The sequence below is a fragment of the Neolamprologus multifasciatus genome, chromosome 10 (genome assembly GCF_963576455.1).
Source record: "Neolamprologus multifasciatus chromosome 10, fNeoMul1.2, whole genome shotgun sequence".
In the NCBI taxonomy this organism is placed as follows: domain Eukaryota; kingdom Metazoa; phylum Chordata; class Actinopteri; order Cichliformes; family Cichlidae; genus Neolamprologus; species Neolamprologus multifasciatus.
The window spans coordinates 3,299,219-3,443,397 of record NC_140448.1 but is presented as its reverse complement, the minus strand read 5'-3'; the positions used below and the strand labels follow the sequence as shown (position 1 = coordinate 3,443,397).

The 144,179-nt window shown below is 40.9% G+C and overlaps 5 protein-coding genes across 7 annotated transcripts; 2 read left to right on the top strand and 3 right to left on the bottom strand.

Annotated features, from left to right (window-relative positions):
• Positions 1 to 41,267: 41,267 nt before the first annotated feature.
• bhlha9 (basic helix-loop-helix family, member a9) lies at positions 41,268 to 42,936 on the bottom strand. Its single transcript, XM_085175389.1, has one exon. It carries the CDS (start codon positions 42,669 to 42,671, stop codon positions 41,826 to 41,828), a length of 846 nt encoding a protein of 281 aa, XP_085031515.1. The 5' UTR covers positions 42,672 to 42,936; the 3' UTR covers positions 41,268 to 41,825.
• Positions 42,937 to 74,648: 31,712 nt separating this feature from the next.
• sptbn4a (spectrin, beta, non-erythrocytic 4a) lies at positions 74,649 to 111,068 on the top strand. Of its 2 annotated transcripts, none has more exons than XM_085174231.1 (20): positions 74,649 to 74,987; positions 75,193 to 75,347; positions 92,409 to 92,672; positions 93,066 to 93,299; positions 93,535 to 93,624; positions 93,712 to 93,990; positions 94,071 to 94,201; positions 94,314 to 94,518; positions 95,452 to 95,697; positions 95,836 to 95,970; positions 96,101 to 96,342; positions 97,807 to 97,945; positions 98,044 to 98,128; positions 98,467 to 98,678; positions 99,025 to 100,364; positions 100,491 to 100,551; positions 100,649 to 100,917; positions 102,925 to 103,095; positions 103,307 to 103,349; positions 108,151 to 111,068. In XM_085174231.1, the coding sequence occupies exons 2-20, from the start codon at positions 75,225 to 75,227 to the stop codon at positions 108,448 to 108,450; spliced, it is 4,569 nt and encodes a 1,522-aa protein (XP_085030357.1). In that variant the 5' UTR covers positions 74,649 to 74,987; positions 75,193 to 75,224; the 3' UTR covers positions 108,451 to 111,068. The 2 variants fall into 2 exon arrangements, with proteins under 2 accessions (XP_085030357.1, XP_085030356.1); XM_085174230.1 differs by having other exon boundaries at positions 74,649 to 75,105.
• A 1,751-nt stretch (positions 111,069 to 112,819) lies between these two features.
• micu2 (mitochondrial calcium uptake 2) lies at positions 112,820 to 135,967 on the top strand. The gene is made up of 12 exons (XM_085174236.1): positions 112,820 to 113,081; positions 113,471 to 113,600; positions 114,265 to 114,296; positions 114,375 to 114,450; positions 115,817 to 115,864; positions 115,986 to 116,068; positions 116,838 to 116,891; positions 117,329 to 117,426; positions 120,902 to 121,073; positions 121,158 to 121,266; positions 121,347 to 121,504; positions 122,968 to 135,967. The coding sequence occupies exons 1-12, from the start codon at positions 112,884 to 112,886 to the stop codon at positions 123,067 to 123,069; spliced, it is 1,260 nt and encodes a 419-aa protein (XP_085030362.1). The 5' UTR covers positions 112,820 to 112,883; the 3' UTR covers positions 123,070 to 135,967.
• LOC146509369 (interferon regulatory factor 2-binding protein 1-like) lies at positions 124,976 to 128,688 on the bottom strand. Its single transcript, XM_085174232.1, has 2 exons — positions 126,879 to 128,688; positions 124,976 to 125,873 (listed from the first exon to the last, which is right to left on the bottom strand). The coding sequence occupies exon 1, from the start codon at positions 128,686 to 128,688 to the stop codon at positions 126,904 to 126,906; it is 1,785 nt and encodes a 594-aa protein (XP_085030358.1). The 3' UTR covers positions 124,976 to 125,873; positions 126,879 to 126,903.
• On the bottom strand, positions 130,267 to 143,158 carry hnrnpl (heterogeneous nuclear ribonucleoprotein L). Of its 2 annotated transcripts, XM_085174234.1 has the most exons (14): positions 142,982 to 143,158; positions 142,404 to 142,522; positions 141,813 to 142,050; positions 140,042 to 140,127; positions 139,829 to 139,925; positions 139,666 to 139,738; positions 133,588 to 133,623; positions 133,252 to 133,320; positions 132,878 to 133,128; positions 132,024 to 132,145; positions 131,711 to 131,912; positions 130,997 to 131,054; positions 130,793 to 130,888; positions 130,267 to 130,674 (listed from the first exon to the last, which is right to left on the bottom strand). In XM_085174234.1, the coding sequence occupies exons 1-14, from the start codon at positions 143,141 to 143,143 to the stop codon at positions 130,616 to 130,618; spliced, it is 1,668 nt and encodes a 555-aa protein (XP_085030360.1). In that variant the 5' UTR covers positions 143,144 to 143,158; the 3' UTR covers positions 130,267 to 130,615. The 2 variants fall into 2 exon arrangements, with proteins under 2 accessions (XP_085030360.1, XP_085030361.1); XM_085174235.1 differs by lacking the exon at positions 133,588 to 133,623.
• Positions 143,159 to 144,179: the final 1,021 nt, after the last annotated feature.

Genomic DNA, 144,179 nt, shown 5'->3' with positions numbered 1-144,179 from the left:
TGTATTTGTCTGTGCTACATTTTCAAGAGCTTTTTTCCACCTAGCTAAACGTGTTAACTGCTCATTCATGCATGTATGAATAATTAATGTGATGGATTTTCCTTCACATATGTGAGCTAGCAGTGTTCACAGGAACATGTGTAGGTTGCGATTCCTGATTCCACACCCACATAGAGGTAAAAAAGAAAATAGAAGCTCCAATGCTGTGTATTTAAAAAGAAATCCACTGCAAAAAAAAAAAAACCCACAGCCAAGTAGTAGTATTTGTATTGTTGTTGTTGTTATAACCAGCAACAATTCCAATTTATGAGCCTGATACACAAACCTCCCATTCTCTGGCGACCTCCTCCAGTTCTTACAAGGGCACACTCCAACCTCCAGTCAACCCACTTATATAATCCAGACATAAGGTTGAGGTGTAAACAAACTTTATATAGTATATTAGGCTATTTCCATTCTGTCATTTAAAAGTGATAAAACCGTTGTTTCCTTTTTGTTATTTTTCGGTGCAAACTAAGTATCTGGATTATTTGTAACACAGCAGTATTAGTGTGAGGAAACTAGCATTTCCTTGCATGTTTTACACAAAGTAACTCCGTGTTACAGTTGTCGTCATAAACCTGGACCTAAAACTGACTCCTATGCATCTGCATATTTTACCAGATATAATTAAAGCACTTGCAAATGTCAAAGCTTTCACGAGCAGGAATGCATATAGATTGGCTATATGACATTTATATGGAAATGTTCGAGTTATTTTAAAGAGCAAATCAGCATCTGATATTTATGAGCAGAGGATTTTTTTTTTTCAGATATCAATCGTGAAATCTCTGGCATGAAAAAAAAATCATCAATGATGCTCTGAGAGCATAAGTGCGCTGGTCATTATGTGTATTAGGAGCAAATTAAATAGATTAGCTGTGAGTTCCATTCCCTGGATGTGCTGCGTTCTCTATCTGCCCGCGCTCTGTGATAAGAATCACCAGATAGGCTAACAAAAGGGAGCCCAATTTTCAAACGAGCTTTCAATTTTGAAACCCATCTTCTAATGAGGCTTGTTGTTGGGCTGAACTAATGTTCAACTAATGGATACCGTCTCAGACAGCAATCTCCATTGACCCACAGTCATCTCAGTCTCTTAGCCTGCTCATCAGGGTAAGTATACGCGCAGGCGGGTGCAGAGGCAGAGCTCACTCTCCGGAGTCTCAACACACAAATTGAATTCTGTTTTAATGTCGTCTCCTAATCGTAAATAACTTCAGTGGGTTCCAGGCCGTATTTAATAAAGCGCATCTGATCACGTTGGAAGGGGAGTTTATTAAAACTGTATGTCTTCCACACGCTTTGTCATTTTGGCAAGCACCTTGATTCAGGGTGTGGGCAGGTGCCATTATTCCTTATTCTGCTCTGCCACTGTCCTCCTCTCTACATATTACCTCATGTGAGAGGAAACCAAATCCAAACAGTATAACCTGTGCTTTTCGTGTGCAATGCGCTGTCTGCACTAACAAATCTCACAAATCTTGCCACCGCGTCTCATGCAAAGCGGGACCTGAATCTACTCCTGTGTTTGCTGCCTTTCTTCATTAGTGTGCATACAGAAGCAGGAACCATATATAAAACAGCACACACCCCTCCTACATTATGTAGCACACAGAAAGGCTCTTTCTTTGTGTGAGCTCATGTTGCCCATTAATTAACTGCCCTGTCTCATTTTCCATTTCTCCCTCCAAGAAATCAGTCACGGGGATTTTTCCACAGCAAACATGATCAATGCCCTTAATTATAAGGGCGAAAGCTGCTTGCTCTTCGTTTCTGCTTCTCTGATTTGGTTGCAGGATAATAAACACAATTTAATCTTGTTAATATTTTTCCTGGAGTTTGAACTCAATTGCTGCAGATATTGTGTCCAAAAAAGGAATTAAGTGCAGCTGTGTTGCTTTAAGTCTGATCTACACAATCATTCCTATAGAGACTGTTCAATAGCAATGCAACATGCCAGGATATATCTATATATATATTATATATATAAAAACTGGGGCTACATTTATAGCAGACTTCTTTGCACCTTTAACTCACACACTGCAGCAAAGATCCACCAACTTCTATATTTATGTGTTCAAATAAACGCAGCTCTGTATGACATGCAGCAGACGTGAACTCGGCTTTATGTACATTCATTACAGCGGTGTTTGTTTCTCCCTACCAAAGTAAATCTGAATCACATCCATTCCACTTCGTCGTAAAACCCCATGTTTCCTAATCCAGCTCCACTGTGAGGAGTAACGAGATGCAGGCAGTACTGATGAGCAGTCGTCCACCAAATTAACATTAAAATCCACTAAATTACATTGATGCTTGGTTAATTTATGTCTATTTAACTGAGCTGACTGGTTATAAAATCTTGTGTGATTCCTCTCCTCCTCCTCCCTTTATATAACATTAGCTTGTTAAGCCTCACTCAAGCCTCCACACTCGTACTAATTGTGTACCTAGACCTCTTGTGATAACACTCTGTCATGTTGCTCGCTGACTAAGAGTGCAATCAGCAGTGCTTTCAGAAAATGTTTAGCCGAAGCCAGATGAGATTAGTGAAAAAATGCTAATGTGGTCAGTGAAAGGGTTACAGCATTTCTGAACTTCAGGTTAGGGCACCTTCAGAGTATTGAAATAGTGAGTTACATGATATTGAGAATGTTTCTCAACTCATTAGGTAACTAGCAGCATGACAATAACACGACTGAGCACCTTGAGGCAACTGTTGTTGTGATTTTCTGTATAAATAAAATTGAATTGAATTGTAGATACAGTATAGTAGATGACCTGCTCTACCTCTTGACCAGAGATGGGCAGTAACACGTTACTTGTTACTTGTAATGCGTTACTGTAATCCGATTACTTTTTTCAAGTAACGAGTAAAGTAAGGGATTACTATCGCAAAAAAGGTAATTCGATTATCCTTACTTTCCCGTGGGAACGCTCCTGCGTTACTAAAACCATGATTTTTTTGCGAGAATGTCTCATGACAGTGACGTAAGCGAGTGTGACGTTCGTGACAACAGCTGTGTGCAGATCAACAATGGATCATATATCGAGTGCAGAGAGAGTATGAGCGTGCAGCGTTTAAAGCGTGGAAGTACTGACCTTACTTTGAGTTTGATTCCATAAAAAGTGACAAAAACATTAGTGTCCGTTGTGCGTGGGAAGAAAACTTCTTTTTACAGCGAAAAAAACCCTAAACTTCCGAGCAAGCACCGAGTAGCTACGACATAATGGGAAACTCACAGAGAAACTCGCGGATTCTTCCACTGACCGCTGCACACCTGCACCAGGGTAAACCTCCGCCTACCCCACTCCTGCTTTACAGGTGAAAATAGAGCAACAGGACTGCTAGTCTTTGACTTTATTTATTTTCTGCTGTGTTTTACTTTCATCTATTTGAAAGACTGAGTGTAAACACACAAAATAAAATATTTTATGTGCTGGAATGTGCAGAAAATAGGTTTAAATATTAAACAAATTTCTTCCAGTCAGAGAATGTTGCATATAATTAAATTTTTGCTTGATGCATAAAGTTAAAAGATTAAAACTAATAAAACAAGTTTTAAAAAGAGACTTTTCCATTTGATTACATTTTGTATGATGGATTATGCAGAAAAAGTAGAATTGGGCTGAAAGATCTATCGCTTTATCACCTATTCAGGTTGTAAATCGTGTTTTTAAAAAGTAACTAAGTAACTAATTACTTTTGAAAATAAGTAATCAGTAAAGTAACGGGATTACTTTTTTGGGGAAGTAATCAGTAATTAGTTACTGATTACTTTTTTCAAGTAACTTGACCAACTTGACCAGTAACTGCTCTTGACTGACAGCCACCCAATAATAGCTATCACATTAGGGACACTCTGGTTTGCCTGCAGCACAATGCACATAGTGTAAATACACACAGTATGTGACATTGCAGGTAACGGTCGCTGTGCAACAGCTGGCAACCCTATAGCCACCCACAGTGTAGAAGTGACAAGTGCACTGCAGCATTAACGCCACACTCGCAGATATTTTTCATTTTCAAACATGTTTTTTCTCAAACTCGGCCGACACCGAATCAAGTAACGTCACTGGAGGACAAGTGTCAGATAATGTGCTGCTCTCACTGGAGACAGAAAAGCTTTTTTCACATGCAGTAATATCCTCCAGCATCCGGAAACACACACAAAGAAGCCTGAATTGTCTTTATTGTTTCAAGTTTTACAAATTTTTGTCTCACAAAGGGATATATCACATTATTATATGCAGTTTACTCACAAGCACATCATCTAATTCACTCTGTTATGGTGGATAAAAAGGTTATTAGAATTGGTTGGGTCAAAACGCAACTAATTATTCAGCTCATTACAGTGATGTATACCAAACTGCTTTTACAATGAGAACTGGCAGAAAGACTTCCTGGATTTTGGAGCCATCCAACACTAATGGATTCTGTAGACTTGATGACTTTCTAAGGTGCTAGAAAACAATGTGCTTTTTTGTTTTGACCTTCTTCTAACGACTGGCATTTTTCACTTTTAATTTTGTTACTTAAGTCCTTAAGCTCTAACTTGAATGTATCTGAGCCATCCTTTTAAGGAACATGACAGCCCTTAGTTGATTACAATGCACTATTGCAGATTAAATTTGCTGGTGGACATTTTGAGGGCAGATCAGATTGTGCTTCCTGAACTGAAGCGAGGTCTCTTTTTCACTGCCAGCACTTCAAAGCCCGTGTTTGAATTCTTATCAGACCTTTAAAGGGTACTTTTAAAAAAGGGGGGGAAAAGAAAAAAAGAAAAGGGCAGCGGACGGGTGCACGAGATGGATGGTTTTTAGAAAGGGGCCCTTGGTCCCTTCTAGCTGTCCCCTTGAGGTTCCCATTGACTGCAGCGACTTTCCTGTCCCTGGTTGCTACAGTGCATCACATTACACTGCACTTCTTCAGTCTGCATATTAAACAGCAATAATGTCGTTTGGAGGAACTATCTTGTTATAATGAACCTTTGCATTCACCTTTAAAGAAGAACCAGTCTCCTTTCCTGCTCCTGGTCGATCAACCATTCCACTGTGACAGTTCTCCAAATGTGAAGGCTGATAGAGGTTAGCCTCTCCCTCTGGCGGTTGTTTAGACTTATGGGGGAGTGTTTTGGGTGAAGGTTAACTTTTAACTGGCCAAAAATGACAGCAAATTCTCTTTCACCCCTGCGGGTGTTGTCTGCACCACTTTGGATAACATCCTTGTAACGGGACAGCTCCTTAGGGTCTGAGTTTAAGGATAGCAGTCTGCAGCCACCACATTCAAAGGGGTTTTGTGGCTCTCAAACTTTCTGAAGCTGTTGTCCCTTTTAAAATTTAATCTGCTTCTTGGCTCGGGGATACACTCTCATTTGAAAGCTGTGACTAATTATTTATTAATTATTATTGTTAATTGTAGTCTAAAGGGGAGAAAAGAAACTCAAACTTAATTGCTAAATCAAAATGCATTACTTCTGATTCACCTCGAGCTCTGCATTATGGATGAAGAAAACAAAGATTGTTTTTTGTGTTTAAATCAAGCACTTGTGTTGCTGCCTATTGGAAATAATTCAAATAAACGCTGTGCGATGCCTGAAACTATGAATCCTCTTAGAGTGCTTCATTGCAGCTTATAGGAGCACGAATATTATCTGAAAATACAACAGAAAGTTACCCCAAAGCCTGAGAATAAACCAACAAATGATCACAAAATAGCTGGCTGTTCTTCGTACTCTAAAAGCCCAGCATAGAGCCCACAGTGGGTCACGTCGCTGTTTGCACTCACACCTCTCTGCTGGTGTGTCTGCATTGCTGCATCATCATTAGTGAAACTGAGTTGTTCATAGTTTTACTTGCACCCAATAAATATTCATCGGTCACTGTTGCCATGGAGTTACTCCAATTTTGGGTGCTGTCCTGGGAAGGTTTTACATCAGGCTGCTGTGTCACAGGTCTGTGACGGCTTAGGGTATTCTTTAACACTTAACCAGCGTCCCGTATATAAACTTTAGCTTCTTGCCAGACTGCAGCAGGATGTTCTCTGTGAAGTCAAAGTCATATTACAGCAGGTGATTTTATGATATTCAATAAATAAATGGTGTATCAATTTATAGCTTCATTCTTAAATGTCATCTTTACAGCATGATGACATTACACACATCAATCTTTACAAAACAAACTGCATTTCTATGGAAATAAGCTAAAATATGTGCAATGAAATGAGGACTTGGATACATATTAATATACTAATATAATTTAACAAAGTTGTTGCATATGTCATGTATTGGACACATAGTTTCGGCAGTTATGATTTCATCTAAATTTACTGAATTTCTGATGTTGTTTTGACTTGTCCTGAATTTTTTAAGCACTTAAGAGAAGCAGAAAAAAACTATAGAACAACAAAATGTTCACAAAGTTTCACCTGGTGAGTCACTCTGTTAACAACTGACATGTCGTAAATAATTCGCAGTCATGTTTCTGCTCGTTACACTGTTGTAGTCCAATATCTTTACTTTCACTTTAGCTCTTTATTTGTTCTCAGTGTGCGTTTTGCCTGCGTTGTGGGTTTTTCAGTGCTGAGCTGATTTTAAAACTGTAGAACTGAGACCTGTCACGGTCCTGGGTCAGTGACCCAGTGTTTGAGTTTCTTGTGCGTCTGAGTTTTTTGTATTATGTTCTTAGTTCTCTTTGTTGTCCCAGCTTATTCTTTAGTGTCTTAGTTTGGTTTTCTTGTATTCTGTTTAGTTCTCTGAGTATTTAGTAGCTGCCCTCTGTGTCTCTTTGTTGTTGGTGTTGTCTGTGTTTCTTAGTTGCTGTCTCCCCTAGTTTGCGTCTGTGCTAATTCCTGTTTTACTTTGAAGGTCTGTGTCTCATGTGAGTTTATCCTACTTTGCTCCCTTGTCTCGTCAGTTCTGATTTCTCCCAGCTGTGCTCTCCTTCTGTGTCTCATTCCCCTCGTTACTTCCCGGTGTATTTAAACCCTGTGTTTCTCTGAGTCAGTGTCGCGTCGTCCCTCTTGCTGTGTCGATCTCCCTGTGAGTTTTAGGTCATTGTTTCCCAGTTTCGCTTAGTTTACTTTGTATGCTCGTTTTTCTGTGACCAGCAAGTAAAGCTGTGATTTTGAGTTCATCCCCTGAGTCTGTGAGTCCTGCACTTTGAGTCCTCATCTCCTGCCTGCCACACAGCATTTCATGACAAGACCAGGTCGTCACACTAAAGCTGTGCAGACCTGACGGTCAGCTGAGACCTTGGCACGCTGAGCTGTGATCTGTTAATAGGAAAAAGTTTATAGTAGCAGCTTTAAGGCGTGAAAGAGCACATTTAAGGATCATTAAATTGCCTTTGATACTGAGATCGGTACGTTAGGCTCAGGCTGTCTGATTTCTGAGTCATCATATACTCAATTTTTTCGAGGGGGATTTTAACAAAAGAATGCATGTGTTGATATTTATTAATAGAATAAAAAACATGAATAGAAAGAATAAATACCCCTTCAGTGTTTACACTACAGATGAGATGTCTTGATGTCATTGCAATGTCCACCTTATGAAATCATGCCTGCACTAACTGCTCCGATCTTTCCCACGATAAACGTATTTTCACACACGTGAATCATAATGAATTTATTGACGTCTCTGCCTCTGTTATGCTTTTTTCTCCTTTCTCATCAGACAAATCAGTCAATATTGTGCTGCAGCATGTGGTACTTGATACTTGATAGCATTCCATTTATTAGATTAAGTGTAAGATTAATCTAATAAATGCTGCGCCAAACCTCGTTCATCCACGGCCTGAAAAAAGCACAGAGAGCAGAAAGCGCTTTACCAATTTTATTCCTACTTCCATGAATCATACGGTACCATTCCAATAAGCTGCATGCTTGTTTGCAGCCTTTACTTTCGCTGTTGTTCCCAGCTCAGTGTACTGGTGGTAATTAGTAGACTTTGAGGGAATGAGATGAATGCGTGGCTTCTCGCTTGTGACACTTTTAAATGGGATCATTGTCATTTCTGCCCACCTTAATGGTCATTCAACACATTTTGGCACTGTACAAAAAAGTCTCTCTATAATTTCTAGCACATTCCATGGACGTCATTTAGGAGCCTGTTTCATTATGGATGAGTGCATTCACAAATCCATCTAACATCTGTGTCGCACTCCTGAAATCTGGCAGGTTTATCGATACGTACTGCCGGCTGACCTTTTCCACGCTGTCCTGTCTTGTAGTGTTTTCAGCCTGCTCTCCTTTCAGACATTTATCAAAGGGTGTTACTTCCCTGACATGAGTTAATGTGCTATTTTAAGCCAGATGAAGCTTGCAGTGGCTGATAACACAGTAAATTGCTCTTGTCTTAATGAGCCAGTTATGTGCTATATTGTCATGAACAATCTATTATCTGCAGAGCTGTCAGCATCCTCATTAGAGGCTTGTGCTTTGTATAGCAGAATTCAGACTGTTTCAGAGAGTAATGTAGGCATTTTGTGTTTAATACCTCACCAATAAAAGCATCTAAACAGCTATTTGAAGATGTTGGAAAGCTAAGTTTACCCCCAACATAGCTCTTGAAAAGTGACTGATGTTTTACAGTATAACTCAGTAATGTGCACTACTGTGTGACCTTTTATTTCAGTATATTTTGCTAGGAAAATGATAAATAGGTGCAGTGATTTACTGACATGTCCAAATACAAGTGGAAATCAAATAGCTGTAGTAATATCGTGGTTATTTGGGGCTTTTAATTCTTTGAACTGTTGAACTTTTTACAGCGTGTAATGTTTGTACAGTATGCATCTTTGATGACTTTAAAACAAATTATTTTATATTTTCTGATCCACACAGGGTAATAATTATACATACAAGCGCAAATATTTAAATTCACATACACCAATAATATTTAGGTAAAAATCCACTACACTATTTTGGTGGCATCAACAAGCTTCTGGCATAATTTGGCTGATATTCGACCATTCTTCTTGGCAGAATTAGCAGAGTTCATTTAAACTGTGTTCCTGGCACTGACTCAGCCACAAACTTTCATTAGGGGTGATGTTGCACCCACTGTATAGTTTCAACCATCTAGCTGTTAACTTGAGGTGAAGTTGAAGAATTATCCTCCCTCATTGTTCCATCTTTACTTTTTTTTCTTCTTGTTTTTTTGCATAATAGCTGATGGTACCACCACCATGCTTGACATTGGTTAAATGTCCTTAGGATTGAAAGCCTCACCTTTACTCCTCCAAACATGTGTCTTGTCATTGTGGCCAACAGTGTTGGGAAGGTTACTTTTAAAATGTATTCCATTACAGATTACAGAATACATGCCCCAAAATGTATTCTGTAACGTATTCCGTTACGTTACTCAATGAGAGTAACGTATTCTGAATACTTTGGATTACTTAACATATTATCATGCTTTTTACAACTACATGAATGTACTATTGCTGTGATTTATTACTGTTACTGAAGGTCCGCGGCTCCGAACCGTAGTAAAGGGACCTCTGGCTAATACGGGTTTGTGTCGGGCTCGTAGCTGAAAACTAGCTTTACTTTGTTGTCTGGGTCAACTTTGCTAGCAGAGACAGAGAGAGGCGTTGAAAGGCTGCTCCAACAGAACTTATTGTTTTTGGAGGAAAACACGAACACGGTGTACAGTCGAGTCTTAATAGCTTACTTACAACTGGGCTCGTCAGGCTCTCTTCTTGGCTGCAGTGGTTATTATTATATTTACATGCTTCCAGCTCCCGTTTTTGCTCGATGACAGCTCGTACTTTTCCTTTTTCTCCCTCCCTCGCTCACAGACACATAACGTGTATGGCAGTCCATTCTCCCTGCAGCACGGACTACACTGCCCATGATGCTACATTCTTTAGAGCTATACCTGTAGCATTCTGCCTGTTAGCTTAGCACAACAACAACAAAAAGGCCTCTCTCACCCAGGAAACACGCAGAGAGAGAGCGTCACCCTGTAACCATGGCAACCATAACGCTGCCGCCTGGAACAACAGAACGTAGCTGTCAAACAAAACCCAAACAGTCCTGACCCGCCACAATATGAAACAGGGAAGTACCGCCGTGTAATCCATTTATTTCAACAAAGTAACTGTATTCTAAATACCACCTTTTTAAACGGTAACTGTAACGGAATACAGTTACTCATATTTTGTATTTTAAATACGTAACGGCGGTACATGTATTCCGTTACTCCCCAACACTGGTGGCCAAATAGCTCCATCTTTGTCTGATGTAACCGTAAAACCTTTCACTAGAGAGCATGTGGCCTGTCCATGTGAGCAGCTGCAGCTTTAAATCAAATTGAAGGGTTTCAATATTAGAGCAGGGGCTTCTTTCCTAGTCGCCTACCCCTCCTTGGTCCATGGTGATGTAAAGCTTGCTTACAGTTGACAGTGATGCTGGTGTTCCAGTAGTTTCCAGCTCAAGGCCGGCTTGAGTCTTGGTGGCTGCCTATCACGTGAATAGCGTGTACTTATGTGCAAATTTTTTGAACCTATGATCTTGAAAATAGAACTTTCGGCACCACTTATTAAAAGATTGAAGTGAGTGTATGTATATATTTGAGTGTAATGAAGTTATTAAAGATGTCTGTTGTATGATCCTCCCGGAAAAAGAACAGTTCAATAAAATTATTAAAAAACCCAAAATTACCATGACATTCATTCCCATGATGAGTGAATGTAAACAACTGCATGCCTCACAGTGCTTTAGTGAACTGCCCACATTTCCTCCTTCACTTTGCAACAGATCAACTTGAAACAATAGTGCAGGAATCCTTACTTCCTTACTTGTTCCTTACTTCTCTCTAAACTAAACCAATGATGCGTTCTGCCCCTGGCTTTTTTCAGAATCAAAAAATGGTCTTTACCCTTTTGTAATATTTTTTCTTTATTCTCTTCACTTCCGTCAGGATATAAGGGTTATATGAGGCTAATTGCACTCTGGATGTGCACTCTCCAATTCAATGCCAATGTTCCAGCATTATAATTACACACCATGTTTAATTGTAAACCAAGGCTAAGCAGAAGCAAGATGTTGATCTGTCAGACTGCAGAAAATGAGGAATGAGCAAAAACAATTTCAAAAATTAATCAAATATTCTTCTTAGTATTTTTCTTGTTTGAAAAAGGGCATCTCTGCAAGCAGACTTTATGGTATTTAATTTTTTGGACACACTGTTTTCAAAAGCAGCTTTTCAAAGAGAAAGCCTGAAGCAATCCTTTTACTCAGCAAGTCATATGAATTGTCTTTCAGGGCCATTGACCAGCAAGCTCACTCTTTCTACAAGAAAACAGTTTGACATTTCAGTAGAATCATGCAAGCAAAGCACATTAGCTCTGCAGCACGCATACTTTCACTGGCAATTACAGAACAGAGGCGAAAAGTAAATGATGGCGCACCATCCTTTTTTCCATTTGACATGTTGTAGTTATGGTCAGACGTTTATATACTCTCACAATGGGCATGAATGTCATGCAAATTCAGGGATTTTAATTATGTTCTTTTTGCAGAGTGTAATGATTGTACAGTCTGTTCAGACTTGAAAAACAACAATAACTGGACGCACACATTTGATTTTCTTTTGGATTTTCTCTAATGCAGACAGGCTCAAAGAAATGTTAATAAAATAAACAGGCTTCAGCAAGTATAAGAACTGTTTATCCACATCCACCAACATGAAGGATGTTTGCTGTACAATCATTCCACCCTGGATAAAGAACCGTTCAGTGAAATCATTAACAGCCCAGAATTACCACGACAACTTCTGATCACAGCTGTAAATGTATCATATTGTTGAAGTCTGAATGAAACAATAACACATCAAAATTTCAAACAAAAGGGAACACTTGCAGGGTTTTTTTTTTCTATTTTTAAACCAGGATTTCGATTATTAAGGGAAAACAGCTTTCCAAACCCACCTGGCCCTATGTGCAAAAGTAACTGCCCCCTAAATTGGTCGCAGCAGATGGCCGCCCCTCCCTGAGCCTGGTTCTGCCGGAGGTTTCTTCCTGTTAAAAGGGAGTTTTTCCTTCCCACTGTCGCCAAAGTGCTTGCTCATAGGGGGTCATATGATTGTTGGGTTTTTCTCTGTATCTATGAAGCGCCTTGAGGTGACTTTTGTTGTGATTTGGCGCTATATAAATAAAATTGAATAAAATTGAATTGAATTGAATTAAACCTAACAAATGGTTGTGCCACTCTTGGCAGCAATAATTGCAGTCGAGGTGCATCTTTGTTTTCTGTCAAACAGAGTTGCTACTATTTCTGCCTATGTAAAATCTCTGTTTAAGTAATGATTGTATGTGTTCTTTGGTGGTTACATATAGGGATGAAACGATACCAATTTTTTCAAACCGATACGATACCGATACTTGGATCTGAGTACTTGCCGATACAGAGTACAAAAAACGATACTTCTACCACACACACACACACACACACACACACACACACACACACACACACACACAAATGCAATGAATTGGAAGACAGGTTTTATTATATTCCCTGCCGATAAAAAATAAAATCTTAATAAAAATGACCACAAAAAAATTTCAAGTGAAAAATAAGCACTTCTGTTAAATTATTGCAGAGTCTCCACATTGTAATTTAACAAAATATCACTGAACTATTGTCACTGTCTCGAGCTTTCAGAATAATAAATAAACACTTCTGTTTGGAATAAAATAAATACAAATTAGGTTTGAGAAAAAGTAAACTTTTAAATTATTGCAGAGTGTCCATATTGTAAACAAACAAACAAAATAATTATTATAAAATAAATAATAAATAAAATAATAATTGGCCCCCTAGTGGCCAATCTAAAAAACTACAACAGAAAGGACAAGCCACCCTCTGATTAATGAAATAAGTTGGTATCGGTTCATGGTATCGGTTAACTTTTACGAGTATGAGTACACACACATTTTACAGTATCGGCCCGATACCAGTATCGGTGCATCCCTAGTTACATATCATCTAATCAACCGCAAGTGATTCATGATTTAACAATGATTAACTTCTTCAGACAGAGCCAGAGTTCTCTCACTTAAATAACATTTTTGTTTCAATAACTTTTATTCTTTTGGGTTATTTTTTTAATCTAATAATCAGTTTTAATCAAAGTTTCACAAATACGCAAAAAGATTTTTTTTAAAAAACAGGAAAGGGGGTAAATACTTTTTCACAGCATTGTATGTCAGAGCACTGAAGCAATTGTTTCTCACTGTACACATTTGAAAGTGTCATTGAGAGTAAGAACAGGTGTAATTAATAAGGTTAAAAATGGTGCTGTTCCATTTAAATGTCCCAGTAAGCAACACGAACTGTCCCTGGTCCCTGGATCTGGCACACCTGAAAGGAAAATACCCATTTATCATATTAAGATGCAGCTGTGTTTGACAAGGAAATATGTCCGCTGTCAGAAAGCTCCATAAACAGACCTTCCTGATGGATTAAACAAGCAGCTTAGAGAAACCAACAACATAATCCGGCTCAGACACAACCAGTCATCACCAGGTTCTAATTTAAGTGTTCAGAGAAACACCTGTGCAACAGTGCTCCTCTTCCTCGGCAGATATATTGACATATCAAAGTATAAAAAAAACATGGACTGCACATATCTGAGAACATTCCTGAAGTTGTGTTATAATAAGTCATGTGTGACACATCAAAGACACTGTGCATATAAAAGGCTGATTAAAACTAATTTGAACTGACAGCACCTCTGTATGTCTTGTAATAGCCAACACCAGAGGAGCAAGTACATCTTTTGGGGAAAACAGATTGGATGTACTGTCTGAAGGACTATTCACTCAGTTACTTCTATTTGCAGAATACTGTATCTCCCCATAGTTCCATGTGCACATGTGCAACTGCAGAGCAAATTGACTATAGAGAAGAGTTGGCATTAAACTGGGTTGCAAAGTGGCTGTACCGAGCAACTGTGGGCAAGCGGAGCAGCTTAGGCTACGTTCACACTGCAGGCGAAAGCGCATCAAATCCGATTTTTCTGATCCTATGCGACCCATATCCGATCATGCTATGACAGTGTGAACGGCACAAATCCGATATTTTCAAATCCGATCTGGGTCACTTTCGTATGTGGTACTGAATCCGATACATATCCGATGTTTTAGAAAGCGACTGCTGTTTGATGGTCAAGTCGCATTAAATCCGTCTTTTACGTCACCGACACAAGACAGACGCCAATTATCAGCGCCCGAGAAGACATCGCGAACGCTTCCTGGCCATCCAGTGTAGATTCAGTGAAACTGTTGGGAAGACAACGTTGGAGAAACGTGAACATTTTATTTGTACTGTATAATCTGCAGATTCTGACAGAAATCTGCAACTATCCTTTGAAGCAGCGCTCCTCTAAAACAGCAATAAGGATCATTATTAGGTTATTTACATTATTATGTAAACAACAAAATAACTTAAAGCAAAAATTGGGAAACGTAAAGTCCAAAGTCTTTATATTAAGGGCCATCAGTCAAACATACTGTTGGTCTGGGTCTAAACAGAGCGCGTTGTGTGTGACGTCTTCTTTTGCGCATGCGGCCGCTTTGAGCGTTCACACTAGAGCGCGTTTGCTGTCGCATTTTATTTGTAGTGTGAACGAGCAGACAAAAAAATCTGATTTGATCAAAAAATAGGAATTAAGCATCAAGACCTGCAGTGTGAACGTAGCCTAGATAGTGTGTTCTTTATGGTTTTTGCTTGATTCTCACCCTCTAAAAATTGTGTCTAAGCTTGAATTGCTTAGACACGTTGGCTTCATTCTGATGTGATATCCTAATAAAACATTTCCTACTGGTTTTTCTATATTGCAATTAAGTCCTCACTCATTTAATGGATACTGCTACATTGCTCATAAAGCTCATAGTAAGTTCACCAAAAGCTTGAATGCTTAAACAATTCACACTGAAATACCTCTATACATTACCAGAGCCTGAGTTATAGGAAATGGATTTAATAATGGTTCACTTGTCATGATCTGGGTGAGTCTGAGTAACTTTCCACAGCATCGGCTTCCCTCCTCTGGGTGGAGTCCTCGTTGCCTCCTCCCTGTTCCTCACCTGATTTCAATCACACCAGCAGTATTCATGACCAGCGCGCACTAGTCTTCACCAGATTATCTTCTAAACTTTGATAGTTCATGGCCTCATGGTTTTCGCAGTGCATCATAGTTGGCACCCGGAGCTTATCTTCCAAACCTCACCATAATTCCTCTCCAGGATTCTGCTGCTGCCAATAACACTCTTTCACCCATACTGCCATTCTCTCCTACCTCTCTGCACTCCTGCATCATACTCAGAAACTCACCTTGGCCTTTGCCTCACACCTCCCCCTCCAGCAATCTCCACCTGCAAGCACGTAAGACGTCTCATTGCATTTGATTCTTGGATTTACTCACAAATCCTTTGGACTTCTCTGACAGTTCTCTCCTTTGTTTCAGTGCCCCTGCTCTGCCATAGTTTCCTCCTGTCCATTCCCTGCACCCAGCCATCACAGTGACCTGTTATTGGTTTAGTTATTGCCTTAGCCTTAGCCATTTATGTTCCATGCTAAATCTAGCCATTGCCCAAGTTTGCTTATTATTATATACATTGTAAATAAAGACTCTTTTGTTAAATCTCACTTCAAGCCGGATTTTGAATCTGCACTTGAGTCCATTCCACTTCACGGGCCACTGTGCCATGACAGTAATTCCATTTTGACACAGTTTCATGTCCAGCTATGCTGATTGCAAATCATTATTCAGGTGCTGATGGCTTTTTTGAAAAACTGAGAATAATGAAAAATTTCTTTAAAAAGTAGTGCCCTGGCACCAATTTCACCAATTTAGGGTTGGAGGTATCACGGATGATAAACCAGTGACAAGTCTCGATTAAGAAAGGGTTGATTCCACTTCTATTCAATTCAATTCAATTCAATTTTATTTATATAGCGCCAAATCACAACAAAAGTCGCCTCATGGGGGTTCATCGATACAAAGAAAAACCCAACAATCATATGACCCCCTATGAGCAAGCACTTTGGCGACAGTGGGAAGGAAAAACTCCCTTTTAACAGGAAGAAACCTCCGGCAGAACCAGGCTCACGGAGGGGCGGGGCCATCTGCTGCGACCGGTTGGGGTGAGAGAAGGAAGACAGGATAAAGACATGCTGTGGAAGAGAGACAGAGATTAATAACAGATATGATTCAATACAGAGAGGTCTGTTAATACATAGTGAGTGAGAAAGGTGACTGGAAAGGAAAAACTCAATGCATCATGGGAATCCCCCGGCAGCCTACGTCTATTGCAGCATAACTAAGGGAGGATTCAGGGTCACCTGGTCCAGCCCTAACTATATGCTTTAGCAAAAAGGAAAGTTTTAAGCCTAATCTTGAAAGTAGAGATAGTGTCTGTCTCCTGAATCCAAACTGGAAGCTGGTTCCACAGAAGAGGGGCCTGAAAACTGAAGGCTCTGCCTCCCATTCTACTTTTAAATACTCTGGGAACAACAAGTAGGCCTGCAGAGCGAGAGCGAAGTGCTCTAATAGGGTGATATGGTACTACAAGGTCATTAAGATAAGATGGGGCCTGATTATTTAAGACCTTCTGTGAACAGATCACCCTTACTCACATATATGTTTGCAATATAACAAGAAACATTTTAACAGGACACTGTGTACCGCTCCAGACACATACTGTTGGTGTGAATCATTTATTTTGAGTGAAATTAAGTCCTATCTGACTTCTATTACACTGCTGAGAATAACAGGATATCATATCAATCATTTCACTTATGAATGTCTCCGGGCTTTTTGTCTTTGAATCAGTATTCAGGTTACAGATGTTTACTGGAGTGTTCTTTGTAAAGGTGCTATTTATCCCCCTTTTGAAGGGATTTCTTGCTTTTCTACTTCTTCGGTTATGCATAAGCCCCTGGGTCCAAATGCAGCAAATACAGAACAACATATGGAAATGCACAGTGCATTGTTGTTGCAATGAGAATAATTCTGAGTGGGAGAAACACAGAGAAAGGCTACAACTCCGGGCAGATCCAAGAGGCTGTGAATAACGAGTAAACTGAAGACAGATTACATTTTATTTCTTTTGACACAGGTTCAGCTTTTAGTTTCTTTATCTGAAACTGAGTGATAGTCCCACAGACCAGCAGTTCAGTATTTCAGCGTTATGTGGAACCTTCCTACACATTTTCTGTTTCATCATTCCACACTTTTATCTGTTTGTTCACTGATACAAACAGATAAATCATCGTTATGAAGTTCTGAAATGCAGTTGTTAACATGTACAGAGAGGTACACCTGAACACCAGACCCCCATAATGAGGTAAATGAACTGGTTCTTATATAGCGCTTTTCTACTCAAACAGTCAAAGCACTGTATACTACATGCCCCATACACACAATCACTGTTTTCTACCTAAATGCTTTTGTAGAACTACTTGAGGTCAGTATGCTGCCAAGAATAGATGGATCGCACCATCAACCTTCCAAATATTAGACGACCTGCTCTACCTCGTGAGACTCAAGAAGGTGTTTCAGTAGTGGTGTTGCTGTAGGTTTGGGGTGCATTTTGCTGGCATGGTTTTGCCCACTTGTTCTGTTGCTGTTAATGATTACAAAGTTTGTCTGCAAAGTCTAGGTTTTGGAAGCCTGATGGAAGCGGACACTTCCAGGAACCAAAGTAATGACACTAAGTGCTCGAATGAGTACAAAGTTAGTGTGAATCCTGTGTTAGGGTCTTTACGGTTAGATGGTGCTTTCCACCTCCATCAACAAAACATCTAGTGAAAGGATATGTATGTGGAATGGTGATATGGTGGTGAGCACCACTGCCTCACAGCAACAAACTCGCTGGTTTGAATTTTCTGGCTGGGGCTTTTTCTGTGTGGCGTTCCAGTGTGCTCCCAGTGTCTGTGTGGATTCTCCCCTCCCATAGTTCAAAGTAGGGCTGCCACAAATGATTATTTTGATAGTCGACTAGTCACCGATTATTTTTGCGATTAGTCGACTAATCAGATCATCATCCATTGGACATAAAACATACAGCTTATTGCACCAGCAGCATCTGCTCTTATATAACTATCATTAGCTTACAGCTTTAAGTGTTTAAGGTATGTGCTAACTAAAAATAAAGACAAGATGAGAGTTTATTAAATTTTAATGACATTTGCAGATTGTTTCAATGGAGTTTAATCTACTTGACGTTTATTCAGCTGTGTAAAAACTATAACTTTAATCTCAGCCAAACCGATTTAATCAGGAACCAATAAAATACTAAAAAAAAAGGCAAACAATAACATTTTTAAGTTATCTAAGTGACTTATATATCATGTTTAACCTGAGTAGCGAAAGACGGCGGTGGGTTTGAAAACGATTTACCGGGAGTCCGGTGTTCTCACGGCTCTAGTTAGCCTAGCCCCCGGCTAGCTATCGAGCTAGTGGGTAACAGACGTCTCCGAAAATGTCGGAGCGCTTTTGAAAATATGTGGTGTCTTGATAAACTGAGCAGATATTTGAGGTTTACACAGCTACATTCTCGCCTGAAAATATGTTAAAAGTTTATTTTGTGACCCAGAAAGAATAATAAGAGTAATATTAAAACTAACTAGCTGCCGCCACTGTTGGAAACTGAGCTGGGCTGCGCTGCTTCTTCTTCTTCGGGGTTTAACGGCAGCTGGCATCCTTGTACATGCAGTGCTGCCATCTTCTGTTTCAGTCCGTTATTACACTCTTAAATCCTGCTACTTATTCCTGCGTCTTTAGTGATCTTACAAAGCTTCAAACGACGCGTCGACTATTAAATCAGTCGTCGACAATTTTGATAGTCGACGTAATCATGACTAGTCGACTAATTGTGGCAGCCCTAGTTCAAAGGCATGAAAGTTGTCTTAACTGGTGATTCTAATTTGGCTGTGAGAGTGAATGGTTATCTGTTTTTCTCTGTTAACCCTGCAATAGATCAGCAGACTGGCCAGGCAATACCCTTGGAATGGCTATAGCCGAACTGTAAGAACATATTTGCCAAATAATTGGAAAAATATGGTTCCTAGAAGTGCTGTAGCTCATATAATTAACACCATGACAAGTTTTATGTACAGAATAATGATCAATATTCAGTGCTAAACAGCTCCTCTGCCCAAACAGGGGTTATGTTACGTTACGTTAACCATATTACCACTAATATTTCCAAAGAAATGAGCCTCACAGCTTGTTTCAGACACAGGATAAGCTGATGGGGTGTGCCAAGACCCAGCATGGGATATATAAGCAGCGACTGTTGTTGGGATTTGGCACTATATAAATAAAACTGAACTGAACTGAATTAAGAATTGAATTAGTTATGGATGTGTGGCTTGGTGCTATAAGGCACTTATAAGCTGTTCTTCAGTCTCCTTTATAAATGGCTGCTCTGAGCAGGAGTGTGCAGTTAGTTGCCTGCTATAACGTTTGGAGTTCTCTCTGGTCTGCAGTCTGGTCCCAGCAGGTACTGTGTTGATAAGTGTCTACACAGCCATTGCACAAGGCAGTGAACAGTTTGGCTGCACTGGCTTCCTTTTCACATGGTGGCTCAGTGGTTAGCACGCGTCCCTCACAGCAAGAAGGTCCTGTGGGTTCAAGTACACTAGGAGGCTGGGGCCTGTGCTTGTATGGTTTATCTCCCAACATCCAAAGGCATGCAGAAGCTTAGGTTCATTGGTGATGCTGAATTGGTCATAGGAACTAATGACGTCTGTTTCTCTGTGTTAGCCCTGCAATACACTTGTCTGAGGGTACTCTGGCTATTACCCCAAATTATATCGGCAAATACAGGCAGTGGGTGCAAAGAACATTTTTTGTTATTTCTAACACTCTTTACTTTCACTTAGTGTTGTAGCTTTGCTCTTTTCAGTAGTTGGGTGATGGACCAACAACAGTACAAGCAAGGGTGGCCCACAGACAGATGTACCACATCATTTTTAAACTGCCCCCATTTGGCACCAGATGGTCTCTCCAGACAGAGTATGGGTACCAATATGCTACCACTGCTTAACTAGAATTTCCCCATTATACCTGCTGCTACTCCTATTAGGAGCACAACCACTAGAGCAGTGGGTCTCAAACTTTTTACATCATTTCCCACATGGCAGGAGGAAATATTTTCATGAATATTTTCACAAAACAATGACAGAAAAGACTAGCTTCAATGTAATTTGGATAATAAATTGGAGGTTTCTTCCTGTTAAAAGGGAGTTTTTCCTTCCCGCTGTCGCCAAAGTGCTTGCTCATAGGGGGTCACATGATTGTTGGGTTTTTCTCTGTATGTATTATTGTAGGGTCTACCTTACAGTATAAAGCACCTTGAGGCGACTGTCGTTGTGATTTGGCGCTGTATAAATAAAATTGAATTGAATTGAATAAACTCATTCACCATGAATCCTTCATTAATTTTTGTTTTAAACAAACACCTTTCATTTCAAACAAATATTTGTAACTTTTGTCACTAGACTGATTCATTAGTCTGTACCAAAAGAGCAACAAGTTATATAGAATGTGAACATTGCCAGACATGGAACAGTGTGAAAAGAAGAGCTAAGTTGTATTAAATTGTAAATGTGTCACAGCTGTGGTAAGCAAATACATTTAACCCTTTAAGACCTACCATAGAACCAAGTCCGCCAGAGCTTATATTATATTTTTACATGCTGTGGAGCCATTTTTGGGAGCATTTCAAGTTGCTATACATCAATCCAACCATTACAGCCCAGATTTTAATAATATGTCTGCATTAAGTGCATAGAAATTACATAAATTGCGAAAAAGTGCAATAAACTACAAAAAAACTGAAAATTGTTTTTGCTTTTTTAACATATATTTCTCTAAAACTGTAAATACAAAAAAGTTGCACAAACTAGTTTCCCACCACAGGAAATTTATTTTGAGTGTCTTCATAGTTTTATTTTTGAAATACACCAATTTTTATACACTGCAGGAAAAACGAAAATAAATATTATAATGCAAATTTGCAAAAAAGCAGCATATGCATCAAAATAAACTATTTCCAGCAGTGCAATATGAGTCCTAAGCATCTCAGAAACGACACAGAAAGTCATAAAGTCAAAGATAACTTTTAAAAACACCAATATAGGCTCATGAGGCCCTGATGGTAAAAAACTACATTTCCACGAAGATGACGTCACTTCCGGTTTCGGGCAGGACATGGCGGACATGCAAAAGTTTGGCTGACGTCTATTCCAACGTAGGAAGTGTTATGAACAGCTGATCGGATCGGCAAAGCGTGTTTCTGGAATATTATGTTTTTGTTGCTGCAAGTGCTTTTTATGCAGTTTTTGCAAAGCTATATGTGGAAGGAAACTGTGACCGAGGACAAGCTGATGGCATAAGATGTAAGTACAACTCCTCCAGTTTAATGTGCAAAAAAAATTATTGCGCTAACTTATGTGGTTGCAGAGCTACCAGGATTTAAAAATAGTTACGCAAAACAGAGCATGCCCGCTCTGACCGGCTTTAAAGGGTTAAGGGATACCTACAGTAAGATAGCCATCAGTAACAGTAATGACAATAATAACAATCACTAAAAATGTAATAATCTCTGCTAAGATGATGACTCAAGAATAAAATCTAGAAAAAATAAATATTTTAAAGGGCATTTAACTTTGGCTCTTTGTGTTTATATTTTTCTTCTTTTATCACTTTTTCTACTTTTGTTGGCTTTAAATACATTTAATTAAAAAAATTCTTAAAAATGAGACAGAAAAGAAAAAAGATACAAAGGTCAAAGAGCAAACAAAGCATGCGTTGTAATAATTAAAATGTTCAACATTAACAAAACGTCCTCTTTCTGTAACTAATTAAAAGTATTTAGGGACCTTAATGAAAGTCTACGATCGGTGGTCTTAATTAAACTTGTCTCCTGTTATTGAGCCATTCTTATTATTACAGCCACTTGTCCGTCTGTCTACATTTACATAAGGTTATTGAGTTGTCTGATTGGCCCACACAGTCATAAATGAATTGTTGTTAGAGTACAGCTCTATGCAAGTAAGTCAAACCTTGATGTTATGATGTTTAGGCTTCATTTTCAGTAAATATTAAGCCTGTTTGACTTACCTAACCAAACACAACTAATCCATCTTCTTTTGACAGTCAGGGTTCAATTCTTTACCCTTATCATATTTTCTCCTTCAGTAATTGTCTTTTCTTTCCCTTTCTCATGCTCAGAGAGGGGAATTGATTAAATTGTGAGTCTCAGCGGCACAGCAGAGAAAAAAGAAAACCTCAGTCAAGGAAAACTACAGTGAAACCCCAGAGGCCAAATAAGTCGGTTATATGATGTATCTTCGTATGCGACTAATGGCACAACTCCTGCAGTATTCTCATTACAGCTGAATCTTCTCATAGAAGATGCTAATTTCAGAGACACTGTTGAAACTGTGGATGAAAATCTGCATTGCCCCGGAAGACAGAAGCTCACGTCCCATCCTCATTTGACTTCAGCGTGCTGAAGTTCAATCAGTAATGTTAATTTTCTTTCTTGTACCGTGATGAATTGGCTTCAAACAAATGGCTGGAGGCAGCTTATGGAATACAAGAGACTGTAATTGCTGTAATTGCAAGAGACTGTAATTGCAAGGAAAGCCTGTTAAGGCACAAACACAGATTTTATTTACCACGCGGAGCATCTCCCCCTCACGTCTTCACCAGCACTATCCATCAAAACGCTCACGTCCTCCTCAGCTCGCTCCCTGATCGTCTCACGCTTACCTGCCACCTTCTCTTCTTATAGAGGTTTTATAAACCAATTTCCCTGAAAAGAAAAATCAATCGTTTAGAGGTGGATTCAGAGAAGAGGAGAAAATGAAATAATTAAGGGAGAAGCTGTGAAAATAGCTGCTGAAATGAGCCTGTCTAATCACTTAACAAGGTGTCGTTTTATATTCCTGAAAGGTGGCCATGTGTCAGGGTACAGATAACCTTTTAAAAGACCAATTTATTTTCACAATTATTTAGACCCACTCTATTAACCAAATTACCAACTTTAAGTGATCCAGCCTCCATGTCCTCCTTAAACTGTTAAGGCTAAGGGCCACACAGCATGCCAATGAGTTTACCTACAAGTAGACATATTGGAAAAATGTCTCACCTTTGACATAAATTAGCCCCAACTTTAAATTAGGTAAGTAAAAGTAACTTTCTCAGTTTGATAAACCAAAAGTGCTATTTTTTCTCTGCCCCACAGATAAAGATTAGTTTAATTATAAGACAATTAAGATATGGCAGGTGGTCTGACATCTGTGAGAGCAAATGATATCACTGAAGTTAATTGAATAAAATGAAAGTAAATGCCAGCAGCTGACAGCATCTCAAAACCCATTCAGTGAAGGCGTGCATTTATTGACCTTTGAGTAAACAGACAGTGGACTTGGACGAGCTGTCTGCTGAATTCTTCTCACTTTGTTGTAGCATTGGGTCCTTTACAAAATCTACAAGCTGCTGCACACATTACAATATGTTTAAACCACAGAGGGGGAAATTACGGTGTGTTGAAATGAATCGAGCGTCCCCGGCTTGATGTATTCATTCATCACAGGTACTGTTCTTTAAACAGGTGTCGAAAGACAGATTACGTAGTCCCCGAGGGCTCTGCGATTCATGTCTCCTGAAAGGGGATCGAGAGAAATATTTGTATCAGTGGCATTACCCATCTATTCTGCCTGGCAACCTGACTAATGGTGTTAGTGGGGACCTGGAGAATTGACATGCATCTTGAAATCTTTGAGGTGAGATGGAGAAATCATTAGTACTTGCTTCATTAGACAATTAAAATGATAAAGGTTCTGTTAGAAGAACTAAAAAAACCAATTCCAACAGAACAAGAATGAGCATAGAGCACCAATATTAGAACAACACATATATCTTGTTAAGATATTTGCTTTATGTCAAAATATAAACACCACAGGCTTTGAAGTTCAATCAGAGGCTTAACAGCCTCTTTGTAGCAAGTGTAATTGAAGCCAAGTGAACACAGCTCAAGCCAACAGGGACATGGACAAATCAAGGCCTAATGAACAGAGCACAGGCCAACACAGACAAACCGCAGCATGACACCAACACTGAAGCTTGAAGTTTCAGGCCAGATAGCTGAGGTTTTCTCTACTTACTGTGCACTCAGTGAAACCAACTCAGTTCCAGCAGCGTGTTTGGTAAGTCTGCCATAATTAGTTATTTCCCCATCCAAGCCCCTTCGGATCCCTAAAAAAGTGAACACGGAAGCATGACCGAGTTATTAAAAAGGTCTCCGAATATGTTTAACTCCAATAAAATCTTTTCCAATCTTTTTTATGAGAAAGTCAAAGCTCTGTACAAGCATGAAAAAAGGATTCACGAGGATTAACTGGGTTACATGTTAGCAGCAAACTGGCAAGAACACCGACTTCTACAATGATGTGTCGTGTGCTGGTATAGGTTTGTGCTGGACTGCTGTAAGTTTGGAGGTGAACAAAGATGAGAAACTGAACACCAGGAGGTTTTGGATACACTTCTAACCAGAGATGGGCAGTAACGCGTTACTGTAATCCGATTACTTTTTTCAAGTAACGAGTAAAGTAAGGGATTACTATTGCAAAAATGGTAATTAGATTACCGTTACTTTCTCGTAGGAACGCTGTGTTACTGCGTTACTAAAACCGTGATTTTTTGCGAGAATGTCTCATGACAGTGACGTAAGCGAGTGCGACGTTCGTGACAACAGCTGTGTGCAGATCAACAATGGATCATATATCGAGTGCAGAGAGAGTATGAGCGTGCAGCGTTTAAAGCGTGGAAGTACTGACCTTACTTTGAGTTTGATTCCATAAAAAGTGACAAAAACATTAGTGTCCGTTGTGCGTGGGAAGAAAACTTCTTTTTACAGCGAAAAAACCCCTAAACTTCCAAACAAGCACCAAGTGCGCTACGACGTAATGGGAAACTCACAGAGAAACTGCCGTATCCTTCCACTGACCGCTGCAGCACACCTGCACCAGGGTAAACCTCCGCCTACCCCACTCCTGCTTTACAGGTGAAAATAGAGCAAAAGGAGCGCTAGTCTTTGACTTTGTTTATTTTCTGCTGTGTTTTACTTGCATCTATTTGAAAGAGTGAGTGTAAACACAAATATATATATATATATATATATATATATATATATATATATATATATATATTTATATATATATATATATATATATGTATATATATATATATATATATATATATATATATATATTTATATATATATATATATATATATATGTATATATATATATATATATATGTGTGTGTGTGTGTGTGTGTGTGTGCTGGAGTGTGCAGAAAATAGGTTTAAATACTAAACAAATTTCTTCCAGTCAGAGAATGTTGTATATAATTACATTTTTGCTTGATGCATAAAGTTAAAAGATTAAAACTAATAAAACAAGTTTTAAAAAGAGACTTTTCCATTTGATTACATTTTGTATGATGGATTATGCAGAAAAAGTAGAATTGGGCTGAAAGATCTATCACTTTATCACCTATTCAGGTTGTAAATCGTGTTTTTAAAAAGTAACTAAGTAACTAAGTAATTAATTACTTTTGAAAATAAGTAATCAGTAAAGTAACGGGATTACTTTTTGGGGGAAGTAATCAGTAATTACTTACTGATTACTTTTTTTCAAGTAACTTGACCAACACTGCTTCTAACATCATCTTAGCTTTTGTGGAATTCTCTCAAACACAGCAGCTGAGAATTTGTGAATGTCTGTAATAATCATCCACCAGCCTGTGACGGACTATAGTGGTATCATTAGGCTAATAAAAACACAGCAGTGTCTCACCATAAAGTTTTATGGTGAGACTTGAATGGTTTTCAATAAAAGCACAACTTAACGGAGCTACGCTACTAATCATCTAATCCACACAGACGAGTGTCGTCAAATAACAAGAAGAAGACACCAAAAAGCAGAAGAAGGAGGGTTTGGGGTGACCCCGCCCACTCAGAAAGGCAGGAATGAATCTGTTGCTGCATGCTTTGACTTATTTGTTATAAAACATCATGATCCTGAGTTTAATCACCATACTCTAATTTAATTGACTCAATGATTCATGTTTTCTGAAGGGCTCATATTGCTGTCGATGACACTGTGAGTCTCAGGGCTGACCACTGAAAGGTTGTTTTTAGGACGTGCGCTTTTCACTTCAGCAGCTTCAGCTCAGCGCAGTAAAGACTTGGAGCTCCAAGCATGACTGAAAGGTTAATATCAAAGACTGTATATAGACGCTGGACATAACCACTTCACCGACTGGTTGTGAAGTGCTATCTTAAAGTGGATGGTTGACCAACAATTTGACTGCAGCTTGATACAGTAAGAATTTATCAAGTTACTGGCCTTTGACACCACGTGAGATGTTGGGGTTTTTTTTATTTTATTTTATTTTAGTTGTTTTTAGGTGATTCTATGCTGTTTTATCTTGTTTTTGTTTTAATATAGGGCTGTTTTAATTTTATGTTTTATGAGTTTTATTTATTTATTTTGCTGTTTTCTGTCATTCTATTGTTTTAACTTATTTTCTGTACAGCACTTTGTTCCTGTGCTGGGTATCTTAAAGTGCTTTATAAATAAAATTGGATTGGAAATTGGAAGTAGGCTGACTCAAACCACACCCTGCTTTATTGCTCTTAGACAGTTTGGGAGAATATCGTGAAAAATGAAGAAGGAAAATTAGGAATTAGCACTTTTGCTCTGGCTTCATTGTTCAGACAAAGAAGCTGCTTCCACTGTTGGATAACAACAACAACAACAAGCTAATACAGTGTTGCCTCTGTTAGAAAGCTTTAAGTAAAGAGGAGTGAGGAAGGCAGGGAGAAGGAGATGGGGGAAGACAGCAAGCAAAAGGGCTCGGGTCACAGTGGAACCAAGGCCTCTTGGGTTCCACTCTGAACCCAAGAGGCCTTGGTTCACAGTGGTTAGGGTCCCAGGGTAACTTGGTCAGAGCAGAGAGCACTGAATATTCTGTGGACAGCAGAGGCTGCATGTAAAAGGCTGAAAAGGTGACTTCAGCATTTTGGGAATTGTATGGATATGAATGAAACCAAACTGTAATGGCATACAGTACATATGTATCCATGCTGCACTGCTGTGCTTTTATTTGTTTGTTTATGTTTTCTTTTTTTGATCATTAAGAGATATCCAGTTTATAACTTTGAGCACAGCATATTTGCCTTCAAACATGGAGAGTTAATAATAATAATGGATTGGATTTATATAGCGCTTTACAATGCCACTATTCATTCACACACTGGTGGAGGCAAGCTACGGTTGTAGCCACAGCTGCCCTGGGGCAGACTGACAGAAGCGTGGCTGCCATATCGCGCCATCGGCCCCTCTGCCCAACACCAGTAGGCGGTAGGGTAAAGTGTCTTGCCCAAGGACACAACGACCAGGACAGAGAGCCCGGGGATCGAACCGGCGACCTTCCGGTTACAGATACGCTTCCCAACCCCCTGAGCCACGGTCGTCCAATCCCAGGACTGATGTACAGGTGTTAGTAGAACATGGGCATGCTCTTATACGGTAAGTTTGCACTAATCTAAATAAAATACAAAACACAGTCATAGATCTTTCCCTACTTAAAAAGTACAATCAAAAAATACATTTTGGTGAAAACAAACTCCAGTTTTCAGCCAACTTTTGTTTATTTTTATCATTTTTTGTTAGTTTTTTTGTTTTTCAAAAACAGTTCTAGAACTTGTGTGTCCAACAATGGAATGTTTCTTCAAAACATGTTATTTAACTCTGTTTATTTAACAAAGTTGCTAAAGTGTTAATCATTCAGAATGATGAACATACTGTGGCATCATTCATTTTGTTGTATGAGATTGTCATTGGTCAAATAAACAAATCATCTCTTTGAATACAGACAAGAAGCACGAATACAGGAAGCAGAAGCTAACATTTCGAGACGTTGGTAAATAAACAATGTCAGAGCCACAGTCTTATTTGTGTTGATGTTGCAGCATGTGCGTTTTCAGATTTGTAACTCCGTGAATGTGATGTTCCATTTCTGAAATGCGTTTTTTTTTGTCATTCGCATTTTTTCTGGCGCAGCGCGTTGAGCTCTCAGGGCCGATGCAGTTTTGTGTTTGATTATTGAATTTTCCCACTGCAGCCATTTCCGTGTAGCCGTTATCGCTGACAGGTATGAGTAACAGATTTCTTATATACTGCAAACAGTTCCGGTGTTTGCTGAGAGAGCTCAGCACAGAGATCTAAGGAGTTCCAGTCTGGACACAGATCATTTTAAAAAGATGCCCCAGATGTTTTTCATACAGTCTGAGTCCCTCCTTACATTTGTGATGCAGTCTTAATTGGAACAGACTGTCCTCAGAGCCGAATGTAAAGACGAATCAATGGCCAAGATGAAGGGAGAAGGCAGAAAGAAGGAAAGAGTGAATAAAGAGATAGAAAGTTGTTTACATTCTGTATAAAAATACATTTCCACCACTGAATAAAGAGAGAACACATTAACACAGCGTGCTCTTCTGTTTGTGTTTATGTGATATTTTAGATCAATAGTAGCAGGAATAGTAAATGTCATTACATTTCCCATTCCCTGCTTATTTCCTGCTGTACATCAACAGAAGACTGGACGCTCTCCTCCATCTCAAAGCAGATAAGCAACTTGTAGTGTACCAGCAAATGATGGGAGGCTGGATTTATTGAAAAGGCAAAGCTGCAAAATTAAAGTCAGAAACTGCATTATAGATAGGCTTTATTTATTTATTTACTTCTTCAAATTCATAAACCAAAGGCCTCATCTCTTTGACAGATACAGCCCCTCTGATTGCAGGGCTACACACTGCCACCCCCCACTCGCATCTTATTCCCGTGTCTCCGTAGCCTCGATGTCTGCCAAGCAGGTTATGCACAGTGGATCAGGAGATGTGTCATCTCATCAGAGTGACGCCTTTGTGCTCTCCTCGCTCAGCTGCTACAGTCGTGTTTGAGGCATTAGATGTCACCTGTGTTCTCTTTACACCTTTTCTTTTTGAACCAATGATAACAGACCTTTCATTTGTGTTTGATTACTGGAGTGTGCATATACAGTTAGCTCCACAGGTTTTTGGACAGACACATTTTTCTTTTTTTTCTGTTTATCATCATGCTGGGTTTTAAATCAAACAGCCAGTATGTGATTAAAGTGCAGACTTTCAGCTTTATTTAAAGAGTTTGCTACATTTATTGCACAAACTGATGGCTAGTTTTGTGCATAGTGCCCTAAATTCCATGTTGCTGAATCTGAGCAGCGAGTACAACCCTGTACACCATTGTAATGTTGGTTTTCCTAACCATGGGAATAATTCTGTTGCATTCTGATTGACTCCTGTAGTTTTCAAGGCCTTTTGGTGTTGTTGAGCTGGCCAGTGTATTCCTTCCTTTCATTTATGGTCACTTCTAAAGTTTGTGCTATCTGACAGGTTTATTTTGTTTTTAGCATAATCATAGCATCAGTTTCCCTTATAGTGAGAGTTCCAAAGAAAAGCTACCAAATGCAAGCTGAACATTTGGACACAGCTCCAAATTTTTCGTTTGCTTAATTTCTCATGGAATAACACTATTTGTGAGACAACTGTCCAATTACTTCTGACCCTCAGGAAATCAACTTTTAATATTTTTTTTTAAAAAACAGCTAATGCAATATTTCTGTTGAAGTAACCCAGTTAATTAAAGCTAAGATCAGGAATTCCCAGAAGATGAAAGTCATGTTGAATACATGTTTACATCGCCGCTGTAACTTGCTCTGTTTTATCAACCGATTCACAAGCAGGGGACAATCAGACTTCTTATTGTAACCAATGGAATCGTCCTCTAAAAGCTATTAGAAAGAATCCAGGTGTGTGACACCTGAAGTGCACCTCTTATATACAGTCTGAGTCTTTGCTTCAGTGTGTAAATATTCATTTGACAGAGTGACTTTAATCACTCAACATACAGTTTTTAGCTTCTGAAGTATTGCAGCTCATTAGCTTATAGTGTCAGTTCTGTGATGATTATTACAGTGAGAGAAATCCTCAAATTCAAGCTTTTCTTTCCCTTTGGTTTGTATTTTTGCACCTGGGACACGCTTCTTCCTCCAGGAATGCACAAATGGCTTCTGTTTTTATTATTCCAACTCAAACTGTTGGTCATGTAATAGTTTTCTGATATCCAGCATAAAATACACTGCTCAAAAAAATAAAATAAAAGGAGGAACAATTTGAAAAAAAAAACCCACATCAGATCTCAATTTTTTTTTGTTGAATATCTATACTGAATTCCAGCAATGAAATTTTGCCAGAATCTCATTAGAGCACCACAAAATGGTACAAATGGCATCCTGGGGGATCTTCTTCCATTACTGAGCATCATTGAGCTCCTGAAGAGTCGGAGGTGCAACCTGCTGGCATCAGATGGGCCAAAACATAATTTCCCAGATATGTTCTGTTGGATTTAGGTCATTTGTGGTGAGGGTGAGTCAGTGGTATCCGTTCTTTCATCCTCCAGGAAGTTACCTAATGCTTTTGGCACATAAGGCCAGGCATTGTCATTCGCCCAGAGGAACCCAGGACTCACTGAAGCAGCGTTGGGTCTGACAAAGGTTCCAAGGACTTCATCCTGATACCTGCAAAAACTGACATGGTAGGCTAGCTTGCTTAGCCTGTAGAGGTCCGTGGATATGCCTCCCCAGGCCATCACAGACGTAAGACCAAACCAGTCGTGCTGAACAACAGGTTTGCGATTGTTTGGTCAGAGACATTCACACCAGGCAGAGCTCATCCTGTGGACCTGTGCAGCTCTCAGTAACTGTCGGTTTCCTAAAATCTCCTCCATGCTCTTAAGACTGTCCTGGCAATGACACGTATCGCACGATCTGATATCCTCGTGTTGGTGTTGTTCCCAGATCATCATACTAAAGGTTGTTCCAGGATCAACATTGCAAGTGACCAATCAGAATGTTGTGATGTCATACTTTTGCGACTTCGGGAAAAACCGGCGTAAAACAAAAAACTGTACTTAAGCTGCGAGAAACCGCCTTTGTCCGCCGATCAACGGACCCTGACCCTTTAATAAACGCTAAGCAGAATTGATATTGTCCTTGCAACATTGGAATTTCATAAATGCACGAATGGGTTGGTGCGCAAAAGAATAACGTCACAATAATGTGATTGGTCACTTGCAATGTTGAACCTGGAACAACATTTTCATGATGATCTGGGAACAACACCAACACGACGATATCAGATCATCCGACACGTATCAATGTGCCATCCTGGAGGAGTTGGACTCCCTGTGCAATCTCTGTAAGCTCCAGGTATCGCCTCATGCTACGAATAGTGACACTGGCCCTCACCAAATGCAAAACCAGATCAATATCCCAGACTTGTTCCTATACTCTGATTGAAAGGTGTTATGAAGTATGCAGTAATTATATATTTTAGCACAACATGAAAACAGATACTTTAGAACAGACTTGTTTAATCTGGCAAAAACTAACAAACAGACTTCTTTGCTGACCTTAAAGCTAACTAAAGGTGGACTTCAATGGAATATAATCAACATGTTCTGGTGTCACATTATACAGTCACTTATACTTTATGTATACTCTTATTTACAGGCACCATTATAAGCAAACTACATGTCCAACATGGCTCTTCAGAGTAATATACACTGTTTTTTTTTTTTTATTCTATTTATTTAATTATTTATTTATTTTCCACCTTTGTTGTATATTGGTTTCTCTTCTTCTTACTTTAGCACCTTTGTGATTCAGCTACCCAATTTCGCTGTGACAATAAAAAGCTCCAAGTCTCTCTAAGTCTAATTATTTGCAAACCCACACAAATGCAAGCTGCACTGATGAAACCAGGCCTGCTCTCTCTTTTTGGGGTTTACACTGCAGCTCTTTACAAAAACACCATTTATTTTTTCATGTTTGCATGACATGCGTGTGCTGGCTAAATGTGAAATGTTGTAAGGTCAGTTTGTCTGTGGTGATGCACGATAAATCTGCTGGAAGCTGGTGGGTACAGTTCGGTCTCACAGCATTTGCAGCTGTAAACAAGCTGTGGAGCAGGAGATGGAAGGAAGGAGGTAGTTGCATATACACGAACTCTGTAGGCCTCTGCAGTATACATGAGATTCAGCTTTGGGGAGAGCAGGGCACCTAAAAGCAAACTGTTTCCACACAGGGTTAGGGTTACATGGCATCAATAAGCTCACCTTTCTTAGCCAAGAGGAGTAAAGATTGCTTAGATAAGAATCAGTGTGGCGTCAGCAGAGCTATGAATGCTTTAGAAAACGGATGTGAAGGGAAACCATTCAAACACTCCTTTGCTCCTTTACTGTATTAGATAGTGGCAGACAGAACCTGAACTGCAGAGTTTTCTGCCCACATATTGACCTGTAACATTAAATATGCTGTTTATATCTCATAAGCTGCTGGATCATGAGACCTTTTTAAAAAATAAACCTGAAGCTGTGTGCTTTCTTCCAGCAATAATAAATCCATTCATAACAGATCATTGTCTATAGACCGTTTATTTCTTCGGACACTTTTCTTTATTTTGTTTAACTCAAAACATATTCAGTGCTGTTATTAATTTAACGTATTAAATACTCTAGCACTTGGTTTCTTTCCCTGCCACAGGATAAATCACAGCATCGTTGTCTTGCCTCCATCTAGTGTTCAGAAGTGAAACTGCTAACTCCTCCAAACCAGTGAGAAAACACTGCTTAACTTTTTATTTGGTTTTATAATGATAGTAAAGAAGTTTTTGTAATCCAACAGCTTTTTTCTTCTTTGGAACTTTATAAATAAATTATATGTTTCTTCTTTTAAAATGTGCTGTGACAGGACAACAAGTCATTGTATCTGTAGTCAGTGTTGGGAAGGTTACTTTTAAAATGTATTCCATTACAGATTACAGATTACATGCCCCATAATGTATTCTGTAACGTATTCCGTTACGTTACTCAATGAGAGTAACGTATTCTGAATACTTTGGATTACTTAATATATTATCATGCTGTTTACAACTACATGAATGTACTATTGCTGTGATTTATTACTGTTACTGAAGGTCCGCGGCTCCGAACCGTAGTAAAGGGACCTCTGACTAATACGGTGGGTTCTGTGTCGGCTCGTAGCCGAAAACTAGCTTTACTTTGTTGTCTGGGTCAACTTTGTTAGCGAGAGACAGAGAGAGGCGTTGAAAGGCTGCTCCAACAGAACTTATTGTTTTTGGAGGAAAACACGAACACGGTGTACAGTCGAGTCTTAATAGCTTACTTACAACTGGGCTCGTCAGGCTCTCTTCTTGGCTGCAGTGGCTATTATTATATTTACATGCTTCCAGCTCCCGTTTTTGCTCGATGACAGCTCGTACTTTTCCTTTTTCTCCCTCCCTCGCTCACAGACACATAACGGGTATGACAGTCCATTCTCCCTGCAGCACGGACTACACTGCCTATGATGCTACATTCTTTAGAGCTATACCTGTAGCATTCTGCCTGTTAGCTTAGCACAACAACAACAAAAAGGCCTCTCTCACCCAGGAAACACGCAGAGAGAGAGCGTCACCCTGTAACCATGGCAACCGTAACGCTGCCGCCTGGAACAACAGAACGTAGCTGTCAAACAAAACCCAAACAGTCCTGACCCGCCGTGTAATCCATTTATTTCAACAAAGTAACTGTATTCTAAATACCACCTTTTTAAACGGTAACTGTAACGGAATGCAGTTACTCATATTTTGTATTTTAAATACGTAACGGCGGTACATGTATTCCGTTACTCCCCAACACTGTCTGTAGTGCCGGTCCCAAACCTGGATAAATGGGGAGATTTGCGTCAGAAAGGGCATGTACTCTTTGCCAAATCAAACATGTGGATCATTAATAATTTCCATAGTGGATGTGCTGGGCTCAGGGTAACAATTAAGCGCCTTGAGCAGAATCAGCCCATTTACCATAACTGCAATCAAGTGTTTGGAACAACAATGACTCATTAGTCAGTATATGTTATCATCAGTGGCCAATTTGTTTATTATTAGTAGTATAAAGCAATGTTGACTTTGAACGGAGAAACCAGCCTCTCTCACTTGTCTGCTGTGACTCTCCTTCCTTTGGGCCAATTTTCTCCCGAACCCTTTGCCCTACAGACACCGTTATACACCAAACTGACCGGGACAACAGTGCCTACAAAACAAACGGATGTTTTTCACTGTACCGTCTATGGTTTTTCAGTTATTTTCAAAAATGTCACAACAAAAATCTCTCAAATCCCTATTTATGTGTATTGGAGAGCTCGAGTGAGATTAGAGTGAGACAGGCTGAAAACCTTGCAGAAAAAAATTCTCTTTAACCTGCTGCTGTGACCACAATTTTCACCCTACAGCCTTCATTTTACCCTCAAAATGTAGCTACGCTTGCCTACAGATGTATGCATTTTTAACTTGAAGCCATTTGCATCATGTTCTTCTATCCACACATGTGAAGAGCAACTTGTCTGGATGCTCACAGTTTTTAAAGCACATCAATATCACATTCGGTTCTCATTTTATAAGGCATTTTGTGAGAGGAGTGCAATGCACTTGTCTCAGAGAAAGCGCCTCCCTCATTTGAATGTCATTTGTGGATTCGTTGGCCTGTGTCTGGCCATAGACCCGCTCCCTCCCCCCAACTGTCTGTTCATGCTGTTTGAGATGTTTCAGAATGACCTTCATTAAGTCTATTTATAATAGGCCAATCAAAAACATCTATTTTGTTTTTGTTTCTTTGAGCTATTCAGAGGTGGACTTGTTGGTATGATTCACATGCTGCATAGCGCAAGTGTGCTTGAGCTTCTGGGCTCAATGGGATGTTAGACAGAAGAATTCATGGTTTCATCAATTATGTCCAAAGTTGCCCCAGACCGTCAAAGTACAACCACCATGTTTGAGATTTGATGCTCTTTTTCTGAAATGCTGATTTTGTTTTCTTTTCTTTTCTTTTGTAAAAGAAAGGCGCCACAAAAAAACAGAGACTTGGGCTATGTCCACACGTACACGGGTATTTTTGAAAACGGAGATTTTCCGTGTTCGTTTTAAAAAATAATCCCGTCCACACGTAAACACAGAAATGAAAAACGCTGCTAGGAACATGTCAAAGCAGCAGGTGGCGATATATTCCTAACCATATTCCTAACCGTGTAGAAATGTTGGCCAATCAGAAGTCTAGAAGCCTCGGTGGGAAAAAGTAAACAAAGCTGGGGCTTAGAAGCAGAACCGTCGTATGTGTGGAGGGACAGTAACTGTGTGTGTATATGTAAGCATTTAAACACTGCAGAGAGTAAAATTAACAGTAACAGTATTGTAGAAATTCATTTCACCGAAACAATAACGTGGTGCACAGTGTGACGTCAAAAAAGGCGCACATCTTTGACGCTGCGTTTTCTCTGTTTTTCTCGTCCACACGTAAATGCAAAAACAGAGTTTTCAAAAATATCCACCCTGGCCGGAGTTTTTAAAAATTTTTCAGTGTTTCGTTTTCAGTGACCAAAAACGCCGTTTACGTGTGGACGAAAGGTGCAAACGCATAGAAAAATCTGCGTTTTCAAAAATACCCGGGTACGTGTGGACGTAGCCTTGATTGTCTCAGTTTTCATTACAGGTCTGAGTTCACCTTAATAAACTGAGGAGAAAATAAATTGAGGTTACAGTCTTCCTCAGTTACTGGTTTACTGCTGTTGTGACTGGTTTTGCCTGGTTGTACTGAAACACAATCTGGATTGAAGGATAAGAATGAAACAGATGAATCTGTTGTATTTCTCGTTAGCACAAGGGGTTAGCAGACTCTCCTCGTGCATTACTGAGCCCAACACCAGAGGTTCAACAAGCCAACTCATCAGAAAGCGCGACCCCCTCCACATCAGCGCTTTCTTTTATAGCCCACCACAACACACAGCAAAGTGCAGACCCTCCAACTGCCCCTCAGATGCCCTTAGCTAAAGTGGTGGGCCCCAGATAATCTGAGCCTCGACTACTTTTGACCTTGCTCAGAACCTCAGATTAAAGAGATCATGACTTTTACAAGTTTTTTACCGCACACAAAACTTCTGGTAAACATCCTACATGAGAAGTCTGCAGATAAGATCACGAGTGGACACAGCGAGAGGCCATAACAGCCCTGTGTAAGGTCAGACACCAAGTCATTCATGTTGAAAATAACCTCAGGGCGAGAAAGAAGGAGGAGGAGAAAATGGGGTGGAAAGCTCTACATAGTTGCTCTGACCATGTCCAATGTTTCCAAGCTAGTGTGACTGTATCAAGTTCCTGCCAGAGGAGGAGATGGCTCCAGAGTAGAGCACTATGACCAAGACATCTGTCTCCAGTGTTATCAGAGGGAACATTGTTTGTGCTTCAGACTGTCTGAAGCACTAGTGTTGATGAGCATGGTGAGGCAGACTGAGTCTGAGGGAAGGCACAGGAGAGATGTGCAGCCTCTCTGACTCAGCAGACGCTCGGGGTCGACGGTATAACAATTAGATCACACGGAGGACACAAGCTATTCCTCTACACTGATGAGAAATGGAGTTTCCATCTCCGCCGAGTGTTAGTGGCGAGTATGTTTACTCTGGACTGGTGAGGTAAATGTTCTGATGTGTTGTTTGGATATGAGATTAGTTTCAACCCCTGAAGGCCTCAGAGTAGTTAAGCCCAAAGAGTTTCAGCCGAACATCAATAGTTTCAGCCCAGATCAGCTGTTATTCATGAGCTGGTAATATACTGGTGTGCTTCCAATTGCTTCCCATGATGCACTTCTTCTTCACTCACCTCTTTTCACTCTCTGCAATGACTCATTAGTTATTATTAATCTCTGCCTCTCTTCCACAGTGGCTTTTGTCCCGTGTCCCTCCCCTCATCCCCATCCAATCACAGCAGATGGCCCCGCCCCTCCTTGAGTCTGGCTCTGCTGGAGGATTCTTCCTGTTAAAAGGGAGTTTTTCATTCCCACTGTCACCAAGTGCTTGCTCACTGGGGATCATCTGATGGTTGGGCTTTTCTCTGTATTATTGTAGGTGTGGGGTCTTTACCTTACAATATTAGTTCCCTTGACATGATGGTTGTTGTGATTTGGCATTATTTGAATACAACGTAACTGAACTGCAACTGACTTTTGAGGGGACAAAAACCTCACTGAAAATATTTTTCCAAACTTGGAAGACTGACGGAAATAATTTTTGAAACAATATATAGGGGCAAATTTCAAGTTTTAGTATTTGTTAGTTTAGAAAAAACTGGGAGAACTCTTGAACAGGGATGGGCAGTAACGGTAATCCGATTACTTTTTTCAAGTAACGAGTAAAGTAAGGGATTACTATTGCAAAAACGGTAATTAGATTACCGTTACTTTCCCGTAGGAACGCTGCGTTACTGCGTTACCAAAATCGTGGTTTTTTTGCGAGAATGTCTCATGACAGTGACGTAAGCGAGTGCGACGTTCGTGACAACAGCTGTGTGCAGATCAACAATGGATCATATATCGAGTGCAGAGAGAGTATGAGCGTGCAGCGTTTAAAGCGTGGAAGTACTGACCTTACTTTAAGTTTGATTCCATAAAAAGTGACAAAAACATTAGTGTCCGTTGTGCGTGGGACACTACAGCGAAAAAAACCCCCTAAACTTCCGAGCAAGCACCGAGTAGCTACGACGTAATGGGAAATTCACAGAGAAACTCCTGTATCCTTCCACTGACCGCTGCACACCTGCACCAGGGTAAACCTCCGCCTACCCCACTCCTGCTTTACAGGTGAAAATAGAGCAACAGGACCGCTAGTCTTTGACTTTATTTATTTTCTGCTGTGTTTTACTTGCATCTATTTGAAAGAGTGAGTGTAAACACAAGAAAATATATATTTTATGTGCTGGAATGTGCAGAAAATAGATTTAAATATTAAACTAATTTCTTCCAGTCAGAGAATGTTGCATATAATTAAATTTTTGCTTGATGCATAAAGTTAAAAGATTAAAACTAATAAAACAAGTTTTAAAAAGAGACTTTTCCATTTGATCACATTTTGTATGATGATTATGTCGAAAAAGTAGAATTGGGCTGAAAGATCTATCACTTTATCACCTATTCAGGTTGTAAATCGTGTTTTTAAAAAGTAACTAAGTAATTAATTACTTTTTAAAATAAGTAACCAGTAAAGTAACGGGATTACTTTTTTGGGGAAGTAATCAGTAATTAGTTACTGATTACCTTTTTCAAGTAACTTGACCAACACTGCTCTTGAATACCCAGAGAGAACCCACACAGACACGCGGAGAATACGCTAACTTCACACAAAGATGGCGCTAACCACCGTGCCAACAGGTTGCCCAATACCTACACTGACTTATCTAAATCTTGCCGGCGGCATACACATTCTCTTGTCCTCTGGCACATTCACTTCCTTCACCTTGCACCACAGATGTCATAGCGCTGCGTGTGTGTGTGTTGTGTTTGTGTGCGCGCACCTGTTTGTGCTCAGGGAGCAGAGGTGTGCGCAGCATGTAGAGCATCAACATGTAGCTTCTCTCCGAAGGCTGACTCATCCCTATATATCACGCAAACACACCCTCAAGTCTTGGCATCATTTCTTCTGTGTTTGCTTGTTTTCCTTTCCATCAGTCTGGCAGCAGAAGGTATCACGGAGGTGGAGCGGTCTTAAAAAAAGATGCATCACTGACAGGCTCACATGGTGAAGAAGTGAGGTAAATGCACAGGTGAGTCACAAGTAAACATGAAATGCTAACTTGTTATGACGTTTGTTTTTTTAAAGTCTGTTGGATTCTGTTGTTTCCCACAAGATGTGTAGCACTAGTCCACAACCTGTGGTCACTTATACTGTTTATGTTTAACTGTTTCATCCACAAACACTTCCTCAGAGTATTCAAACCAACAGAAAACTGACGCTAAACACACAAAACAGAATAGAAGTTGAAAATAAACTTTTTTTTCTAGGAATAGAAAAAAAATAGAAAAAAATCCACACAAACGGTAAATGGCCTGTATTTGTATACAGCTCATCCACCCATAGGTGAAGGCAAGCTACAGTTGTAGCCACAGCTGTCCTGGGGCAGACTGACAGAAGCGAGGCTGCCATATCGCGCCATCGGCGGTAGGTGAAGTGTCTTGCCAAAGGACACAACAACCGAGACTGTCCATGCCGGGGCTCGAACCGGCAACCTTCCGATTACAAGACGAACTCCCAACTCTTGAGCCACGGTCGCTCGGTCAAAAATCACACAAAGTGTTTTTGAGGAGACATTCATGTTGAAGAACAGCAACAGAAGTGCCAGAAACCAAAACATGCAAAGAATTTCACAGCGACAAAGATGCAAATGTTGTGTGTTTTTATCACATGCGTCATATAATACTGTAGATACATGTTTGGTATTAGTCGTTCATGGTTAGCTTGTCACTTCTGCAGCTGTTTGATCAAGTTGTCTCCCCAGAAACACTTGTGTTTTGTCAGGTTTTTGCTGTAAAAGACTGATAGGATATTGTCGTCACCCTGCAGTGTGGACACCCAAGTTTGTGAATGCGATAAATCGATAACGAGGCAATGCAATTAGATATTCTTACCATAGATGCATCTACTAAAAATCTTGGACTAGTACAGGTGCTAATACCATTGATATTATCTATTAGAAGGCTGAGGAGCTGCTAGTATTTTATGGGGGATTTTTTGTGAGTTTTGTTGTGTTTTTTTTTTTGTTGTGTGCTTTTGTTACCATTGTCTGTCGACAACACAAAAGCTACTAAACTAAACTTTTATGAACACAGACAACAACAGAACCCATAACAAGATAAAGCATTGACCTTAGCAGAAGATGTGCTGTCCCAGGCTTTGGAAAGTCGTAAATCTATTTCGATTATCGCTCTTTTGAACAGCACTTTTATTTGCCTATGTGGATACTCCGGATCAGTGACAAGCTGTGGTACAGCTCTTGGTAGTCTCTTGAGGACCCAAACCAGTAGGTACCCTGGCAATGAGTTAAGCGAAGATCCACATTTGTGCCAGAAAGGGAGGAGGAAGAGACATGCCGTCATCGAGGGCTATCAGCCACACTCGTCTCTCACTGGTGACTCAAGGTTTTCCAGTGATTCACGTCTGCACAGAAGCTGAACGACAGGCTCAAAGTGTAGTGACTCTCCCCCTTTTTCTCACCACCTATATCCTCCTCTTCCTATTATTTCACTCTCCATTCATCTCTTTGTCCACATTCCCTTTCCTTCCTGTCTGCTAATTGTTGCTGCACCACACCATTTATTTCTCCACTGAGCCCACAGTACTTCTCCCCAGGCCACCAATTTTCTGCAGCGTCTCGAGGCTCCTGTTGGGAGACCTCCAGGACGTTCAAAAAAAACAACCCTGAACACACCCAGCTGTACCTCCAGGCCGGTGCAGCCCAAAAGGGGATTTCACCTTGCTGATGACGGGGCACACTCTTCCTTCCTGAACCCATATAAATCTGTCGGTGGGCTTCGTCCTATGGTCTAACATTAAAGCTGTTTTCCATGACATGCTGCTCAGCAGGGGAGGGAAAGCTGTTATTGACTAATATAAGCCGGTCTAGGGCGACTTGTGTTTACTATTCACTGTTTCTGATTTCAAAGAAGATCAGCTGACCTCTCAGCGTTTGAACTGAAAGGTACAATATAAGAAGCGAATTCTTTTCAAGAGCCAATGCATACAATTTCCAACCAGCATTGCCTGATTTTTATGTGCTTTTGTTGCTTCGCCATTCTTGCCTTCAACTCGTGTTTTTATTGTGCTGTGAGTAAATAACACGCTGAGTTCTCTCCTCCAAGAAGAATGGCAAGAATGGGCTTGTACGGACGTTTCTCATCTGAGTGAAGGACCTCTGTCATCTCACACTCTGAATGGCAGAGGCTACCAGCCTTAGGCTATAATCAAACACACTCCCACAGGCATGCATGCACACACTGATGCACACACTTAATGCAAGCTTTGTGTTAGTGCAGTGTTGTAGTCCTGGGAACCATATGTATTTTCTGTTTTCTTATGAAAGGAGCCATAAAAAGAGTCATCGTCTATCATTTTAAACATTTAATTTTCAAGCTTGGAAAAAGCAAAGGAAAAGCAGCGTCTTTACAACACGAACAGACTGTACTTTTTAAAGTCAGAGAATAAATACATTAGCATGTTGAATGTTAGTCACATTTTCTTTCAGAGCGCTTTGTACTACTTGAAAGCTAGCACGCTGTATGCATAGTTACATAGCACTGTTTTTATGCTAGTCTGCCTGTTTTTATTACCAACACACCCATTTTTATTACCTTACATTTACTAATGCAACTCCAATAATTCATCTTTTGAAGAAGGGCCGAAAAAGGGGACAATTTAGCACAGCAAAAATATAATTATGTGAATTGTCATCTGTAGATCGCAAAACATTCGTTAGAATTAACATTTTCAAATTCAACATCAAAACAAAATACTTAACATATGTAACATTCTGCAGTCTAGATTGCCATTGCTCCTTTATTGATCTGTGTTCAGCTTGCAGGACTGCAATCACAGCCTTCCTGTAAGTTTCAATAACAGCAACGGTAAGAGCACAAGGTTACTCCCTCAAACCCTTAAAAAGTCCATCGGGCTTCTTCAGTTTTCAGGACTTCACAGTACTCGTGAAGCTTGTTACAGTATATCAGAGCACAGGGGGAAGCTGCTCTCCGGCTCCTGCAGGTAGCTCACCTGCCATGGAAGTCCCAGAGTCGCAGATGGCTCTGCAAAGGTGTCCATGTATCCCTGAGTGCAGGAGGCCCACATCCCCGGCTGGTATCCCAAGCCCTCATCCACCTGAGGGTATCTCAGAGGGCTGGGTGGGAGATCACAGTGTCTGTGTGAGGCATAAAACTGTCCCTCGGTGGGATAACAAGGGTAGTGTGGTGATGGGGGACATGATGGCACTGTGTTGTCTATGTAAGCATGAGGTCTGTGCATGTGAGGCGCTGGCTGTGGCTGCATCTGTTGAGAGATGGATGCGTGCCAGGGGACGTAGCTCTGATGCTCCGGACAAGGAACTGTTAACCTGGTCTGCTCGAGCCGCGACGCCCCCATCGCTGCCGGTCCCACTGACGACCTGTTGCACTCACGGTGGGCGCAGGGCTTACTGGGTGGATGAGAGTTCAGGAAAACTGAGAGAGCAGAGATGCGGTTGATGGCTCGCTGTAGTGTGGCGATCTTGGACAGCCGTTTGCCACTGAGGTCATGGTTCAGGGCGACACGGAGGGCATTGAACGCCTGGTTGTAGTCCATAATGCGTTTTCGCTCGCGGACGTTAGCGGCCATTCTTCGAGCCTTTGAGCGAACCGGTCGGTTGCGCTTCTTGGTTTGGCCTTCCTCTGCTTCGCTCGGGCTGCTGGTTGAACTTTCGTCTTGGAATGACGGCTTGGGACTTCCTTCATCTTCGCATTGGACCAGACCGCCAAGTTCAAGCTCTTCCTCGGAGAACTCGGAGCTCGCAACGCTGCTGCAGCTCATTGTGTCGGTAGTGCGTGCACCAGACGAGACAACGTGAAATCGTCCTTCTTGTAGTGCAATTTCAGTGAAAATCCTAGATGCGGTCTGCACGAGGAGCTGTGAGTGCAGGGCTCCAGCACTCCGTCGCACGCTCGCTGATGTGCTTCGGCTTCTTTTGTGGGGCTGTCGGTGTTTGCTGCTGTGCCGACAGCCCGCGTATTCTCCTGCTCTGAGTCCCCTGGTGCTGTGTGATAACTTGTGCCTCGACAAGACAGGTTTACCTGCTTTTTAAAGATCATGAGGTCACATGGTACACTCACCTGTAAAGAATGATGCACTCTCTCTCCCTCTTCAGGTTTATGGGCACCCTCAAGGCAAATGGCACTGACACGTCCTCCTCCTTCTACTCTGACTCTCCCTCACAGGGGAGTTTCAACACTTCATTGTAAAATAAAAGCAAAATGCTGCACTTTGGAAATGCTTCATACCACAGTTATTATAGTTTTCCATTTTCTGATTGTTTTTTTATTTCATTTTGTTTTCAAGGCAGTTTAGTTTAAGTTTTACTGTTTGAAACTTTTTAACTCTGTCTTCAGTATTACTTAGACTTTTATGGAGCATATGTCAGATTTAGGAAAATTAGTCCAATAAAAACACAGAACTTTGTGAGAACAGTTGACTCACAGTCTTGTAGACATGCAGCGTCTCAATAAGCACATCTATCGATGCCTCATCAGACAAACTGTCATGTTAAAAATGTTTTCAAGAGTCTAGTTTTTATTTTTACTTTATTTAATTAGTTCAATGTCAACATCTTGGCTCATTTCATTCAGCTGTAATTCACTTTTCTTTAATCACAGGCCTTCGGTCACTCTGTCTTTCACCTTTAAAAACAACAGCACGCTCAGTCTGATTGTTCCCCACAATGACTTATTTCTCTGCCCTGTACAATATGTCATTTTACATTATTTACTAACGAAGGCATATTCATTATTCATTTAAATACATCTTCTATCAAATTAGTCCCACAGATCTTCATGACAAATTGCACATTTACCTGTTATATGCGCTTCCCCATGTGTCAAGCCTGGGAAGTAAGCAACCTTCTTATCTACCTTGGGTTAGATTCAAGCTTGCAATTAGCCGTCTCTAGAGTGGCGATTCTCCTTCTCTCTGCATCTCTCTGCTCAGGCTTAAGGGCCATGTAATTTAGAGTAGCTTCCCTGGAACTTGTCCTCATAAATCAGGCCTGGGCAGCACTGGAGGACAAGAGCAGAGCGAGCCTGAGACTTCAAAGACAGAGGGAAAAAAGGGGGCAAATATTTTACAATCAGAACCTGCAATTGGTGCCGGCTTAGGCTATCGATCTTTCAGTCTTTTGCAAGTGGAGATGGGGATCCGTTTAAAGTCAGATGCAATGTTGTAATGCAGTTTAATATTAAATACGGCAATCTTACTGCAGTTTGCAAAATGATTATAATGTATGATTTATTGTTCGCGGTCATGGACAAAGACAGCGTTTTTTTGTGTCTCGTTTCTGATTCACTCCAGTTTTTCTTTCCCTGAGTATTTAAATAAAGAACATACATGCTTGTATGTTCAAGGGGGCGGATGTTCCCTCACTGCAAATGAATACAATACAGTTATTCACAGTTATGCTGTGATGAAACATTTCTATCATCAGTGGTGTTCCATCCACCGGACATGAAAGCTCAGTGAATACTTGGCATTTCTCATTTTTACGCTGTCCGATTTTAAGCCAGTGTACTGGATACCAAAGAAAAGAAAATCCTTTGAAAGAATAGTTCTCCATTCCTCCAACATAGTAACAGAGACCTTGGCAATCAGTGCTGAGGAGTACTGCAGATTTCCTGTTTTCCTTTCACTTCTTTCTTTATGTCAGATTTAGAGTGGATGGTAAGGTCATAGTTAAGCTTTGAGCCAAGTAAAGAATAGACTCTAGTAGCAAAACACTGAACTGGAGGTCACTGCGAAGCTCTGAGGTAGCAACCTTTAAAAACATTACACACACAGAAGAAGGACATCTAATTATAGTGCTGTAAAAAAGCATTTGCCCCTTCTTGATTTATTTTACTTCAGATTGCCAAATAAATTTTAATATTTGACAAAGATAACCCAAACGGCAGTTTTAGAATGAAAATGTGATTTATTAAACCCAGTACTTGGTTGTGATATCCTTGGCAGGAGGAATAGAGTCAAGCGTTTATGTGATCATTGGCAGTGACTTTTCATTAGTGAGTCTTTCAGTTTTGGCCCACTCTTTGCAGAATTGTCTTAATTCAGATACACTGGAAGGTTTTTGAGCAGAAAAAAAACAAACATTTAAGGTCATGCCAGAGGATATCAACCAGATCCAGACTTTCCAGACTTTGTCACATACAGTCAGATAGGTTTTGATACATTTTTTCCCACATAATTTCCTTTACATAGACAGGGAACCCCAACAATCAGACGACCCGCCTATGAGAAAGGACTTGGTGATGGTAAGAAGGAAAAACGTCCTTTTAACAGGAAGAAACCAGCGTAACCATGCTCGGGGAGGGGTGGTTGTCTGCCGTGGCCAGTTGGAGATGAAGTAAAAGAGAAGAGTGCAGAGGGAAATAGGACAAAAATCATAGAGGGCAGAGATTTTAAAATTATTAGTGGTATAATAGTGACAGTGACACATAGTGAGCAGTGGGTGAAGAAGAAACACTGTCCCCAGCAGCTTACCCCTATTGCAGCATAGCTAAGGGATGGTTCAGGGTCACCTGATCCAGCACTAACTATGAGCTTTATCAAAAAGGAAGGTTTAAAATCTAATTCCAGACATGGAGAGAGTGTATGTCTCCCAAATCCAAACTGGGAGCCTGTTCCACAAGTAAGCCGGCAGTCTGAGAGCTGAGAGCTCTACTGGGACACTTTGGTACTATGAGGTATTTAATATATGATGAAGCCTGATTATTCAAGACAGGTTATGTGAGCAGAAGGATTCAAATTCAATTCTGGATTTAACGCAGAATCAGTGACTGTCTTTCACTGTCTTTCTAGCCCAACCAGTACTCTCACTGGAGCAATATGGATCAACGGAGGGCTTTTTAAGGGACGTTTAGAACAAGCTGATGAAAATGAATTACAATAGTCGAGCCTAGAAGTATTAAATGCATGAACTAATTTTTCAGCATTATTCTAAGGATGTTCCTAGTTTTAGAGCTTTTACAGATATGCAAGACAGCAGTCCTGCATATTTGTTGAATGTGCACACTGAAGAAAATATCCTGGTCAAAAGGATTCCTCACAGAGGTCAAGGTAATATAATTTAAAATAACTATCTGATCAGACACCATGTTTTTAAAATTTTTAGGGCAAAACACAATAACCTCAGTTTTGTCTTTATTCAGAAGTAGCAACTTAGAGGTCATCTAATATCAAAATATTAATTAAAATATCATTTAAAACAGTATTTTCTATTCACCTGGGTTATGTTTGGTTCCTATGTTTTTTAACTGAATACATAAACCTACATGTACAGTGAACGGCCTGTATTTGTATAGCGCTTTTACTAGTCCCGCCTAGGGACCCCAAAGCGCTTTACACACCCAGTCATCCACCCATTCACACACTGGTGGAGGCAGCTGCAGTTGTAGCCACAGCTGCCCTGGGGGAGAAAGCGAGGCTGCCATATCGCGCCATATTCTGGCCAACACCAGTAGGCGGTAGGTGAAGTGTCTTGCCCAAGGACACAACGACCGAGACTGTCCGAGCCGGGGCTCGAACCGGCAACCTTCCGATTACAAGGCAAACTCCCAACTCTTGAGCCACAATAGCCCCCACAAAATATGAAAAAAGTTTTTTCATACCTTGATTACATTTTTTCTGCACAATTTGCTAAAAACAAGTGAAACACAGACATTTTTAAAAGTCTGAAAAAAACTGTTGAGTCTTTACACCAAACCCATTTTAAGTTAAGTACGTGAAAAATAAGAATGCATTTTCTTTGAGGACTTTAAAGCCAACTTATACAAATACATCCACTACCATCTGTTAAAGGGCTAAATCACTGGTTACTTTGGAATATACTTACATACATGATTGCCAGTTAACAATATAATGTTAAATCTCACGTATCACCACAAATCATTTTAATAACAGGGAAGAAGCATGCAGTATGTGCCATCTATCAATGTGAACAGTAATATGGATACAGACGTACTAGGAGCTGTGCGGTACATTACTGTATTACAGACTGTGTTACTTTATAATGTGCCCACACTGTGACTGTGCAATGCAAAATGTTTTTATGTACATGTCTGTGAAAGTTCTCAGTCATCCAGCTCATCGTAGTCTAAGGAGCTTGGAAAGAAACACGTCTGGACAGCAACTTAAAGAAGTTCAGGTGCTTTTCTTTGTATAGTTTGCAATTCACATGTCCATGCTTCATTAAAAAAAAATCCTTCTCACTTGCATGTTTTAACAGCATAGATCTTAAGATTTTTCACTCCTAAGATTTTTGCACAGCAAACTTGTAACTTTGCAAACTTTTTTCCGCCTTGGTTTGCAATTGACCATTCCTGTGAAGTTATAAAGTAACCACTTAAACCACTGTACTTACCACACCTTTCAAATAACCCTGCATACCTCCATAGCTTAAATGGTTTGAAAAGTGCAGCCCATTGCTGCTCAGCTCCACGAAGCGCACAGGCTTTATCGCAGGCATTGATTTATGGCTTCACAAACATGTCAGATTTACTGCTGTGGTGTAAAGAGCATGAAGACTACAGCCTCGGACTCTCCCCGTCCATTCATTTTTGACAGGTGACAAGACACCAGTAATTATCAGCCACCGAGAATAAATCACAAGATTTTATCACGCAGCTCGCCGTGCCCTTGACAGAATAACAATTTTCAAGCAGGGGGAACCAGTCCAACGCTGCTGAACCTAAGATTTGTAAATCTCTTGCTCAAACCCCCATAATGACTGGTTGTTAGCCGTTTGTTATTAGAGGTCTGTGTGCCAAACATTATAGATGTATATTTCCTAAGGGATAGTTAGGGGTAATAAGTGAGTAAAGTCCAGGCTCGCTAACCTTGGCTTTGCAGTGGTATGTTAATGCATGTTTTTGGTGTCTGCCACAGAATTTTCTCACCTCAATAAAAAGCCTCCTCTCAGATAATAACTTTGTGGTTATCTCGGCCCCTCCGCTATTTCTCACACCACAACTTCTTTCTTTTCTTCATTTGTCTAAAAATCAGTGTGATCAGCTGTATACTGCCAATCTGTGGTCATTCGTGGCAGTAATTTCATTTGCCACACACTAATTAATCCCCTTTATTGCAAAAACGCTGCAATCCTTTGGATTCCTTACCTTCCATAATTTGGCAAGGAAATATAAGAAATTGGAAACATTAATTTTAAGTAACTGTACCAGAAATACAAGCCTATCAACGTATCCTTTGCAGTAACATCTTATTACACTTTAAACACAAAATAACCAAGTAACATAAGTCATAATCCAAGCATATTGTGGGTTTTATTGGTTTTAACAATACATTTTAGATGGGAGGAACATAGCAAAGTAACGTGCACGTGAAGGCTAAGAAGTCAGGGTTTCCAGAAGAACAGCACATTGTAGCAAAGAGATCAATATTATTCACTTCACTTCTCAATAGTTTTAACGTTGTGCAGCTGCACAACATGAAAACCAGCAGCTCACTTTTTTGATTTTTCTGTAGGGGAGACCGGGGATAGTTGTAACATTTTTGACATTTTTGTCTGTAAATTGGAGCTCTTTTAAGGTAGTGGATTAAAAAATGTAATGCAAAGTTTTTACATGTCTTTGCTATTAAATAGTGCACCTATTTTCTCTGCAGCACAAAGAGTGAAATGTTACAATTAACCCCATAGTCTGGGTTAGTTGTAACATATCCTGGGGTGAAATGTAACACAATGAAATAAGGGTACTAACAAAACATTAACATGTAATCTTTGTTTATTCAACACATGAATGCACTTAGAGCCATTTATGTAGCTCTGTGTGTGTGTGTGTGTGTGTGTGTGTGTGTGTGTGTGTGTGTGTGTGTGTGTGACAGAATGCAGAAATCTAGCTTTTGAACATATGTCAACCTCCCAAAAAAGACAAATTATGGAATTTTCTGCAACTGAATATTTCATTAATTTTGGTTGGTCTTCCATGAGTTTGGCCTCATTGGCTCAGTGGGCAGTATAACCTACAACTCTTGCACCAACTTTTGAACATAACAATGAAGCTGAAAGAATGTAGTTGTGCACCAGCATCGCAATTGCATTACTGTTTATCATGGCTTACCTTGGTGTGGTTTGCAAAGTGCTTCAGAAGGATGAGGAAATCTGTTTCTTGCACCCATCCTGATTTATCTCCACTACCAATACTTCCTACTGGTCCATCTCTGACACAGTGGTCTGCATAATGTATGTGTGGGAACACAAACAGTGGAGGAATTGTGTTGCCAATGGCATTAACCGCATATACAAAGGCGACCAGTGAACCTCTCTCTGCTGATGTCATTGCCCCAACTTGTTTAATATAAGTTAAAGTAATAGTGTGGTAAGTTGTAACATCTGCATTATTGTTACAACTGACCCAGACTCCTATAGCCATGAACTAGCTAACATTACAGCCAACGGCTAAAACATTAGCACTAAAGACCTACACAGAATATATCCTCATAGACATACAAATAACATAATTTAAGTTTGATGAGTTTAACTGCAAAGCAGATAATGCTATTAGAAATTGAAATAAAGTAGAAAAACGTACTTTTTGGCATACAAATTACTTTTTTTCGTGTTAAATTGTCTGTGTTTGACAAAATGTGCTGATTTTTCACATGCGATAGCAGAACTGAATTGGGCATGCACAGGATGAATCACATCATTTGAAACTTAGCCCTGAATGGAGAAATTGGAAGTGTTACAACTGACCCACGTTACAACTATCCCCGGTCTCCCCTATATATTTTATATGTCAAATCTTCATTTCAAAGCAACTTGCAACTGGAGCTAAAAAGAAAGTGAGAAATTGTTTTTTTTTAACTAAATTAATTGGTTAACTAATTTTAATATGCATTTATTTATTTATTTATGTGCCGATCAGTATATCTTTGTCATTTTTGCCCCTTGCAAAAGGAGATGATCAGCCTGCTTCTCACAAAGTGAGACCTGACGTCTGTAGTCTGAGCTTCAGCCTGACCTGTGGTATAATCTGTCGGCACACGCTGAAGAAACATACCTGCGTGAAACACACATCCTTTGCTGATGTGATGAGACGGGAGCCTGCGCTAAAGACTTTTTTCAAATATGTTAAAAACAGTAAACCAAATGACACAACAATTGTGAATCACTCTGTCTGAAATTACTGGCAGTTACGTGTGACGGGGTGCGGTAATCCCTTTCAGCATACACGTCTGCTATAAAATCTTAGTCGTCGGGTTGGAACGGGTTCGGGTGCTGCGTATTTCAGCACGCATAGCTCACCATTGAAAGTGTTATTCACTGGATATCTGTCACAGTGTTGGCTATTAATCATAGAGGCATGTTGAAGTTTACTCTGCAACATTAGAGACGTTTCCAGTGGTTTATCTCTCTCTCAAAACTTGAAAGTGTTTTGATTTATGAGGCGGAAAAATAACACTCGTAAAATAGAAGGTTGCTTATCGAGAAGAGTGCATAGTAACCGGGGTTAATACATGTGTTGTCATCAGTTTTTAGTGCGGTTATTCATAACAGCTGAAAAATGAGTAAAAGATCTGAGCAGTTACTTACTTAGTTATCATTGTCCAGATATATAAGTTCACATTTGGCAAGTGTTTGGCCTTCCTCTGAGATATGAGCTGCAGCCGATTGAGTTGTTTTTGTTAGAGTCGGGTCAGAAAGGCAGGCTGGTTGCCATGCCAGCACGTGTAATGTTTGGGCCACTAAAAAACATGCACTCTCTAATTTAGCCATAAGCAGAACATTTCTATAACCTTCCCTCAGTGATTTATGTCATGTAACAAAACCTTGCAGATCTGTCAGTACTGATGTCATGACATGTCTAACAGTTTCCTTCGCACAGGAATGTAGGAACACTTCCTCCCCCTTTTTCCTTGAATCATGATATGAATCACCGGCCTCGGTGTAAAACACTGATTAAAAAAACACAATGCAATGAAATCATTGGATTTTTTTTTCTGTTAACTTATTTTCATTTGAAAGTCTGCTGCATGTTGAGTTGCTTCTTCTTTGAAACGCACTCTTAAGCGTTTTTGAGCCGAGGAGACTAATTTGCTGTTTTTGCTTGCTTTAAGATTTCAGCTGCTCAACAGTACAATACGTTCTTTGTCACATATTTCATATGTGCAAACTGTTGTCAGGTCTGGACCAGGAATCTTTCACTCTGCAGTGTTTTGTTTGGCAGGCATTGTCTTGCTGAAAGCCTTACTTCAAAACCTGCATACGTTGCTCAGCAATAATGGGACCTTGACGGATGTAGAAGTTGTGCAGTACACACAAGTGTGCATTTCCATCATGAATGAATGACTGAACTGTGTGCTAATGCTTACTCTCCTCTTTAGCCTATTAAACACATCGTCCATGATCTCCAGAGTCATTTTCAAATTTGGATATGTCAAAACAAGTGATACTAACCACTTCACCACAGTCCATTATAGTTTTCAGCAGTGTTCCCGAGCTCATGCAGTGATTTCTACTATTGAATTGTGTCTGTTATTAGTGCAGGCGCCTGGTCTACAGGTCTGGAAATCACAGCAAATTCATTGATTTCTTTATACTGTTTTCAATGAAATAAAGATTTGACCTGACCTGATTTTACCCTTCAGTTTGCTCAGTTTATGTTTTATGCAGCGTGCCAACTGCATTTGAAATGGAGCTGTAATACAAATGACATAAATTGTTACAAAAAATGTTACTTTCCAGAGCAGAAGACACTAAACTCTACACTTAACCGTGATTCATGTTCCTAAGTGTTAGTCGTTTTTTTTGCACACAACAAATATTCCAGGTTTTTAAAAAAGAAAAGAAAAGAAAGAAAAAGCAGCAGCGTATGTTCATAGAGCATTCCTTCTAACAAGAAGTCAGTCATTATGCTGGGTTATCATTATAGGGTCCACTTGGAGTGTTGGAACATGTGGTCAAAGTTAAGAGTCTGAAGGATAGTTCCCACACAACCCACAGCAGTTAAAGTGAGGCTCTCTGACCACAGAGCATTGCTATAGCCAGCGAGTTGAACTTTACAAGACTTGGATAAGAGTTCGCAGAGAGCATCGTTGAATTCACCAGACTGATAGCATGAATCATAATCAACCCAGTGATGAGGGGGCGCAAGCCAGTGTACTTCTACTGCCTGTCCCAAGCAGTGTTGGTCAAGTTACTTGAAAAAAGTAATCAGTTACTAATTACTGATTACTTCCCCCCAAAAGTAATCCCGTTACTTTACTGATTACTAATTAAGTAATTAATTACTTAGTTACTTAGTTACTTTTTAAAAACACGATTTACAACCTGAATAGGTGATAAAGTGATAGATCTTTCAGCCCAATTCTACTTTTTCTGCATAATTGAGGGGCGATCGTGGGCTCAAGAGTTGGGAGTTCGCCTTGTAATCGGAAGGTTGCTGGTTCGAGCCCCGGCTTAGACAGTCTCGGTCGTTGTGTCCTTGGGCAAGACACTTCACCCGTTGCCTACTGGTGGTGGTCAGAGGGCCCGGTGGCGCCAGTGTCCGGCAGCCTCGCCTCTGTCAGTGCGCCCCAGGGTGGCTGTGGCTACAATGTAGCTTGCCATCACCAGTGTGTGAATGTGTGTGTGAATGGGTGGATGACTGGATATGTAAAGCGCTTTGGGGTTCTTAGGGACTAGTAAAGCGCTGTATAAATACAGGCCATTTTACCATTTTTTACCATAATCATCATACAAAATGTAATCAAATGGAAAAGTCTCTTTTTAAAACTTGTTTTATTAGTTTTAATCTTTTAACTTTATGCATCAAGCAAAAATTTAATTATATGCAACATTCTGACTGGAAGAAATTTTTTTAATATTTAAACCTATTTTCTGCACATTCCAGCACATAAAATATATATATATATATTAGGGGTGCAACGATACTCGTATCGATATCGAACCGTTCGATACAGTGCTTTCGGTTCGGTACGCATATGTATCGAACGATACAACATTTTTAATTTATTTTATCAACTTTCCTTCTGATGATGCTGTCTGTGTTGAGCGCTCAGTGGATCTGCGCTCGACAGTGCAGCCTAGGCGGAGTAGTCGAACACAGATTCACTGAGCGCAGGGCAAGCTAGCGAGACAGAAGCTAGGCTAGTTGCAACATGGCAAATTGAACCTCCCCCACCCTCATTCAGATCTGGCGTTTGGAACTATTTTGGTTTTCATGTGATGTATGACCCTGAAGGTAAGCCTGTCATGGACAAAAGTAAAACAGTATGTTGGATGTGCCAGCAATGCTCAATTGGTGGGAACTAGTGTGTTAGCGCAGTTAGCTCGTTAATGTGTTGACGTCTTCCAGCCCCACTCATGAGGTGATCCGCGGTAGCTCGTTAACGGAGATTTGCCGTGTTGTGACGTTAATGTCATTTCAGATTTACGCTGACAGCACTAGTGGGAACACAACCAATATGACTGCACATTTACTCCGACATCATCCTAGTGCAAAGACAAGTGGAAGCAGAGAAAAACAACAAGCAGCATGCTACAAACTTTACCCGAGTCATTTAGACAGCCGTTAGCACACGATTCTCCTTATGGGGACCTGATATGTTTAATATGCTGCTGAGAATATAGCCCAGAAGAAGCGTATAGTATAGCTTTTATTTTGGAAAGAGACATTTCTCCATAATAAACTCTCTTTTCCAAAGATGAGTGATTCCTCAATCAGATACAGGGCTCGCAAAATCGCTAGCCCGACGGGGCTTTTTTCCAGTCGGGCTACCAAAATCTATCTCTGCCCTGCCCGTCGGCCTATCCTAGGAAGGAAAAATATATGTCAATGCTTTTGCATTCTTTTGGAAATGTAGCTGGGTAATTATGTCATTGGCATCGGCCACTGTCAATATGTGACATACTGAAATCGCGTTTGAATTTGCGCTTGTTTTTTGCTTTCACTTTGCAATCGCGTGAACTGTGTATAGAGAGCGACAGTACTGATTGGTGAGTGATGATAATTTGCGCACCAATTCCTCTGACATCGTCTTATCAATCGTTAGCTTACTATGCAAACATGACAAGTGAAATCTCCCGCAGCTTAAACATGTGAGAGGTTGATCGCGCAGAGAATCGCTGAGCGTTATGTTAGTGCGTGTGTAAAAGCAGCAGGATATATATTTTAGTTCTGCTGAGCCAAATAAGACAGGTCAGCGTGAAGAAGTGACAGCCAAAGAAAAGCTTACCACAAAACGGAAAGGTTATGACAAATCAGACTATAAGGAAAAAAGAAAGTGCAGCTTTATGGTTTCATGGACAAAAGAATTTCTGTGGCTGCAATATGACGAGCTAAATAACCAGGGCTGCACATAAGTGGTCCGCAGGTGCGCATTCGCTGTCAAAATAAAAACCCGCACAAGATAAGAAGTTGCAACGCGTGTTTGCGTACATAAGATTTTCAGGAGGACAGACATTTGTTTAGAACTCTTAAAGATGTCGAAGAAGCTCCTTTAAGCAGTTACTGTGATGTTCCTCCACCTCCAAAGAAATGTCAGAAGGAGTCCGAACCACAAAAGAAGCGCGTATTCTCTGAAAAGTGGTTGCAGGAGGTGAGCTGGCTTCAAACAAATGATGAACGCACAGAGATGTGGTGCAGAATGTGCCGTGAAAATTTAATAAATGACAAATTAATAAAAAGGCATGAACATTTTTTTTGTATCGAAAAAATATCGAACCGTGACACCAAAGTATCGAACCGAACCGAACCGTGAATTTTGTGTATCGTTGCACCCCTAATATATATATATATATATATTTTTTTTTTGTGTGTGTTAACACTCAGTCTTTCAAATAAATGCAAGTAAAACACAGCAGAAAATAAATAACGTCAAAGACTAGCGGTCCTGTTGCTCTATTTTCACCTGTAAGGCAGGAGTGGGGTAGGCGGAGGTTTACCCTGGTGCAGGTGTGCCGTGGTCAGTGGAAGAATCCGCAAGTATCTCTGTGAGTTTCCCATTACGTGGTAGCTACTTGGTGCTTGCTCGGAAGTTTAGGGGTTTTTTTCGCTCGCTTACGTCACTGTCATGAGACATTCTCGCAAAAAAACACGGTTTTAGTAACGCAGTAACGCAGCGTTCCTACGAGAAAGTAACGGTAATCTAATTACCGTTTTTGCAATAGTAATCCCTTACTTTACTCGTTACTTGAAAAAAGTAATCGGATTACAGTAACGCATTACTGTAATCCGATTACTTTTTCACAAGTAACGTGTTACTGCCCATCTCTGGTCCCAAGTCCAGATGAAATGGGAGGGTTGCATCAGATGGGTGAAAAAACTAAAAGCTAAATCAAACATCCATCCATCCATTCGCTTCCGCTTCTCCTTTTCAGGGTCGCGGGAGCCTATCCCAGCTGTCATAGGGCGAAAGGCGGGGTACCCAGAGGGAACCCACGCAAACACGAGGAGAACATGCAAACTCCACACAGAAAGACCCCGGCCTGATGGTGGAATTGAACTCAGGACCTTCTTGCTGTGCGGCAACAGTGCTAACCACCGTGCCACCGTGCTGCCAGCTAAATCAAACATGTGAATCACAAACAATAAGATTTCCATACTGGATTGGGTTAACAATGACTGTCTCTAATGCTGTTGACTATACAGGGTGCCGGAAGAAAACCTGTAGAAGACTGTTGCTTAGAGTTCAGGTAAGAGTTGAGACAGATTGCGGATGGTAAGGAAGAGTTACCAGATGAGATAGAACTGTGGTGGTGAGAGAAACAGCCAAAGTGTTTGGTGTATCCTCTTGACAGGGAAAAGAAGATAGAAAAGAAGAGACTTGATGGTGGCATTGGAAGTACAAAAGTATGAAAGTATGCGAAGGAAGAAGTCAACAAAGAACTGAAGAGTTAGGGAAATGAAGAAAGTAGGCAGGAGTGTTAGGATGCAAGGTGTATACCAAAGAGATGAGAGGGCAGAAGAAAAGGTTTATAATGAGTTGTACCAGAATCAGAAAGACTTTCTTTTATCCCCAAGGGGCCATTAAGATACAACAGAGCAGCATGACGTTGAAGATAAGGACAGTGCATAAACAGGCAATAAGAGTGAGATAATAAACACACAGAATATACAGTATACATACAGTTTTAAAATTACACAGTTATGCAGTGTTGGGAAGGTTACTTTTAAAATTTATTCCACTACAGATTACAGAATACATGGCCCAAAATGTAATTTGTAACATATTCTGAATACGTTGGATTACTTGATATATTGTCATGCTTTTTAAAACTATGTAATGTACTATTGCTGTGTGATTTATTACTATTACCAAGCTAATATTGTTAGCTGGTGTTAGCTGAGGTGCAGTTAGACTCGATGGATAGCATTAACAACCTGCTAGCTGCAAACAATCATGTGTAGTTCTGAAAGCAGTACCAACTAGATGTTTAAATCTTAATATAAATGAGTAACAGTAGGGTGGACATCAGGTAAGGCTGCACTTTTCGCAGTGATCTTGTATAGAAAACTATTTCTGTGTTAGTAATTTTTTTTCTTTCTGTCTACTTTAAGGAACTGCACATGATTATTTGCAGCTAGCAGGTGTAATGCAACCTTCAGTAATTTTAATAAATCACACAGCAATAGTACATTGAAGATACTGAAGTGGCACATAACTCAGGTAGCTGCCACAACTAAAGCAAGGTAGTTACAGTAGTTTCTTTAGGTTAAAGGTGGAGTCTTTTGACGCTGAGAGTAGCTTGGTTGCTTCTTTAAATGTGAAGTGGTAAAGAAATGTGTGCATTGAAAGGATGTGCAGCAGGTTAAAGTGATTAAAGACAGAAATGGAAACAAGGAAATGTAATAACGAGCGAAGTAAAGGGAATGAGAAGATGTGAGAGTACTCACCTCTGATGAAGGAGCTGATGAATGCAAAAAAGAGAGACGACTGTTGGAGGACAGTTAATGAATCAGGAAGTGCAGAGCATCAGTAAGGAGGGAGTGAGAGCAACTATGACGAGGAAGAGAATTGGAAAGATCGCTGGTCCAGATGACCTACCTGTTGAACTATGAAAATGTCTGCGATAGACGAAAGTGGCATTTTTTTTGACCAGACTGTTTCGGAGAGTTGCATATGTGTCTGAGGAATGAAGAATCATAGTGGTATGGCTCATCAATTTAATCAAGTGATAAAGTATGAAACTACAATAAGTTGTTGAAGCTAGGTTAAGAAGAGAGGTGATGATCAGTGAACATTACAGATGTGATGTTTGCTTTGATTATAGAGGTCAGACAGAGGTGCACCGTGTCTTTGTGGCTCTAGAGAGAGTATATGGGTACCAAGAGAGGAACTGTGGTGCTGCGTGAGGAAGTCAGGAGTGGCAGAGCAGTATGTGCTGTAGCAGTATGTAGGTGGTGCAGGACATATATGAGGACAGTGAGGCAGCGGTGAGGTAGGAGTGACAGATGGATTCAAAGTGGAGGTTAGATTACATCAGGGATCTTCTTGGTGATGGTGATGGACAGATGAGGTCAAGTAGGAGTTTGTCAGGAGTTTCCGCGGGCTATGATGTTTGCAGATGACACTGTGGTCTACAGTGAGAGTAGAGAGTCTGGAGGTATGCTCTGGAGAGATAAGGAATAAAAGCTGGTCAAAACAAGACATGATACACTTGAGGTATACAAGAGAGAAGAAGAAGAGAGGGTAGGTAGGTTGGAGTGGTTGGAGAGAAGTGTCCAGGTGATTTGTGAAAGAGGGTCAACAGCAAGACTGAAAGTTCAGCTTTACAAGATGATAGTGACACCTGCTGTGATGTACGGTTAGGAAACCAGTGGCACTGACAAAAAGACAGGAGGCCAAGCTGGGATTGGCAGAGATGAAGATGATTAGATTGTCACTGGGAGTGAGCAGGATGGACAGGATTAGAAAGGAGTACATCAGAGGGACAGCTCAGGTGGAGCAAAGCTAGAGATGGTTTGGACATGTACAGAGGAGGGATGTAGTGAGCAAAATATGCTGAATATGGAGTAGCTGGGCAGGAGGAAAAGAGAAAGATGTCAGAGGAGGTTCATGGATGTAGTTTAAGAAGACATGCAGTAGGGTTGGTGCGACAGAAGAGGATGCTAGAGAGAGAGCGGCAGATGATCTGTTATGGCAAAGTGAAAATAATTTACATACAAATCTAAAAACAAATGCACAACAGCTGTCTTGTTGGCAGAGATTGTGCTTGTTTAAGAGCAAAGGAAAGTTAGCTAGACCTCGGAGTTTTGTCATTATGTGGTCACTGGTAATTGCAGCTTGCAGCTCTGCCCTTCACTTCAGCCCAGCAGAGGTCATAACCTTGTCTCACCTCTGGCTGTTAATCACTCAGTGCAAAAAGCTGCTACGTGCACTACAAGTCTCTCTTTTTTCTAATCTTGAAACCTAATTATTGCCTGTAGTTTAAACGTGTTTTTAATGTAAGCAAATGAAACATTTTGGATCTTATAACAATGATTAGATGCTCATTTGAACATTCAAATTGGACTTGCTGTAATTGTCACAAAAATCCACAGTGATGCTAAAATGAAGTGGGAAGAAGTGAGTCACCACGAAGGGATCATTAGTGAAAATGAAGAATAAATACACTTTGACCATATTGTTTTTCTGTGTCACACACATATTTTCTTTGTTTGCAAAACATAAAGTCTCTCCAGTTGTTTCATGAGTTAAATATTAAGTACCATGAATGTGTATATTAGATGTGGAGAGCACTTGTACTTGTCTACATACACCACATCCTTACATTTGACAGGAACAAGAGGTTTGAATGGGGAGGAGTATGAAGTTATCTCTACATTGATACATTTTTCTGTTTTCTGGTATAAAGTAAATGTCAAAACACAGAACTTTGACTTGTAGCAGACTACAGACCAGACAATGTCCCATATACAGTGGGGCAAAAAAGTATTTAGTCAGCCACCGATTGTGCAAGTTCCCCCACTTAAAATGATGACAGAGGTCAGTAATTTGCACCAGAGGTACACTTCAACTGTGAGAGACAGAATGTGAAAAAAAAATCCATGAATTCACATGGTAGGATTTGTAAAGAATTTATTCGTAAATCAGGGTGGAAAATAAGTATTTGGTCAATAACAAAAATACAACTCAATACTTTGTAACATAACCTTTGTTGGCAATAACAGAGGTCAAACGTTTACTATAGGTCTTTACCAGGTTTGCACACACAGTAGCTGGTATTTTGGCCCATTCCTCCATGCAGATCTTCTCAAGAGCAGTGATGTTTTGGGGCTGTCGCCGAGCAACACGGACTTTCAACTCCCGCCACAGATTTTCTATGGGGTTGAGGTCTGGAGACTGGCTAGGCCACTCCAGGACTTTCAAATGCTTCTTACGGAGCCACTCCTTTGTTGCCCGGGCGGTGTGTTTTGGATCATTGTCATGTTGGAAGACCCAGCCTCGTTTCATCTTCAAAGTTCTCACTGATGGAAGGAGGTTTTGGCTCAAAATCTCACGATACTTGGCCCCATTCATTCTGTCCTTAACACGGATCAGTCGTCCTGTCCCCTTGGCAGAAAAACAGCCCCATAGCATGATGTTTCCACCCCCATGCTTCACAGTAGGTATGGTGTTCTTGGGATGCAACTCAGTATTCTTCTTCCTCCAAACACGACGAGTTGAGTTTATACCAAAAAGTTCTACTTTGGTTTCATCTGACCACATGACATTCTCCCAATCCTCTGCTGTATCATCCATGTGCTCTCTGGCAAACTTCAGACGGGCCTGGACATGCACTGGCTTCAGCAGCGGAACACGTCTGGCACTGCGGGATTTGATTCCCTGCCGTTGTAGTGTGTTACTGATGGTGACCTTTGTTACTTTGGTCCCAGCTCTCTGCAGGTCATTCACCAGGTCCCCCCGTGTGGTTCTGGGATCTTTGCTCACCGTTCTCATGATCATTTTGACCCCACGGGATGAGATCTTGCGTGGAGCCCCAGATCGAGGGAGATTATCAGTGGTCTTGTATGTCTTCCATTTTCTGATGATTGCTCCCACAGTTGATTTTTTCACACCAAGCTGCTTGCCTATTGTAGATTCACTCTTCCCAGTCTGGTGCAGGTCTACAATTCTTTTCCTGGTGTCCTTCGAAAGCTCTTTGGTCTTGGCCATGGCGGAGTTTGGAGTCTGACTGGTTGAGGCTGTGGACAGGTGTCTTTTATACAGATGATGAGGTCAAACAGGTGCCATTCATACAGGTAACGAGTGGGGGACAGAAAAGCTTCTTACAGAAGACGTTACAGGTCTGTGAGAGCCAGGGATTTTCCTTGTTTGAGGTGACCAAATACTTATTTTCCACCCTGATTTACGAATAAATTCTTTACAAATCCTACCATGTGAATTCATGGATTTTTTTTTCACATTCTGTCTCTCACAGTTGAAGTGTACCTCTGGTGCAAATTACTGACCTCTGTCATCATTTTAAGTGGGGGAACTTGCACAATCGGTGGCTGACTAAATACTTTTTTGCCCCACTGTATGTTTGATAAATTTACTTTAATATATAAATATCTACATGCGGTCAGGAGCTAAGAGCCTTGTCATTGCAGACACCCCTCTGTTTTATGTTGTTTTGAACACTTCATTCACCCATTAACTTTTAAACAAAGTGTGCCCTCTAGTGGCAAAAAGACTGAACTGAGCATGAAGTCTTAGAATTATAGTTTCGTATCAACAACTGTTTAACAAACTAAAATCACTGCTTTGACCTACTTTACTTTACTTGGACTTACTCACTAAAAACAGCAACATGTACTAATCTAAATTCTGAAAAGAGAAATTCTCCCACATGTACTTTGAATAAAATAGTTGCTAATTTTATGTCAACTAATCCTGTAATCATCTTGTTTCTTTATGTGGTTTGTGTGCAAAGCTAAATTAACTTAAGCTTTTTTAGGTAAATCTAGTGAAGTCACAATGAGAATATTTTACTCTAAGATCGAGCAGAAGAGTACAGAAGCAGAAAGTGGCATGAAAAGAAAGACACAAGTAGTCAAACACATAAGGAAAGTACTTAAATAAACATACTCAGTTACATTCTAGCACTTGGGTTTTAAACTGCCTTGAAATTTCTTCCCATTTTTAGATTAAACTCTATCACCTCTGTTTCTACATAGATATACAAACACATTACCTTCCTTAAATGTAAATCAGTGTACAAAGTCTATATCTCCTTTCTTGAAAAGTTGTGTTGCTGCATTTTCTTTTTCCTACACATGAATTAAATGAGCTGATTGACAGTGAAGAAAAAACATGTTCACTTAATGTTATTTTTTCTTTCTATCCAGCAGCCGTTAAGATAAGTTAAGAACCTTTATAACGCAAGTAACAACATATTTGTACAACAACATATTAGACAATTTAGTATAGTAACATATTGCAAACGTTTTTCAGACTCTATAACTGAAAACTGTAATCTTACAGTAAGATGCTAGCGGGCAGAGCATACATGGAACGCCATAACCAAGTGGCATAGTATGCAGGAACACCCTTGATGACTATGGCCTAAGGTAAAAATGGGACACGCCCCCTAGGGTGGATGAGAACGACCAACCTAAGATTCTTTGTAACTTCCAGATACAAACGGACAAACTGGCAAAGGTTAAGCTGAGGAAGAAGGCCCCAGTGATGGGGAGCGATGTCAAGTGACAGCAACATCAGGAAGAAGGAAGACAAGAAGCTTTACAAATACCAAGGGCTTAGAGAAGATGTGGAAAGTGAAGGAAGGTAATCAAAGCACTCTGGGTCTCCCAAACTGGGCAAGTGGTTCCAGCAGATCCCAGCAACGACATCCAAGATCTCTGTCCAGAAGAGTGCCGTCCTAGAAACAGCAAAGATACTGGGCCTCTTCGGCCTCTTGCTTAAAAGACAAACAAAAGACTATTTATTTATATTTTTAGATTAGATATTTTCAGGTTCAGACATACAAACACAGTCACATTAACAGCTGTATTTTGATATATTTCAATATATGTCCCAGTTCAGTTTCACTCGGTTTCAATAAATGAGACACAAATCCCCTTTGGAGTTGCGTCAGGAAGGGCATCCTATGTAAATCTCTGCCAAATCAAACATGTAGAGCTACACTGTGGTCAGCAGCTGAAAGTAGTTTATCACTGATGAGGGGAAAGTGGCTCAGATCTGAAGGATGAGTGAAGAGTCAAGTGAGTTTTGTGGTGTAGCAGAGGCAGTGCATTCACTGGCCCATCAGCCTGCAAAAAGCTCTGCTGTCAGCTGGATGCACAAAGTATGCTGTACAGCTGGTCTGTGGGCCACTCTTACCTTTGCTGTTGTTGGTGGGAGCCAACCATAGAGAAGAGCAAAACTTATCACATACAGAGAGCTGAAGTGAAACACTAAAAACAATGAAAAGTGTCTGCTGCAGCGTAAATGGAACATCTGTGCTTTTCAATTCAATTCAATTCAATTCAATTTTATTTATATAGCGCCAAATCACAACAAAAGTCGCCTCAAGGCGCTTCATAGATACAGAGAAAAACCCAACAATCATATGACCCCCTATGAGCAAGCACTTTGGCGACAGTGGGAAGGAAAAACTCCCTTTTAACAGGAAGAAACCTCCGGCAGAACCAGGCTCAGGGAGGGGCGGGGCCATCTGCTGTGACCGGTTGGGGTGAGAGAAGGAAGACAGGATAAAGACATGCTGTGGAAGAGAGACAGAGGTTAATAACAGATATGATTCAATGCAGAGAGGTCTGTTAATACATAGTGAGTGACTGTTTTCATGTTGAACCTTTTTGTTTTGCAGTATTCCCATTCCCAGTGATTGTGAACCAGTCACCATTCATCAGATACGTTCCACAGATGCATAGACGGGATGTTGGAAAACTGCAAGGGAGCCCTCTCCCCCTCTGTCCAACGGGAATTGTTTACACAGGTGGGACACATTTGCAGGACCATAAAACCAGCTTCACAGGACAAAGTAACAGGTTAAGCGCTGAGCTTTGAGCCATCATAGTTACACACTCTCACAAATAAAATAATGTATTTTTTCAGGTAAAATTATTATTAAATCTTAGTTAATCAACAAAAAAATGTGCAGTAGTCACTTAATTGGCTCCCACTTCAATTCAAAATTGCCTTTAAAATCCTTTTATTAGTTCATACAGCTCTCAGTGGTTTGGTCTCCCAGTACATCTCTGACTTGCTCAGTGTCTAAGACCCAGTCAGACCTCTCAGATCATCAAGTGCAGATCTTTTAATTGTCCCAAGAATTAGATGAAATGAGAGTCCAGGTCTTTGGAACAAGCCACCTGCTGACCTGAGGTCAGCTAAAACTGTGTCTACACTCAAAAATACATGTAACTTTTTATCTCACAGGCCTACACCCAGTAGCTGAGTGTTGTGTGTGTCTGTATAAACGTGTATTTTACTTCTTAGTAAAGTTTTATTTTGCAGTTTTCATTGTAAATTTACATTGTTTTTTTTTAAATATATTCGGTGTTAAGTAACCATATGTAATAAGGTCAGGTACCAGAATACCTGCATTGTCCACGCCTGGCATGCACAAACTGACACTGAGCATCTTCATTAAATCCCAACCCAACAGCAGCTTATTAATGCCAAAATAGGGGTTTCCTCTGGTGCAGCATGTTGGCCCATGGATACAGTTATTTTTGCAGCTGACCTCATTAAATATGTATTTGTAGGAGTTTCCTTTTCAGCCCCTTAAACAATACAAGATGCATGGAGACAACTGAGATATATTTTAAAGTGAGCTGAGTGAGCTTGCAGTGTTTAACATTTTTAGTCAAATTATAGAAATCAGTCCACAATGAACACAAGACCAATCATACAGCTCACACATTACTTTCATGTAGTGTGTTATTCTTCTTCACTCTGAGGTATACAACACTGCTGCACAACACTGGAGCAAGTCTAAATGAATCAGTTAATAGGACTCAAAAATCAGAATTGATATCTCAATTTAATAACTAGGACTGCATAGTATACAGAAAGGAAAAATAGTGTAACTTACATGCCTGGGCGGGTCAGGAAATGACGGTATACGTTGTTTTCGTGTTCTTCTCTACACAGCGTACAGGCCAGCTGTGCATGTGGATGAATCCTGTCTGCACTTGAACGTCAGATGAAGCTATAACATTACCATTAATCTAACTGATTAATTCATTAAAAAGCAGCAGAACTGTAAAACAATTGCCTCAGAATAAGTGAGGGAGAGACGGGGGGGTGAAAGAATGAGAGAAGACACACCCTGTGTGAAAGTAAACTGATGAAGATGGTCAGATAGGTGAGTACTAAACACTTTTATAAGCTGTAATTTTATAATTTATGTAAAGTTTCAAAAAAAATTACAAAAACTTTTTTTTTTGTTTAAAACTTTGTTTAAAACTCAGCTCCAACTTGGCAGCATTAAAAAATAATATTAATATAAAATTGTTTTGGTCGCATTATCTGATGAATATTATGGTCTGCTATGTGATACAGACCTTGAATCACTTTTTGTGAGTAAAGTTTTAGCGTTTTAGTAGTCCGTTACTTAGCACTAATTAGCTGTGTGTTAGGAATGCAGCTTTCTAACTAAGCTAGCTGATAAACTAGCATGTTTTCTTCCATAAAAAGTAACTTACCAAAAACGAATAAATAATTAAAAAACAAAAGCATGATGTTGGCCAAAACACTACATGTGGAAGCTTCAAGGCTTATCTATAATGCTGGGTAATTGTCATGGTGCAGAGTGTGTGTTGAAGTGAGGACCCAAATGCAGATACACTGAAAGATGGAGTTTGAAGCAAAAGTCCAGCCATTTATTCGCTGATAAAGTCCAAAATACAAGGTTACTAAAATACACCGGGGGCTAATTAGGGGTGTGGAAAGGCCAGGTAACAAGAAACTGGTGAAAGTAATCAGTGATAACAAGACCGGGAAGGTAAAATAATCACAAAACACACAATGACTACAGAAATAAAGTTTGGAACTCTATAACTACCTGTCGCATTAAGGAAGTTAAATATAGTCAGTTAAAGAGCTCTCTCTGCCTTGTAAACTTTTTTGTTTTGTTGTATGTTGTTTTTTAGTTCTTAATACCTGATCAAAATTTTTGACTGTTAGTGTTTCTATTGGTGGACCTCAAATAGTGTTGTGCTTTTTGAAGTGGTGAGACTTTTTGTCTCTCATACAACCTCAACTACTAACCAGAATAATTTTTTTATTCTCAGTTAATCATTGAGGTCTGCAGGGGACAGTTTCGAATGTCCAGACTCTTTTCACTAAGGATGAATTCTTATGTTTACTTGTGTGCTTTGTTGTTCTTGTGTTTACTTTTTGTATCACACATCAGTACATCAAGACCTGATATATTAATCTATAATATTAATCCCCTCCACGAATCACTACTTTATGTCGTGTCCCTGGGATCCCAGGGGCTATGTTGTCCAGGGTCTTTTGCCCCCCAGTAGGGTCTCCCATGGCAAATTGGTCCTGGGTGAGGGACCAGACAAAGAGCGATTCAGAAGACCCCTATGAGTGAAAGACCAAGGGAACAGTTCACTTTGCCTGGGATAGGGTTACTGGGGCCCCGCACTGGCGCCAGGCCAGTGCAGGGTGCCCAAGCATCTGGTGGTCCATGGGGCCCGGCAGTGCACAGCCCGAAAGAGGGATATGGGCCCACCACCTGGAGGAGGTGCCGTAGGGGTTGGGTTGGGTTAGGAGCGGAGGCCGTGGCGGAATGATCCCCGGCTACAAAGACTAGCAATTCTGATATGAAACATCACCTCTCTGGTGGGGGAAGGAGCTGAGTTAGTGCGTAAGGCTGAGAAGTACTGACTAGATATAGTCGAGCTCACCTCAAACATGGCTTGGGCTCTGGAACCATTCTCCTGGAGAGGGGCTGGTCTCAGTCTGGAGTTCCCCTTGGTGAGAGGCTGGGTGGGTATCCTAGGATCCCCTCGGCTTGCTGCCTGTACGTTGGGGTTTCTCCTGGTGAACGAGAGGGTTTGTTCCCTGCGCCTTCGGGTCGGGGAACGGATCCTGACTGTCGTCTGCGCTTAGTGGTGGTTCAGAGTACCCAGCCTTTTTGGAGTCCCTGGGTGGGGTGCTTGAGGGTGCTCCACCTGGGGACTCTATAGGGATGGGTATCGTTTAGGTTTTATCCGATACCGGTGCCAAACCGGTACTTTTGAAACGGTGCCGGTGCTTAAACGGTGCTCAAACCGGTGCTTAAAGAATGGAGAACACAAAATTGGTCCAAAAACCTCTCATGTTCAGCTGTTTTTTTGTAAAAAGATAACAATGTTAGCCTTTTCTGCAGCTATGGGGCATATATGGTATCACTCTTGGCTGGAAGCAGTGCTTAATCAATGGAAAAAACACAAACTTTGTCCAAAAACCTCTCATGTTTAACTGTTTTCCACCTTTTCTTTGGTCATTTTAGCCTTTTTGGCCAGGGTGAAGGGAGTATCTGCCATCAAACAAGAAGACAGCCTCATGTAACTACGACGGTGTTTGCTAGTTCACCTTACATGCATTAATGTAATAACATGGTTAGCCTACTCAACGTAAATTACACACGAACAACATTAAGCTACTCACACAGAGAAGAACGGCTGCTGCTGCATCATCATCCGTCATCATTTCTGCTACACTGGCAGGGCTAGGGGCCAGGACTCTCCTCTTCGGGTTTTTGGGGGATGTTGCTAACTCCGGATCCAATAACAGGCACCACACCCACAGTAGATGTGTGAGGTGTGAGGTCTCGCAGCAAGCTATCAAATACTGCGCATTTTTCGGCTTTTAAAAAAACGCTATGTGGCCTGCCTGATCTGAACCTGAGCTGTGTTTTGTTGTTGGACTTCTGTGCAAACCACAGTTTATCCATAACGAACACCATGTTCAAACATAAGAGTGTCCATAAGTGCATGTGGCACCAGGACACCCTAGGCCGCAAGTCAATGATAGATTTTGTAATTGTATCACCAGACCTGCAGCCATATGTTCTGGAGACTCATGTAAAGAGAGGGGCTGAGCTGTCAACTAACCACCACCTGGGGGTGAGTTGGATCAGGTGGTGGAGGAGGATACTGGACAGACCTGGCGCACCCAAACGTATAGTGAGGGTGCTCTGGGAAAGCGTGGCAGAGGCCCCAGTCCGCAAGATCTTCAACAGCATTCAGAGGGAGAGTGGGGACATTGAGTCCGAATGGACCACATTTTACACCTCCATTGCCGAAGCCACTGCACTGAGCTGCGGCCGCAAGGTGGTTGGTGCCTGTCGTGGTGGTAACCCACAAACCAAATGGTGCCCACCAGGCTGAAGAAGGAGGCCGATCAAGCTTAGTTAGCCTGTAGGAGTTCGGAGGCTGCTGATAGCTACCGTTAGGCCAGGATGTTGTAGGGCTGTCTTGGTTGACACGCCTCTATAGTGTTGCGTGGAGATCAGGGGCGGTACCTCTGGATTGGCAAACCGGGATGGTAGTTCCTATCTTTAAGAAAGTGGACCAGAGGGTGTGTTCCAACTATAGGGGGATCACACTCCTCATCCTCCCTGGGAAAGTCTATGCCTGACGAGTTCCTGCCCCAAGTGGAGGAGTTCAAGTACTTCAGGGTCTTGTTCACGAGTGACGGGAGAAGGGAGATCGACAGAAGGATTGGTGCTGCTGCTGCAATGATGCGGTCGCTGTACCGGCCCATCGTGGTAAAGAGAGAGCTGAGTGTAAAAGTGAATCTCTCGATTTATCGGTCGATCTACGTCCCTACCTCACATAGGGTCATGAGTCCGGAAGGTGGTTGCTGCCTGTCGTGGTGGTTACCCGCAAACCAAATGGTGGACGCCAGAGGTGAAGGGAGCCACCAGGCTGAAGAATGGTAAATGGTAAATGGCCTGTATTTGTATAGCGCTTTTACTAGTCCCGCCTAGGGACCCCAAAGCGCTTTACACGTCCAGTCATCCACCCATTCACTCTCACATTCACACACTGGTGGAGGCAAGCTACAGTTGTAGCCACAGCTGCCCTGGGGCAGACTGACAGAAGGAAGGAGGCCTATCAGGCTTAGTTAGCCTGTAGGAGTTCGGAGGCATAGATAGGTACTGTCAGGCCAAGAGGGGCTCAGAGCAGAGCTGCTGTTCCTCCACATCGAAAGGAACCAGTTGAGGTGATTCAGGCATCTCATAAGGATGCCCCCTGGGTGCCTTCCGGGTGAGATATTCCGGATACCTCCCACTGAGAGGCGGCCCCGGGGCAGACCCAGGACACGCTGCTAAGGCTACTGCCCCCGCGACCTGACCCCGGATAAGTGCAAGAAGATGGATGGATAATATTTTTGTTTTTAATTTTGTTGCATTTTTAACTGCTGCAGCAAATGAATTTCCTAAATCTAGAATAAATACAGTATATCTTATCTTATACAGAGATTACCATGGTTGACACTTTTCTCATGCCAAAGTATAATGAAGATTGGTAGAACTGTTGGTTGCCTGAGGGACATAATCTTGAAGCCTTTTTCAAAAATCACTGGTAGGAAGCTAGTTTGACACTCCCTATAGAACAAGTGATCATGTCCAGCTGCAGGTTTCGTCACTATCCGACCAAAATTACCTGAATCAGCAGCAAAACAAGATCCAAACTACACTTCACGATTGAAAAACATCATCACTAATTCCCTCTTACTTTTGCTGTTTTGTTTTCACCATGATAAAATCACACTTCCTGCACAGCTCTCTCTCCCTCAGTGTACTTCAAGACCAGTTGACCATCTCAAATCTCTGTTTTCTGCATTATTCACATGCTTATTACGCACCAGTCTACAGTGCTGTCCGCCGGTTTATTTGTTTGTTTGTTTTGTCAAAAATGACCTCCGACAAGAAAGATGTCTATGAAGGTTCTCAGTCATCCAAGTCATTGTAGTCTAAGGAGCTTGGAAAGAAAAGCGTCTGGACTTGGTGAAGAGTCCCAGATTTAAACCCTATGGGGGTGACCCCAAGAGGGTCATGGACCCCCTATTGATCCTCTACCTAATCACACGAGTCAAGGTGTGCAAATGCGTGTGGGCCACAATCAGCCAAGGTTTCGGGTGAACCCATTTGTGAAACCTAGCCCCACCCTATTATGTGATTTACTGAGGTCAAATGGCCAAGGATTATGAGTGGACGTTAAGTCGTCTGGGAAGGCTCTCAAAACTGGATTATAGATGGCAGACAGTTGGTGTCGTAAGCAGTGTTGGGGAGTAACGGAATACATGTTACGTATTTAAAATACAAAATATGAGTAACTGTATTCCGTTACAGTTACCGTTTAAAAGGGTGGTATTTAGAATACAGTTACTTTGTTGAAATAAATGGATTACACGGCGGTCTTTTCCTGTTTCATATGTTAGGCAATGACATCTCTATTTTTGGTAAGTCCATGCTGGTGGAAACCCAAACAAAACTCGCATTAAGAGGCTCTAATGCCTGTGCCTCAATCTCGCAGCCCATGTCACCCCTACTTGCAGCCCGCATAATGACGTGAAGAAATTTTTTTTTTTAATTATTCACAAAAATTATTTAATATGAAGGCAATCGGCAGAGTGTTACAGGCATAGCCCTAAAGAATGTAGCCTCATGGGCAGTGTAGTCCGTGCTGCAGGGAGAATGGACTGCCATACCCGCTGTGTGTGTGTGAGTGCAAGTAAGGGAGAAAAAGGAGAGTGGAAAGTAGTTGTCACCGCCTCTAATTTTTCATGTGTGTGAGCGAACACACAAACTCCCTGAGCGGTCCCTTGGACCACTGTGAGCAACATTAGACGTGTGCACTGTGGTCACGCCAGCATCGAATCCATCCAAGTTACATTGTTTATTAAAATAATCAAATTACATTTATGTTAGACTCATTTTAATTAAGTGCTTTAGCCCACTTACAATGAAAATGTAAAAAAATCTTGTTAATGACCTGTGTCGTATGTTAACACTATTGAAAGTAAAAAATAACTTGAACTCCAATTTTAAAAACACAACTTTCTTTTTTTTTTTTAAAAATAAAGCTCTGACTTTTATTATGAGTCTGTGGTCTGGGAGAGAGTCTGTAACTCTCTGTCTGCAAAATACAGTAAATAATGACCAATGTTGGGCAATTAATTATATAGTTACTTCTTCAAAAAAGTAACTGAGTTTTGCAAACAAAGTTTTTTGCAGCTGTTTATCTAAAATGCAGCCAAGGCATTTTTTTAAAAAATAAACATTTAAAACTATTTATCAGCTGTTCTGCATCAAATCTGATGTCACACAAATTATTTGTGCCACTCCAAAAATAATTTCTGTCCACTATGAGATAAAGGAGAACAACAGCCTGATACCTGCAGGCCTGACAGCAGGAGATGTATCACTGCTGTAACACCTGTAACATTCAGCAGTCGCCTCATTGTTCTGACATACACAACAAAACTGTTGACTAACTACACACTAACTACACAATATTTGCGCTAAACGTCACAAATCTCTCACATCTCAAAACACCGCCGTCACTCCTAAAACTTCCCCCTTTCCTAAACAACTTGCCATATCATTTTTTTGATTGGTGGACATGGTACTTTTTTTCCACCCATAAGAAAGGCTGGGTTTTTTGGTTTTGTTTTTGCTCACTAGTGATGGGATTTCTGGCTCTTTTTAGAGAACCGGCTCTTCAGGTTGTTTTGTTGCTTTAATTAATTTATTATTAACAACAATCTAAAATTATGCACAAAAGGAATTACTAATGTAAAAAAAGTGGTTTTATTTATATATGTTTATATATAAATATTTACGGTGGCCCGTAAAAGCACGTACAAACTCCAAAACACATTTCTAGCGTTAACTGAACTTCCAAAACAGAGCTACCTAGATCACTTAAATTACACAATTGAAAGCATAAGTGTATTGTTTGTGTATTTATACACAAGCACTCACATATATTCAAATAATTTTAAAAAAAATGTTCATTTACCTGTTACTACCACACACCAAATCTGGTCGTTGGTACTTCCTGGCCTGTGTAGCCTCTAGGTAACAAAAGCTCAGCACTGCGCCCTAGCATCCTGGAGCACTTCTGTTGTGTTTTGTACGTGCTGTGGAGTTTTTACATGTTTTGGAGTTTTTACGTGTTTTGTGCTTTGTTTCTTGCGGCCACCGTAAATATACTTTTATTTATTCACTCCTCGTAAAACGTAATAAATAAATCATATAATACAAAAACCAACTATTTACATTTCAACTTTTAACTATTTAAATGCCTTTGTTTACATAAAACCTCTTTCTGGAACAAATGGTAAGCATTTTAAATTGTTATGCAATATAATAAATATATTATCAAGAGCAGTTTGTCAAAATTTGTCAAGGCTAATTGGCAGGTGGACCCAAGCACAGGACTCTCAGAGATCACAGTTCAGTGCGTTTATTTACAATAAGAAAATATATTTACAATAATCAGAGTGGAAAAGGGGGAATGGTTCCAGGGGGTTCCAGGGAGGAAGGGAATCCACACATCCAGTATTTACAGATTACACTTTCTCAGTTCACTGTTAGGTAGGGAATTGATACGATTTTCACAATTCCGATTCCATTTTCGATTCTGTTTAACAATTCGATTCTTTATCGATTCTCCTATCGTATTCTTATTTTTTAAAAAGGAGAACACTAAGGTCGATTAGCTTAGAACTTTGTTTTATATCTTCTCTTTGAACAAGATAGGAATTTAGGAGTAACATGGCCTTACAAAAACCCAACAGTGAGATCTTAAGAGATCCACAACCTACGGCTCTTTGATAGGGTGTCACGGTGTAAAATATTAATAAAATAAATATTCTTCTGTAGCAATAACAAAGTATAACATAAATTATTCTGTAGCAATTACACAAAAGTGTCCAATTAAACACATTCACTTACCGAATCTTATCTACAGTGGCAAATGGGTTCAAGCCTTTTACCACAAACTTAGTCACTGCTCGGTGACATTCGTCTATCCTGGCCTGAAAGGAGACGCTACCGGTAGACTGCAGCGAGAACTGCCAGTATCTGAGCCAGACTCTGTCTGTCTCATCATGGTCACCTAAATGCACAGTAATGGCAGGTTTTGTAATAAGGCAGATCGCGTTAACATAATATGCACTGTTAGTTGATTATTTACCTGCCGCATTAACGGGAGAGCACATGCAAACGTTACCGCTGCTGCTGGGTTGAGATTCACTAGTCCGGAGCGGAATTAAAAACACAACATTCATTTAAGGTTATCTTCTGTTTCCTCCCTTTAATGAAATATCTACTTTGCAAGTATTGCAAGTTGCCCTGTTGTCATCCGTTCTCGTAAATTATAACCAAACTTTTGAGCGTTTGTGCGGCTTAGGCACCATGTTTCCTGTCAGGTAAATGACGCTACGCAACTTGGTGACGTCATTCGAGGCCACTGGAATCGATAGGGGAATTGTGTGCAAAAATGGCAAACAATTCAATTTAATTGAAACAGTAGGGACCCGGTCCCTAATCATGAGGAACAGGTGGTTGGTTAGCGCAGATGTGAAGAAGAACCCATGATGAGTCCCGCTCTCGAACACAGAGACAAACAAACAAGCCAAGAAGGACTGAAGGACCATGACAAACTTAGGTTACTCATATTGGTTTGCTTGTGATCGTTTGCAATAACATTAGTTCTTACTTCTTGGCTAATGCTAACTGAATGCTCAGTCAATGTAACTGGTCAGTTGCAGCAACAATGTTACAATGGTGTCGGAAACACCAACACAGGGATATCAGATCGTGCACCTTCCTTAAACTTTTTAAAGATACAAAACTGCCTATTGTTCCTGTTAGAGGATGGGATTTTTGAACAATTTTGTGATATTCAGAGTATTGTAATAACCTACTGTATATTGTGATTTATCAGCTTTTTTAATGGCAAATTTATTTTGCAGCAAAATGAGATTGTCAAGCATATCAACACTGCTACTAAAACCTGCCATATATGTTGCCAGGAGTCAGTCTGATATCAGTCTGATATCTGTCTGCAATTAAATGGGGTCAAGTTGGCAATTACATGCAATGTGTTTCAGATAATACAGCAATTAGCTGTGATAAATCACCAAATGTTGCTTAAATGTTGCTGTCTGCATAGACAGAAGTTCACATTTAATTATTACCAGCTAGCAGTCAGTTAGGTTAAGTTCTGCGACTAGTGCTCATTGACAAAACCTCATTCAGACTGTTGATTGTTGGCAATCTGTCTGGATTTATAAATTAGACTGTAGTTATTTACAAACATTCAACAATTCGATTGCAGTCATATTGCCATGCAAAATACTGCGATACTATGCTGTATCGATTTTTTCCCTTGCAGACTTTTTCATAATCATTATGTCAGCGTTGTCTCTTTGATATCTGATATCAAAGACATGCGACCTAATCCAAAATGGGTTAAAGTTTTAAATTCTTGAATTCAAATTCACTACATCACCAGCTGTTAGTACACTTAGAACAATAGTCTAAATTATTCATGTTTTATAAAGCTGCAAATCTTAACAACAGTAAGGTTTGTAAATGCAAGTTTCACAAGTAAAGTACTTCTAATTTTGTGTGGTCTGCTGAAATATGATGAAGTTGGCTTCATTGGTTCGTTGGTTCTTGTCCTCATATACTGTGTTGTAGTATTTATTAGTTATGAAATATTCCCGGTCAGTTAGTTCAAGAAAATGAAGACAATCCATTGAACTAAACACAAAAACAAAATGCCAGCAGAACCACAGAACTTGGTAGATCGGGGCAGTGCTCCAGTTCAGCCTCCACTCATGAAACTTTAAATGCCACTGAATGCCACGGTGATTCGGTCGGACAAAAATGGTATCTTTAAATAACATTAAAAAGAAATCTAATGCTGCAGCAAAGATGAACTGTAATTGTGATAGCATGTAGCTATCTATAATTCAGAGCTGGGGCTGTCATATTAACTTAAGAACCCTTTGCATTTAAATGACATATTTGCAGGGGAAGTTTTGCATGTAGGTGCTCTTGCAGATAGTAAATGAACAGTGATGGGAATCAGTCAGCTGCACCGTGGACCATGTGTGCATGCGTCTCCCTTTCCTCTCATTCAGCTGTTTTAAAACGACACCTCCCCCCTCCTTCCCAAACCCTGCTCCCGCTCCGAGTGCAGTCATTTCTAGTGCAGAGAAATGTCCCTGGTGACACAGAGGGATGACGCAGGCTCTCTCTTCTTTCTGTTTCACCTCTCCCCCCCACTAACATCATCTTTTTCCTCTTTTGACTCGCTCTCCCATGCTTTTTTTTTTTTTTTTTTTGCTCTGGCGCTCCCTCTTTCTCCATTTCCTCTCACTGTCTCCCTTTCCTCCTCCCTCTCCTCCTCCCTCTCTCTCGTTCTGGCTCTCTCTCCCTCTCTCTCTCTGCTCCGGCACTGCAGTGCTGATTGTGATTGCACAGACACTCACACACACACACACACTCATTCACGCACGCACACACACACACACAGAAGCGTAGCTGAGAGGCAAGGACTGCAGCAGCATGCACCAACCACGGCTGAGCTGTTCAGGGACTTGAGGAAGGAGAAGTGAGGAGAGAAAATAGTGGACTATCTCACACCAGCCTGCGTGTGCATCTTTGCAGCGGTAGGAACGATGCGTTTCAAGAGCGGACACCTTATGTTATCCGGCCTCCTCTGCACTGCCTCTGCATCCCATTCACCCTGCTCCTCCCACTCCAACTCTTCCTCCTCCTTGTGTCTACAGCATCATTAGACAGGACTACAGATTGACCGGGACTGGCGAGTGGTGGATGGTCAGGTTTTGCCCCGGCTGAAGGATTCTGCTATGCTACACACACATCACTGATGGTTGGATTGTAACTGACATTTGGAGCTAGACGATAACACGCAACCTGCAAGGAATCTTGGATGTGCGTGTCATTCTTTACCAGTGTTGTAATTGGCGCATTTCTTCTTTTTAGCCGGTTGTTTTTGCCATCTCTGAGACTGGCTAGCAGGCACTGCAGCATCAGGACCGCAACACCATGAATTGGTAGGGCATGAGGACCCAGGGGCAACCCGAAGGAAGGGCTTGAGTGTTTCCATTGCTACCATTGCTGCTGAGGTGCTTATCTTGATTTTTTTTCCCAGAAAAGTGTGCCTGGTGGGGGCTGGGGTGGGTGGTGACAGCACAGGTACCTAGGCCCCTGCAGAGCAGAGCGGGTGGCTCTTGCGTAGAGGAGGTAGGCAGGACGTCCTGTGGAAAAGGGGGGAAGAAGGGCTGGCTCGAGCATTGGGCTCCTGATAGTGGCTATTTTTGTCTCCTCTAGTTCAGTGATTGGGACAGCGGGTGGAAGAGAAGATGCTTATGGCCCGAGACACAGCGCGGGATGAAGCTCAAAAGCTACACAGGAAGTGGCTGAAGCACCAGGCCTTTATGGCAGAACTGGCCCGCAATAAAGAATGGCTGGCCAAGATAGAACAGGTGAGTGGAGGTGATCGAGGGCTGTTTGTGGAGAAGTGGGGGAGGGATGGGGAGGTCAAAGAGGCAGAGCACGTGAGCCAAAGAGAGCACGTGACAAAGAAACAGTGTTGATGGTGGGTGTGGTGGCAGTAAAATCGAATAGGTGAAAGTGGGTGACATGTCATCACTCAGCTTGGGGACATCCTGAATTACAGTGTCAAGGTTACATTGCTACAGTAGCTGTGCTGTTTTCAGATTCACAGGTGGTGTGATCCCTGTGGTTCTTTTGCCTCTTGATGCAGACATTTGACCAGCCTGCTCAGTTATGGAGGTTACAGTGAATCATACAGAGGACATTTAAACATGTGCAGCAGTTATGGACACACATGCAGAAAGTGCAGACACTGTAACTTCCTTGCATGTACTAATTTTATGTGACACGAGTGATATAGGGTCAGTTCACATCATTTTTTTTTGTTCTGCTTTCCCATAATGCTTTGCTTTCCTGAAATCCTGACAGAGCAACATCCCATCCATACACAATGTTTTTCAGCTTAGATGGGCTCTAGGCCTGCATTGAAATCTGCTGGTTTAAATCACCGGTACGTTATATGTGACATTTTAAATGTTAGTAGTAAATACAAAAAAAGTTTGAATAAATTGTAGTTTTGCACATATTTTGGATACATTTTTTGTCTTGAGTGCAGTATAACACCGTTTGATACGTAAATTATTTTATTGACTCTGACTCCATATGCACTGTGCATGTGTAGTGATGTCATTTAATGCATTCAGATTGATGACGATCCACAAACACTGTGAACTGGTTGAATCAGGCAGTAGTTTGTCCCTCAAGCATCATATGAACATTAGCAAAATGTCATCCAGAAACTACTGCAGTCTTCTAAGGGCTCCATTTTAAGTACTTTAATCACTATTTTTTCCATTTTCTGAAAAAAAAGGAAGGTTAATGAGCGGATTTCTCATTTCTTATCATACAAAAAACATCATTACTTTGTCTCTTATTGTGTAACGGGTGTTCTGGCAGCAATGTTTTTGACTATTTGATGTCCACAGCAGATGAGTTGCTTCTATCAGATTATGTGAATATGTTCATCTGCAGTAGAAAGAAAGAAATAAGAGAAATTTACATTTCAATATGTTTAAGTCATTCATTTTTATTGAATGCATAAAGAAATTAATTGCTTTTAAATTATTAGAGCTTTTTTGTAGGATATATTGAATTATTAGATATTCATAGGGTGACAGTGTAACCAATTGTAAGCACAACCCTTGCAGACAAATCTTACAATGGTATAATGAGGAAATCCTCATTAGCCATCTTGGTTGTCCATGTGTGAAATGCATTTTAAGGTTCATTGTGCTATAGTCTAGACCCTCAGACTGAGACAGACACCTTAGCGTAGTTCAATAACGATGCAAACTAACAAAAACATAGTAGGACTTACATTTCTAGTAATCAGGCTTTTTGGAGATGTTGTTGATGCTGTGGACCAGGGATAGTTGGAGAATCCAAGCAGCCACACTCACTTGTGTTCTCATTAGGGTTATGTACTGTGGTGTAGAAGTGCAGGACACTATTTTTTCTGATATTACCAGTTGAGCAGTGAACTACTGTAAAAATGTATTTCTGCAAAAAGACTCAATTAATGTCACAACACAACTCAAACGACCTAATGTTGTCAAATAGATACAACTGAGGAGTCGTTGTGGTATCTCTTTATTAGAAAGAAATTTGGTTAACAGATTACAAGACAGACAGAAACCCTGTGTTGGACCTTTTGTTCTGTCAAATCTGTTTTGACCTTCACATTTACCTTTTTGGTTTGTATATTGTTCCGCCAAAACTGTACATTCAATCTTGACTTAGTGAATGGTTCCAGCTTCTGAAATGCAAACAACTTTCTGCCACACCTCTCAATCTTTGAATTCAGGTGTTTTCAGTCCCATTTCCACAGCTGGAAGCACTTTGGCGACAGTGGGAAGGAAAAACTCTCTTTTAACAGGAAGAAACCTTCGGCTAAACCAGGCTCGGGGAGGGGCGGGGCCATCTGCCGCGAGCGGTTTGCGGTGAGAGAAGGAAATTAGGAATCACATTTAATCAGCCTGGGCTTCTATTGTCTTATGTAGTCTGGAAGATGAGTGGATGATGGGGTGGGTGCAGTTTTCTCTGTTGTGGGGTTGGGTGGACTGCCCCGGGCTCTGTGGGGCCGGGCGGCGCCGCTGCACTGGGCCCCGGTTCGGATGGGCCTGGGCCCCCCTTCCCTGGCGGGTCGCGGAGTATGGGGGTGCCTACTGGGGTCAGCGGGGGAGCTGGCCCCAGGGAGGGGTCACTTGCCCCTCCCTTCCTTCCCTCCCCATCTCCAGCTGCCTCCCTCTTCCCGCTCCACCACAACCACCCACACATGCAGGGCCTTGGAGTAGGGGTGTGTCAACAGGGTGCAGAGGAGGTAACCCCCCCCTCTGTCCCCTTCTGGCTGCCTCTGCCTCAATTTTATCCCGCAACTTAGACATTCACATTACTCACACTCTCATTACACATACATATAGGATCTTGGGGGTGGGCACGCTACACGGAATCCCAATTACCATCAGGGTGTACACCTCACCCCCGGCGTCGTTGCCCACCTCTCAATTTTAAATACACGTAGACATTGAGGGCTAGCAGGAGGGACTATGCGCTTACCTGCTGCTCTCTGGCAGGTAGCTCCATGCCCTCCTGGGTTTTAAATGCACCTTAGAACACACATACATCAACACTACAATGAGCGGGTGGAGGGAGGTTAGGAGTCTTCTCTCACCCTCGTTCTCTGCTTTCTGCTGGAGCAGAGGGGCTAGGAGGAGGAGTTGGCTGTCCGACTGGGATCCGGAATGTGGGGCCTCCCTGCTGCTGCGGAGTCGGGGCGGTCTGCTTCTCCCCACCGCAGGGAAAAGGGTAACACAACCTGGGTCTGGGTGCAGTTCCCCCCTCCAGGGGCAAGGGTACCTAGACCCGGTTCGTAGAGTACGCTTGGGGAGTGTGATTGTGTGTACAGCGTCTCTTTATGTCTGTCTCCACGTTGGTTGAGTGTGGAGTAAGTGCATATGAGAGCATGAGGGTGGGAATGGATGTTTGTATCTGTGTGTGCCTGTATGTCTGTGTCTATATGTCAGGTTGGGTATCAGATGCCACCTCTCTGAGGACAGCTCAGGCCCTCCAAGGTTTGGAGGCCTATCTCCCCCCACCACTTCCCCTGCCGGGGGCGGACTCCCTCAGACATCGGTGCGTTGGTGGTTCTTTGTGTCCGGGGGTGGGCGTCCGGGTACACACCGGCTCACTCCTTGGCGGCTGCTTATCGGGGCCTGGAGCCTGGGGCTCGCTTGGGCCACTTCGGAGGTGGGGTGCCCCCGGCCTCTCGGCCTGGGGCTCGGTCACTCAGGCACAGCTGGCTGCCGGCGGAGCTCACGGGCACGTCACTGCAGCCCCCCCTGGCTTCTGCTCCGTGGCTGCTGGGTGACCCCTAATCTGGGACTCTCCTCAGCTCTTTCTGGGACGGTGGCACGGCTGCCCCTCTGTTGGTCTTCCTTGGTCTCTTGTGTTCTGGGGGCCTCTGGATGTCTGGAGTTTTGATCTCCTCCATACCTGCTTCATGCCCTGGAGGACGGGGCAGTGGCCCCCCACACCCTCTAGCAGATCATTACATGAGGGAACCTTTTAAGAAAACAAGCGCGTCCATGCTCACAGGTGTACACACGGGTGATCACACACACAAACTACACCCTTTTTGGCTCCTACCTCAATGCACACTGTGCTGTCGATCTTACGTGCTGCACAATAATGTTTAATATTTAGTATTTACTGTCATATTCCCATATATCATTGTGATGTGGTTTATTGTATTACTCTCGTTTTCTTCTGCTTGTTTTCTTTTTTCTTTCTCAACAGGTGATCCAGGTGATCGATATATGTATTTTTTTTTTTTTTTTTCTGCTTATTCTGTTGGTTTTTGTTTTTTGCCTTTCTCCCCCGTCCCTCTTCTCAACTGTTTTTCTTTCCCTCTTTCTTTCTCCCTTTTCTTTCCCCCAGTCAAGTCTGTCCCGTATTCAGCAAGTGAAAATAAAATAAAGAATAAAAGGTGAATCAAATGGACCATTACGGCAAAGCTGGGATGGTCAATTTGGTAAAGAAAATCCGTTGGGCATCTTTCTTCGCCTTTAGACAATAATTCTGATGGCAAAAGAGTCAAACGGGACAGGCAAAAAAAAAAAAAAAAAAAAAAAAGGAATCACATTTAATAACTCAGCCACAGAGCAGCAGACCATGAAGTTGCCAACTCTTTGCTGACTCAGAGCCCCAAATCGGTGCTGGCGTTAACATCAACACAAAAACTGTGTGCCGAGAGTTTCTATGGCAGCGCAGCACCTGTAGGTGTAATCCATAGGTACACGCACAACAATTATTTGTATTTGTGCAGAAAACTTTGTAAACCTGTTAAAATTTAATGTCTCCTTTAATAACAACATTTGTCATATTTGGTGATATCTAGTCCACATAGTTTTGATAACTAAGGTGAGTCTTTTAATCAATCTTTATGTATTCAAATGTGTTATTTATTAGTGTAATGTCATTTGGCAGCTACACTGATAAATGATACAATAATAACACAATATATGTGTTCTGGTACTGCAGTAACTAGAATACAAATATTGTTTTAAAAACAGCACTGAGGCAGTTAAAGGATTAGCCTGGACATGTCTCAGGACCTGCCACTGCAATGTTTTTGTTCATTTTTAATCATGAGCTGCTTTACACAAGCTGGAGGTAGAACATAAAGCGAGACAGTTAAAACAGGAAAATCTTGAACCATTTTTGATCAGCTTGCATTGCAGTTAAATTATATATTTCGTCCACCACTGGGATAGAAAACTGTTACATTAGAATGAAGGAATACACTTGATGTTCTGCCAACAGACTTTATATAAGGATGGATATAATTATTAAGGCACAAGCACTGGTATACAATGTCCCTTTCTGAAGTCTTAATTTTAGCATTTTGGCTGTTGCCATCTTGTTTCTGTTGGAGCCAACAAGGGGCCATATTTGGACGAGAGGCATACACGAACATTTGGTCTTCTTACTTGTATCTTTAATAAGATACGTGGAGCTCATTTTTGCTGTTAAGTTGAGTGTTTTTAACATAAGAAACGAAGGGGGTTGACTCGTTTTTGGAGTCGGCTTCAAGTGGTCATTTGAAGAACTGCAGTTTATTAGCCTTGTAGATTGTTGCTTGGTTCTGCCTGTAATGTGAATCCACTTTTACCTCTAAAATGAAAACAGAATGAAATAGGATACTGCTTTTCTTCCAAATCAGTGCATTTGTTTTTAACCTTTCAATTCAATTCAATTCAATTCAATTTTATTTATATAGCGCCAAATCACAACAAAAGTTGCCTCAAGGCGCTTCATAGATACAGAGAAAAACCCAACAATCATATGACCCCCTATGAGCAAGCACTTTGGCGACAGTGGGAAGGAAAAACTCCCTTTTAACAGGAAGAAACCTCCGGCAGAACCAGGCTCAGGGAGGGGCGGGGCCATCTGCTGCGACCGGTTGGGGTGAGAGAAGGAAGACAGGATAGAAGACATGCTGTGGAAGAGAGACAGAGATTAATAACAGATATAATTCAATGCAGAGAGGTCTGTTAATACATAGTGAGCGAGAAAGGTGACTGGAAAGGAAAAACTCAATGCCAAACATGCCAAACAGCAGAAAAACTGAAAGGACTGACACAGAGCGCAGAAGATGGCTACTCCATGAAAACTGTCTAACATGTGCTAACTGCCTTGATTTCCTGTGTTCCCGACAGTGACAGTTTAATCTACCTCTTAATCTACCCCAATGCTATCTCTGTCATTACCTGAGAGACACAGAAAAAAGATGTTGCTGTGCTGGGATCGGAGAACTCTGCGTCCTTTTGGAAGGGTTCCTGTATCAGGCCTTACCTCTGTTCTCTCACATTACTTAATCAGCAGAGCCACAAAGATCCATGTCGGCTCATATATGTGGAGGAACTGTGGATGTTTCTCTCGTACAGTGGGTGGAATGCTAGCTGACCTTGTGCTTTGCCTTGCTGTGGGCTCAGGGGTCAGTGGATTGTAAACAAACGCTGTGGAAGTAACAAGCTGGAGAACATAGATCACTGAACGGACACAAATTACCCAACAAATTGGTTATCTGTGTTTTGCTCAAGGTTGGTACCCAGTATATTTTTGCAGTGAGTTGAGATGAACATAGATTTGTTTATATGTCATATTCACAGACAGTGGACATTGATAATATACAAGTATTTCCAGCAGCTCCCCTTTTTTAACAATTGAGATCTAACAGGGGAAAAAACTAAAATAGCGTGGTACCTCGCCGTGCCTGCTTCAGACATCTTAACATAAGTGATGGATCAATTTCATGTGCCTGCTTTACGTTCAAGCTCCTTGGATTGTTTAATCCAACATGGCGTGCTCAGACACAACGCTGTTTTTATTAGTACGGCAAGTCAGAAGAACCAATAGTGTCCTTATCCTGTCTGTGGCTGCTATTTTCAGGTATTGTGCACCTGTTGGGAACTGGATTCAGTGACAGATTGCAGATTTTTAATGATACATGATGAAAGACTGTTTCCCACTGTGTGCACAGTAAGGTTTCTGACCATAACAGGGGTATAAGCTACTATTCATCATTCATTGGTACACTGAAAAAAATCCATGTTGGATTTACTTGATTCGATAGTGGACATTGGTTGCACACAACTGTTTTGCTTTGGCAGAAACTTAAACAACTGAGTTAAATCAACACAACTTATTCATATTCAGTAAACCTGTGCATTTTGTGTTGATAAAACGCAATTGAAACCTGTTTAGATGAAGTAAGTTGGGCTCTTGGAATATTTTAAACCTTCGCAATTTTGACATTTTATCTCAACACTATTCAATAACTTTTAGCCCAGTACTACTTGGTCACTCAAATACTACATGTTGTCTTCATATTACATAATGTTCAACAAAGTTTAGAGTCTGGTTAATATGAATCGATCTATTGAACAACTACCATCCTTCTATCTTTATCTGGGTTGCAGGAGGGGCTGGGGCATGGCACAGAAGTGATAGGGTAAGAGGCAGGGTACACCCTGGACAGCTTACCAGTCTATCACATAGAGACAAACAACCATTTGCACTTATGTTCACAGGTAATTTAGAATCCAATTAACCTAACCCTAATTCTAACGACTGCATGACTTTTAACTGTGGGAGGAAACCAGAATACCCAGAGAGAAACCAGTGCAAACTAGCCAGATTGTGGATTTGAACCCAGGCCCTTCTTTCTGTGAAGCAACAGCGTAATCACCATGCACCTGCTGCTTTAAAAAAAGCAGGAAAGCTATGATTTCAAGGCTTGATGCAGAATTTTCTGTGCATTTTTGTCCTTGACAGGTTAAACCACAATAAATAGCAATAGCATACACGTGGTGTGTGTGTAGTTGTCTGCCTCTTATAACTCCTGTGATTTTCCTGCAGTTTGAAATCTCTTGCAATCTTGGGAATTTCTTACTAGATTATATCATGTTATCTCAACAAGAACAAATTAAGTTGTTGAATTTCATACAGATCCTACAGGATTTAATTACATTCAAGACAGAAACATGAAATTTTTGTGTTTAATTTACAAGGTAGACTTTTTTAATGTGACAGCCACCCAAGAGGCGCCTTCCTCAAACCACAATCCAAAGCGCGTGAGACTGAAATCCTGTGCGGCGTCGTGAGATTTAACATTGCTATATTATTGACTTACTTCACTCGAACATGATATGGACAATTTAATCTACCCTCTCTGCATATCATGTAGTTTCTACACTATATAGTTACACTTAACTTTAAAGCATGAGGCAATTGTATTAAATACACACAAGATGCTTACATCAATCCAAGAGATGGCCAATCCCTTTTTTTCAGTGTAGGATCAGTTTAATGCTCATTTTGAGTCAAAGTTGTTGATAATAAGAACATTTAAGTACTTTGCTTGACATTGTCATAGCAACACTCAACAACAAAAATCATAATTTAAAGCGTGGGTTCAACAGGAGTTTTGTGGAGATCATGGGAAATACTGTTTTTTGTTTGGACCATCCATTAATTAATTCCGGGGTTATATAAATAAATTTGGAATAATTTCATGAAGAGTTGGCTTTTTAACCTTAGCATAGATATTGTTACCTTATTTTGTTACTTACTTAACATATAAAGTAGTGGTGCTGATATATCATTGTGGCAGTGGCATGTGACAACTTGCCCCAGCTCCCAAACAGACATACAAAAACATCTTCCACGACAATTTAAGTTGGATCAGATTCAAGCATACCATTTGTGCTGCCTGCCTTTCTGCAGTCCTTCCTCGCTGAAGAATTGTAAAGTGTTATTACTTATCTAGACAAATAAATATCTAGTGTTTTATTAAAAATTGTACCCTATTGGCTGACAGCGACAATGGGTGGAAGAACTGCCTTCGATGCTTGTTGCCTCTTGGGAGCACGAGGCAGGTCTGGGCCTGCGCTGGAGAGTCGGCGCAGAGTTGGCTGCTGTGTTGCCTGGGATTACTCCTTATCCCCTACCCAACCCTGTTGCTGGTCACGTGCTCTATGTTGTGTGTGTAAGGTCGGGGGCGGGTTCATTCCACTGCAGGGCAACCTGCCACTGCATGTGGCGAATAAAACTTGAACTTGAATTTTTCAAACAATCTATTTAGGAAAAGAAGCAATAAAAGATCACGACAACACCTCAGCAGTGTCGGGGAGTAACGGAATACATGTACTGGAATTAGGTATTTAAAAGACAAAATATGAGTAACTCTATTCCATTACAGTTACTTTGTTGAAATAAAGGGATTACATTCTTTTCCTGTTTCACATGTTAGGCTATGCCCTCTCTATTATTGGTAATTCCAAGCTGGTGGAAACCCAAACAAAACACTAATAATAATGCCTGACGAGCCCAGTTGTAAGTAAGCTATTAAGACTCGACTGTACACCGTGTTCGTGTTTTCCTCCAAAAACAATAAGTTCCGTTGGAGCAGCCTTTCAACGCCTCTCTCTGTCTCTCGCTAGCAAAGTTGACCCAGACAACAAAGTAAAGCTAGTTTTCAGTTACGACACAAGACCCAACATATTAGCCAGAGGTCCCTTTACTATGGTTCGGCGCCGCAGACCTGTTTTATATTTGCACGGAGTAGTTTTCTATACGAGATCACTGCAAAAAGTGCAGCCTTACCTAATGTCCACCTACTGTTGCTCATTTATATTAAGAGTTAAACATCTAGTTGGTGTTGGTATGGTGAATAACCTTCAGTAATAGTAATAAATCACACAGCAATAGTACATTCACGTAGTTGTAAACAGCATGATAATATATTAAGAAATCCAAAGTATTCAGAATACGTTACTCTCATTGAGTAACGTAACCGAATATGTTACAAAATACATTTTGGGGCATGTAATCTGTAATCTGTGGTGGAATACATTTTAAATGTAGCCTTCAACACTGCATCTCCGTACACATAAAACTGTGTTATTGGAAAACTGTGCATAAAATATCAAAAGTAAAAATAATTATTCTGCAGAAAAATGCTCCCCATCAGTGTTAAATGGGAAATGGTAAATGGCCCGTATTTGTATAGCGCTTTTCTAGTCCCTAAGGACACCAAAGCGCTTTACACAACCTGTCATCCACCCATTCACACACACATTCACACACTGGTGATGGCAAGCTACATTATAGCCACAGCCACCCTGGGGCGCACTGACAGAGGCGACAATGGAATACTGCTGCATATTTTAACTATTAATTAATTTAATATTTTTTAACTATGTTATATTCTTAATCATCATCATCATATCCTGTAAATCGTTTTTGTGGTTGGACCATCTCTAAAAAAAGTTGTTAATTAGCTCAGAAGCAGGTGATTTAAAAATAAAAGTGCATTAAGATATATTAATAACAAAAGAAAATCTGCTAATTAACAAGCTCGAGCAGTTTGTGACATGGTTTACTGTCAATATCTACAGGTGGATTAACAAAAAATGAAGGTGGCGTGTTGGCAAAACAGCTGGTTAACCGCTTTACATTCAGTCAAGTGATTTCTCATAGATGTTAATCTGAAAGTGCTGCTGTGCCTGCACTGATTACCTTGCCTGTTTTTAGGCCAGATGTCTTCCCCTCTTCATTATCATCAGAAGTGTCTTTGCTAATGTACTAAAGGAATTGTTAATCTCAGTCTTTACACATGTTGGTCAAAGTGGTTAGCAAGAAGAAACTCATCTGTTACGATGCTAAGTAACAGAAGCTTGTTTACTTGCTAATGCTAGTTCTGTTTCAGCAAAAAAGTGCTGGTCATAGCTGATTTCAGAGCAGTGGAAACAGCTTCCAACTCATGATGATCTCCCATCAGTTTACCATGAAAGACTAGAGGTTTATCCAAAGTGCATCCGCAAACCACCAGAAAAGAGCTCATCTTACCCAGCTCATGTCACTGTTAAGGAGACTGACATGCCTGTGAAACAGAGACAGCCGCAGTTTCCTATGAGCACAACACAAGCCAAGTGCCGCGCTTTCCAACTGTAGCCATAAGATGGCAGTAATGTAAAGAATGGATCTAAACTGGGCAGAAGTTTTATGAAAGCACTGCCTGAGGAGAAAGGAGAGACTGCAATACTTTCTTTTTAAATAATGTCTAATTTTAGATTTGACAAGTAAATACTGCTTGCCCTGATTGCCCTGAAGGAAGGCTGCTGGCTTGTGGTTTCATTTGACCAAGAAACATTTTATCCAAATCAAGAGTTAAACAATATTTCATACGCATTTATTTAATAGCACAGTGTTCAATAACCAAATGTCAAGACTGTTTACTGACAACTGGGCGGTCAAGTAGGTCTCATGCTGTGCTACAATTTCAATTTTTAACTGGGTGCTTATTCTGCTTTTCAGTAGAAACTGTGTGGCCAAAATGTTTCTGTCACTGCTAAAAACACCTGTTACCACTGAGTAACATGGTATCTTTGACAGTTTTGGTTATCTAGCTCTGTGAGATAGTTATATGAGGCCCTCCCACAGTGACAGCCTAGCACAGAAGCAGCAAGTCTAGAAATTAAGCTAAGGTGTAATTTAAAAAAGAAAAAGACAAAACAAAACAACAAACACATGTCCTCTATTGGTCACAAGTTATTTTTGTCATCCTCCATCTGTTTTTACTGTTCTTGAATGTAGCAACAGAGTCCCTTCCAGCTTGTAATGTTTTTTTGGCAAGCTAGGATCACCCAACATCCTGTTTGGCCTTATACTTTTGTAAATATGCAAATATTCGATTTTCATTTTTCACAGATGTTTGTGTGTTGATGTCACATTCTGTCTTCTCTTTGCTCAATGATATTTGAAAAAATTATATGCTTCCCAGCACTGTTGCATAATAGTATTTACTTTAGTATAGTCTTCATTAGCCTTAACACAACTCAACTTTTACTGCTATCTTAGCATTTTTAATGAATTCGTTCATTTTTTAATCACATTTCAGTTTGACAGGTTCAACATAGCCATGCTTCTTGTTTCCTCAAAACCCAGTCAGAGATGACTGGGATCACATTGGTGGTTATCAATATTCCTTGTTAAGCTAGGCTTCAGACTCTGCTAACTTAATCTATTTATTTTACTACTCATTGTGCACTCAGTTCTGCTGTTTTAGGGCTCTACAAACTATAAACGTGCTACAGATAATTATCAAAAACTACTAAGTCCATTGAGAATAACACTGTTACATGGCATAATGGAGAAGATTTGGAATAGCATACATTTTTGGTTACTGGCTTAATATTCTTACTAATAAACAGCCTCCTAAAATCCATCCATTTACATATTGTTTTAGGGCTACATGGGGGCTTCCTTAGGGATTATTAAAGTATTAATATTATTCTTAAAGTATTCTGATTCTGATTGAGCCTAAATGAGCCTTGACAGGTCACCAGTGTATATTTCAGACAGACACACACTCACAATCTGCTAAATCTAAAGACCCAGTGTAAACCAATTAAGAATCATCAGTTACCTTCAACAGCTTGTCTGAACTGCATGAGGAGCCAGACTACTTGGAGAGAACCTGTGCAGGCAAAAGGAAGAACTTACAAACTCCATGCAGAAGACACACCGAGTCAAACAGGCGGTTTAATCTTAATCTTTTATCAGTTGCATTTCAACCAAAGTAAAACACTCTTGGCTTACAGAGTTTGCACTGCATGGTATTATTCAGTGGTATTACCAACATACACCTCGATGAATGTATTAAATATACTCTCTCAGGAAAGAATATTTATTCTGCTTAGAACATATTTCCAGGATAAAAGTAGGTGCAAATGTGGTACTTACAGATTATTTTAAATTGAAACTCTGAATGGAACATCAGGGATTTTCCAGATGAGGTTGTGTTTTTAGCATAAGCCAATGAAAGCTCATCAAACTGACTGTATTGATTGGTTATTTTACGTGATAAAAAGCCTACCAATAGGCACTAATTCGTTTTCTGGCTTCTGTTCTGTTTGCTCGCTATTTGTAAAATAGATTTGAGAGGCATCTATAATCTTGTGTCAACCCTACAGGCTCTTTACACTTTTATATCTGTACTACACTGGTTCATTTGATCCAAGTCAAAGGCTTGCACATGCAGGGAGCCGGTTTGGCTCTGTGGGTGAGCTGGTGACCATATGCCACACAAATGGAGTGCAGCGGCCTGGGTTCGGGTTTAACGCGTGGCCCTTTTCTGCATGTCTTCCTCTTGTTTATCTCCCTGTTTTCCCACCTGGTCAACATGGCCAAGCTTTCTTTGCTTTACCTGATTCACAAAACATAAAAGTGGCTCAAAGCCATGCTTTTAAACCAGGCTTGCTGCCTCAGGATTTGCGCACTGTCACATATACAGTGAGTGGGCATTTGACATGTCATTTCACTCATCCTTTGCACAGAATTGACAGATTGAATGTTGTCTGCTGCACTGAGTGAAATCGTTGGAGAAATCGATGAGAAAGTTGAATAAAGAACATAAAAAATAAAATGGCAAAAGGCGATAAGAGTTTTGTGCCTGCAATTACATCAGTTAGTGATGTTGCAAAAGTACCATTAATCTTCTCAATTATTGAGTTAATATATTTATTATGTGACTGCTGTTCACCAGTCCATTACAGGTCTGAAACTTGAAACATATTTAGACATTTAGGACTTCTCAGTCCATTCCTCTGTGGCATTTTCATGGCAATCACTTCTGTCTGTTGCCAGATTAAGGTGAAACTAATATTATTTATGTTCTTTGTCACAAGTAACCTACTAATAGACTAGTTAGCTACACTACAGGAAGCAGATTAGAATTATACATTAAGAAAACATACAGTTTGCATGTTGTAAATTTACCGCATGGCTTTCTTCCTCCTCAGGTATGAAGTAGGGGTGGGGGGAAAAATCGATACTGTGTAGCATGGTGATATTTTGTTTGCTAATAATGTATCGATACAGGGACAGCAGAAATCAATATTTTGTTACAAAAAAGGTTTTTGTGCTCTGACTTCAGAGCATGTTGATCCTTTTTCTGAGCAAGAATCCTGACATTCCTTCACTGTCCAAATGTGACAGTTTACTTATTTTAATTTAAGACATGTTTTATTTTAATTAAGTTTAAAACTTTTTTATTTAATGTAAAATTATATTTTGTTTAAATTTACTTTCAAATTCTTCAGTTGCTGAAGGGGCTGCATAGTTTTCATAAACTGCATAGTTCAGAATAGCTATAATTGTACCAGATGGTTGCGTTCAGTTAAGTTGGACTAGACTGTAATACAAACCGTTCAGTTTGTCAACAATCAAACTGAAATGAGAGAAAGACTGAGTGTGAGACTTTGATATTAGAGAAAATGAATATTGATAAAGTTTACCTTTATGTACAGAATCTGAATATCGCAAAATATTTTTAAAAAATTGCAATAATATCGTATCGTGCGTTAAGTATTGTGATAATAAAGCATATCGTGGGATGTATGGTGATTCCCACCTCTAGTATGAAGCATATGAACCGACAGAAAACAGCAAAAATCCTGAACACAACCAGCTCCAGACGAGGTTGTGTGTTCAGCACAAGTTACTATGGTGATCTTGCTAGATTAAAAGAAATCACATATATGGCAAAGACAATTCTGGCTTTAGGGTCAACCTGAGCTAGTAACGTGTTCTTTTAGTACATCCATCAAACTGCTTTGTGTTTGCAACTCTAACTCTTTTATGGATACAGAGCTCACTTATTCTTATTATACACCTTTTTAGTTTGTGTGGATACACATGTTCTATACATGCACAGCAGATTGCTTTCCAAAGGAAGACATGATCTTCTTTGCCCAATATTTGGACAAATTATTGCACATTTTTCTGTGTATTTGTGCTAACACAAATATTCAGATTAACTCAATCATTCTTCATATTGTATTCTGTAGCAAGATTTCTCCATATGGAAACACCACTAGCCCCTTTAACCAAGTAATCATCCAAGTCTTGACCTTTTTTCTAATTGTTTACCTATTTTAGAGGTCAAGGGCGTCAAATCCAATTTCACAAATGGCAACAGTGGAAAGTGAAAATCACATTAAAGCCCATCTCAGCCTCGCCTCTCAAACTTTATCTCAAAAGCCACTGAGCCATCCTGGTCACTCGCAGTGAAAATCTTAACATCTTCCACTCTGCCACCTCCAGTCTTTTAGTCAGTGCCACCATCTCCAAACCATACATCAGAGGAAGTCACACTGCCATCTTGTACCACATTAAAGGCTCAGCATATATCATTTCTTAATACATGTCACATATGCTTATATAAGACTGAATAAAACTACTTAAGGGGCATTTACCCCGCCCCTCCCTGAGCCTGGTTCTGCCGGAGGTTTCTTCCTGTTAAAAGGGAGTTTTTCCTTCCCACTGTCGCCAAAGTGCTTGCCCATAGGGGGTCATATGATTGTTGCTTTTCTCTCTGTATGTGTTATTGTAGGGTCTACCTTTTTTGAGGCAACTGTTGTTGTGATTTGGTGCTATATAAATAAAACTGAATTGAATTGAATAGTGATGATTTGCCACACCATTAACAGTTAATAATGTAATCTCAAATTAAGCGCTTGAATTCAGTGAATTTAAGCGCTTGTAGGGTCTACCTTGACGTGACTGTTGAACAGAATAGCAAATCTTTGTTTTTGTTCTTGCATATGTTTCTTCTAGTCTTACATAATCTGTTTTACTGGTCTGAACATGACATGTGGACTCTACAGTGGGTAGACTGGCCAAAATTCATGCACTTTTTAACCACAATTGTACAATAAGTAATTTTTTTAAAGATTCATTAGCGGCAGGTGTTCAGCAGATAATAGTCCAAGTTGCAGAGCAGAAGAGTGTATTCACACCTACAGTGCATCGATCTGTGCGGTGTGAATACACTGTTGTTTTTGCAAGTGGAATGAAACAAGCTCTTTAATCCCACCCACTTTTGAATTATGCTGCATCAGCTTTAAATGGAAGCCTGCAGAATTTGGCAACACAATGCTGCCATAATAGCGTGATTTATTTGTGGTAGCCATTAAAATATGGTACTATGTCAGCTACGATGGCCTCCAAAAATTCACTTCACAGATACCCTTTGGATCTGACTGTGCCTGGGCTGTATGCACCATAAACCTTTGATTCTTCCTCTTCTCGATTCCCTTCTTCCTTTAGTCTGCCTTTTCTCATCTCCTTTGTCCACCCCCTCTCTGATTTCTTCTCCTTCTGCCTCACTCTGTGTGTCAGTAAAGCCAAGAGAAAAGAGAGTGAGAAAGACCTGCTTTCTGCTGGCTCTGCATTATGAGAGGGAGAGCGAGGGATGTGAGCGAGTGAGCGCTAGCAGCAGTTTAGCAGACTGTGCCAAAAGAAGGAATGCAGCACTGCATTATGAAAGCCATAGGATATAGGTCCAACTCTGTGAAAGATAAATGAGAGAAGCAGGATTTAGAAGATGCACCCCACCATACACATGGCTGATGTGATAATAGGACGGAAGTAAATAAGCAATGCATCATCCAGAGCGAGCCAGAACAGGATGTTTCCTTAAAAAGTGCAGCATTTTCTGGTGCTTCAAATCACGAAGGAGTACCTTGTCATAGAAGGAAAACGCCTCCTACTCCCCTAAGTCTCACTGTAGTTGGAGACTGGTAATTATCTATTCTAGGGAAGAACTGACACAAAGGGAAGCACCACAAGCTTTGATCTCATCAAATCTCCTCATCCACATCGTGTCATGAACAGAGCTCAAAGATTTAGGGGAGAGAAGAGGAGTGTGAGCGAAGGGTTTATCAGACTTGCCATATACCATTTTTAGGTCAGCCCAAGGCCAAACTTTGCTCCGTACACCTGCCTCTCAGCAAGCGGGGGGCTGCAGCCTTGGCGTGGAGCTCTGTCGTGCTGAGCTATTTTGGGGACAAAACCGAATTTAGCCACTCACTTTCTATCTGTTGTTCTCTCAGCTCCTTCCTGAAATACAAGAATGCATACAGACATGGGAAAAGGATCTATAGGTTTGTGGCTTAGTGTGTTTATTCAATTCAAAATATTCATTTGGTGAAATGAATCAATAAAAGGTTCATGAAAAAAAGAACGTTGATTTACGATACATGTCGAGTCTTAAAAAGTGGTTGACAGGCGACTGAGGCGACTGTTGTCGTGATTTGGTGACGTATAAATAAAATTGAACTGAATTGAATTTACAGTTGTTTGCAGCATCGTGCAACTTATAGATTTCTAGTAGCAAGCAAGGCGATCTGTAGGAGCCTTCCATTGAAGCAAAGCCTGACATTAAAGGAGTGCAAGAGCGAGAAGCAACGAAATCACTTAGCCAGGAAGTGACAGTGCCACACATAATGTAATTTTAATAAAACAGTTTCACGACTGTGCACCATTCTCTAAAAACCTACCCTAACACTTGCACTTTCTTTCTGCAGGAAGGTCAGGAGCTGATCCAGGAGAAACCTGAGCTCCGGTCAGTGGTGCAGCAGAAGCTGGAGGAGATTAGGGAGTGCTGGTCTGACCTGGAGACCACGACCAAGGCCAAGGCCCGCCAGCTCTTTGAAAATAACAAACCCGAGCCGGCAGTGAAGAGCTACTCAGACCTCGACAACCAGCTCTCCCACCTGGAGCAGCAGCCCCCCCAGCTGGAACAGGCGCACCACCTGCCAACCTTCAATGAACAGCTCCAGAAATTTCAGGCAAGTCCCAAGGCCCTCCTCGAGGTCTGAACATGTCTCTTAAACCAGCGCAACATAAAATTCAACCAAATGTTTTTAACATATCAAGAAAGCTGTAATTAATTATTATTGGTTAACACCACCTTGGATGTAGGTGCATATTTCCACTGAAGTGTGGAGCCTTCTTGTATAGTTTGGCTTAAATTGCAACATTTTTCTGTATAGTTGAAAATTTTCAATAAATAACCCACAGCGGCCCTTGTAGCGGCATGTTCTCAAACATGGGGTTCCGAGGCATTAAAAATGCACCTGTTATATAACCCTGAAATGTTCTTTTAGGGAAACAGCTGACGTGCTGTGTTTGTCCATCCTTCATATGGTTGTAACATGACCTTTCCTTTCTATCCGGTGAAGGCTATGGAGTCTCAGATAGGGGACTTCTACAAGGATGTGGGAGAGCTTGGAAGCTTGCAGGGGCTCTGCCTACCCCAGCGAGGGCTGATGGCAGGTGACAAGGAGGTCGGCGAGCAGTCAGGCGAAGTGGAGACCCGTATAGTCCGCCTCATCGAGCCCCTGAAGGAGCGACGCCGCATCCTGCTGGCTTCCAAAGAGATGCATCAAGTCGCCCAGGACCTGGAAGATGAGATAGTGAGTCGTCCGAGTTCCTCCTCTTCTTGTTTCATATATTTTGTCTTAAATTTAAACGCTGCTTATAAAATGTGCCAGTATGGTTGTTACAATATCATCACACATAATTGCTTTTTCACATTCAGAATTTGCAGAGTAAATATGTCACGTCTTTGCCATCGTAGTGTTTGGTCTACGTTTGATCGTAAACGTGCCTTCTGAAATATTTAATAACCCCACTGTGGTTGTTTGGCAGCTGTGGATTCAGGAGAGGCTTCCTTTAGCTACTTGTAAGGATTATGGAAACAACCTCCAGAGCGTACAGCAGTATATCAAAAGGAACCAGGTAAGTCAGGGATGAATTTTGGCCATGGTCAGCTGAAACGTAATCCACATTCTGATAAGACTGAGAACTTTCTCATCGGTTCTGTAGGCGCTCCAGAGGGAGCTGACAGGGCGGCGGGCTCGTATTGAGGAGGTTCTTGATCGGGCAGCAATCATAGCTTCACTGAGAACTCCTGAGGTGGAATTTGTACGTGAGGGGGCGGGGCATGTACGCCAGCTGTGGGAGGTGCTGCAGCTGGAGACGGAGAGGAGGTCTGTGTTGCTGGAAGCTGCGCTACAGTCTCAGCAGTACTACAGCGAAGCAGCTAAAGTGGAATCCTGGCTGTCAGGACAGAAGCTCAACCTGGCCAGCGAAGAAAAAGGCACAGTATGTACCCCTGTAATATTCACACTGCTCTTTACTGCCATAGGTTATCATCAAAGTGATCGTGGTGTTTTATTTTTCAGGATGAGGCGAGCACGCTACAACTTCTGAAGACCCACCTGGCTCTGGAGCAAACCGTGGAGACATACGCAGAGACCGTAGGCATGTTATCTCAGCAATGCCAACATCTACTAGAACTAGGACACCCAGACAGGTGTGCCATAATCCCTGCAGATTATCCTAAATTTGTTTAGTTTAGATAGTTTAATGGAAAATTGTTTTGAAATTGTAATTGTATTCCTTTGATTTGTCTTCACTTTCAACAGTGAGCAGATCACCAAGCAGCAGTCCCACATAGACCGCCTCTATGTGTCTCTGAAGGACATGGTGGAACACAGAAAGACCAAGCTGGAGCAGCAGTACTGGCTGTACCAGCTCAACAAGGAAGTAGAGGAGTTAGAGAAGTGGATCACTGAGCGTGAGGCAGTAGCCAGTTCCACTGATCTAGGCCAGGACCTCGAGGATGTCACGGTCAGTATATCTGCAAGGTTTTAGCATCTAGTCAAACAACAGGAACATATGAGGTGTTCTAGTCTCAGTCAATTCTGAGCCCAAACTGTGAACCGTGGCAAGGAAATGTCACGACGGCACAGGTGGCATCCTAATACAGTACCACAGCATTCTTTCTCAAATGTTTGTAGAAGCATGCTGCATGCCTGGTTGCTTAATCGTATACACCTGTGGCCATGACAGTTATTGGAACACCAGAATTCAATGATTTGGATGGGTGGGTGAATACTTATATAGTGTATACCATAAAGGAGACAACTTTGATCTCTCTTGGCTGACTACAACATGTTTGTTCCACCAACAGCCATGGCCATAGCTAGGATCATGTGCTTGAATTGGGAGGGGTAAGAAAGCAAACTCAGTGGACTTCAATCTGCAATATACTGACATCTTGTGGTGAAAACTTTACACCGTGTAACTTTTTGTTTTGAGATTGGAAAATTAATCAGCACAACAGCACCACCCACCTGTTTTTCATGTGTTCTTTCTTTCTGTCTGTCAGCTAATCAAAGAAAAGTTGTTTTAAATGGGGTGAACTGCAGGGGGCACCGTGAACTGCAGGGGGCACCGTGACCTGCAGGGGGCACCGTGACCTGCGAGGGTTCACTGGAAGTGGTGCAAGAATATTTGGTCCAGTTTTAATCAGCTGCTCAGTCACTAAACAAATTTATTTAACAAACATCTTTTGCATTGATACGATACACCTGACTTTCCTTTAACGTGCATTGGAGACATTTTTGACGAGGAACTTTTTTGTCAGGACAGGAGAAAGCATTCTGTATTTGCAGGGTGGAAATCATCCACTGTGTTAAATTACATTACATTTATGAGAATAAAGAATGATTCATGTTTGTGTGAGTCTCTGTAGCGTTGCGTTGTTTATTTGCGTTGCAGGTCCTTCAGGAGAGGTTCACCAAGTTTGCATCAGAAACCAACAGCATTGGCCAGCAGCGCATGGAGCAAGTGAACAAAATGGTGAACGAAATGATAGACTGTGGCCACTCAGACGCAGCCACTATTGCTGAGTGGAAAGACGGACTGAATGAGTCGTGGGCTGACCTGCTGGAGCTGATGGAGACCCGCAGACAAATGCTAGCAGCATCGCACCAGCTGCACAAGTTTTTCACCGACTGCAAGGAGGTATGGTCACATCCGATTATCAGACAGTGACTAAGGTGTGCCCTGTTCTTCCTCAACATTACAGGTAGACTGTCTGGGCGTGAGTTGCAGCTTCTATTTTTAAAGCACTCATGATGACAGCGTTGTCCTGTGTTGTAGGTCTTGGCTCAGATCGCAGGGAAGATGAAGCAGCTGCCAGAAGTGAGGGCGTGCCAAGCCAACATTACCAATCCAGCCACCCTGCAGAGACTCATGCACTCTTTTGAGCATGCCCTTCAACTTCTAGTTGCACAGGCGAGTGATATACTCACCAAACTTATGTTTGTCACAAAATAGATTATATGTCATAGACAAAGCAAACTTTGACTCAAAACTAAGGCTAATCTTTTATGAATTAAACAGAGTGACGCATGTCTTTATGCAGGTGAGGCAGCTGCAGGAGAATGCTGCCCAGCTGAGGACCATCTATGCTGGTGAGAAGGCTGAGGCTATTATGGTCAAGGAACAAGAAGTGATGGATGCATGGAAGGAGCTGCTGAGCTCTTGTGAGGCCAGTCGTGTCCAAGTGACTTCAGTAACTGATAAGGTCCAGTTCTTCTCAGTGGTGCGTGAAAACCTAATGTGGATGGAAGGAATCATGGGCCAGATAGGATGGGATGAGCCAAGGTAAGGTAGCTTGTTAAGGTGTGGCTCTCCTTTATTGCAGTTTGGAAAAGATGAATTAGAGCTTTAGAGAGTGCATTTTTGCCTGCAGGTTTCTGTGGTCTTATATGGTCATTGAAGACGAAATGTTAATATTGTCTTCTGTGCCGCTTTGACCTAATTTCATATTACACCTGCTACACCGTTTGTTTTTGTTTTTCATTGGGGGGGTTTCTCAGGTTGACACTCTAATCACTGCCTTTATTTGTCATGTTCCCAACCAGTACCACCGTCCAACTTGCAGTGTTTTCATATTTGGCCTGAAATCTTCCAGCAGATGTCCACATATCAGCATATGCATGAACATACAGCACTATGGGAGCCACAAAGATGGCGAAACATATGCACATGTAGTGTGTTTTGATGCAGCTAACATTTTTATGCCTTCCTCAACTTTTGATCCCCACCATCCTTTTTTCTCATCACTTGCAGCGCCATGTTTTGGCACCAGCCCTTGAAAATTTTCTTTCATGTCTGGCTATAAGATTGTGTGCTCCTTGTCTTCTTCTTCTTCTTCTTCTTCTTTTTCTTCTTCTTCTTCTTCTTCATCCTCTTCTTCTTCTTCTTCTTCGTCCTCTTCTTCTTCTTCTTCTTCGTCCTCTTCTTCTTCTTCTTCTTTGTCCTCTTCTTCTTCGTCCTCTCTTCTTCTTATTCTTCTTCTTCTTCTTCTTCCTCTTCTTCTTCTTCTTCGTCCTCTTCTTCTTCGTCCTCTTGTTCTTCGTCCTCTTCTTCCTCTTCTTCTTCTTCTTCTTCTTCTTCTTCTTCTTCTTTGTCCTCTTCTTCTTCGTCCTCTTCTTCTTCTTCTTCGTCTTCTTCTTCTTCTTCGTCCTCTTCTTATTATTATTCTTCTTCTTCTTCCTCTTCTTCCTCTTCTTCTTCTTCTTCTTCTTCATCCTCTTCTTCTTTGTCCTCTTCTTCTTCGTCCTCTTCTTCCTCTTCTTCTTCTTCTTCTTCTTCGTCCTCTTCTTCTTCTTTCTTCTTTCTGTCTGCTAGCTTTTTTTAATATTAACTTTGACACCCAAATGTTTTCACTCAATCCATAGAGAATGTCTGGTGCAGTGTAAGAATGTTTTCACACTCGTCCAGGTAATAAATGAAGGCTGGTGTGATAAAGCCTGACAGTATTGTGTCCCTCCATCCGGATCAGAGGTTTTTCTGAATTTGTTTGTAAAGTAAAAACAAATTCCAGTGTGATATAATATGCTGATATAATATTGGTCAATCACTGATTTTTGTGTGAATCTTTTGCTCTTTGACAGATTTGCAAACTATTGCTGCCAATACAATCACATCGCTAATACTGCTACATAAGGAGACTAATATGGCTGTTAAACAACTGTTTAAGAAGTAGAACTGTCAGGATTCCTTTTTAAAAATATTTTGTGAGGGGGTTAATGTAACCAGAAAAAAACGATCTGTGTTCCTCAGAGATCTGATAGCTCTGGAGGGAATGATGAGACAACACCAGGAGCTGAAAGCCAAAATAGATGGACGCAGCAAGACCATACAGCAGTGTGCAGATCTCGGCAAGATCCTGATTGCTGCTGGCAACCCTGCTTCAGAGGAGGTCTGACAAAAAAAATATTCACACTGTTAATATAAGAATACATAAAAATCATACAATTACTTTATGTAGTAATGAAACCAACCTGCCTGTCGCCGCAGATAAAAGAGAAGTTGGACAGTCTTCTGACTAAGCAGAAGGATCTTGTTGAAAAATGGGACAAACACCAGGAACGGCTGCAGCGCAGTGAGTAAATAGAATACTTAATAGATGAATACTTAACAAAACACTCTGTTAAATGTTAAATGGGCCTAAACTATAAATGTTTTTCCCTTTCATGCCACTATGTGCATTTAATATATCATGAATCATGTATGAATCTTACTGTTCTTTTCTGGTTGAGCTGACATTGCAGATTCACTCTCAACACAATTTAACCAAAAAGACTGAAATCCAAGCTGTAACATAAATGATAAAATTCCCTCATAATACATACGCAAACATGTAAATAACAGATTCTACTGAGTATGCATTAAGCATGTAGTGAGTTGGTAATAGTGTGGCTGGTCTTCTGTCACTTCCAGAGCAAGAAAAATTCCAGTTTGCTCAGGAGACAGTAAAAGCAGAAGCCTGGCTAAAGGCCAAGGAGCCGCTGATCACTACCAGGCATCAAGAGGGAGGAGTAGCCCAAGCCCAAACTGATGAGGTTGAGCAGCTCATCCTTCGCCACGAGGCCTTCCGCAAGGCTGCTGTAACCTGGAAAGAACGCTTCAGCTCCCTGCGCCAGCTTTCTGCTGTAAGCTTGACTGTAGATAAATAATGAATCAGTTTGTCGGAGTCACAGTTTTTTTTTTTTTAAAGTGACTACGTGTTGTGTTTGCTTAGCAGGCATGGGCGCATACCATGAGTTTGCATCACCACAAGCTTTAATCTGTCTCGTGACATTAAGTGCATGTGGTGTACCCTAATCCCACTGCACCCAATCTGCCTTCCGCGCTACATTGCTTAGTGTTTTGTCTGGCATATGTTTGAAATGAACAAATCGCTAGCTTTACCTGCATTTTTTTGGAACCATCACATAAAATGTGGCGTTAATCAGGTTTATGTGGTGCTATTAGTTATGTAGCTAACTCTCTCTCTAGGCTGAGAAGAAAAAAGAGGAGGAGAAAAGGACCCCACTCTCCAGCCGAAGGATGTTCCCATTATCTTGCCTGACTCCCAGTGTTCCCTCAACCAGTGCTACCTCTTCTTTCCTAAGGCAGACGGTACAGGCCCAAATTGAACCGAAGCCCTTGCAGCCCAGTTTGGATCTGGGTGCCACCTCTGCAAGCCAGAGACTGTCTTCAGCACTGGCCGGCTATAGTCCAGTTATAAATGGATCAGGCTACCACGGACTGGATCAGGGCAGCGGGAAGTTGATGGGTACTTCTTACCTTGGGATGAACCACCAGGCAGCCGGAGGTGGGAGTGACTCTGGTTTCTCAGCACTGACCTCTCAGAGTGGTGGAGTAGACACCTATCTCGGTTTGAACCATCAAACTGCTTGTAGCGCAGAAAGCTCTGGGTACTTTGGACTAACTACTGGGAGCATGGCTGGGATGCAGAATCATCTGGGCAGTGGCAGGTTAGGAAGTTCAGGTAACCTAGCTCAGCAGCCAGGCAGTGGAGGTATGGGAAGCCCAGGCTTTCTGTCTCAGCAGAATATGGGCAGTTCTGGATATCTGGCGCATCCGCAAAACATAGGGACTTCCGGATATTTGGGACAGCAGCCAAATTTAGGGAGTTCAGGATATTTGGCACAACCGTCCAACATGGGGAGCTCTGGGTATTTGGCACAACAGCCCAATATGGGAAGTTCTGGGTTTTTGGCACAGCAGTCTAATATGGGGAGTTCTGGATACCTGGCACAGAATTATCAGAGCGCTGGCGGATTGGGTAGCTCAGGCTATCTGGCACAAAATCATTACAGCAGTGGAAGCCTGGGCAGCTCTGGATATCTGGCACAGAGTGGTGGCATCATGGACCCTAAAATGGCATATGCATGGCAGCACCTGAAAGCTGACTTCATGCAGCCTAGAATCAACCACATCCACAAGGCTGTAAACCCTCTTCTCGAAGCGAGCAGAGTGCAGCGTGAACAGTTTGGCGACATCCCGATGGCAGACATGATGGGGCCAGAGTCAGGGCTGGAGCTCCTCCATGGCCGCCTCCAGAGAGATCCCCGTGGCAGCCGCTCTGACCCTCAGATGGACCATCTGAGGAGAGAAAGGGAGTACAAGCTGGGCAGACAGACCTCCAGCGAGCAGGAAATTCAAGCGAGGCTGAATGAGCTACCGCTGATTGTGCGGCAAGAGCGTTACCGGAGGCGCCTGGAGAGGCAGTCGTCTAGTGAACAGGAGGGGAGCGGCAAGCAGAGGCTGCAGAGGCAGGACTCGAGTGACCTGGAGGGCTCTGCTAAGGAGGGCTCTGACAAACGCTCAGGGTATGTGAATGAGTGGTTTCTTTACAGTTTGCCCAGTCAGCACAGTCCAGCATGATCGTTATCATTTGGAGGTTACGTAACGATTGTGTTTGCTGTGTGGGTGACTCATGTTTGCTGTCCATCCAGGGAGAAGAGAAATACCATGGCAGAGATTGTAGAGCAGGTCCAGGAGAGAGAGGCAGCACATGTGAGTTTACATACTGCACACTACAGTATTGTGGTGTCACTTTAGTTTAAATTATGTGTAGATGCAATATTCTCTCTTTTGTTATTGGGTTTTTCAGGCACGAGGAGAGCCTTATCGACCTCCTAGCAGCCTCTCGGCACCCGTGACCCGTTTTGATGGACGTCCTCGCGCCCGAGACCGTCCCAAACCAAGGAGAAGGCCCCGTCCAAAAGAGCCCGAGGAGACTCGACGATCCCGCTCAGCCCCGGCAACTGGAGCCCCAACAACACCCCAGCCGCCTTCACACACTGCCCACAACGAAGGTTCCCTCTACCGGAAAAAGGCCACCAGCGCTGACCTTGAAGCTCAGCAGAGAAGCCCAAACAGGTAAAGAAGTCATGAACAAAAGACAAACACCACCCCAGTAATAACAACTGCCTCATTAAAGGTCTGATCAAAAATTTGCAAACTATGGAAAACTGTGCAAACCAGGTCAAATAGCTTAAGGTTTCAGCCAGCAGGGTATTAGTTTTGTGTTTGTGAAAAGAAAGCAGGTTGTCTAGAAGCAACCTTCACGCTCACTGTCGTTACTATCTTTGACCAGAGTGAGCTGATTGTCTTCATTGAAGACTAATTTATTAAACTGACCTCAGTCGGATCCAGCTATCATGCTATCAATGCTATCAATGTTAGCATGTGTCATGACCTTTGAAGAAACCATCGACGGTTAGCTTTCAGTCCTTGTCAGTCACACTATATATGTGATATGACACAGAGCGACAGTATAGTTAGATCTATATGTTTTTGGACAGTTAAATATTTTTGCCTCCAAAACCAGCAGAAAGGATTTTCCAAAGATTCATTTGCATGTTTGCAAGGGCGTAGATTTGGCATGGACAGAAGGGACATGTCCCCACCAATATCCAGCGATTATTGATTGGTGGGGACAAAACAAAAACAAAACAAAACCGATAGAAATTTAAAAAATAACGATCTGTCAACGTCTCATTCACCCAGCGGTGCAGAAAGAGTTAAATTACGTTCTCTACTGGAGTCCTATATCATGTGACAAATATGGCCAATGTGATTGGCTGAGCCTTTCAGGGAGCTGTTTAGTTTTAGCAGCGGCAATCCTGCGCTGCCAGGACCTGCAAGGAGGAGGATGGCAGCAAAAAGAACCTGGATATAAGAAAGTATTTTTCAAAGAAACCTGTAAGTCACTTAAAGTCAAGTTCACTCATAAAATCTGTCCATCATAATAACGTTACATGCTATGCAAGGCAATACATGCCCCTCTTATTACTCTTTCTGGGTTGCAAAATAAACTTTAAAAAAAATTTCAGGCGAGAATGTAGCTGTGCAAACTTCCAATATCTGAACCTGGGACAACAGCAAACTCCCGGCACATCGTTTTAGGCTTTGGCCCACATCAGTCTAAAATTGTATGTAACCATGAATAACGTGTTACCATGGCCACCAGGAGAGACTGGACAGTATAGATGTATAACAAATATGCCAGCAGTTTATCTCAGTTAATAAGAGGAGAGGGCATGTGTTTGGCTCTTTCACATAGTGGACATTGAGTTGTTGTGTGGGACACCAGTAGTCCATGACTGTTGCTGTAACAGTAGTTCATGTTTAGAGTAAAACATCCCAGCTCACTGATTTGATAGAGGGCAGTAGTGCCTAAAATGTTGCATAATTTTGCTAAGAGATCTGTTACTTTGTGGTAATCTTAGACAAGTAGTTTTATGGACAAAAACCACCAGGTCATTCAGTGTTCCCTTAGTGCTAATGTATCAGAGATGTTGGTGTACTATAACTGAAGTAATGTTGTTAAGTCCTTAAAGTCATATTCTTTTATTGTCATGACTGTATTTGAAGCTATTTTTATTTTTGTATGATACCTGATTTATATGGAATATGGCTGAAGTAAACTAAAGTCTAAAATACTTAGTCATTTGTTTAATAGTAACTTAACATTATATAATTCACATATAAAACTATGAATTGTAATTTTAAATGGTTTAAAAGCATGTAGAATAGCATATGTAGGCAAGTATATTTCTCCTTTTTTTTATCAAGAAGCAAAGATGAAAAGGAAAAAAGAAAAGAAACAGGGCAGGGTTCGGTGGTTGAATCATCCGTTCCCACCAATGCCAAAACCAAATCTACGCCCTTGCATGTTTGATTCAAGTGGTTTATCTCGGTTAACGGCATATTTGATTTGGGAAAACAGAGAGCTTGACAGGTCGATTGCAAATTTTCATTGATTTTTATTAGTTATTCTAAAATTTAAATGTGTATTGTTTGAAACAGAAATCACTGATGTGACCCAACTTATCTGCAGAAATGCATTACAAATCTGTTTGATGTCTCATTGTGATTTTCCAGCAAGTCCTGGGTGAACGTATATTGTGTGCTGAAAGATGGACAGCTGATCTTCTATAAGGATGCCAGGAACCACAACACAACATACAACGGAGAGCCTCCTGTTGACCTTAGTAGCTGCTCGTTTGATCCGTCGATGGGATACAAGAAGAAGAAAAATGTCTTCATCCTTCAGTAAGAATTATTCATATTATTATGGCAAAGTTTATTGCCAGTAACTGTGATTTCAAATTGTGGTTTTACTGAGTTTATATTGAAAAGTGTAATCTGTCTTTAAAGGTTATTGCCTATTAAAAGATTTTAAATTATTGATTAACCACGTGGCTATAAAATACATGCAAATGCATAAAAACTGACAAGTCCCTATTGATTTTCTGTGCAACAGAGTGAACGATGGAAACTACTTCGTGTTTCATGCAAAAGATGAGGTAAGATACATTTGTAACTTGGTATGGTCAATTAACTTACTGGTGTTAATATGTTAGAACTTAAAGACATGGAGCATTCTGATCAGTCAGTACATTATCAAACTCATGAAAAGACCAAGATCATCAATAAATGCATTTGCTGCTCATTGTTCTGCAAAAGCAATTTGGATTAAAGTAATAATCTACAGCATTGCACCGGCTGGCTCCTTCCTTCATTATCTTGAACATTACCTTAAACATGGGCACTGATTCCACTCAAATCTGCACAGGTCGCCCTGCTACCAGACTCAAAATATGCCGAACAAATCAACTATTTACTCCAGTTTCAATAACATTTGTTTAAAAATACACTGTCAAGCGAATTTAAGAAATCGCTTTTCAGGTAAATACTGAATACTAAACTATTGGCCAGAAATTTACATACACTCACCTTGGGCATGAATGGCATGGTCATTTTGGGCTTTTAATTGTTTCAGGGTGGAACGATTATACAGCATATGTCTTTAATGACATTAAAAGGCAAAAACTGGGAGCACAAGTTTGAATTCTTGAAATTGTCAAAATAATACATATAAGCTCACTTTAAACCTTTTAATAAGTGGTGCTAAAGGCTCTTCGATGTCTTAACTTGATAGGTCAAGGCCCTGTTAACTTCTTGTTAGTGATCATGACTGGTTGGTAGTTTCTCTTTACCAGCATAAAAAGGCATCACTCACTGGATTGACCGATACTTGCAACAAAGGGAACGTCCAAGGAACATGATAAATATCTAAAAATGAGGATTAAAGATTTACACAAGCATTTCTAAACAATTGTACATAAATACAAGTAATTCAGATGTGTCACCACTGGACTAATAGGGTTCTGACCAAAAAAGAAGCCCCTGCTCCAAAATCAGCATCTTTAAACTCAACACCCGCTGACCTCAACCATCATGAAAATGTATGGACTGGGCTTAAAAGCAGGGCCAGAAAACCAACCAGTCTGAATGAATTCTACCAAATCTGACATGAGTTGTCAAATGCCCAACCATAGTTCTGCTGGAAGCTTGTTGATTGTTGATAGCGATCAAAACCCATCTGGTGTCACTGCAGCTTGCTAAGAGATTTCACCAAATAGTAGCAGGGGTGTATTTGAGCCTGTATTTAGCATTCTGGATCTTCTCATCAAAGATGTTTGTCATCTGTGAACCTAGTTGTTGTTTTAAAGTCAATGAAGATGTTTGCTGTATAATCATTCCACCCTGGAAAAAGTTCAAGAGTTCAGTAAAATCATAAAAAGCCCAACATTACCATAACATTCATACCCACGATGAGTCTATGTAAACATCTGGCCACATGTGTATGTGATATGTTACTATTGACCAGAGGGTACTGAAGATCTAGAACAACAGAAATGTTGGTTTTGGTTTGTTAATGGAACTTCACAGATAACAGAATGACGTTTCTTTAACTTGTATCCAACACATTTTCACACATTTTGATTATAATATTACCAGTTTTACCACTAAAATCACACAAGGACAGCATAGAGGAGCATGTTGAGTAAGAGAATGATATTACACAAATGCACCAGTGAGCGACACAGGAAATCATTCCTTTTTTTCCCTTTTTTTTCTCTTCTTTTTTTTTTTTTTTTCTCTTTTTTTCCTTTTTTTTCCTTTTTTTTCTTTTCTTTTTTCCTTTTTTTTCTTCCCTTTTTTTTTTTTTTTTTTTTCCTTTTTTTTCTCTTTTTCTTTTCTTTTTTCCTTTTTTTTCTTCCCTTTTTTTTTTTTTTCTTTTTTTTTCTTTTTTTTTTTCTGGGAAACACAGGCAGGAAATCATTCCTGCCTGTGGTTATCTCCTTGTACAACTCCTCCATCTAATACACAGTACACAGTGCAATAGTTACACCCTTTTGCACACGCTCTGTAGTGAAAATAACAAATAACAAAGTTTTACAGGTTAGAGTAAAATGTCAGTCATATATATATCTAACCTCTGTAATATTCTGGAAATTTATAATTGAGTTATTTGTATATATATGAGCTATTCCTTATATTTTGTAAACTTTGTAATTATATTGTGTTATTTAATTAGTTCAGTCTGTTACTGTTGCTGTCTTGAAGCCACTGCAGCCACATAATTTCCTTAGGGAGTGTAGTATTCAGTGTAGTATTTATGTCAGCAGTATGTTAAAAGTACACTGTTACTGCTCCCATATGAATTAAAGGGTAGGTTGCAGCCAGGTCCTGCTAATCAAATGTGTTAATAGATTAATAGATCTTGAGCAAGTGTGAACAGCTCTATAAATACTGACGTTTTGACTGTCTGTGAAGGTTCTCAGTCATCCAGGTCATTGTAGTCAAAGGAGCTTGCAAAGAAAAGTGTCTGGACTTCTTTAAGTTGCTTGAAGACATTTCACCTCTCATCCGAGAAGCTTCTTCAGGTCTAAGGTCAAATGGTGGAGAGTCCCAGATGGTTTGAAAGAGGAGTGAAAGAAGCCATCTATGTCCACTGTGAGCGACCATCTTTGAACAGAGGCGGTGGTTTACGACACCAACTCTCTGCCATCTATAATCCAGTTTTGAGATCCCTTCCCAGACGCCTTAACGCCACTCACATCCTGGGCCATCTGACCTCAGGAATTCGCATGATAAGGTGGGGCCAGATTTCACAAAGAGCTCACCCGGAACTCTGGCTGATTGGGACCCACACCCAGTTCCACACCTTGGCTCAGGCGATTAGAGGATCATCAGGGGGTCCTTTTGTCCCTCTGTGTAGGGAAACTCCCACTAGGTTTAAATCTGGGACTCTCCACCATTTGACCTTAGAACTGAAGAAGCTTCTCAGATGAAAGGTGAAACGTCTTCAAGCAACCAGAGGCTTTTCTTTGCAAGCTCCTTTGACGACCTTTTGACTGTTTGGACCATTCAAGTACATGTTAACACAAAAAGGGAAAGACATCAGCAATGATCTTAGTGAAATAATTACTGGTGCCCATCATTCTTGGAATGGTTATGAAGCCATTTCCAAATGTTTTGAAGTTGTTTTGCAGTTATGGGATGTGAACACTTTGAGTTGAGTCGTATCCAAAAATATTCTAGAGTCAAATATGAGCTCATGTGTCCAACCACTAAAGCCTGACTCAAATAGAGTCATGCAACAGGACAATGATCCCAGCAGCAGCAGGAAACAATCCTCCACAACAATGGCAGAGAATGATAAATTCAAACTGTAGGTGTTCTACAGGCTGCTGAATCATGAGGTGTAGTTTTTCATGGATGGCATTTAGTTCTGTGAAAACATTCACTTTTCAGATGAGTTAATATTCTGTATCTCTCTCTCTATACACATATATATCTATCTATATCTATAGATAGATAGATAGATAGATAGTAGGGGTGCAACGATACACAAAATTCACGGTTCGGTTCGGTTCGATACTTTGGTGTCACAGTTCGATATTTTGTCGATACAAAAAAATGTTCATGCTTTTTTAATTTGTCATTTATTAAAATTATATATATATATATATATATTAACTCAAACGTACAGTTTTTAAATTTAATGTTGCTGGAACAACAAAGTAATAAAAAATAAATAAATCTATCTGATCGAGAAATCACTCATCTTTGGAAAAGAGAGTTTATTACAGAGAAATGTCTCTTTCCAAAATAAAAGCTATACTATACGCTTCTTCTGGGCTATATTCTCAGCAGCATATTAAACATATCAGGTCCCCATAAGGAGAATCATGTGCTAACGGCTGTCTAAATGACTCGGGTAAAGTTTGTAGCATGCGTGCTTGTTGTTTTTGTCTGCTTCCACTTGTCTTTGCACTAGGATGATGTCGGAGTAAATGTGCAGTCATATTTGTTGTGTTCCCACTAGTGCTGTCAGCGTTAATCTCGTTGAAATGACGTTAACGCCACAACACAGCAAATTTCCGTTAACGAGCTACCGCAGATCGCCCCGTGCGTGGGGCTGGACGGCCAACACGTTAACGAGCTAACTGCGCTAATGCAGTAGATCCCACCAATGTAATTGAGCATTGCGTGGCACATCCAACATACTGTTTTACTTTAGTCCATGACACGCTAACCTTCAGGGTCATACGTCACATGAAAACCAAAATAGTTCCAAATGCCAGATCTGAATGAGTGTGGGGGAGGTTCAATTTGCCATGTTGCAACGAGAGCTTAGCTTCTGTCTCGCTAGCTTGCCCTGCGCTCAGTGAATCTGGGTTCGGCTACTCCGCCTAGGCTGCACTGTTGAGCGCAGATTCACTGAGCGCTCAACACAGACAGCATCGTCATAAGGAAAGTTGATAAAATAAATTAAAAATGTTGTATTGGTCGATACATATGCGTACTGAACCGAAAGCACTGTATCGAACGGTTCAATATCGATACGAGTATCGTTGCACCCCTAATAGATAGATAGATAGATACTTCTTCTACTCATGGTTCTGTCTTTATAGTTTGAACTCTTTCCACTTAGTAATTGATGGGTTCGGTTTGTGTGAATGAGTTGCGGCACAAAGCCACAAACCACTGATGTAATAAGAAGAGGTGCAACCTTCAGTCAAAGGCAAATTTGATTACATTGTTTCCCACCTGAAGACACTTTATTCAAATAAAGAAAATGTAGCGTTTCAGCTGGATGGTTTGCATATATCTGCTGCAGGCTCAGATTTGGATGCGTAAAAATGCGATGTGTAAATCCCAAACCACACAATGAATCAAATGCAAAGAGGAAAAAGCCTTATATGATGAGCAGACTCCTTATATAAGCTCTCTGTCTGATCCTGGTCTCTGTAGGAGGACCTAAAGGCATGGACTTCCACTATCACCACCTGTATAGCTGAGCACGAGGCCCTGGGCAAGTGGGATAAGCCAGGCACCTCGTCTATGGATCCTGACCGCTCCGAGAGGAAGGAGAAGTCGGAGGGAGATGCAGACGCCAGGTCAGAGAGGTCCGAGCTTGTAGAGGGGGAGGAGAGGTCTGAGAAGGAGAGATCAGAGAAAGGCGACGGCTCTGAGAAGTTAGACACATCTGAAATTGCTGACAAGCTGGAGGGTGGGGCGGGGGGCTCCAGCACGTCTGGAAAGAGCAAATGAGAAGCCCTTTTTTGTTTTACTGCTACTCACTGACAAACAGCATAGGAGGCAGGGATGGATGGAGAGCATGTGCAGTTAGGTTTGCAGGTCCTCGGTCACACAGCTGGAACACACCGAGGCCACCTTTGATTGACTATTGTAACTGTGACAGACTAATCTCTCAGCCTCTCCCCCTTCACCCAGGAAATACATCAGTGCTTGCGGTGGGCCACCTGCTGGTAGATAGGAGGCCGGCCGGGTGGACAAACAAGCAGACAGACTCCAACAAATGGTCCCAAGAATTAGTCACTGTCACTTCCTATTGTTGATCGTTTAATCTCTCGGATTCACAGCATCTTTGTTTATGTATCTTTGACTGATAATGTAATGCTCTGTCTATCTAGACAAACCTGAGAAGTGGCGAATGAAATGTTTCTCAATAGTAAAAAAAAAGAAAAATGTTTTTGAAGCAATATACTTTTTTATGTTTCCTCTTTGTCGGTGAGAGAAATGGGGAAAGGAAATAAGAAGTAATGTAGAAGCAGCTGTAAATTCTCTCCTTTTTTGGTCACCTCCACGTAAGCTTACTCCAGGCAGTTGTGCACCTTAAACACTCGACACATCTGTATACTAATCATAGTGACATTTAATCCCAACACATGGCTAGCTTTGACTCATGTTAATATAACGGAATGCTTGTGTTACCAACTGACTTCACTGGTGTCACTTCCACAGTTCTTTTCTTTTCACTTCTTCTGATTCTCATTATGATTTATCCGTAACGATCCGTGTCCAGAGAAGAGCATCCCTTCAAATTCTGATCCATCACCCCCAAGGCATGTTCAAAGTGGCAACGCTCAAAGTAACACTAAGCCTGAGACGATGCCTTTGTGTACATGACAAAAAATCAGAACATTGCATGAAATAGTCTTAGTGCACCTGTTAAACTTGCCTTTATTTCTGTGTTCTTGGCATAAATCAGGCAGCACTGAAATCGCAATAATCTAATGTGAGCGGGTGGGTGGGTTGTATTTGCTGTCATAGACGACTTCTCCAAATCCAGAGGGTTGTTTGAAAAAGCAGAGTTGTGTTCTCTCTGCGGTAAGCATGACAGGAAGAAGCCAAATGGCCCTGCTGCTGTTTGTACTGTATCACTGCTATTTCTTTTCCACAGAATGTACTGATTTCAGGTACCCCCCCCCCCCTCCCCATAATGTCAAAACCTGAGCAGGTGTGTGAGAGACGAGACCTCTCTGTGCCCTTTGTCCTTCGTTTGACCTTCAAAGCAATTGGAATCTATTTGTCAAAGACGAGTTACATGTAAGTCATGAAGTGTATAGACCTATCTTTGTATGTATACCAATAAAACCTGTGCTCTAATAAAACCATACTCTGAATCGGTAAAAATTAAAACATTTGTATTAATCCACAAATAAAATCAGTCATCACTCAAATATATTAATGTTTATTACATTTAAATACAAATTATGCAAATTAGGAGTCACTATTAATTATCACAGTGTATATACAAGTACACCAGTATCTAGATGTATTAAATACGTTGTACTGGGGAAGAGCGGCAGGTGTACTGTAGGTATGCTTGTTGTATTTTTATATGCATATATTTATTATATCAGACTGAAGAGTTGCCCCGTGTAATATTCGCTGATTGAGTAGCCAGTGTTACTGTGGGAGGTGTGCTCAGTTTATGGATTACACACACAACAGGATCAACTAGCCTGGGCAGTTCACTCCCTGCTGCTCAGGGAATAAAAGTATTTTGTCATCACAGTGATTATTTTGTTTTATAAAATAGTGCTCATTTGTCGTATACGTGAGTTATTTTTCCACACATAGGTCCAAATAGTCTTTACAGTGCTTATTTTGGAGCTAATGAGAAACTGCGAATCTCCTGAAATTTGTGCCGTGAGAATGACTCGCAACACAACGTTTTTCCATACTGTCGAATTGCACTTCTTCAGTTGTGTTAAATGACTTCTTAACAGTCTTCCTTTCTGAAAACACCAAAAGTCCACTTTCACATTACAAGATTGCGAACAGAGAAGTTTTGCTACAATGTGAATGTTCTTTTGTTTTTTTATTTGTCACACACTGTTTGCTTTTACATAAGTGCCATGTCATGAAATCTGCTGGAACGGCGGGAAACAGTTGGTCCTTTAATCATGAATAATGTTTTGTTTTGACCTGACACTCGTCTGCCGTTGCAATACATATTCTCAGTCATCGAATTAGATGCTTTGGTATTTTCATGTGGCTGTGATTGTTCTGATTCGTGGCAGATACTTAGCCTGCCTTACCATGTGCATTTGAAATGTTTGCTTCCCATTACTTTTATGAAACACATAAGGGGGAGGTGGGGTGGGGGGCGTATTTTCCACTATGTTACAGCAGTCAACGAACTAAATAGGCAGCATAAACGTGACTGAAGAGAAAAAAAATGTGCAAAAATCTGTTTCCTTCATTGATTGATGGTCTTACATGTGTGTATGTCTTTGTTACCTTACATTAAAACTTGCTGCTATGACATTAAATAAACCTCCAAACTTGCTGATGCAAAACTTGACGTGGAATTGATGTGGACACACGCATACCTGCACACACCCACTGACGCCACACACTGATTTCAACTGCAAGATAAACGAGTGGTTTATTACCGTCTTTCTTCTCAGAGTTGAGCTGAAAAGCCAGAGCGTTATCGTCACAAGGTAGCAGCAGCAGTAACAACTTCATATTCTCCACGCTGAAGCCTTCTAAGGTTGTGTAACAAATGTGGTGGTTGTAATTTGCATATAACAGTAACATACAATAAAGTATTTATGGATTATGTAAACATGGCCGAAACCTTCATTAAACATAGGGTTAGTCTTTGAGTGTACTGCACTCCTCATGGGAATGAGCTGCAGGAGCCTTCATACTGACACTTTGCTGCAAGAAGGAATCGTTGCTGAAGGGCTCCAGACTGTATCCATACTGAGAAGTCATCCAAATGCTTTACATCTCCTTCTGTACACACAGTAACCAGAGTACCAACAACAACAACAAAAGATGTATACTGTATTCTTGGCTTTTTCTTAGAGCAACCGACTAAAGTTCTCCTATCCAAGCAGCATACGGTGCATCAAAAAAAATGGACAGATGTGAATAATTAATGCGAGTAAAAATAAAGGTTTGTGCAATTTTTTGGGGCACTCAAGTGCAGCCCTGTGCACGGTGAGAAAGAGCAGCAGTGATGCAGGATCTGTTCTAAAGACATCCATGTACACAGTGCGGCACAAAATCTGCACAATTCGATGTATATTTGAAGAATGTAAAGCTACATCTGCCAGTATGTATCTGTGGAAATATGAAATGTGGTTTTGTCTCATAAAATCTGTTCATCCCTTCATTTTGCTATTGTCTTTTTTCCCCCTCTGTAGGTGTGAACACGTTTTTTATAGATCTTCACGGCACATTCGTATGTTCCCGATAATCTTTTCTGGAATTCTGACGCAGATTTGATGATTGCTTTCAAAAATAAATCCTGGACCTCTTCTTGTTCTAAGATACTTGATACACATTGACTCTGTTTGATAAATTGCACTAAAACAATGCATCTTTTCTCTTATATATTATTACAATGCAATTGTATTTTAAACCAAAACAAGACTACAGTAACGATTCAGCAGACACTGTTTCGGGTAGTCTAGTTTCACCAGAGAACATGCCCTCTGTGACATTATAGTCTAGGAATGAGGAGTGGTTAAATTAAATGGATCTTGACCTTTGCTCCACTCCTTCCTCTTCGGTCTGTACCTGGGTGATATACAGCCTGTGACAGGCAGCCTTCAGGCCTTGGACACACATTCATACTGAAGGGGGACAAAATGGAAATACAAAATCTCTCTCTCTCTCTCTCTCTCTCTCTGTATATATATATATATATATATATATATATATATATATATATATATACACATCTGCTGAAAGAGCCCTACATTGATCATTTTAACTCTGATGTACCAGCAGGGTTTTGGCCAGTCATGGCCCAGTATGGAGTTTATATAATCTGAATGTTGGACCTGAGGCCCCAAAAATTGAGACATGCTATATGTTTGATTATTTTTTGTTTACTTTTGAAATAAAAATGCATATTCGGTTATTTTTAAAACTCAATAAAGGATATTTCGAGATTTTTAAGCTTGTTTATCTGACTTTTTAAAATAATATTAGGCATAAGCTACTTTTTCTATGTGTTACCACAGCTCTGTAAACAATCCAGATGAAGTGTCTTTTACAATTATATATAATATTTTCTCAAAAGTGTTCTTCTAAAAAGGTGAACTCTACAATCTCTACGTCATCTATTCCTTACCTATCACGGCTGGGGAGGGGGCGTGGCCTCGCTTTGCTAAGACGAACGCAGTTTAGCCAGCTAGCGAGTTAGCTTCCTGGAAATGGCCAGCTGGGGGAAAGTTACCGCTCTCCTGAGGGGTGTCTTGAGGAGCCCTCGATCTCTGAAAACCTTCGCACAGTACCGTACTGTCGGTCGCGGCATTGTGGCGTCTGTAATTGGCACCGGGGTTGTCTGTTATTACGGGTATCATGTAAACAACAGGACTCTGCCCTTCGCCGTTTATGCTAAGGAAGAAAAAGTAAGTGGACACTTCAGAAAGTTTCTGTCGTCAAAATTCACCGCAAACGGACAGTACCGCTCATATGCCTGTCTGTGTTCATTTAAAGTACGATGTTTCGTAATTACAAGTACAAGCGACACAATAATGTTAGTTGGATATCTACAAAAAGACCGTCCAAATTCATAGTGTCAATTAGTGCCCCCTAGCGGTGCTCACTGAAACTGTTTGTACTGTGTACTTTGTACACAGTGAATCTGTTCGTCTGACTTATTAGATATAATTTAATAAAATTAATTTTTAACTAACCACTCATTTGTCCATTTAATCATTAAACATATAAAGGGAGGTGCTGTCGAACATGTGTTCTGTAGCTTACGTTGGTGTTTGTGCTCCTTGTGCTGTTGCAGGAAGATGCAGCTCCCCAGATGTCTGCAAGGAAAATCCGCTTCATCCAGTTTGCCTCAGTCGTCCATGAAGAGGAGCCCTACATGACCCCCAGGGACTTCCTGTTCTCTGTGATGCTGGAGAAAGTTGATCGTAAGCAGCTCATACAGCGTACAACATGTCAAACAGCTCAAAGCCTTCCATAATCGACATCCCTGTTCTTTCTTAACTAAATATATATAGGATGTAATTTGCCAGGTCAAATGGTAGATTTCCCTTTGCTAAATACTTTTTCATCCCCACTATGTATCATGTATGTCAAAGAACAGTGCCCTTATTTTGGAGCCTTATTGAGTATCACCACAAGTCAGATACCAGAAACCGGACTGTCTGTGGTTGGATCTCCAGCTCCTTTATTCCTCATAGTGAATCTTTCTAATGCAAATATAGTGAAACTTAAACTGCTCATTTTTAGTGTGTTTAACTAATAAAAAAATGCAGTGTGTGTGTGGGGATGAGTGAGTATGGCCTATGGTGTTCAGTGCTTTCATGTGTCAGTAAGACTGGACTAGACCATCTATATGTAACCAAACCCAGACAGACCTCCCAAACATTTCACATCAGTGTGGCCGTGCAGCAGTATGAGAAGACTGAGTGCAGTTCTGACTGGGAAGAGGAACCTCCATGTTCCCACAAAGCAAAACAGAGTAGTTTGTTGTGTGCATGGAACAACTTCACGTGTGCGGCTTGCCTCGTGCCTGTTATTGAATAATTTTGTGCTGTTCTGTTATCAACACATCTTCTCTGGTTTTTGCAGGAAAGCTGAAAAAGAAAATTTTAACCAAACAGGTACATTAACTTCCTAGCAGTGTGTAACCTGCACATGCAGACTTTTCTTTAGGCTAATGGTTCGTTTTATCCCGGCAGGATGTGAACGGTATGCTGGTGGCTGCCTCTAAAGCTCGTGCTGGTAATGATCTCTTCAGAAACTTGGGAGACAAAGGTAAGTTCTCAAAGGGGACTGCAATGCCATACCTTTTAATTGTCAGGTGGATCATCTGTTTAAATCCTCCCCCCCCCCCCCCCCCCCCCCCCCATTTTCTCTATTCACTATAACACCAGCTCCTTTTATCATTTTTTAAAGGTGTTGTTGAGCAGTAGTTCTCCAGGTTTTTCAGAAGTCTTTCAAAGGTTTTCTTTGGACATTGGCTGCTTTTGTCAGTCATTTTCAGTCCAGGGCTCGTAGCTGATAAATTTTTTTTTTTCATATTTTTATTGAGAGACAAGTGTACATTAGTTTACAATGACAATACAATCTGTTCCCCTCACATATTTTTTAGTTTTTCTTACATGAACAGATACAATAATACACACACACACCCACACACACGCTTAAATAAAATTGAAAAAACAAGCAAACAAAACAAAACCTAAGAAGAAACCCAAAACAAACACAAACAACAAACCCCAAAACACACACACAAAAAAAAGGAGGGGGGGAGATATGATATTAATCAGCTGGTAGAGCGTTTAATGACTTGCAATAGTTTACGAAGGGGCCCCAGATACGAAAAAATTCTCTGTATTTGCCCTTCGCCACAAGGCCTATCTTTTGCAATTTAAGAAATGACATCACATCTCTAAACCAAAAAGAAACTGAAGGTGGCTTTGAAGATTTCCAAAGGAGTAAGATGCAACGTCTAGCCAAAAGTGATGTAAAGGCTAATATTTTGAAGTGTGTAGGGTCGGTTAGACCAGTGTTGACTGGAAGCCCAAAAACAGCTAGAAAAGGGTCGTAGCTGATAATTTTTAGAGAAACGTTATTACCCTCAGCTGTAAAAGAGTGATGGGGCATTGTCAGTGAGTTTGTGAATGCAATAACTCAAGAACAAGGCGTAGGATTTCAAAATTGATGCATCTATTAAAAACCTGAGGAGTTTTGGAGGATGGATGTCAGCCGTGGTGTTCATTTCACTGACTTTTTTCCCTGATGACAACGGGACGATAACTAGATAAAAATGAATGCACGGTGATAAAATGTGTTGACACTTTCGTCTATGATTAAAAACAAGATGTAAATGTTCTGGAGAGACGAGATCCAATCAGAAGTAATCTCGGGCATTAAGGTTACAATGTGTACAAACTCTGGTTTCGTCTTATGTTCTGCATTTGCTTGCATGTTTGCACGTTTCAGTAAATGGCCTATTTCCCATTTTTCTTGCAAGATATAAAGAAAATGAGAGGTCCACTTTAACCTGTCAGCAGACCATCAACAATCCACCTTTTCATGTTTAATGATAATCCTCTTTGTCAGCGTGTCCCCCTGTTTGTTATCTGAAATGCAGCACAGTGTATTTTATCTCTCACAGGTTTGATATCCTACACAGAGTATCTGTTCCTGCTGTCCATCCTGACCAGTAAGTCTCTCCAATAGTCCAAGCTCTTACAGGAGATATTGTGTTGACTGGTTCACTCCATTCTGGACTGTTTATTTCTCATACTCTTTGTCTACATAACTGCCCTACACTGTTATTGCAGAGCCGCGCACTGGATTTGATATAGCCTTCAAAATGCTCGACATTGATGGCAACGAGCAAGTGGACAAAAAGGAGTTTTTGAAAGTAAGAGCTGTGATGTGTTAGGATATGTTGACAATAAAAGCAGAAGTAGATGATAACAGATCATAATGAAGCAGCAAATTCATGGGCGGACTTATTATACAGGAATATTTGTTCTAAATATCTGTGTGCACTTAATTTCAAACTGTCGCCATTTTTAACGCTTCCTCGTGTGCTACAAATCCTGCAGTTGTAAGTATGAACCAAGGCACCACGTAAAGGTGAGGGAGAGCTGTAGCTGCTCGAGTCTTGTGTTTTATGTCGCTGCTTGAGTTTAGCGGGTTTATTTAAAGTCACCTGACTTTTTTTTTCTTTGACTTTTTCAACCAGACAGAGACGATTTGTGTAGCACAGCTTAGAACAATGTTAGACTTTGGCTTTTGTTTTAGACTGCATGTTGGCACGTCCTTCACCTTGTTATAGTTTCATGTTATGACTTGGTGAACAAGCCTAAGGCATTTAGTGAAAAGTAGAAGTGCATGGATTCTCATCTGCTCTGGTTTCTATCATGTGATTACATGAAAGCCACATCTCTAACTTGATAAGTGAACTGTACCACAGCTTTGTATTTGTTTGGACTTGTCTTGTGACTGTTGTAAAGAGAAACCCCTTTTCAAATATGCTGTTTTTTATTTGTTTGTTTTTTGTATTGTCTGTTTGATAATGTAGGATGTTGCTCACACTTGGACAGCCAAACATTTTGAGTACAACTAGTTATTTTGATTAACTGGTTAACTAAAATTTAATTTATTTCTTCTTTTTGTTGCTGAAGCTCAAGAAAATCATGGGAAAAACTAAACTGCGAGCCCCGATAGATACTACAGAGGTGAGTGTTCATTGGGTGATGGGCTAGTTGAAAACATACAGGCTGATAACACTGGCCGAGGACCAGAAAGACTCATCTGTTTTCAAAAGTTTGCAGTAAATTTTAAAATGCATGGTTGATTTTACACTTTTACATGAAGAACTTATAATTTTCACAAGTGCTCAATGTGTTTCCCTCTGGATGCACGGCATATGTCCATTCAATATTCAAACACGTCCCATGTGTTTGCAAGCACGTACAGCTATGTGATGCTCACAAATCCTGTCTTTCCAACAGTGCGTGCTTCCATTCTCACCAAAACACTTTGACTCTTCTTGACACACTTTGTATATTACTCTAGTTCTACCTCAAATATTAGCATGTTTTGTCATTTCTGCCACTTCACTTTGAATGTTAACACACATGATGTTGTTGAACACTGTCTGCATGTTACCCAGAAAACCACAGAAGAAGGAGAAGGTGTGAACACAACACTACAGGCCTACTTCTTTGGAATGAAAGGGGACAACAAGTTGCAGTATAAGGACTTCCGCCGGTAGGGATACCCCCTAATAATCCCAGTCATGTACTACAGAGCACATGACATTTTCTTTTTCATAAGTAGCAGCTCTGTATATAAATTTTACAATGTAACATTTCTGTCTTTTTGAAATCTCAGACATTGTGAATATTTGAATCTCACCTGTAAGGGATGTAGACACTAGAGATGGACCGATCCGATATTACGTATCTGTATCGGTCCGATACTGACCCAAATTACTGGATCGGATATCGGTGAGAAATAAAAAATGTAATCCGATCCATTAAATATCAAAAAAGCACCTCACAAAACTTGCTACACGGCGTAACTCGGCTCATAACCGTAGCACGTCGGAGCAGTATGCATCAGGAGATAGAGAGGCTGTGTGTATTTGTAGCCTCGCTAGCAAACCAGCATTTCATCTATGAGGAAGTTTTCCTCTTTACAAACATTCATCTCTGAATGTTTGTAAAGCATTCCCACGTTAAGCTTAACAACCGATATATGGAGCGACTGCCTCTTCTCTCTCTCTCCTGCTGCTACTTCAATCATGAAACTGATCAATGATCAGCTGATCGGCTTTTCTGTCGCGAGTCCGTCTCTCTTCTTTGTTTTTGGCCCACTTTGCACCAGAAAGAGGAAACCAGGAGCTGAACAACAGCAGCACGTTTAAGCTTGATAAGCTGTTGTTAGAATTTATTTAATATTACTTTCTACACCAGGATCTTTTTCTACGCAGCTGACGGCTGGTAACTGTGCAGGGGCGGATCTAGCAAAGTTTAGCCAGGGGGGCCGATAGAGCATGAACAGGGAAAAGGGGGCACAAAGACATACTTTTCTTTCTTATTCTCATTTAAAATGTCTAGCTTTTAATAAATAATTATCTGACTCTTACACCGAAAGTTTTAATCTGATGTAAAATATATAGAAGTCCATTACTGTATATAGTAATTAGTAAGTCTAATATGCCCTAGTAAGCTATAGTACTTTTTCCTTTGGGAAGATACCATCTGTGCAGTCTGCAGTTCTGTTGAAGAAAGATGTTATATCTACTTAATAATTCTTGAAAAATAATTTATTTCTGTACATTTTTCCCCCCTGCATCAAATTAAATTTGATTACATCGATTAAGCATCATGAGGTGGAGGGTGGGGGGTGGTTCCCCTTTTTTTTTTTTTTTTTGCTGGGAGTTTGCAACCCTATTAGTTAGGTTGCTTAATATTTCTGCTAAATACTCTTTAAATACCAGAACAGGGAGGATGGAGCAGGTTTAACTTTATTAGATTGATCAGTGTTGCTGATCTATGAAATATTTTGGGTGCAGTGTATTTTTTACATACAGGTGTAACAGAATAGCTTTAGGGTTGTTATTTATTTAAACTTGAGTATAAACTTACACAAAATGCAGCAAGATATTAAAAAAAACCATTTTATTGATTAAAAAACACTATATCGGATTCATATCGGTATCGGCAGATATCCAAATTTATGATATCGGTATCGGTATCGGACATAAAAAAGTGGTATCGTGCCATCTCTAGTAGACACTCCCTAAATCCTTTGCATGTAGAAATACTGTTTGAACATGTCGCTAGGCAAAGGCAAGGAAAAGAACAGTGAAGTTCATATTAGGCTTGAACTGCTTTCTTAAAAAAAGGAGAGAGAGAGAAACTTTAGTTCTCCACGTGTTTCAGGAGCACACGTTCTTTCTGCCTAATTTAACTCATCCAGCCAAAGGAGTGTTGAGCTCATACCGTAGCGAGATAGTCGTCATCTTTCCATCTATTCGCAGTTCATAAGAATTTTTGCTTCTCCAGTAGCTTTTGATCAGGTTTTAGTGACACGTGCTAACAGTGATTACCTCATGGGTCGTCATTCAAACTGGGGTCAAGATCATATTTGTCATTTTCATAGTACAACTCGAATGCATACTACTTAAACTGACCAAATTCTAACTTCTGAACAATATTCAGTGGTTAACAGAAGATTCTTTATCCAGCTACCCATCTTCTTCCACTTATTAAGATTCTTCATGGTGATAAATCTTATGTGTTAACCTCCTAGGACCTGGTGGATGTGGACATCACATTTTGAGTTGTCTAAATCAGCGGTCCCCAACCTTTTTTGCACCACGAACTGGTTTAATGTCAGACAATATTTTCACGGACCGGCCTTTAAGGTGTCGTGGATAAATACAACAAAATAAAATGATATGACTGAGACAAAAACGGTGGTATTTTGTAAATATCATAATAAACATGAATTCACTGTGTAATCGTGTAACTTTATGAGCAGCGTTCTTCTGAAATGCACCAACAACATCGAGAGTAACATCCTCATCTCTGCCCCTTAATGTTCTCTGGTCGCTATGGTGACGCGTAAATATTTCTTTCAAAATAAGACACACAACTCACACACGGGAAAAGACCCAGGGAAACAAAGTTAATGATAAAAAACACTGAAAACGGAACCGAGTATCACACAGTGGATAAAACAAATGATGGTGGCTTTGCCATTGGAGCGGATAACATGTATACTGAAAAGGAAATTGGATGTTTTTGAGAAGGTGTGGAGACCATTTGTGAATTTTGTAGAAGGATTTGTATTATCTGAGGAGGACGAGGACTGAGGGCAATGACATTTGATTTGGGATAAAGACAAATTTAGGCCTTTAGTGGAGCGATAAATCTGACGACTTTTTTGTTTTCTTTTTGCTGTCTGAGAGGAGTGTATGTTCATGTAGTATTTAGAATGTTGGACCGTTTGCAAGTCATTAAAATGTAAAAAATAATAAAGATATTGTTGGGGGAAAAAAACACTGAAAACCATAAATTGCACACCCGAGCCTCAACTCTCGCGGCCCAGTACCAAGTCTGTCTGGACCTTTCTGGCATGTTGTCATGTTACTTCTGACTAACTCAGATACTTTTATATGGTTGTGAAATACAGCCAACCAAATGACCAAAGAAATCTACACTTCACACATTACAATCACCTGTGAATTTTGATTAATTATGAGCCAGATGTGCTACTAAGCCACTGATGCTCTGATATAAATCTGTGTGTTTTGTGGGGTTTTCCTTGTTGACCTTTTCAGTTTCTCTTTACTTGACCGGTCCACTGTGACTCCACTGTAGTCTGTGCTTTGAGTGGTCCATAACTAGAAAGGTGCTGTGACAGGCCAGCCAATCCCTAATGGAATAAGGATGTAGCAATTATGATTACCTAACTTTATGTAGCTGTATTTGAGGCTGAGGATACCAGAAGACCTCATTGTGCTGAATTTGTCTTTACTTTATCACTCTACTGTTACTTTTTATGGAATTTCACCTTTTTATATAGTTGTTTTCTTTTCTTTTTTTCCTTTCATTTGAATATAAAAATGTTGGACTTCACTGTGTGGTCTTCACCTGTGTCGCTGGCAAACCTCAGGAGAACCCTGGTGGGTCTCAAAGGATGAGATTTTGTGTAATTAGTCTCTGTTGTTCAGGTTCATGGAGGACCTACAGGCTGAAGTCCAGGAGATGGAGTTTCTGCAGTTTTCCAAAGGTATGGACACCATGCGGAGGGAAGACTTTGCAGAATGGCTGCTACACTACACCAACGAAGAAGACAATGAAGTCTACTGGGAAAACATGAGGAAGAAGATACCTGCGGGTCAGGTACAAGCACTCTTCCTCCACTCGGTGCCGTCAGAATAGGATTTGTTGTGGCCTAAAAGTCAGCTGTCATGTTTTCTTTTCTAGAGTATCTCATTCAATGAGTTCAAAGCCTTCTGCCTGTTCACCAACAACCTGGAGGATTTTGCCTTCTCAATGAAAATGGTCACAGAAGCCAACCGTCCTGTGGGCATGGGTACGGTTTCTGTCGGTTAGATCAGTCTGTAGTTTTCTTCCAATCTTCCAGGCATAGATTTTTTTTTCTTCTCCCTACAGCCCAGTTCAAGCGAGCTGTGACGATTGCCACAGGCCACGAACTGTCCGAGAACGTACTGGACACCGTGTTTAAGCTTTTCGACATAGATGGAGACAACTGCCTGAGCCACAAGGAGTTCCTTGGTGTGATGAATGACCGAGTACTGCGGGGTCTAAAGGTACACTCTCCATCTTCTTAGACTGTGTTTTGTGTCCATAAAACACAGACTTTTCTACTTTGTCACCATGTTTAAGTGAAGTGAATGCCTCTCTCACCTCCATGTGTTAAATATAAAACACAGATATAAGACACTTATCAAAGATCAGTGCTCCTCTAACTGTAGTGTAGATCACACTGAAGTACACAAACACTAAGGCACATCGTTAACTCATGTCATCCATGTGCAACATTGTCTATCACTGCGTTTAAAAGAACTACTTACTTACACAAGTTTATTTAAAAAGGGCACATGAACATATTAGACTGGACTGTTAGCTTTTGGTTGCCAAGGTCCATCCATCTGAGGGTCTGTTCCAGTTGTTCATTTTGTTTAAGGAGTGAAGTGTCGCTGACGTATCTGTGCAGCCATAAGAAGAAGTGTTTGAATTCTCTGAATACTAACCAAGGCGCTTCAGTGCTTACTTGCCTTCCAAGAGTTTATAGCGACAAATCATCCGACCATTCTTGGAAACGATCAACTAAAATGCAAATGTTCATTAGAAGCATAACCTGCTAAAATGTTTTGAATTTTCAGCAGCAGTCTGTTAACTCCACTGTCGAACTCTGAGCGTCGCGCTGCTGTAAGAAAATCTGATTCTCGTCCAGTTGCTGCCTCGCATGAAAAACGTAGATTTACAAGCTTCCTGAATCCAGAGGATGAGCGATGTTACTGATCAGATTACGTTCAGGCTTCTGCAAAATTCAGTTAGTAAGCTTTGCTGTTTTAAGGATCATCATTAATCTTTTTTTTTTTTACTTTTATTGAGCTGGCCATAAATTTACTGAATAGAGCATCGTGTGAAATGGTGCTTAAGTCCATTAACTGCAGGATCTGCTTTCAAAATATTCTGGCTTCACTGTTGCACAGACAGCCGAGGAGGCGGTGGAGCATTCCAGCTCTTCTGGCCAGCCTCGGTCAACTTTTATTTTTAGCAGACATGAGTGTCTCATTTAACTAAGAGTTGTATTTATTTCCCTTAAATAAACTGATTCTTATAATGAATAGCACTCTATACAACACGTCACATTTACACAAGCACTGTCTTCTATGCTTTTAAGTGCTTACTAACTACCATTCACACACTGATGGATGCCCAAGGGTATACGGCACACAGACTGGGGGAGCCAGGGATCGAACCTCCAACCTCCCGATCAGTAGAGGACCTGCTCTGATGAGCTACATCCACCCTTTAATTAGCTAACCAAAGCGAGTTTAAGTAGTGGGCACACTGCTCAACGTGTCATGCATTTACATCCTAATTGGTGTCCCTGGGGTCACATGTACTGTCATCATTTGACTTTAATCATGGCAAAAGTACAAATTGTTTATTAGCAATAGATATTTTACATATCACCCCTAGGCTGCATGCTAATGCTCGTCTCCCAGTACCGTTGGTGTGATGCACAGTGTCTTGCCCTCAGGTGCAGCCTCAAAGTGGCATCTCTGGCTACTGGAAGTGTGTGAAGCGGGAGACCCTGAAGGCAGCCCAGGAGGCCCTGGTAGACGGCGGGTGTCCCATCTGAAGCACTGATGTGCACCGTGATCATGCTCACCACTTCTGTCTTTCCTTCAGTTGTATGAATGAAATGAATAACCGCATGTAAATGAATATAGGTTTATACCACTATCTTTGTAAAAGTATGTTTACAGCTAAACACATTGTGGTTTGATATTAAAGCTCTTTGGGTTTGCTTGTGGTGTTTACAATATTACATATAATTGTTTGGTCAAGCATTTTATATCCTGTATGGCTGATCACTATTAAACATTCACTTAAGGAGCAGGACTGCAGTCAACATTTCCTGTAAAAGTGACTTATTCATGAAAGTGCGAATCCTGGTTGCACTGAACAGTGTAACAGATTAGAGGATTCTGCCATGAATACAAGCATTTCTCATTTTCTGTGCACACTAGTCAGAGTGATTTATTCTCATGGACACGAATGCAAATTTTTACCAGTGTCAAGAAGCTGGCTTGGTTTTTACATGTACTTTTTTTTACTCCTGAGCATTAATGTGGTTACCAGAGATCAGTCATGTGAGTCAATAGTGGGTAAACAGCAGTCTGGCATAAATCACTTCCTAGATGACAGACATGTGTAATCTGTCTAATGTCACATTCTCAACATGTTAAATAGCAGCAACTATTTATTTGTTGTGACTGCTCATGCTGTTGTTTACCGGTGACTCACCAAAGCATTTTACAGCTGAGTGCGCACATCTCGAAATGAATATCGGGCCTCCCACTTTCAACAGTAACAGAGCTGCTATTTACTTAAATTCTGGAGTAACCAGCAGGGTGTACTGTAAGACTAAAAAAAATAAATTAATTAAATGAATGAGAGGTAAAACTTGAGGGGGTAGGGACCAATAAGAAAATACTGCTGCCTACTCCTTTTCAAACAAATAATGGAATGATATTTTGTAACGATTGTGAAGGCACATGTTTGAAATGTTTGAAATAAAAATGAACTGAACTGAACTGAAGGTAATGGTTTAGCTATGTTGAGCTTAAACTCCGTTTTGTGTCACATAAATGGCTTTTTTACCTGGCTAAATCAGCATGGTGTCATGTTTGGAGCTTCCATGTGAAATGGGTTGGAAGCCAATATTACAGTATGTATCAAGCACAATATAGATCGTCTGCTGGAAAATGTTTTATATACGCAAATTGTTGTACCTAACTAACCACTCAATGAAGCATAAACTATGCATTCCATTGTCATGGGAATGCACATGTATTAATTTGGAGATTCAGAAAACAGGTTTTGTTTACAATATATATATATATATATATATATATATATACGTCACTACTTTAATATTAAAATGTATACACTTTAAAGCTCCAGAACTCCAGCTGTCACCTTAGAAACAAACAGCACCAAAGAGCACACTTGGCAATTACAATTATTAGCTTAAATGGAAATGTTTTACCGCATCTATGCACTGAATTACCAGCAGTGTTTTAGTTTTTATATTCTTTATAGATTTTAAACAACCACTGTATTATTGGCTGATAATGTCTCTGTCACTCAGCGATCATTTTGTGGGGAAGAACAATCACATGGTACATAAAACACCCCCTTTTCTATGTGTGTGCCCACAGAGCCGGAAGCAGAAAGCACAGCCCAACAGATAATGCCACCATTGTGGTACCCAAAAGCCTGGACGTGTTGAGTTTTATTCGTAGTACACCCCTCAGGTTGTTCATACTACTGCAGCCAGGTCACCTTAGTGCATGTAAATACACATTGTTGTTCAGTTTGTTTACAACCCTGCTAATAGTGGTTTTTGGGAACGATTCCAATCATGCCGGGGAGCTGGTGTGGGATTTTCCTTTTTTTCTGTCTAAAATATCTAATAAAGTTTTATATAAATGCACAACTGAGGCTTCCAAGGGTCATTAGTAGAAAAGCAGCAAAGTGACTAAGTTTTAACTACATTGTCATTTATTGTAGAATTGACCTGTTAAGATCACATGAGTATGTGGGTTAACCATTGAAGATTGTGATGCTAATAATTTTACCATACATAGAATTTAAAAAGTAAATAGACAAAACAAGCTTACTTGCATGATAGAAGAACTAATTAGTGACTGATGCCAGGGTTATCAGTGAATACAGCATACACAGCTACAATACAATAAAATTACATTGAGCATGAAGCCATCTTTGGTCTTCTCATCACTATAAACAAATACATAGAAATTTGTATTGTATCAAAAATAGAAATTACATAGCCATATTGAAAGAAAATTCACATTTTTGACACACAATATAAAGAGAATAACAAGTGACGTATTGTAAGGTTTACATTTTTCTCCCCTTGGCTTTAAGGACCCAATGGTTTTAACATTTTTTGAACATTCGTTTTTAAAGAATTGCATCATTCTGTCAAACCATGTAAAAAGTATCCTGCATCTGTGTCAGACAGGATGCAAAAAACAACAAAAAAAAGATCAGATTGTCATTGTTAGGGGAAAAAACAAAACAAAAAGAAAAAAAAAGTGTGTGCTTTTAATCCTGGGCTTTTTGAAATGAGGCCTCTACCACACTAGGAAAAAAAATAAATAGACTTTTTTTTTTTTTTTTTTTTAAAGGATGGAGAGAGATTGGGTCGAGACTTGATTCGATAACGATGAGCCCCGATTCGCAGACGTTTCCCTCCTCTCGTGAGTGAGTCTTGTCTCGAGTTACCGGTCTTTGTGTAGTGGTCCTCCTGGGCTTCAGAGTTATTTGGCTCTTGGAGGCACACATGATGAACTACAGCCAAAGTGGACCTCTGCTTGAGATTATAGGTAAGTGCTTTCACTGTGTTTTAATCCACTGTGGAAAAAGAAGAAAGCCATGTAAGAATATCAAACAGCAGAGTGACACAGGGATTCTTTGTCCCACAGCTCAGACCTGATATTGAGATGCATCTAATACATACAGGTAACTCCACATTCAAAAATATTCTCCTCACACAGTAACATCAAGAAGATATCTGACATCATTCTAAAAGAGAACAAAGAGGCTAAAAACATTACAAGGCTCATGTAGATGAGTTTTTAAGAAACACAAAGTTGTGCCCCCACAGAGCCCTGCTCACAACATCATGGAGTTAGTCTGGGATTACATGAAATCTCCAACGACATATCAAGTTGTCTAATGCCTAACATACACTAACACTGAAATCTGGTGCCTTCTATCATCTAAAGACAACTTATCAGAAGTCAAAGTTTTAGTCATGTATTATTCCATCACTTTTGATTCTGTCTGAGCTCTGGCCAAGTCATATGAGCACCTCAGACCTGATGATGGGAGTGTGCCACAACTTCAGCAAAACTATCAAGTCGTCATCAGGAGATTTCAGCCATTTCTAGCACTGAAATCACTAGTGTAGCAGTTTACACATTTCCTTAGTTCAATTCCAGCCAGAGACACAAATACATTTTCGGGTTGCATGTGGCACAGTGACCCCTCGTGACAAGGAAGAGCTGAAAGTAACTCAACAGTGTCACTGAAATCATCAGAGAAATTGGCTGGGCAAAGCTAGCACCTACAAATTTTTTTTTTCCCCCAAATACAAGATAACAAGATACTTTAATTTCTAGAATAGTGTTGAAGAAATATTAACACACAAATTGTTTAACAAATGTTTATATATAACATTTGTTAAACAATTTGGGCTGCAGTTACCCTATTTAATAAAAGCACATGTGAAACCATATGCCTGCACTTGTCTGCCATTTTTATTTATTTTTAACTGCTTTTGATAGTTGCTTTAACACTCACTGATAAAGTTCTGCTATAAAACAAAGAGGTCTGCTCCTCTCAGGTTTTTCTTACCATTCACTGCCAAAAGGATGGAGGGTCAAGGGTCGTTCTCCTTCTTTACTGTCACATCTCCTTCTCCAGCTAGGATGGTTGAGATCTCACCCTGCATGAAGGCCCAAGGCACAGTGGATCCGGCCAGGGGGCAGCGCTCTCCGCTGGGGCAGTAAACCTCTCCTCCTTGACCTTGGCTGCGGATGAACCCTCGGGTGCAGGGGAAGCAGAACTTGTGGTGCGGGACTGAGGGACACTGGACAAAGTGGGTGTCCTCCAGGCGCTCTCTGCAGAGGGTGCAGCAAAGCAGGGTGCCTGGGGTGCTACTTGTAGACTCCCCAGTGTTTGTGTTGTTACTTTGTCCTCCAGTGCTCAGACCCTGCCCTACAGCTGCCTGAGAGACTGAGGTGGAGGGAGTCGAGGGGCTGCTGCTCGTGGGGCGCCCAGCTGAGGAGGAGTGGGCTGTGGACATACTGGGGCTCTCTCTGGCCATGTGACTGGAACTCAGGCCATCTGCCACTCCCATAAGTGCTGAGATGGGTGAAGGCTGGTTGTGTAGACGAGGTGGGCCCTCTTGAGGTACGGCCATGCCAGGAAGAGGTTCCATGCCTGAGTACGTGCCCCGGGGCCAGGGCTCCCTCACAGGGTGTTCGGCCCTTCCCTCACTCTCTCCGTTCTCAGAGCCTGGAGAAGCCTTTCGGCGCCTGGTTGTGCCCTTGGCTGGTCCGGGGCGACCAGGAGCTGCCAAAGACAGCACTGGGTCTGGCTGTGGCAGAACCTCTGGGATTGGAGGCTCTTTAAACATACGCACACCATCATTCAACAGCTCAGACAGCCCACGCCAGTCTCCGGTGCCTTGCCGTTTCTCATATTCCACGTAGCGCAGCCCAGAGTTTACTGCCTTACCAGCATCTTTGGCGGAGTCACGGAACATCTGCCTGACCAGATCTGGAACTCCTGAGTAGATCATTCCAGAGCCAGAGGGATACTCCGCGAACACCCTCAGCTCAAACTCTGCAGTAGCGCTAGCATCAAAGGCCAGAACACGCCCCATCAGATTATGGTCTTTCCTGAAGCGCACATTGAAGGGGACACAGCTGCTGAGAGCTACCAGCACATCCCGAACTGCTTTGGGACGGTTAGGCCAGCCTTCCACTCTACTACGAGCCACCTCATTCAGTTCAGCCATTACTTCACTGTTCCTCCACACTGCCGGATCTATGCCCACTAGAGTAGAAGTGCTAGGTCCCATACCCAGGGACACAGCCTGTCTTCTGCCACTGTCGCTTATTATGGGGCCAGCTGAGACGGCAATAGGAGCGGCCCCAGCTCTCGTGCTTGTTAATGGGGTTAAAATCCCATGAGAAGCTGTTGCTACTAGCCCCTGAGCTATCAAGGCATGGGGTATGGTGTTATGAAGACTAGAAACTACCCCAGGCATAGCCCGACGAGTGTTCGGGCTCTGTCGGCTGCCCTCTGACAAAGCTACATCTTCAGCTCTGTGCAGACCATTGGGGAGGCGAGAAGAAGCCCCATACTCACCCCTCCCCCGGTCTACACGCTCTCCGTGATGCCGCCCCGCTTCAAGGGGCCCAGCAGAGCTGGGTTTGCCCTGCTGTGGACCGGGGGACCTGCCGTCTAAAACTCCGTGAGTGCTCTTTAGCTGCCTGGCAGTTTCAATGAGGAGTTCTATCCGGTCTGCGCCGTCGTAGTTGACACAACCCCGGCATACAGCTTCGCTGAACTCCCACAGCATAGCCCAAGGCATCTTGGGCAGGTCGCAGAGGTAGCACCATTGCCGTCTCGAGGAAGACTGCGAGGCGGAGGACATGTTGTTTACAGGCCCTGGACCAAACTTTCTTCGGAGGCCTACACGTTACGGACTACGTTTTGCAGCGATTCTTCAGTCCTCCGACACCATTCGCCACATACCGCGAATTTTACAACAGAAAATAACAAAAAACTAAGTTCAAAATCCGAGTACTGGCGGTAACATTTAAAACTTAACGACGTCTTCTTTCTCGTTTGTTCGTGTCAGCCTGTGTGGAAGGAAGTAAAATGTTATAAGACACCGGAAACACCTACGCGGCCAGGGCTCAGAGCACTATGGGAGACGTAGTTTCTCTTTAAAGCCATTGTTTCTTATTTTCTAGATTTTTAATATTAAATTTCTTTTGAGCAACAAAGTAATCAGACCACATAGAAACGGAACAGTTGTAAACAATTATTAAAGGGAAAAATTCAGAGGGACTACTGTACTGGCGACAAGATACATAAGTAGCGGAGACGCTAACGCTAGTCGGACACGTTTTTCTGTGAAACCTCAGTTTAACTGGAGCTGGTTTGTTTTGGGATGGGAGACAGAAAACATGGCTTGTGTTGCGGTACTTTGATTAACAGAGGACAGCCAGTCTTGGTGCTGTAATGCTGGAGACATATGAGAAATATTATCTAATTACACACATATATATATAAAATATAGAGAGATATATATAGATATAGATATTACTCCACTTCCTGCACACACGTGACAGTTTTCAAACTCAGCTTCACTGGGATGATGAGAGGTCACATAGCGAAAATCTCCAGTGGGAACGATGTACTTTGCATTAAGGTTCGTCTCTCTCACAGTGGTAACAGGGAAACTGATTCTTCTACAACATGTTTTTATTTATTTATTTTTAATAGGAGAATAACTCTGGAGAATAATCTTATAAGGACAGTAGAAATAGGTTTGCATTGAACAAATCGCAGGGTATATTTTTCTATACCTATTTCTTGAGATGTATAAAAAGTTACAATAATGAATGTTCATATTACCTATGCTCAAAGTTAAAAAATGATGTCAGTAAATAATCCTTGTGAGCTGAAAGCTGATTGTTTTTTCTGTTGTCAGTGAGAGTGGATATTCCTATATGGTCTCAGGTACACAACTCTGAGTAGCAACTTTACCCACCTGCAGGGCAGATAGGACAGGCAGTAAGAAAGATGCACTAGGTTCCTTCAACCTAGCTGTCTGAGGGAACATTACAGGAAGTCGTTCCTTCCCACCACTATCAGACTCTTTAATCATCCACTTGGGTCAGGACCACACACATAGAACAGGATTAATCCAATTCATACCCATATCTCTTCATTTTATAAGTAATAAGTGCTTGTATATTTGATGTTATGACAACTATCCCCTCCCTACAATCCCCAGCCAGCTGAAGCAGATCTCTTCCTGCCAGGTGTTTCTTCCTGTTAAGAGATTTCTTCCTTCCCAATATCATCAAGTGCTTGGCTACAAGAAATAGTCTGATTGTTGTAGTTTTCTCTATAATATTAATATTGTAGGGTATTTGACTTAGAGTCATCTCAAGATGCTTTACACTGTAAGTTTGAACTGGAGCAATATGAATAAAACTGATTTGACAGAATGCATTTTATTTTCAAGAATGGATTTGAAGAAATAATACAACACAATCTCTGATTATGTGACACTGGTTAAATTATTAGCAACATCATGGTTACTGTTGGCTTTATTTAATAACCAAAAGACAGAAGGTGGCGGGCGATCAAACGTAGTGTTGTGAACATACAAAATAAACAAGTTGAAGAACATGGTAAAAGTAAAATAAATTATTTTAAAAAATTATAATTTAAGTAACATTTTCTAAAGCACGTTAATCCTAATTATTGTCAACACAGCTTTAATGGTACGTGAAACAGAACTGCAGTATACTCTATCCAGAGACAGAAAACATTACAAGGAAGATTTAGTTGGCATGGTGTGTAGTCGAGAAACACAGCTTCAGTGTATAAGGGTAAGGCCCACCTAGAATATAGAAGCCAGAAAACTTTCATCATAAAATGTAGAAAATGTCATTAAGGGTTCAAATGTACAACATACCAAGAACCACGTTGGCTTGTTGATCTACATGTTAAATACTTACTAGGGTTTTTCATCTGATAATGGTTCATCATAGCTAGTGCTTCCATGGCATCATTGATTGATTCCCACTCAAGCAGGCCAGATGAACTGCGCTCACCTGTCAAATCACATGACATTACCACGCTGAATAACACTTCTGTATTAAAAAGCACAACAGCACAACCAAATAATGAGATAATAACTTTAGTGACAACACATTACTCACTCTTTCCAGTGAAAAGTTTCACACTTGTGGGCCTCTTGATTCCAAGTTCATCACAGACCTGAGCACAGAAACGTGTTTCAGTGAAAATGTGAGATGGATGCACTGTTGCCAACTCCTCAGCAAGGAAAATCGCTATTGGCTGTCCTAAGAGTCGCTATAAGTCGCTCAATTACATCATCGCATAATTTGCATAATTGGTCCTACCGATGGAATTGTAACAGACGCTGTAGGAGAGAGAAATAACATTGTGGAAGAAACATAAAGTGAGTTAAAAAAAAAGAAAACACCCTAAAAAAATAATTCCAACCCTGCTCCTTTATCCGGATTTGGGACCTGCAAAAGTGACCCGAAATAGGCACTCTGGTGGAGTTACTGTTTTGGTGTGTGTGTGTCTTTTTAACTAGTTTTAAAACCTTTTGATCCACAAAAAGTAACAGTAAAAGAACATTTTTATAGGGGAATATCTCCTGCTCTGACATCAGCTCGGGGCGACTGCTGCGTGAGGACTACCTGCCACTTGTCAGTGATACGTGCTTTCATGTGAAAAAGTTGTCATAAATCTCCAATAACACCAGAAAAAGTTTCCAGATTTGTCGCTACTCGCTTTTTAGAAAAAAAAAAAAGTCGCTAAGGGGTCTGCAAACTCGCTAAGTTGGCAACACTGGATGGATGCTTTTGGCCATCACAGATAGCAACCTTTGTTGTTTTTTTTACCTGATTAAATATCTCAGCAGAGATGTCGGGTTGTGCATTAAAGAAGTGTAAGACGTTGCTTGGATGCTGGATTCGGTTTTTAGCCGCCTGCTCTGGTGAGGTGAAGCGGTTGTTGCGTGATCCGTGGAAATCTTTAAAGCTGCTTGTGTTGTCCTCTAACTGGTAGCACTGTCCTGGCACAATAGCCTGTTGCTTGGACACACTGAAAGAAATAAGGCCAGAGGTCTTGTATCTGTTGTTTTTTTTAAGGGAGAAATTTCTCTCTAAAAGTCTGTGCTGATGTTTCTAAATTGTTTCAGAGAGCTGTTCTTACCAAACATTGAGTTTCTGTCCAAAAAGGAAGTTATTGTTCAGATGAGTAATGGCCCTGTCCACAGAGTAACAGTCTCCCATCTCCACCATTGCTGCTCCAGGTTTACTCTTCATGAACTTGACCTGAAAGAAAAATAGACCAAAACAATATTACCCAGCAGTACACACAGTATTTAAACATGAACTTTTTATGATGACTTTTGTGCCGACACCTCCTTGCAATGAGACTTTACCTTACAAAACAAACAAAAAAGACCTTCAGATTGTCTGAAATTTCTCCCACTTCCAGCATCAACAGTAAGCTACACCATCACATAGTAGCTTAGAAATGGAGCCCACTAACATCAACAACCAACAGGCTTTTTTTTGCTATTGTTACCAATCAAGCACAAAAAGACTAGCCAGCTGGCTGGCTTTGGATAACAAGCAATCTGTCCCTCTTAGCCGGTAAGGTGTTACCTACCATTAGAGAAATTAAAGCTTTATCCAAAAAAGATCATCTTGGAAAACTGGAATTTGGCCCTCAGTGGAAAAAACAAAAAACACTGGCGGCATTCAGTGCTACCCCTCGGCCTCCTAGCAGATACAGCTAGAAGGATATATCAGTTTATATATCAGTTTCAAAATTCTGCATCGCCTTGTTCTCAAGTGATCATATTCAAAAAATGTTTCAAGATTAGTACACGACCAAAATGGCTGACAAGTTAGTATCGCGTGCTAAGCGGTCACGTGTCTGCAAATCATCTTCGCGCCCCTTTCAGTTGTTGGAAAGATGGCAAAATATTATAAATGTCCTTCACTTATGGGGTCTAACAGCAAAACAATGACTTGACGCTTCAGTCAGCTTTCACTTACCCTCTCTACATTGCCATACAGGCAAAAGATGTTGAAGACCTTGTCAGCATTGATCTTAGAGGGCTCCAGGCCATATACCATAAGAACTGGAGAGTCAGCGTGAGGACCGTACTCGGGCGGTGGCGGTCCATATCCAGGACCGTAGCGCTGGTTACCCCGACCACGCCCACCCATGCCTGGCCCCATGCGATGGGGAGGAGGGGGGCCATAGCTGTCATCGTTGTAGCTATGATAACCTCCCTGTGGTCCACCTTAAGATGGGGAAAAAAAAACCCAAAACAAACAAGCAAAACAAAAAAAACCATAATTGTAACAGATTTTGAGCAGTGTCCATTTTTCTACATGTCACACTAATTTGATTATGCGATGTTTACCATAATCAGGTGGGTGATCGCCCAGAAGAGCAGGCTGCCTCTGCCGTTTGTTAGGATTGGCATTGGGATCTATAATAGATTTTAAAAAAAAAAAGTTGCCCATCAAACCGCTTCTTTACCACGTGTCTCAAAGGTACCTTGCATGGGCTACAACATGCTAAGGGACATGTTTGTGAATGGCATGCAACTGAAGGGCCTGAAATCTTTCAAGTGTTCAAACAGTCTGCAGGTTTTACAGGTGACATAATGGAGATTTTCTTTTTCCACAGTGACTTTGAAAGATAGCGTTCAAATTTTAAAGTCTTACATCTGCCATTCTACTACAAGCGCACACACCTTGTGAATTGTTCCAATTGCCTTCACCATCAGCATCTGTGCAGGTACACATGACACACGTCAAATCCAATAAAACATCATGAAAAAAAAGTAGCAATCTGGCAACACTGTATAAACACATTCCATCACATGCTCAGTTGTTTGGGATAGAGACATTAAAACAGAAAATCAAAGAGTAAAATACGCAATGTGCTAAGAGCAGCACCTGCTGTTTTATTGAAAACTATTTGAATATCAGTATACATTTATTACAAGCCAGGACACAGATATAACATGAGGAGTGAAAAAACATCAAGCACTGAAACTAATAACATGGTGAAAAATTAAACCAGCGACGTCGGCTGATTTAACTTCAACAAAAAGTACGAACAGATTTATTTTTGTTCAAAGAAGGCTTTCCTTCAGCTCAGTTCACCAAAACTCAGTAAATTAAACTCTTAAACCAGTATCAGTATCCTTTTCTGTAAGGTTAGGGTAGAACTTCTTTACTCCCTATGCAATTACTTATCTAAACCATCAAGTTCTTAGTAATAATTTTGTCACTATGTGCACATCATCCGTGGTAAACAATCATTTCCGCCACCTGTTTGTTTATTTACAGGCTGCAAATGAAGGTCTTCATGTGGAACCTCTATTTAAAATGCTTTCAATGGTGCATTTAAACCTAAACATCAGAACATCTGGCACGGCACTCAAGCACACCCATAATCCTAGTGTCAAGGACAGTTTCACAATCAGTGTTGGCCATGTTGGACAGCTACATTGGCCTGACAGAAATATTAAAACTAGCAATGCGAGTTGAGAAATCTGGAAGGAGTCACCAGATGTCAAGTCTTATTTTCCAAAAATATAAGCATCAATCTCTCTCTCTCTATTTGATTTTTAAAAAAAGAAAAGAAACACTTGGTTCCATTACATCCTTACAAACCATCTCCCATGTTGTTGTGTCATTATGCATGATAACCAAATTTCACATATATATAAATTAAAAAAAGAAGTAGGGATGCAACGATACCAATTTTTTCAAACCGATACGATACCGATACTTGGATCTGAGTACTTGCCGATACAGAGTACAAAAACCGATACTTCTACCACGCACACACACATACAAATGCAATGAATTGGAAGACAGGTTTTATTTTATTCTCTGCCGATAATAAATGGGAATTTCATATCGCAGCTCGAGTATGCTGAGAAGAATCCTATGTTTTCCACGACCGGCATTGGCTGGTCATCCAGAGCGATAAAATGAGTCAGAGCCTCTGTTATTTTAACTGCCCGTGGATTTTCTCTTGACATTTTTCATCGCTTTTCCAAAACCTGAGTTAAAGTTGGCTGTTCCACACTGCTGACATTTTGTTTAGCCTAGCTACAGCAGCCTCCAGTTTCTCTTTTTTATCTGGAGCTGCCAGTCTGACTTGCCTAACCCTGTGCCTGTTTAGCGCGGGATGTCCCCCTAGTGGCCAATCTAAAAAACTACAACAAAAATGACAAGCCACCCTCTGATTAATGAAATAAGTTAGTATCGGTTCATGGTATCGGTTAACTTTTACGAGTATGAGTACACACACATTTTACAGTATCGGCCCTGATACCCGATACCAGTATCGGTATCGGTGCATCCCTAAAAAGAAGTTAAAGATCTGCCTTGTGACTCACATTTGAAGTTTTTATCTCATACTACATACTAAAATGCTTTCAAATCGACTGGACTTTGTGAAGTTTTGTGAAGACTTAACCTCTCATCCAAAAAAACAACTCTACACACACACAGGTCAAGATCAAATATTCTTTACAACTGCTCAGTTCATGTGTCGTACTGCAGCAACCTATAATTGCACTCTTTAAAATGAATTACGTGACTATTACATAAAAGACATCTCCATCTCCCAATTTAAATCAACAGTATGCGATTTCTCCCCACAATACTTTTGAATGGTTAACCATGAAGTTAGATTATTCATTTATTTCAGTACTTACAGCACCATACATGGAGCATGGGACACAGTGAGAAGAAAGGGGGCAGTCTTCAGCAAGGATGCTACTCTCCAATCTCTGACTCCAGCCTCAACTCATTCTCCCTCTTCTTGTCTTTTCTTTCTTCTTTCCTTCCTTCCTTGCATCTCCACCACCAGAGAGAAAAGTACTTCCATGCGTCCATGTTGGGTTTTGACTTGCTGCCGCTCTGTTTTTGGAAATTGTGCTATTAGAGGCTCATTTCCAGCTTACCGTGCTCTGACCATAAAGCAGGACATATGCACCGATTGAGTGGGCTGTCAGTCCACAGACACACTGAGCCAAACCTGCATCACACGGGAGGCGTTAGAGGCATCACTATGGTCCAGTGCAAAAAAAAAAAAAAAAAAAAAAGGAAAAATGAAAACAATGCAGAAACAACACAAGAATAGCACAAAGAGGAGGGGGGGAATGGGAAGGAAGGTACAGGGGGAAAAAACAAACAAACAAACAAAAAAAAACAAAAAAACAGAACACCAGAGTCCATAAATGCAGAAAGCTTTGGGAAAGATCTGTAATCTGTTTGCCTCTGTGCTTGTATGCTTGATAGGTGTCTGATGCTTGTGTCTTCATGGGCCCCCCCATGGATATTTCTTCTTGTGTAAAAATGGCACTCACTTGATGTCGTTTATTTGGTTTAATAGCTGTCAGCCACTTGCAAAGCTTGACAATAAGTCACTAGAAATATGGTGTGCTGTCATAGCAGTTCAGCTGTATGTTGCCTTGGATATTCGGATCGCTGTGTTGTCATGTGGTGTTCGGCACAGGAAGGTAGAGATGAGGAGTATTAGCATGGCCTCTTTTTTGTATACCGCCCCCATATGTGGTGTCATCTGTTCCCTGGTCAGGCTGAGTGTGTCTGAAAACTCCTTTGTTGCTTCCTGTGGTTGTGTTAGGGTAAGCACATCCCAACAGTTGGGAGGTGTGGTCGCTATGGCCACACAGCTGACCCGCACCCTCATCATCAATGTGTTGTGTCAAAGTGGGGACTCCTCGGAGCTCTGCAGATGGCATGTACTGTAGTGGTAAAGTGATGGTAGTAGATGCTTATCAATCTACAACATCAGTCTGTAGTGGATATGCGGGGTGTCTGTTCGCATGGCCTTCGAGTATTTCTGTCCCTCAATCTGAAAATGGTGGCTACTGCCCACCATCAAAAATGAAATGGATTCCCATGTCAGGTGGTGGTGATGAGCTTGGAATAAGGGAGTACAGAGTTGAGGTTGTGTTCCGGTATTTGATGCCCCACTGTGTCCGACGTACAGTATGCCATAAAGCAGATTTACATTAGTTGTGGTTGCTGTTGTGCTGTAGAAGCCGTTGTGTCTGCTTAGAGGTTGAGGTAAGCCTGTATGATTCTGCACCGTGAGGACACAAGGAGTACCTCTAGGTCGTAAGGCAGTGCAAGCTATGCGATATCAAAAACTTTCTTACGAGGACATGATGTCAAAAACCTGGATGAAACTTGCAATGTACATGTTGTGGTTCTGGCTGTGTGTCAGACAAGTAACTACACCTTTTACAGTGTCTAGTGAAAAATATAAATTCTCCATCAGACAACTGCACCAACGTAAAGCATGTGCCTGTGATCAGGTTTAAAAACAAACAAAAGAACAACAAATGAACAAACAGCAGCAGTAGGGTCTTTGTGATCAAGGTGAATTGTCTTTTTCCAGCTACCGTGACATCTGAACAGTCAAGAGTATTAAACTGGTCACAGACTTGGCAGTGCAGCAACACTCATGTTTAAGCATGAAAAATCTTATATAATTACCCAAAAAGGTAGCCATTTTCATTCTACACCAATTTTGCTGAGCTGGTCCTAACATTTCGTCAATACTCAAGGTACGCAAAACACATTAGGAACACTGAACTTTGGAGCTTTACTATTTATTTGATTTATTTCATGAAATGCTAATTATCTTGGGTTCCACCAAGATTATAACACATGAAATCTGCATTTAACCCATCTTTAAGCTCACATCACTTTCCATATTGTTAACTTTCACTTTGTTTTTTTTTGTTAAAAGTGATCATATACTTGACACGTGTGAAAACCATTCATCGAAAATTAATTTAAAAATTAAGTCTCACACTATGACACTAGGACTGTTCGATATCACGATATGAAAACGTCTATCGTTTCATTTTACGCTATCGTTTGTTTTGTGGTGTCACAAAATAAACTGTTTATGGCGATATTTTTTCATCGTTTTGATGGTCACTGTAGAACTTCTTAAAGTTCTCTCTTTCTCTACACTACGGACGGACATGCGACTGTTTTTATGCGTTGTCGTTAGCAACAACAACGGTAAAACCATCGCATGGCTCCGCCGTCCGCTTGCTTATTTTCTACATAAACCTTTCACAATAAAGCTAAATATCCTGTTGAGATTTTTCAAAATACAGTGAATCACGTGAAATAGTATGCAGAGTGTTTACGGATGAGAAGCTAAAAAGAGCCGTCAGGTGCTAAAAAAACAAACCTTAGAACAGGCTTTTCCCTGCAGCACGCCGTGTAATAAATACTCAAAGAAAAATTGCGTCCGTCTTGATGCATTCTCAATCATCCAGGAAAATAAATCTCCAAAAGTTGATTCTGTTCATCTGGACGTAGCGTATTCTGGGAGAAACGTTTCGTCACTCATCCAAGTAACTTCTTCAGTCTCGGCTGACTGCAGGATTCCCCAATCTTATAAACAGTACATTTGCACAATGACTGAAACCAGCCCATCCATCCATCCATTCGCTTCCGCTTATCCTTTTCAGGGTCGCGGGGGGCGCTGGAGCCTATCCCAGCTGTCATAGGGCGAGAGGCAGGGTACACCCTGGACAGGTCGCCAGTCTGTCGCAGGGCTAACACACAGGGACAGACAACCATTCGCACTCACATTCACACCTAGCGGCAATTTGGATTATCCAATTAACCTATCCCCACAAGCTGCATGTCTTTGGACGGTGGGAGGAAGCCGGAGAACCCGGAGGGAACCCACGCAAACACGGGGAGAACATGCAAACTCCACACAGAAAGACCCCGGCCTGATGGTGGAATTGAACTCAGGACCTTCTTGCTGTGCGGCAACAGTGCTAACCACCGTGCCACCGTGCTGCCAGCCCACTGAAGGATAATTTTATCCACTGAAGGATAAAATTGTTTATAAGATTGGGGAAACCTGCAGTCAGCTGAGACTGAAGAAGTCACTTGGATGAGTGACGAAACGTTTCTCCCAGAATACGCTACGTCCAGATGAACAGAATCAAAAATTGCGTCCGTTTCAACTTCTGAAACACTCGACTCCAGCTACACGACGCCGAGCTGAAAACACTTCACGCAAGTCGAGTTGAGCGAGATTCACAGAATTGACAGAAAATGTAATATTTTTGTGATAAATATCGTTGTCGCCACGATAAATGCTTTATATCAGGATATGAGATTTTGGTCATATCGCACAGCCCTATATGACACATACTGTCAATGCTAACACCCAACAACCTTCCAGCCTGCAAAGTCTGGCCAACATTTGAAACCCATCATCACATGCCTTCTACAGGTCCAACAAGGACACTCAGTTGGAAAGCAGGAAGCCTGATTTAATTCTGACAAAATCTCCACTATGTTTTCAAGGTTAACTGGTGTAACAGCCTCTGCTGTGTTCACTGGATTACAGTTGGCAGAGATGTGAGATTGTGCAGCTGTGACATGCTCTACAGGGAATGTGAACCTATGTGAAGAATGGTGTGCCTGCTTATGCTGCTGTGATTAGTGCGATGGGCTTTTCACATGCATGAACCTATAATTAATGTCAGCTGCCCTGGAGGTTGCTCCTCATGCCCTTACATTGTGCCTGCTGTGTGGCGAGAAAATGCACGAAGACTGTGAAGGCATCGCAGGAATACTGCCTCTGACAGGGCTGAGCTGCATGGTCAAAGAAACCATTCGTCTGTGATCAAAGGCAATACCCCTGGAGGCAGAGAACCCTAACCATCCCATACAATGCCATGAGAGGAAAAGAGAAAGAAAAAAAAAAGAGGGAGGGACAGGCAGGGGCTACACGTTACCTTGGCCACTCAGGTTGGGATTTGTGTAGTCCCATGTGTCCTGGTCATTCTTGAAGACATTGAGGCGCGCTGGCTATAGAAAGGATGGCAAGATGAAAATGATTTTCTTCTCACAAGCACCTGATATTAACAATCGAGCTACAAAAGGTGGTTAGACACTTACCTTGGCATATTCAATCTTTAGGGTGCAACAGCCAGAGTAGATGTCTGCCCCGTTAAGAGAGGCTTTAGCCCTCTGGGCACTTTGGACCGAATCAAATGTGGAAGCAGTGAGTTAAGGGGAGGTCTGACTGCATAAAGGTTTAAATGCTCATGTAGGAACATACTGATGTTTCTGAGTGGGAGTAGTAAAAAAGAACATGATCTAAAAGGATATTCGACCATGGCCTGAACACCGTTTTTTCTGAAGATGACAATCCTCTGTACAGGGCCACAGTTGTTACAAATAGTGTAGAGTACATCCTGTAGGGTTACACACACAGATTGATACATCGCTATAGTGAGAATACTTTATGTGACAACATACATTTCACCATTAAAACACAAACACACAGTGCTTTGAAAGCTCTTACCCAAAGTCAAAGAACTAGATTTTTTTTAAACAACATCAAAGGGGAAAAGATACTGATGATAGTAGTGACGAGTATTGTAGAGACCAGCAAAGATAAGCAGTGAAGCAGGACCAGATGTATGAGACAAAAGTCATACAGGTATTTTTAGGGTGGATAAGAACATACGACATATATCTCAGTATTTAATGAGATGTATAAGGAATAGATCACAGCACAACAAGTACTTTCATTAGAGCAGCTGGAATCTTATAAAATAATATAATTGGAAAATACATTTCAGGAATGTTAATATAACTATTTCACATATCTCTTTCTGATGTTTGTTTGTTTTTTAAACATTACAATACAAACTGTTTTCACTAAGCTGGGGATAGTTAACATTCTTTAAGATGGAATGATGTGAAGTTCTGATTGGGTCTGTAGGATACAGGCAAGGAAACTAACCAGCACAGCTACCATATACAGCTGCAGACTGGTCAGCAGCGACCATGAGGCAACATCTAGAGCAGAAACATTACTTTAATGCAAGGTTAACTGCATTAGTTAATAAATAAAGAAATATTTTTATAATTTTACAGCCCTGATTTCCATTACTTCAGGTCATGAAATTGGACTTTTCCACTGTGTGCTTCTTGTAACATTTTCAATGATTTTGGCTCCAGCTGATCCAGGAGAGAAGGACAACAGTTACCTAAGCAAAACCCTGTAGTGATCCCATATGTGTCAGGAGTATCAGAACAGCTGAAACGCATTTTTTCTAAACACCGCATCTCTGTGGCTTTCAAACCCCAAAACACACTGCGCCAAAAATTAGTCCACCCCAAGGATCAGGTCCCCCGACACAAACAGAGTAATATAGTGTACGCTGTTAAATACCAAGACGATTGCCATGATTTATACATCGGGGAAACCAAAAAAATCTCCTTTGAAGTGGATGGCACAACACAGAAGAGCTACCTCGTCAGGCCAGGACTCCGCAGTTTATTTACACCTACAGGCCAGTGGACACTCTTTCAATGATGAGGATGTAACATCCTGGACAGGGAGGAACGCTGGTTTGAGTCAAGGAGGCCATTTACATGAAAAGGGAAAGACCATCTCTGAATTGAGGAGGGGGCCTAAGGGTACATCTGTCACCATCTGACAATGCTGTGATTGCAGCCATTCACCACCTCTGTGAATGGGACTCATGGCCATTGATCAGTAGTTGTTAATCAATGAGCTTGATCAGTGGTTGCTGATCAATGGTCATGAGAATTTGCATATTAATAATCAAGGAACTGACCCCCAGCTCATTGTTCCTTCATTGGTGATAGTTTCAGTCATTATGCAAGTGTACTGTTTATAAGATTGGGGAAACCTGCAGTCAGCTGAGACTGAAGAAGTCACTTGGATGAGTGACCAAACGTTTCTCCCACTGAAAACGCTGCGTCCAGATGAACAGAATCAACTTTTGGGGATTTTCAATGGATTATGTGACTAGCATTATCGGATACCTGATATCTAACAATGAATTCACTGAATGATTTGTGGGAATATACAATAATAAATTATAAGAAGATGTTTTTACATTACCGTGGTAATGGGATAGATGGGATTTATAATTGTGAGCAGCAGAACATTGTTGACGCTCCGAGTGTCATCCGAGTCTCCTGGTCGGGAAATCTTCTGACTAGTTGAGTAGTTGATGAAGGCAGGGTGACCTGCAATGTAAACCTGGTTCTCTGCTGCATAAGTAACAGCATTGCAGGAGCCGTTCATGTCCTCATACTCCACCAGGGCCTGCCGCTTCTTGGGCATCATAACCACAAAACTAGACATTAAGCAAGAGAAAGATTTGTAGTTCCCACACTGAACCATGTTTAATGAATAAAGGCACAATCAGCCTATTAATTTTAAAACTACACAACTTGAATTTAGTTACAAGCAAACTTACTTTGCCTATAACTTATCAAACCTAAACTAGTGTTATAAATTGAGTTAGGGAATATGAAATTAACAAGAACCAACATTTAAATCATCTCAATACCTTTTTTTTTTTGTTAGTTGTTAATATTCTGTGGAACATACGGGAGTGTATGGTTGACATCAGACATGTTCACCAATCTCAGTCCACTAAATGCAACAAACACGAGAAGCTTCATTTTAAGTGTGTTCAGCTTTTACCTGATGGTGCCAAACTCTTGCAGGGCTTCCACCAAGTCAGCCTCCATGACACCGTCCACCAAACCCCTGATATGCACCACCGGGGAGGGGAGCGGTTTGTGAGGGTCATCGTAGCTCTCCTATTTTTTTTTAATTTAAAAAAAAAAAAAAAAAGGAAACGCAAGATAATGTTTGCTGAGACATAAACAACACAAAAACAGCCAATCTGTGTCAATCAGTCCTTTAACAATAACTGCACTGGAGATTTGCGTTAGAAACTTACAACGTTAAACTGCAACAGAGTTTTTTTGCAACACTGAAACTAAAACGTGTCTTCTATCTGTACACACAGTGAAACTGCGTGTCATTAAACAGCTATTTCATATTACACAATAAACATGCAATTACTGTTGTTTAAACGAAATCTGACCATACCATTGGCTTGTTTGGTTTGGCTAGCTAGTTAGCTACTTAATTTTGGCTAGCGGTGAGACAAGCACTACTTTTGCTACAAAGTATATTTGTTTCTTAGATAAACAAAACTAGCCCATTTAAGCACACTAAAACACCAACTACCGGAGTCAGAAGGAAACACTTACCGTTGTCATTCCTCCGTCTTCAGTTTTCTGTCTTTTTGTTGCTCTGCCACCTTCTCCGTAGTATCGGCCCGCAGAAGCAGCCATGTTGTCCTGTCCCCTGTGCCGGCCTATTGCTGCATTCCAGATACGTGGGAAAAAACGGGATGGTATTTCCATAACCATCAGCAACGGCTCTATTTTCAATAAACCACTCTAGACTTCCACGGTGTAAGACCGGAGACTTCCTTTTCCCATAAAAAGTCATATTTTATTCTGCATGTGAGACGATGATTCGAATGACTATAACATAACATTTTTCTCTCTGTGAATGTCCGTTCGACATTAAAAAAAAATGTCGTTTCGACTAATGTGCTATGAAGCTTCTTTTTCCCATGATGACCTTTGAATGCAACATCAAAGTGGCTCGCGCTTAGCATGTTCCTATTGGTCACTTTTGCCTGTCAATCATTAATGTCATGACAGGAGGTGGAGTTTATCCCTTTGTTCATGTTTTAGAACCAATGATTGTATGAAAAACGCTTTAATTTAGTTTGATTTTAATCTACAATCAAAAAACAGTGAAAAACAGAACATTTAGAAACTTGAGCCTAAAAAGTTGTAATTTCACATCACTTCTTGCTTCCAGCACATATTTAATATTATGAAATAATGCTGATTGAACAAGAGCAAGACCAGAAAGAGAAGAAGAATTGTATCTGTCTGATTGTCTCCATCACATAGATATTCTATTGTACAAGGGGGCACTGGCCAACCCCCCAAATTTGCTGCCTACCCACCAGTGGCCCTTCCTGCCAAATCAAATCAAATCATTTTTATTGTCACGTCACATTACTAGTACACTGGTACAGCACATGAGAGTGAGATTCTTGTGTGCAAGCTTCACAAGCAACAGTGGTGTGCAAAAAAACAAGAAACATAAGAAACAAGCCAAATATAAGGGCAGGAATGCCTAAAACACTATGCCTAAAATAGGCATAGTGTTGAAGTTCTGGTAAGTGAGAGTGAGGTGCCTATGAAGTGTTACTGTTCAGCAGTCTGGTGGCCTGATCGAAAAAGCTGTCCCTCACTCTCCTAGTTTGGGACCAGATACTGCAGTACCTCCATCAGGCAGATGGAGGTAGTTTGAACAGTTTATGACTGGGGTGGGTGGAGTCTTTGATCATCCTTGCACCGCTTCCTGTAGATGTCCTGGAGGGAG

What these genes read in the sequence shown, in the direction of transcription:
- hnrnpl (XM_085174234.1), bottom strand. Translation starts at nt 143,143, where the DNA reads ATGGTTATGGAAATACCATCCCGTTTTTTCCCACGTATCTGGAATGCA. An exon ending in TAAAGATTGAATATGCCAAG is followed by an intron (nt 139,739 to 139,828) that starts GTAAGTGTCTAA and finishes TCCTTTCTATAG; the next exon opens with CCAGCGCGCCTCAATGTCTT. An exon ending in CAATTGGAACAATTCACAAG is followed by an intron (nt 133,321 to 133,587) that starts GTGTGTGCGCTT and finishes AATCTATTATAG; the next exon opens with ATCCCAATGCCAATCCTAAC.
- bhlha9 (XM_085175389.1), bottom strand. Translation starts at nt 42,671, where the DNA reads ATGAGCTGCAGCAGCGTTGCGAGCTCCGAGTTCTCCGAGGAAGAGCTT.
- sptbn4a (XM_085174231.1), top strand. Translation starts at nt 75,225, where the DNA reads ATGCTTATGGCCCGAGACACAGCGCGGGATGAAGCTCAAAAGCTACAC. An exon ending in CCAGCGAAGAAAAAGGCACA is followed by an intron (nt 93,991 to 94,070) that starts GTATGTACCCCT and finishes TTTATTTTTCAG; the next exon opens with GATGAGGCGAGCACGCTACA. An exon ending in TGTTTCATGCAAAAGATGAG is followed by an intron (nt 103,350 to 108,150) that starts GTAAGATACATT and finishes TGGTCTCTGTAG; the next exon opens with GAGGACCTAAAGGCATGGAC.
- micu2 (XM_085174236.1), top strand. Translation starts at nt 112,884, where the DNA reads ATGGCCAGCTGGGGGAAAGTTACCGCTCTCCTGAGGGGTGTCTTGAGG. An exon ending in GATGCTGGAGAAAGTTGATC is followed by an intron (nt 113,601 to 114,264) that starts GTAAGCAGCTCA and finishes TGGTTTTTGCAG; the next exon opens with GAAAGCTGAAAAAGAAAATT. An exon ending in CAGAAACTTGGGAGACAAAG is followed by an intron (nt 114,451 to 115,816) that starts GTAAGTTCTCAA and finishes TATCTCTCACAG; the next exon opens with GTTTGATATCCTACACAGAG.
- LOC146509369 (XM_085174232.1), bottom strand. Translation starts at nt 128,688, where the DNA reads ATGTCCTCCGCCTCGCAGTCTTCCTCGAGACGGCAATGGTGCTACCTC.